The sequence below is a fragment of the Molothrus aeneus genome, chromosome 5, assembly GCF_037042795.1.
Source record: "Molothrus aeneus isolate 106 chromosome 5, BPBGC_Maene_1.0, whole genome shotgun sequence".
Classification (NCBI taxonomy): Eukaryota; Metazoa; Chordata; class Aves; order Passeriformes; family Icteridae; genus Molothrus; species Molothrus aeneus.
Window position 1 is genome coordinate 11,349,890 of NC_089650.1, and position 120,600 is coordinate 11,470,489.

Consider the following 120,600-nt stretch of genomic DNA (forward strand, 5'->3'; position numbering starts at 1 on the left):
GCATTGTGCATTTAGACAGAGATTCAAGAACACTCTCTTGTCTCATCAAAACTTTTTTCTCCTGCTTTGATGTGTTTTGTCTTCCTGTTAGCTTGCTACTTGTGCTAAGAACACAATGCCCTTGGAGAAATCTTGTTTCACTGTATATTCCACACCCTGTATATCTGTGCTTACTCCAGAGAAGGGCAAAGCACAATAGAAAGGTGTTCAGAGTGCTTTGGCCTCTGCCAGCTGTTTGCCCTCTGAATTTCATGCATTTTTAATTGTACACACTTCTGTCTGTCTCCAGCTTAATGCTTTCATGAAGAAAGCCTGGTATTCACTTGATTTGCAGCCATCCACTTCTTCACAAGCAAAGTCCTGTTTCATAACAGCCTTCCTGTAACATGGGTGCTGGTTATACCACAGAAAAACGTTTTAATAAATGTTATTTACATTTTTCAGGGTAGCTAGAGGGGTTTTGGTTTTAATTAGCTGAGTAAGAGAGTCATGAGTTGTTATACAGACACAAAAAGAGCTGCTTCCATCATCTCCTTACCCATGGCTCCTGTGCCAACAAAGGAAAATATAGTTCAGCCCCTTGCAGGCAAGTATTTTTTTGAAAGAGGGGGAAGGGGAAATTGATTAAGATGTTACAGAGTGTGTGTTGTGCCTGGAGTCCTCAGTAGTTTTTCCTTACCTGATCAATTGACTAAGTCAGAGGTAGAAATTCACTTCAACATTTGGGAGGAGCAAAGGGAGTGCAAGCCCTGCCAGGCTCCCCCAAGCTGGGGGGAGGTCAGAGAGGTGCCTGCATGGGAGCACTGCCTGCTGAGAACCACTTCAAGTGAATTATGGACTCCCTCCTCCCCCCATTGCTGCTGCTTCCTTCTCCTTCCCTTCCTAACCCTGATCCTCAGCACAAAAGCCTCTCAGAATCCCCCTGCTTATGAAACTTGGAAGGAGCAAGGTCCAAGGGACAGAGGGGCATCCCAGGGAGCTTTGGGAGGAGGACCCTGCTCAGCAGCTCAGCTTGTGATAGCTCCAGGAACACGGCCAGCTTGGGTGATGAACAAGGCATGAGGCTTACAGGGCACTGTATGTACTGCATTTTGGTAGCCCTGCACCAATTCTTGATGAAAACTTCCCAACACTTTGGATGCTCCCAGGAGCTGGTCCCCTTGCAAACAGATTGAACCTCAATCTCACAGGAAAACTTAATTTGGTTACAGGCCAAGTGCAAGTGAAAGATGGATGTGTGCATCCTGCTGAAAAATGCTTCTGATAACCAGAGGGGACAGAAGGGACATGCCTGTCCTCTGTGGCCAGGTCCTGCTCTGCCCTGGGGAATGAGATGAGGGCTCAGATTTGCCCCCACTTGCCGAGGGGGTTCTATCTAGAACATCCTGCACTTGGTGATAAGACAAACCCTGCAGCTCACAGCTCCACCCAGAGTCTACACCAGCAGCCCTCACTGTCAGTGTCCTGCTGGCACACCCTGTGTCCTGCCACTGCTCTCTCCAGGCTCTCTGAGCTGGACTCAGCATCAGTGTCCTGCTGGCACACCCTGTGTCCTGCCACTGCTCTCTCCAGGCTCTCTGAGCTGGACTCAGCATCAGTGTCCTGCTGGCACACCCTGTGTCCTGCCACTGCTCTCTCCAGGCTCTCTGAGCTGGACTCAGCATCAGTGTCCTGCTGGCACACCCTGTGTCCTGCCACTGCTCTCTCCAGGCTCTCTGAGCTGGACAGATTAACACCAGGCTGTACAGTATCTTCCCTAGCACAATTCTGGCCCCTCACACAGATAACTATTTGTACTTAAAATGCTGAGATCATCCAGAAGCCAACTCTTATGTGGGGACTGGGACTGCCCTAATAAACATTGTGTATTAAAAACAGCAGCAACAACAGTCATTTTATGATTTTCCCAAAAGAGGGTCACTTCTGTGCACAAACTAATAGGCTTTGCAGACTACATTGTGCATGAATGCCTGTCTAAACCCATCAGTTTTAGGAACTTTCACTGACTTCAGCAAGCCATGGTGGATCAACTTGTATTTGCACTTCCAGGACACACATTTGAATTGAAGATCAGCTAGTTCACTCCTCACTTTTTAGCATTGTGCCAGTTAAACAGAAATGACTAAGCCCAGAGCAGCTATCCTATTTCTCACTGAACACAGCTACCCACACTACCCCTGTCTAGCTCAAATTCCTGCTGACATCTGAAATTCTCTCCTAACAAAGTCCATCCAGAGGATGAATGAAACAGCTTCTCTGGCCTGCAAGTTTTTCCTAGTTCTCCTGTATTCCTGTTACCACAAATGGAAACTTTTTCCACAGCTTTAGGAACATGAAAGCTGGGCAGAGCCATAGGGCAATGTTTCCACTTCCATTCCCTGAATGCAGTTTTTCTTTAAGCCATTTTATGGGCTGGGGGAGAATATCCTGTGCACCACACCCACTTCTAGCCAGCCTCACACTATTTACACAGTCAGGAACCACAAACCATCTGTGAGAAGTTCAGATCTCAGGCAAGCCAGTAACCACACTGATTCTGAGCTGGAGGGCTCCCATTGCATGGTCCAGCTTAGAGCACATGCTGTTTATCCCATGGGGCAATGACAGCTCAAAAGCTGCACGTGTGCAAGCAGATGAACTCAGGTGAGAGCACTGAGCACAAGAAACAGGCTAAGGAGACTCCATGGAAGAGTTCACACTAGCTCAAGTACAAAAGAGTCATTTGGGAACTGGGAAGTCAAATGACTTCCCAGTTCATTTGAAATTGAATCCATGCCTTTAAAAAAACCCCACAACCAAACACCAGCACCAAAGATGGCTCTCGGTGTACTGACCACTTCTGACCACTGTTGGAAATCTCTCCCTTGCACTTCACAGGTCTTCCACCACACATTTTCTGGTATGGATGTGGTGGATCTGGTGTGATCTGTTTGGGATTGCAGTGAGCAGGGACAGGCTGTGGGGCAGAGAAAGGACAAGATTAACTCTAATTAACATTAAGATGTTCATGAACGCCTGTACCTCCTACAAGAGCTGTGGACTCAAGATGAAAAGCCATGGAAAGGTGCTTTTGCAAAATATGTTTCCTCCCTTTTGGTAGGGAATCACTGCCATCCCCACACAACAGCCAAGCAAGGATTTTTATGCATTTTTGCAGTGCTTAATCACATTGCTGATAGCAACCGTAATTCCTGTATTGTAGCTAAGTAGGAAGAAGAATTCCTGTATTGTAGCCTGTTCTTCTGTCTGGACAATTACAAAACTCTCCAACCACACACAGCTTGACAGACTTGCAAGCCCAGAACACCACAAATCAACAGGTTCACCAATGCCTTTAAACTGGATTTAAGCACAGATGAGACCTCAGGGCACTTCTGTCACAGCAGCACTGAAAAGCAGCTCTCAGCCACACACCTGTGGATGCTGCAGGGGCAGGTGCTGGACCCCAAGGATGGACAATCTTCCTTGGTGAGGCAGAACTGGCTTCAGCAAAGTCCCCTCACTCTGTACATCAGCTCCCTACCTGCAAGGTGGGATATGACACAAGCAAATTGCTTAAAGCTCTTGGGGCAAGTCAGGGAGACTTAGAAGCCACATTTTCTGGTCTCTACTGTGTGCCTCTGTAAGAAAAATAAGGAATTTGTCTTTTAAAATTGATATCTAAATTATCAATATATTGTAAAAAATAAAACCCGCCTGAGTCCATCACATTTAGATTTTACTCTTGCAAACATTTTATTTTTTTGATGTGTAAATATATCACAATGTATCACTTGGGTGCCTTTGAAGGAATGAACTCTGTATGAGAGGACAGTGCTGGTGGGAATATTCATAAAGATTAATGCTTGCACAGCCTCCAAGGGCAAGCTGCCTCTGTTGGACTTCTTTAGGCATAATTAAAAGCAGCCAAGTGAGGTTTTCTCCTTGCAAGGCCTACTGGAGGAACCCATCTCTTCCCACTGGCTGCAGGGGCAGAGAAATGGCTTTCCTAGGCTAGCACCAGCCTTTGTGGAAACCTCTCTTTGAAAGCAGGAGAATGCAAGGATTGCAGGGCACCAAATGCAACATCTGGCTGCTATTATTCAGTTTAATTTTAGTTTAGATTTGTATAAGCTGGCCATGGAAGCAGGGGAAAATCTGCCACTGAATGTCCTGGGTGAAGATGGGGACATCTCTTACAGATTGTTCTGCTACTCAGTGACTGGTGTGAACACCTGAGTCTCTCTTATGCAAACCACAACTATTTTACATTTATGGACCCCACTGAATCCATTACTGAATGGTAACAAGGCAGTCATTAGATCACCTAGCAGTGAGCTCCTTTTCAGCATGAAAAAGACCTGAAAAATACGTAAAAATACGCTGTGGGTAAGGATCAGGGGGGTTGGCTGTGTTTCATCCTAAGGCTTTTCCCTCCCTCTCCTCAGGACAAAGCTGGGCTTGGTTCAAGGCAAAAACAATTGGCCTGGTCACATTCTGGCAGAAAAAGTTCATTGAGAGGCTCTGAGATGCCCTGTGAGGTCTGCAGGGAATGCAGATGGGCCCTGTGCAGTGCAAAGCCTTCCTGCAGCTCCACTCCCCAAAATCAGCTTTGACCAATCAGCTCTGCAGTGGCTTCAGCATAACCAGCCACCAGATAGCAGACCCAGACAGGAATTTCCCCATTCCCCTCACCCCCTGAGCTGGGCTCAAAGCAGCTCATGATAGACGGCTGACAGAATAGCAGGGGAGAAATCAGGAATGTCAGCAATGAAATGCTCCCTGACTGCAGCCACAGGAGCCTCTGAGCTGATGGGGTCACAGCCAGAGAAGCAGCTTCACTCACCATTTCACTGAACACCATTTATTTTTTGTTTAATTGAACAAGCTTACCTGAAATGCTGGAAAGGAACAAACCAGATTGAAGAGCTACTTCAACTCCTACCCATGTCAGTGCAGTGCTCCCAGACTGCATCAATGACAGCACAGCAGAGAGGGAGTTATTTGCACTTGCTCACCTGGACAAGCTTAGTTCTGCCCTACTTCAAGCACTGACTGCCTTTAAGATGTCAGATCTCTAATTTACACACATTTATTAAGGAGTTGTAAAGGTATAGCCACCCCACCCACTGACATTTGACAATAAGCAGCTCTATAGATTTTATTCACATCTATAATGTTGATAAGCACCAGTATCATCACACAATATATTTCAGGATTCCCACCAATGGTCCCAAGCTCTGAGACTTTTAATGCTCTCCTGAGATTCTCTGCCTCTCTAAACAGAGAGCTAAAGTAAATGAACAGACATGCTGCACCTCACATGTGCCATGCACACACTCATGCAGGGCTCTGCATTTCAAACTGTCAAAGTTTCCAAAAATTCTCTCCTGTTTTTGCCAATTCCAGCATATCTGAAGCTGGGAGGGACATGGGGAAAATTTCTGAAAATCTAGTCCAACTTAGAATAGAGAGCATTTCACTATCTTTTCTTTTTCTTTGCACCTTTTTTGTTGTAGGCATCCATCTCTCATCCATCAACTCTCCTCCTACCACAACATGCTGCCTGACAGACTGGAGAGCTTCATCCCAGCATTCTAACCCTGAGTTCAAATATCAGAGCAACTCATATCAAGAGAGGAAAGAGACCCTTTTGCTGCAAGTTAATCCCATCCTCCTTCTCCCCACTCCTCCAGACACCAAGGGCAAAGCAATCTTTGTTGCTGAGCAAACATCACCCTGATAAGAGCTCAGCTTCACTGGGATCCCATTTCTTCCCTGTAATCAGCCACATTTTCCACCCAAGCCTTGGAATAAAGACTGTGTTTGCTCAGCACAGTCTCTACCTCCCCTTTGTGTCAGGGCAGGCAGAAGGGCTGGTTTTGGGAACAGTCCCTTACACCCCCTTGTCCCCAGCCTGGCTCCAGCAAGTTCCCAGTACCAGAGTCACCACCAGCTGGATCATTCTGTTTGGTTTGTCCCAGGCTCAGGGTAGCTCCTCAGGTGGAGACCCAAATCTCCTGGTTCCTCTGCAAGGAGAAAGGGACACCAACCATTATTGTCACAGTTTTATTTGTAAAGGACATAGCATGAAAAGCTGTATTTCAATGTTCTTGAAAACCTGAAAAACCCATGTCGGTTCGTGGTGTGTATGTTAAAGTGCTTGATATAACAATACTTTTACTAATGTTGTCTTGAAAATAATCCAGTTCTTATTCAGTTAGTAATAATGTAAAGACAAAATATACTCAATGGAGACATTTAGGGATCGTTTTAAGCTATACAGGGCACGTTTGTACATTTCAAGTGTAACACACAACATTTCCCCTCACGATGCGCACCTTCGTTTGATTGAAAGAAGGAATTCCCTCAAACACGCTGCAACTACCCTAAAAACACATTTCTGAACAATGATAGCTAATTACACAAACCAACTTGGAATAAACATGAGCAGATTTTTCACTAAACAGTACAACTTCATTTATTTCAGAGAATTATAAATACACATTTTGTACATAGTGAGGCATTAGATTCTCTGACTCCCTCAAGTTACCATGCTGGCTGTTAGTACAACTGGACTATGCAAACTCAGACATCTGTAGATGGGCATTGGATATGATTTTTTATTTTGTTTTTTTACAAATCAGATACCAGAGAGCTTTGGTCTTTTCCAAGATTCCCTTTCTCAACCAAAGAAGGTGCTTTAACACTGAAGTAAAAGCTATGTTAGCTTTGAAGAATCCTGATGGGTTTCTCACCATTCTAGTGGGTAGAATGATTTCTGTAAACCTTACAGAAAAAAACCTCACAGTTTCCAATCAACAAAAGTAGTCCACAAAAAAAAAAATTATACACAGTAGAATAAAAATTATCTATGAAGAACCATTCTCTCAAGGCTGTCAAATAACTACTCCAGGAATCTGAGGCACTCAGCTGTGCCCCTTTCCACATATCTTGGGGTGGTTTATTGCCTACAAGGAAACATGAGACATACATAATTTTAATTGTATTATTATTAATATGATGTGAAACCTGACAAAACCAAACAAGTCAACACTTGCTGAAAAAGCTGAGGTGAAGTTGTGTTAAGTGCTAAAGGTTTCTTAATGCAGTCTGAAATGGGGAAAAGCCCTGATCTGAATTTTAAAAATTCTCAGGTTTTGACTTCTTTTAACTTAAGAAAGACTTAATGTAGTTATTGCCTTTTCTCTCTGTATGTGGTTTATTAATTTAAATGAATGACCTTTAGAGGTGCCTACATTTCTCCTTTATCCTGCTTGCACTTAACCCTTGTCATGTCAGATGAATGTTACAACTGCTCCAGTCATACACAGCCTTTGGAGAAGTCTGCAGCAATGTACTTTGGGAAGCTTCCAGCCTGCAAATGCAGATGATGCTGTGAAGAAATCCAGCGACTAAAGAGGTGGTTATTTCAGTAAAATGAAAGTCACTTAGACTGGGCTGGGCGTGAAAAAAATCCTGTACAGCAGTCATTAGACATGAAAGGCCTGAGTTGTAATAGAAATCAAAACATCCTAAGCAGTCATTACCAAATAATGCTGCCACATGGTTTCTGGTGCTAAATGTATAATTCATTGATAGAGTTAAGTACAGGGACACATTTTCAATTGCTGCTGAAGGGCTGTCATGCTTTGCCTGCTGACTTTAAGCAGACATGCCTGGCGACACAGAAAATCCAACACCCCAAATTTCACATTTCTGGAATTGTAAGAGATGTCACACAGCTGTGGGCTCTGGCTACTAACTCAAGACAACATTCACAGCCTTTACATTAGTTACTCATACCCACAACAGTGACATGGCACTGCTGCCTGCAGTATTTGGGATGAGTTCAGTCAGTTTAAGGAAGCACAAGCTCAGGCGGAAAGAATGGTTACTGAAAGCTGAGCCCTCATTAAAGTGGAAGGCTCCTTGACAGTGTTATTTTACTTCTTTCTTAGAAACAAAAGGACTTCTACAACATAAAACTCTCCAATGAAACAAAGTCACACAAAGAGTTTTCTTCTGGCTGGGAGTCTGACATGAAACTTTGACACTGAAGTGAGTGCTGTTCTAAGAATCCAGCAGCAAAGGGATCACAGGAAAGCAGAGAAGCTTGACAAAAGGCAGGTGAGAAAGCAAACCCTAATTTTAATCCTGTTTCTTTTTCCTTATCTACCATCCTCCTTTCCACCATGTGGACACCATGCCAAGACCTGCCACTGTCCACCATTGCCAAGCCCCTCCTGATGCCACTTGAGAGCACAGTGCAAGGCAGCACATCCACAGAACCAGTCAGGGGCCTTTCCCAAGCCTCAGCTGACAGTGAGACCTCCAGAGAATCCACTGACCAAAGGCCCAAGCTTGTAGGGAATAAACAAGTGAAAACAAAAACCTGTATTTGAACTAACTTCCAAAAATTTAAACCAGGTGAAGCTAACTGTATCATCAGACCCTTCCACTCCCATCCACAAGAATGGAATATACACTCTGTATTTGCTGCATGGCATTCACAAGGTGATTTTGATATAATGTTTTGTTCAACCTGTATCATACAGATGCTCCCAGCTCCTCATCAAGAGCTGTATCTCCATATATGCACTGTATTAGTAACATTAACTGGAAAGAGTGTAGGAGAGAAGCCTCAAAATACCAACGTGAGATTATTTTTTTCCCTCCTTTTGCTTAATTCCTTTTCTTTTTGTAGCTGGATAATTAAAAAAAAAAAGTCATCCAAGATCCTGCACTCCCCTAGGAACACTCAATCTGCAGGATAAAGGAAGACTCATCACCTGTCAGCATTTCAAAGCCAGCTGATAGAGTTTGGTAGCACAGCAACAGCAGCATCTGTTGCTCTACAGCAATGATTCTTCTCAAGTACAGCAAGAATTTGGCATAAACCAAATTCCTCATCATGAGAAAAATAAAAAGGTCATCCACAACACAAACTGGCTGAGGGTGAATCATGAGAACATCTAGACAGGGAAGGGACACACTGAGCGAGTCAAGCAAGCCACCATTCCCCATCTCAGGCTGCAGCAGAAGGCTTCCACAGGTGTCTCATCCTCTGAGGCTGACAGCAGTCCTTCTCTCCAGTGTTTAAGCATTCCAACACTTGTTTCCCCTTTTGGAGATCAACAGGAGTGACAAAAAGACCTTACAGAAAAAAAACCAACGACTCACTGCTTCCATGCATGGGAAGGCGAGTCATTGAACAAACAACAAACTAAGAGAGACCATGTACAGTAGGGTAAACCAGCATATGCTTACAGCATTTCCAAGAGTGACACGATCACAATGGCTACAGAAGGATATTTGCTGTATTAATTCGCAATACCTGAAAAAAGCCCTGCTGAGTTTGCACTGTATTTACACATTGATTGGCTTCTTCCTTGCAAGCAAGTAGCGGCATCCCTTCCCACCTTGGTCCTTCCCTCCCTCCCCCAAGTCCTGCCCCTGGGTTTAAGCTACTCATAGTCAGAACAAGAACATTCACTCTAAGAAAAATTTCTTAGAGTAATATAATTTCTTAAAGAAAGATAGCATATTTACACACATCTAACACATGAAAATACTCTATTTTTTTTGTACTAAATTTCTGTTTCAAATAAACTACAATACTGCATCTTAGCTTTCTGCAGCTTTAGAGGCCAGTCCCCATCGGGCACAAACTGAGCTTCCCAATCCTGCTTCCACCAGCAGCTTTGCCTTACAGTGGTGCACTACCATGGCATTCAAGTCCTGACAGGTCTCCAATTGTGGTTTGCTTGTTTGGGAAAGGAGTAATGAAGTTCTCAGCAAAGCCATGCTAAACATCCACTCCTTTAATGAGCGACCCTTCTAGGATGATGTTGAAATCCTGCAATGTCTGTAGGACCCGGATAAGGGAGTTGACAGTCATGCGGTCCCGGAGGAGAGCGTTCTCCTCGTACATCCTGGTGATGGGCGGGCACTCCACCAGCAGCGGGATCCACTGGGACAGCAGGTGGTCCCTGAAAAGGGCAGCACAGGAATTGTTTTAGCAACAAGTTTTACCTCAGATATCCACACTGGAATTCTTCTCCAAGGAGAGCACAACCCAAAACATGCAGCCCCTTTTGGTGGGTGTTGTTTGCGTGTATGAGTTTGCTGCGTGTTCACAACCCTTGATTTGGTTACTAAAATACTACCCACTATAGAAATGAAAATTGAAAGGTATTAGCAGAATTGGACATTAGTAAGAATTCAGGGACAATTTCAGATCAGGAACAGGGAAAGTAAAACTCAAGGAAAAGCTGACAGGCTGTTTGCCAACTGGTTTTCCAAGTATCCAGACAGGTAAGACAAAAATGGTACTTATTTCTAGATATACCAACTTCTACCCTCCAAAATACAACGAAGTCCCACCCTCCCGCCCCTACCCGAGACAGAAAGGGCCCTATTAGGAAAGAAAGGTTCATCTAGAACAGTTCTGTCAAAATTATAACAGGCATCCCATTTTCACAAGCATTTGAATGAGGATTTAGAAATTCACTAGCTCCTGAAAAGGAACTCTGCATTCCCAAAGTCAGTACTTCATCAAAAAAAAAATAGCATTTCAAGACAGATTTCATACACATGACTGTCAAGCTAACAACTATAAAAAAAGCTCAAAGCATTTTTAGCAGTTTAGACACTAGCCATGTATTATTAGGGCCTCTTTGCTCCAATTTTTGACGTAGTGCCTAAAATAGGCACTGGATAATAGATAGGCGTGACATGTCTTAAAATGGAAAACTAAAGGCAATAACAATGGTGGAAAAATATTCTTCTAGTCTAATGCCAGAGGACACATATAATGAAGAGTAGTTGAGTACCTTGTCCCCAGGCAAACCAGGATTTGGAATTTGCCATCCTTTCCAATGTTCCTTGGAGCTGTATTGATGGCATTGACATAGTGACAGAAGGTTTTGCATGAAGATCTCTGAAGCAGAAGAGTCTCCTCATTGTCTCCAATCTGATCACTGGTTTCAAAGTAAGCAACAGCTTTCTCTGTGGTAGGGAGAACATCAGAACCCAGTGAGAAGCAGCACTTCGTTGTGGCACAGAATCACACGAGGGAATCCTTAAAAACCAACCTGCTAAGACCTATTCCACAGTTTATCTATGAATTCCTGACTCTGAAGACCACAGGTGGGTGGTCACCTCCACCTTTGCCATGGCGTAGCACTGGTCAGCCTGGCTGATGTCTAACACAGGTAACACCAAGGAGCAGCACCAGTGCACCCCTCAATGGTTTCACTCTAAGTGATACCATCAGCACTGATTTTTCACTTTTTCTGAGTAAACACCCTCAGGCTGAGCATCTCTGCCTGCAAGTCTGTTCGAAGGGAGGAAGTACATCTTAAATTACCCCTAACAGGCCTGCAGGTAAGGATCACCAGTGCAATGATTAAGAGAGTTCTCACAAACCAGGAATCCAAACCTTTCACTCCCTGCCCTTTCCAACACTGATTGCTCCTCTACCCCAACCTCCAGCCTACCTTGTTTCTCTCAGAAAAGCAGCTGTTTGAACTAGGAACTCTTAAATTTCTGTGCAGACTCACACTCTTCTCTTACACAGAGTTTAGTACTTCTCATCTGCCATCAGGTTTCTCATTGACTTTAAGCAACCTGGAGCAGGTGCTTGGCAGGAGAAAATGGCCCCCTAGCTGATGAGGATCCAAGGTCTGTGTGTGAGGAGTCATTTTGCCCTAAACCTCCTCCAAACCGGATACCAGCTTACCTATGAAATCCCAGATGAAGACATTCTTATGAAAAATGCGAGCTGATTTGAACCCATGGTGGAAGACCTGCTCCAGTGCTGCAACCAGACCATTTTCCCCACACAACAGAATGGTAAGGCTCCCTCTCTGTGGAAGAGGGAGAGCAGGTTAGTACAACTTGCCTTGTTTGGATGCCAGAAACTTCATATCTAAAGGTAGTACATCTACTGGTACTTCAGTGCCATTTCTGTTTATAAAAATTTGTAGACAAGTAAGGAAAAGTAGGAATTACCTCTTTCTCTGGCTTGTGGAAGTGTTTCACAATGTTGTTCACAGCTTCCCCGATTCCCTCTTGGATCTGCCCTGCATTAGGCTCTGTGAAATGATGGAGAGCAGACTAGCTGAAGGTTAATCTTTGCTTGCTTGACATTTCAGTACTCATGTCCTCTAATTTTACAGGAGCTGGACAGATGTATGAACAGGATCTACACTGTCCCATCTCTGTGCTTTAGCACAGAATGCCTCCTGTGACCCTCACAGTCCCGTGTCCTGCTGCAGCCAAGTGCAGTTGCTCATAAAAGCTAATTTTAGGGATGTGAGGTTGATGTGCCCTAGGGTCCCTGCAGAGATAAGCTTTGCCAGAAGGCAGCTCCCAGCAGCCACACCAAGCTCTCAGCTGCCCCCAGACTGCAAAGTGAGCTGGGAGGCTGAGCAGCATCAGCTACTGCAAATTCTGCTGCCTCCTCCTCCCTCATATCTCCATGCTCCAAAGAAAGAGATTATTATCTCTCAGCCGTCAAAAGGGGACATTGAAAGAGGCAACATGTACGTCACAGAGCAAACACCAACCAGGGAGGCAGGAAAAGCTCATTGGCTTGCAGCTGCTGCTCTGCACCAAGCCTTGCTTCAGGATGAACCTTCCTGTTCACACAAGTGTGGAAACCCAGGACACAGGGAATATTTCTCTGTCTGCTCTGTCCTGAGCCCCAGGGGAGCACTGACTTTGACCCTCATTCATGAAGAAAGTTTCCCAGACTTCAAGATAGACCAGGATCCACAAAAATGTGAAATAGATCATAGAGAGTAGTGTAGGTCTATCACTTGGTGAGAAATTTAGGTTTTGGGATTTTTGGTATGCTGTGGATGGAAGCAAGATGGAGGGCACAGGGGGTCACCCTGGGTTTCTTCTTCATGCTTCTTCTTCCTCCCTCTTCATGGGTTTAGGTGGCATTTTGTAACTGGGCAGAAAAGTCTGCATTGGGGGCTCTGTGGGATCAGTTATTGGGTTAAAAGGGAAAATAATCTAGGTGTCAGTTCTTAACTGTGGATAGTTTAGTCTGAAAAGACCTTGTAACAAGAGATTGTTGGCCATTTTGTGCCTTCTAATGAAAAGCTGAACTCACAGTAGTGAGACTGTTTTACTGATAAGAAATAATCAACACTTGAGTGTGAACATGAATTACTGTCTCAAATGCCTTCAACCCAGACCCAGAGAAACCAATGACTGGTATCCCCACACAGAAGCTTTTTTTTTCCAGCAGTTGGCAGCTGATCCCTTCCCTACAATGCTGGGGAGGAAGGCAAGGACTCACTGGTGTTCCTCCCTGTGAGGGAGGTGATGCTCAGGCGCCGAGTCACAGTGGGAGACTTCTGCTGGGGCGGGGTGCGGCACTGCTTTCCCAGCTCCTCGTCGGACGTGGAGGACACCAGCTCTCCAATGAGGATTCTCTCCAGACTGCCATCATCCACGCCTTTGCCCAGCCACCGCCCACAGGGGAACCTGCACACGCCCAGGACGAGCACAGGTCAGCCACATACACAGAGCAGCCTGGTCTCAAAGCTGGGGACAGCTGGCACCCAACAAACACTGCTAACAGGCAGGGAATACTTTGCTCCCAGAAAATTCTCACCAAGCCCCTGCACCACAACTGATCGTCCTTAGAAACAGGGAAATATGCAAAGCTTGTGTTACACATATTTTATGGTTTGCATCTTGTTTTCTGCTGAGTTATTCTGCACTTTGAGCCACAACTGATATGCAGCCTTGAAGAGCATTGTGATGATTAACAACCAAATCCCCACAGAATTTCCACCCAGCTGAGGCTGTGACATCTCCTACTGAGACCTCACCTCTCATTTTACTGCTGTACCTTTGGACTCCATACACATCCCTACTGAAATCCATGCACACGTCCATACCCAGTCATTTCATCCCATGTTTTCCTACTTTTCCCCTATACACTGTGGCCAACTCTGAGATCTGGAGCTCACCTCTCTGAATTGCAGTTTTCCACATTCACATTTTTTAAAAAAACAGTGTCTGCTTAGCCTTGTTTTGCAAAACCAATGGTGAATTAGGAGACCATTTTGACACAGAGGTATGTGCTCAATGTAAGATTAAGAAATCATCAAAATTTTGTATTTTCTTAATATTTCCCCTAGACTGTCATTTCAGCTCTTGGAGTTTCAAGAGTTAATTTGTGCCCAATTTTACCCCACTGCTTTAAATCAAGAGATCTAATTATTAGACACAAATGTACAAATCACTTCAGAAGTATCCATACTGTCTGTCCTGTCCGAGAAAAATGCAAAGAAAATCCAGCATTCATATCTCATTAAATATTTATCAGATTATCTGACTTCAACTAGGGCTACTGAAATGAGAGAACCAGGATGGTGGGGGGGACCAACCCAACTCTCTCAGGGACCCAAACCAGCTGCAATCAGAGGTAAGGACAAGGCGAATGCCTCCTTGCTTTCTCTAAATTCAGAATTTCTCTAAATAAAGAACTTCAGACAAGGAAAATGACGACTTGTTGCTTACTTGTACGTGTGTCCTGTTATTTCATTCCTGACCATGACACAATCAACCAGCCACTTGGCCAGCAGCCCTGAGTTGTCATGACCAATCTGAACGGTCGTCAGCTTCCCCAAGTTCTGGCACTGAAATGAGTAACAGTTTTTGCTTCATTTAAAAAAGAACAGACAACACACACCCTCACCACATGCAGGCAGATGGTCAAATATAGGGTTTTATTCAGTTTTCTAGTTCTCTGTGATTTATAGAACAAGTGTTTTCAACCAAATATGCAGGGTATTTGCAAAAGCAGCATAATTATTCTAAGACAAAAGAAAAGAAATAAAACTGTTAAAAGCTTGAGGAGAGATTATATTCTTTGTTGGGAGCACTCACTCTGAATATTTCTGAGAAGTATTAATGACACATTTCTGAGTAAGGCGATAAAAAGGTGTGCTTTTGCAAAAGAAATAGATCTTTAATACAAACAGCTTTTCCAAAATCCATTTGGACTGTACTGACCTTCAGCTGACTCACTCCACACTATGCAGCAGTCCCTAGATCCTTTATTATTTTCTAAGATTTGCTTACTGATTTGCTATTTGATTTGCTTATTGTTGGCTCAAACAAAAACCACTAACATGAGACTCAGCATCATAATGACACAGAAGAAGGAAAACAAGGCACTGTGAATTCCAGAGCAAGATGTAATTGTAGGTGGGGCTGGCAACAACATCTGTTAATGTCACCTAAACACTTCCCTTGAAATACCTTGGTTTTCACTGCTTCTGATGCTGCCAAAAAAGCAGCTTGGGCTGACATTTTCTACAAGTGGGTGGCTACCCAAGTTAATATTTTAGGAAAGCTTCAGTCAAAGGAATAATCCAGAACAGAATCAATATGGTCCTTAGAAATATCAAAATATGTCATTTAGCCTGTTAGAAGCCTGGAGATCTTTTCTACAAAACAGTAATATCTGAATGAGACGTGGGCATTTATCTCAAAAATATCCTCTCTTTGTCAAAATCAATCTGTATTTGGCAAGAGGCTTTTCTTGCTATTGTTGTTGAAGATCTGTCTGCATATGCTCAGTGGATGCAACCTCAATTTCAGTAGCAGATTTTCCTACAAAATGACTTCTTAATGGATATGGTACAGCCTGGAGTTAGAGGAGCTTGATGGGGCTTTCCCTGCAATTCCCACCACCAGCTGCATGGGCATGGCAGCGAGCCAGCCTGAAATTGCTGGGTGGGAAAGCAGTGGGGAAAGCAAAGAGAAAACCCCAGCAAGCCCAGGGGAGAGAGCCCAGTGGGGATGGCAGCTCCTGGTGTAACACAGACAGCACCTGAGGCTGGGATGATGAAGAGCAATGCCAGACAATGGGCTCAGAAGAAATTTGGGATTGGCCAGAGGTTGGTTAGTGGAAAGACAGAGTGAAAGAAGGGAAAAGAAACTTGGAAGGGAGATGAGGAGTTGGAAATAAGCACTGAAGGGGAAAATTAGGCGAGGAGGTGTGGAAGGGAATGAGATGTGGAAACAGAGAGGCAAGGTGAGGAATTCTGGGCTGGACAGGGACAGCAGCAAGGCCTGTGGTTAAAAGTGATGTGCGCTCACAGGAAACCTTCATCTCATGCAAGAGGGGCAGGCTATTTTCCTGTACATATCTGAACCTACAGTGATGCTGACAGGACAGAATCTGAAATGCTGTGCTCTTAAAAACCCCTTAACAAATTCATATTTATTCGGAAGCATGTTTCAAATTGTAAGGAAATTGTGAAGAGCACGTACTCACCTCAAACGTCATTTCTAGGTGGTTTTTAGGAATCTGCATGACACCACTATCTCCCAGCTCTCCTGACACACATATCCACGGGTTTGATGTGGTTATTGCATTGCTTAGTTTTTTGATGGGAATTATCACTGACCTGTAAGGGATCACTGAGAACAGGCAGAGTGGGAAGCACGTTAGTCTTGATCTATTTTTTTTTTCCCCTTACAGAAATCGCAGTTTCTGGGGCAAAGCACGCCTTTCCCTTGAAGGCAAGCTCTCGTTGCCGGTCTCAGAAGCGGAGGGGACCCTCCCGTGCGGGCGGGGTGAAGGGCAGCGGCGCCGCACGGTGGAGCTGCAGCCCCGCGGCAGAGCCGGGACCGCGCACGCTGGAGGATGCGGCAGGGCGGGAAGGGGTGTCACAGCCCTTCCACAGCCCGGCTGGGAAGGGACCTCTAGAAGCCATCTATCCAACCCTCTGCAGCGAGCAGACTGCTCGCAGCCCCGTCCAAGCTGACCGTGAACGCTCCCAGGGATGGGGCATCCCATCCTCTGTGTCAGGATCTCACTACCCAAAATGTGAAAAAAACTTCTTCCTTGTATCTAATCTAAACTGACCCCCCCTTTTAGTTTAAAAGCATCATCCCTTGTCCTACTGCAACAGGTAAATGACAAAATGTTTATTCCCATCTTTGGTATAGGCCCCCTTTAAGTAGTGCTGACACCACAGCCAGACTCTCAGGTCTGCTGTGTCTCTGTGGACATCCCCCTCTTTATTCTCAATCCTGTTCTTATTCTCTTACTCTTCTGCTTTTCAAGCTGTACCACCCATACATGCTGAAGACAAGGACTGCCACCCACCCCAATTTGGATTTGGCTCTGACACTGCACCTCCAGCACTCCAAGACCCACTCTCCCTGTATGTTTCACAAGCTGCCTTTTGGACTAGGGAAGCCAAGCCAATCTCTCTTACTTTTGTGTGCCAGCCAATCATACTGCACTCAAAAAAATACCCTCAAATTCCAAGCACTTGTCCTACAGAAGAAAGCTGTTAAGCTGCATGCCCCACAGAAATAAGGTAATCAAGGATGAATAAATCTCTTTGTGCTGCGGTAGTTCTGAAGGATTTATTGCTTTTAGAGGAGAAAAAGTAGAATGAGTGCCTGTTTTGACAACCATGTAAAACTTGCTTCACTTCACTCTGAACAGGCAAGAAAATTGAAAATAATGGCTGCCCAGGTAAATCCAAATAATTAGGTCACCTAATGGGATCTTGCTTTTTCTGCATTGTCCTGGAGAGTACTGGAGAGACAAAGATTCATTTCCAGATATCAATCCAATCTCTGCTCTTCTCCTTACAAGAGAGAGTGAGAAAGGGAATCTTTCTGGCATTTGAGAAGAGACAAAAAGAGATTTAAGATACAAGGAGGAGCACAAAGTATTTCATCCTCTAATCTTGCATCTCCTCCTCAGTCTGAGGAGAGCAGACTGCTATGCACACTTAATGAAGGCCAGAAAGAAGCATTAGGAGGTAGAGGACTTGTCTGGGAGGGAAGCTGAAAGAAACTATACAGAGAGCAGCACTCCCTGCTGATTGCTCTCCTTTGTGCAATGCTTTATCCAGAGCACTCCCACACAACCCTGCCTCTCCAGCTGGTTTCCCAGAGCAACACCCAGCACTCAGGAGCCCCACAGCAACAACCAAGGCTCCCAGATAAGGGCTCAGCTACTCAGGCACCAGCAACATCATCTCTTACAAACCATGACAGCAACTAATTTTTAGTCAGGGGGGAAAAAAATTGATTCTCCAACTCACTGATTGTAGTGAAGACACTTGTGAAGCAGAAGTAATCTACAGCATTGAGTGAGAGCAGGTGATACAGAAACTGCTCCCGTTCTTCTTCACAGCGCAGGAAAGCGTAACGCTTGTAAAGTTTCCTGGGAGAAACAAGCACATGGCATTTGTGTTGCTGCTGTTGAAAAAGCACCAAGCATCTTAAAAGGTGTCTGAATCTCCAAACACCAAATGAAGAGTGGCTCTTAATGAGAGGTAAGACCTCCCCCCAAACCAGAAGCTGCTAGAAACTCACAGAGGACATGTAAATGTGCTACAGATGTTTTACAGAGCACTCTTGGCTCCACACTCCCACTGCAAGGCTGCTGAGTTATCTCAGTTTGGGGTTTGCTGCAAAGCACAGGTAAAAACTAACACTACTCACAGCAGCAGATCTGAACCAACACACAGCAACCTCATTTCTTCCCCACGCCTTCCCACTGTGGAATAGTCTCATCTAATAACCACATCTTCCTTCTACTCCCTACTGTGACAGCAAACCCAGCAGGATGCACCAAGCAGCAGCTGGGGCCCTCCCACCACCCTGTCAGTTCAAGATCTGTAGGGCTGCAGTGTGGCTTGGAGCAGTGCAGGGATCTGACCATGAACTAATGCCTCCTTCCTGAAATCTGTGATGTGCTTTCCATGCAGATGAGCAGATTTTGCCCTGCTGGGTGGGCAGTACCACCTCTCCCAGCTCCTTCCCTGCCCTTCAATCACTTCTAGCTGGAAACCACAGTACCCAAACAGGGTGCCTGGCCGTACCCCAACCAGCAGCACCTTGAGACACCACCTTCACAATGTGGAAGTGAAGGTTTGAAGAAAAGAACTGGCTTACTTTGCAAGTGCCTGGTTGGAAAGCAGCTGCTTCAGGTGCTGAGACAAAAGCTTCTTCTCCAGAGAAAGTCTAATCCAGGCTCGGGCTCGCCCCACATCAGTCTTTATCTCACTCATGTTCTGAACGTGCCTGAAGTGTGTGGGGAAGAAAATAAATAGATGAATCAAAAATTCTGCATGCTTCAAATGGCAACATCCAGTGTGATGATGCAGCAAGTGAACTGGAAAATGTCTTCTGACATGATTTCTGGAGAGATCCCCAGCAGGGCCCCCAGAACCCTGCACTGTGGCAATGAGATCCCTGGCAGCCCCAGGCTGGCACCAGGACACGTGGCAGCTTTTCCTGGGCACAGCAACCCATAGGAGCTGCTCTGTGGCTGCCTGGCCAGGGGGAAGAGGGGTAAACCTGCTTACCACCCCTGCATTGCCCAAGGGAGGTGTTCTCATGGACACTGCTAGGACTTAAAAACAGCAGTGGGTTGTTTAAAAACAAGAGGCACCTTGTGAGACGCAGTTACATCTCAGTTATACCTCAAGCTGCTGACTTGAACGGGTGTGTCTGGGAGGGCAGAGGACAAACACGTGTCCTGAGAGTTTCTCCAAGCCACAGTGGCTCTGAAGGTTCTAACAAAGCCCCTTGAGAGCAGCAGCAATGGCACAACTGAGAAAAGGAGGACTGCTGAGGCAAAAACAGCAGCAGGAAGCTGCAAGCAGAATCACATTTTTAGGGATAGAAGAAGCCTTCCTGTAAGTGATAATTTGAACAGCCCTCCATATGTTTCATCTGCAGGAAAGCAGAACTGTTCCATAGGGGCTTTCTTCTACAGTTATGCATTTTTCTTTTTAAGCTTCCCATATTTCAGTTTGGAGAATGCCAAAAATTCTAGCTTTAGAGCGCAGGGAGTTTTAGAAGAGGAAGAGAACTGCCATGGCAGGACGAAGTTGCTTCCAAAAACTCCCCACTTGGTTAAATAAAAAACAAGAAAAATGAGTAACAGTTTTCAGCAGGGGAAAGAAATGGCTCAAATTTCTTCATTTTCATGCAAACTGCATGATAAGTGCACAGGCAATTCAGCCCTCCAAATCTCCATGGCAGGCTCCAAGTACCATCAGCTGAAGTCTGAACTAATCCCAATTGCAATTTACTGTCCAACTCCTGCAACTTCCTTGACAGCCCTCCACGCATTGCTAAGTGTTGTGGAATGTGGCAATATTTACTCCAAAGGAAATCCAACAAAGTCATGCTGTGACTGATGCTTTTTACATTGACTACTACAGTCTCGTGCTTTCCCCCATCTGTTACACCCAAGTGTGTGCTTTGTGTTATATTTAGTCCCTGCATTATTTGAGAAAACTACTCTCTTGTTTATAGAGCCTCTAACAGAGCAAGCCCAGGACCTTTAGGGCAAATTTGCAAGGAGCTGTCCAGAAATAGGAGTTTTCTCTGCACAAATGAAGAGCATGCAGAGCCCAGGAGCCCTGCTCTGTGCCAGGCTGACCTGCAAGGCTGAAGCCTTGCTCCTGGCAGGGGAAAGCCCCTCCTGGCTCAGAGCATGGCAGCCAGCATTAGACTTTCCAGCAGAGAGCTGGACACGTGACCCCTGCGGTCCTTGAGAAACAGGATGCATGCTACAATCAACTACATCATGTTGAGACACTCTCCTCAGACATTTCAAGCCTTTTGAGATGGGAAGATCAAAGCACAGACTATCATCTCCCTCCCCTTCCCCTGAGTGCTCAGCTTGAATTACATCTAATATGAAACACTGAGCAGAATATGTTATATCACTGGGAGAAGATTCAAGTGCAGATGGACTCAACCTTATTCCATGCACGCTCTGCGCCTCTTCATTACCTGTGTCTGGTTCAGACTAGATAAGCATTAATTGTGCATTTGGGGAAAAAAATAAATATCTGCAAGCATGCAGCTTGCCAGAGATATTAAAAAGATTCAGTAATCAGTCTTGGTGTCAGCAAAAGCAGAGTGTAACAGAACAGAGCATGCAGGAACCCAAATTTATTTCACTGTCAGTTGTGAGAGTCAGAACAGCTCTATTTTTATCAGTGACCTAAGTGTAAGCACCGTATGCTCAGCCCTGCACAGCAAATTCTTCTTGTCACAGCACCGAACAGGCATTTCGATGCAGCTCCCCTGGTTTGGACTTGCTTTTAATCCCATTAGTAATAAAGAAAAATCTATTTGCCCTGTCAAATGTAAGCCTGGGGTATGGTGAGACAAACCCTGTGCAAACAGCTGTGCTGACAGCAGAGGTTAGAGCTGCCCAGCACCGCCGTGCCCCGGGGATGCTGTGCCTGCTCCCATGGCAGCACAGTCAGGAAGGAGCCTCTAGCTCACCTCAGGCAGGCAGCAGGTCTTTGCTCAGCCTTCTTTTTGGGCACAGCAGGTTAAGCATCGCTGCTGTGGGCCCAGTGGCCAGCTCACATCCTACAGTGCAAGCTCCCTGAGGAGGGAGGCACAACGTGGGCATGAGAGCAAGTGCTGATAGCAAGGAAGAGCTTGCCCAAAGGGGAAGGATCAGAAACTTCAATCGAGCTGGACCAAAGGTTTTGGGGAGGCCTTGATGTTGACTGGCCTGCTGGGATGCTCAGCAATGCCATGCTGGAAGCAGGCTGCAGCTGGAAGAGGGGTTGGAGAGATGGGGCAGATTGTGCCACAGGAAAGGCTGGAGGGAGAACCCTGGGCTGGCTTGTGCCACTGAGATTCCATGCACAGAACCAAAATAAACACCCTGAGCATCTTCCTGACCACATCTGAGATGCCTGGCTTTTGGTTGGGGGGGCAGAGGACACCACAGTACCTGTGGCACATGGCACACTCAGAGCATGACTGTGAGTCAGCCCTGCTTTTAAGTTGTTTACATAACCTTGCATGAGCCATCAGAAACAAGCCCTGCTTAAGGCAATGCTTAATCCTCCAGCCATTAGTTCAGTCAGCACCACAAGCCCTGCAATTTAACAATTACCCATCTTTCAACTTCAGCCTGGTGTGCAAACAAATATTAGGCAGCATTCCTTCCAAGCAGGAGAAAGTATGCCTCGAGATTTACAGGTGACAAATTCAACTCACCATCTGCCCAGCATTTTTCTATGACCACACATGTTCATGGACAATCACAAATACCCGAGATATTACAAAAGGTAATGTTCTGCTTCTGTACTTTTTCTCTGAAGAGCAGTAAGAAAGACTTTTGTGATTCAAACAAGAGAGCTCAGATCCATGCTGGGCTTTCATTACTCCAGTGGAAGACAGACCCATGCACGCAGCAGTGAGCACACACAGCCCCCTCTGTCAGCAACCCCCCAGCACAGGAGTTTCCGCTCCAGATCCTCCTTCATCCTTCCCTCAGACTGACCCTCTGCATGCCTGTCAGTCTCCCAGGACTGAATTAAGGAGAGAGCTGCCACATCCCATGAGAGGGATGCTAAAATGGCAGACACATGTTCAAAATGACCTCTTGCCACTACACCCCTGATTACACTGTATGTATTCTCTCTCTCTCCCTCTTTTACATGTTGTTTTAGCAGTAAATGGCATGTCATGCTCTTTGAAATCAGAACAAAAGACTCAAACTACAAAGCATCAAACTAAAAGATTGCACACTGCAGGTGGGGAGTGCAGTGATTTTTTTTTTCCCCAGAAAATTCTGACTAATCTATCAACCCACATAGTAAAAATCACATCACTGTAATCAGGGTTTTGTGAACTAACTACAATAAATCTTATTTTTTACCCTAAGGTTGTTTTGCCATATTTTTAGGTGTAAGAAGAAAGTAAGAAACAGCACTCATGTTGTCTTACACGTTTAATTGCTCTCAGCTCTTTACAGATGAGCCTTATTGCATTACTCCTCCTCCCTTTTCATGGCATGTTTATCCCACTGCAATCCTTAGCCCTGGCAAGAAAAGTGTCAAAACAGTGGCCTGACCTGGCAGTGGCTTAATCAAGGAGATGCCCTGAAGAACTTCTGCCTGCTGGTGTCACACCAGCCTCCACCTCTTCTGACCCTCTAATCCTCCTGGTTCCAAACAAACACTGCTTGAAAAGGTCTCCAGAGCCAGGCTGTGGTCCACTGGAGAGAACCTGCCCTAACTTCACATCCCAGCTTTAAACTCACCCAAATTCTAGGTCTGAATAAACTTCTAAGCTTGTACATTTATTACTTTCTGCCATGAAATGCTAGTTGAAAAGAAAGAATATTGCTCAGGCATTGTGAGCAAAGTTTTTATGACCCTTTGCTTTGCCTATCAGCTGTACTTGCTGGGTCAGTAATTAAAAAATGAACTGAAAGAAACAAACTGAAAATATCAAGGAATTTAACTTATTTGCTGTTATTTGTAGAAGCTGGCTTTGTTACTGGAAGAACCCCCCTGGGAAAACAGAAATTGCAGTAACATGTGTGGTTTTTATTCTCTGTTTGCTAAAAAAGATCAAGTGAACACACAAAAAAGTTTTTCAAAATGGAAAGGCAACACGCTGTAGATTTGAATGTGGCCTGAAGAGAAGGTTTAACTCTCCTTAGCCTTTGTAGGCCTAAAGCCAGTGAGGATCTTTACCTTATGCTACACAATTAAACCAACAATTCATGCTTTAGGAACCAAATTGCATACCTCATGTCTTGTATCAGGGAAACCCTCAATGTAGGCAGAGTAATTCCTGTATCAGACTTTCGTCTTTCTGTTCCACCACCAACTACAGTGGAGAAAATACACATAGTTAACACAACACTACAGTAATAGTCTGCAATGCATTTGTTCTACATACAGCTGAAAACAATCTTAAGTGGCTGGTAACTGCACTGTGTCTGTGCATTGTCATTAACTCTATCCTGGAAATGTAGAAGTAGACAAAATGAAAATTCTGAATCTATTACCTATTGCTTCCTTAACCCAGCACTGAACTTGGGAGATCTAGCTTCCCTTTTTTTTGTGTGTGAAATACCTTAACTTAAATCTGTACAGCAGTGAGTTTTATTAGTAAGAAGTTTCTATGGAAAGCTCACAACTGAGAACTACTAAAATAAAATTAAGCTACAGTAACATATTCAATGCAAAGAATGCTGTGCATTTCTGTGCTCTGCTCTGATCAAACCACTTTGTGGTGACACATTTTGCTCTCAGGAATTTGTGCCTGCCAGCCAGATTGTTTAGTGCATTACTCATTGAAGCTTATTAAAAAGTTCTTTCATGGGAGAGACTAGTTTGTCTATAAATGCCTCTTTGAGGACTGATCATAAAAGTTTCCATCTGCAGGATCTGAATTGGAGAGTCCTTGCAAGATGACCCACTGAATTTCAGAGACTTTTACTACAATACCCCATCTCAAGGTTATCAGAAAACCTCTCTTTAAACACAGAAGTAATTTAGTGACTGTAAGGGGCCCAGCCAAAGCATAAAATGAGCACCTAGACTGATGGACAGAGATCAATTACACAATTTCTGAACTGTACCACCCATCAGTATAGAGATTTACGGAACACAGAGTTATTCATATTGGGATTTGAGAGACAGATTATGCTCACTGAAAGAAAAATGTCAGCTCTCTTATGCCCAGCTCCACACTTTCAGCTTCTTCAGAAATTATTTCTCATGGAGACACTGCTTCTCAAACCTCACTCAATGCTCATTAAAAGGGAATGAAAGTAGTGCACATACATCAAGTGATTTTCCAGACAAGGATGGAAACTATGTGCCTTGGCCTCCAGTGATTTCAATCCATTTTGTCCAGACATCAAGACATCCCCACAATGATTATGAGAAATCTCAAAAGGTAAATGTGGCATTAGCAAGCAAATACACTGAAAATCTTGCACAGGTTTCATCTGGTTGCACTGTTCCTCCCATGGCAGAGTTCATTTGCTGAGATGAACTCCTCACGGAGTCACCTGCCAAGTACTCACCTGGAGACTCTGCACTGTGCTCTTGCTTCTCTTCTCTCTCCTGGTACTGAAGCAAATGGGACCACAATGCAGATTTCCCCTGAAAATAATAAAAAAAAATATATAGGCAAAAAAATAACCAGTAATGGCCAATAAACATGGCAGAATAATGGAATGGCATTTGAATGGGTAAAATGTTCAGTAATGGAAGCCAATCCTCCTCTCTTGGGCCATGAAACCTCAGGAAGAGAGAACCACCACTCCCCACTGATTCAGCAGTCACACCACCCACCTTGTTTCTTTTCCTCCCTCTGGGTTTCCTTTGTGAAGGTTGAAAGGGAACACGTACTCGACAACATCACTGCAATGTCCAGAGGGGAAAACCCCAAAACAATCCCCCCTCAAATAACCCAAACACCCAAAACTCCTCAAACCTTTGCAAAATATGAACCAGAGACACTGATCCCAAAGACAACTCCTGCTTTATCTTGGAGTTACAGCATTGAGTAGCAGCTTAGAAAGCAGAGATGACATTCAGTATTTACCAACCTGCTTGACCTGCAGACCATGGCTCCAGATTCTTTCTAGCAGATCACACAGACTGGCAATCAGTGTATTTTCCTCCAGACCTGTTATGTTGGCTTCTCCATGTCCCAGCTCAACTGCTTCATGGCCCATTTTCTCTACCAACATGCGTTTAGTCTATTAAAAAAAAATCCCAACAGTTTCCAAGAATATTATCCAACAAGGAACAGAATTTACAGATGAGTTTACTTACACATGCTTAATCTAGAAACCATGGCTAATAGAGAGAAAATCTATTTGCAGAGACTGTAAATTAAGAAAAATAATTATATTTAAAAGTTTTGCCTAATTACTTTGAATCATAGAATACCCTGAGTTGGGAGGGACCCAGAAAGACCACATCCAGCTCCTGTGCCTGCACAGGACAGCCCCAAGAGTCACACCATGTGTCTGAGAGCATTGTCCAAACACTTCTTGAACTCTGGCAGACTTGGTGCTGTGACCACTTCCCTGGGGAACCTGTTCCAGCTGTCCTACTTCTATACCCTTTATTAATTGTCCTATTTCTATGCTGGTGATTTATTACCAAGCAGAGTACAGAACACACGCTCAGTCTTACTTAGCTTCCATTTTAATTCTTGTCACAGCTAATAAAGTTTAACACTCAGGTAAAGGAGTATACTATCAACTGCAACAGACACAAAGAAGTTGTATGTCCATGGCTATGAAAGCTTCTTTAACACCAGGAACTGTTATATTTCATTTGCTCTGCATGAACAACATGCACAAGCTACTCATGCTGAATTCTTCCCTTTTGACCACAGGTCTCCAGGCCGTTCTGTTTAGGCTACATGTAAATATGAACAATTAAAGGAAATCCTCCAGAAGATGTCTGATCATGCTGATTCTCCTTCCTGTCCTTTCTACTTCCATCAACTTCAACTGCATAAAGAGAAGAGAAATGAAAACACATTCCTTTCAAAACACGTTCCTTTCTCTTCCTGCTGTTGAAAAACACTACAGGCCTATCCATCCTGCAATAACCAGGTATTCCAGAATAACCCATGCCATTCCAGCTGTGAACCAGGAGAACATCTGCAGGCGCCCTTTGAACTCACTGCAATCCAGGGCAGAGCATCCAGGGGATGACCTACCTTCATGCGACATTCCTTCAGCAACCCTTCCACAAATTTCCAGTTGGTCTGTGCAATCACAGCTGGAGAGAGGTCTGACAGTTTGGGCTGCCTTAAATTTTTACCTAAATTCCTTGCCTCCTGCATGTATTTCTAAAAATAAAGAGAATAATTTTAGATATTACAGGTCAGAGTGACTCTTCTCATCAAGCAAGCAAGGTGATGAAAATGAATTAGTGTTAATCTAGAAACACAATCTTGATTTGTCTGATGTTTAGGTGTCAGGCTAGAGAAGTGAAATGATCCCTTCTGACAACAGAAAAAGCAAGATATTTCCCTGGATTGGCACAGAATCAGTCAATATTAGCCAGTGAACTGTGCTGTTAGTGACTAGTACGAAGTTAGCTACAAGTGCATAAAGTGCAATACCTTCATTCAGCAATAAAGCCAAAACACCAAGGAAGTTTCTTTCCACTGTTATTTCTCACTTAAAAAATATTGAAATTGTCTAATTTGTGATCAGACTATATATGAATAGAAAAAAACACCTGAAAATAAATTATAAGAAGCAGAAATACACTTAGTGAATGAGAAAGATTTCATCCATTACTGTTCATCTAGATAGTTTATGCAGGGAAAATGAGACTTGATCTTATTCTCAATTAACTTATTGATTACAAGTGAAGCTCATTTTAAACAGCACTGACACTTGGGATCATTCATGTTCTTACTATAGTAATTGTAAAATATGGACAAAAATCAGGATACTCTTTAAAAAAAGATCCTAGCTATAATTGAAGACTTTCAAACTTTCCTGTTCCACTGCCTTGTCTTCAGGATAGGGTATTTTTTGTTTTGGTCTGGGTTTTTTTGGGTGTTTTTTGTTTGTTTTTTTTTTTTTTGTTAAGCCAAAATCCACAAACCCATCAGCACATGAGCTCTGACCCCAGCATCAGTGAGAGAGCTGCATGCTGAGCAAGGCTGAGAAGTTGGCCACAACTATCAAAATGTTGTTTGAGCATTATTCGTAATTTTGTCTTAAAAAGAGCAAGATAACAGAATATTGCCAAATAAAAGTCTTGAAAAGCAGTGCTCATAGCCTGGAGTGGGAATGCTCTGTTTCCACAGTGGGTCTGTGTCCTGTTAATGATGCTTCTCTGGGGGATGGTATGTGACAATGACCAGTCTTTCCTGGAAGGAGCAGATCACAACCCTCCAGGGAATTCTTGCTGCTGCTGGCTGGGTTTTCTGGGGAACTGAGATGTCACTATGGCTGCTGCATCCTTGGAGCTTCCTGTCTGGGCAGAAAATTTATTCCATAGAAACACAGAATGGCTTGGGTTGGAAGGGACCTTAAAGATCACATAGTTCCAAACTTCCTGCCATGGGCATGGACACCTTCCAGTAGATCAGGAAAAGCAAAACCAAAATCTTAACACATTGAAGTTAATTGAAATAGCAAATAGCTCTCCCCGCCACCCTTTTTTTTTTAATGGAAGTGCAGTTTTTCTGATGCAATCAGATTTTCTCAACACAGAAATTTGGACAAGAACCACTTAGCATCACCCTAACAGGCCAGACAAGAATGTAGGGATCTGCTGTGAAAAAGCTGTGTTCCACTGAAATTCTCAGTTAGGTAACTACAGTTTCTGTAGTTACCTAAAACACTGTAAGGATTTTATAATAGTTCAAAAACTACAGGTGGGAATAAAAGAAAAAAAGTTACAGACAATGAAAGTATGTTGTTCAGCAAGCAACCTCACAAGTGACTTCCAACTCAGTGCAAAAATTAACAGCAAAATCAGTAAAAAGTCATACAGGGAATACATAACTAGAAAAATGAATATTTCTTTCTAAATGTGAAGGGATAAAAAATGTGGTTATAGTCTGAAGAGTACAAAATACAGATAACCTTATTCATTGCATAGCTTCTTATTATATTCAAATTAAAAAAACCAAAACCAACAAACTCTAAGGTTCCAGAGAAGACTAAGGGTGGGCTGAGACAATCAGCTGATTGCCCTTTGCCTGTTCCAGCATTCATGCACCACCACCCTTCTTGCACACTGGGATGCAATGGTCCAGCATCCATATAGCAATGCTCTTGGGATGTGACACCCTAAACTGAATAGCCAGGTGAGCAACATGGCGGGGGAAAAGCCCCAAAGCAAACTGAAATTCTTGTCTTTTAGCCTTGGAGCCACTGTGTTTTCCAGGGAGCTGGTGTGGAAGCTCCTTTCCAGCTACTTTTCTGACTATAACCACACTTCCAAGCGCTACAGGGACGTGCTCATACTCTACAAAAAGGGGCAGGTTTGAGAGGCAGCAAAGACGGAGGTTCCTCATGCTAACAACATCTCAAAAGCAGCTTTCAACAAGAAGAACTAAAACATACCAGGCAGCATTCAGAGAAGGATTTTTTAGGAGGCCGTGCAGGAGGGGGTGGTCCCTGATCCCACTCCCAGAAGGCCATTGAGTTCTGACGAAGCAAAAGCTCCTCCGAGGGCTAAGAGGAGGCAGATGCCCCAATGGCAGAACAGCCAGAAAGAAAGAGGAGACAAAGCAAAAGAAGCATGCATATGATCCACAGCCAAAAAAAAAGAAGAAAGTAAATACATGACAAAGTACTGAGAAGGCTCTGCTGCCATATACACGCACGAGGCACTGCTTAAAATATACTTGCAAAGCCATGTTAGCAAAAATAGCAACAAACAGGTACAAGTGCTGTTTTGCTGTGTTTCCATGAAACATTGTTCAAAGCTATGGTTGAAGAGTCCTCTCATCCACTCAGGTTCTTTTGGAGAGCAAACTCCAACACTGACTATCATTACTGAGTGAGTTTTACCACAAAACAGCATGAATGTTATATTTTTGCTAGTGACATACAATAGAAGCATATGGACATCAATGGAAAAATGTGGCAGAAAAATATTTAATGAAGAATGAAGAACTGAAAAGATGGGAAAGAAACACATGTATGTGACTGACATTTACAAGATGCATGGGAGTTTCCAAGCTTTAGGCATAAAAAGGCCCCAAAGTCTTAACCTTTCAAATATGTAAAAGGTTAGAAATCTACGTAAAAGAAAGGAAAAAAAGTTCCTTTAAGAAAAAAAGGAAGAATCCTGCCTCATTCACTTCTACATGGCTGACATTTACTCAAGGACTTGACTTTTCCAGAGACTTCCACCCTGGCCAGAGTTTGGCAGCTGCACTGCCAGGCTCTGCTGTCTGTGTGCAGTAACACAGCCAGGGTCTATATCAGCAAATCATTTCCCTGGTGACAATGGGGCTGTCTTGTCCCAGAATAATAAAAGCACTTTATTTATGTTGTGTGCTTGGAAGTTGTGTGGCATCGGTGACAAGCAGAGCAGCATCCAAACAGCTACAGAGACCCAACCAAACCATAGAGTAGCCACAAAACTGCCCCAAGGAATGGGCACATTGTTGTCCAAACCTCCACCTCCTGGACCACAGCTCATGTGAGCTGCCCTCAGAGGAGGCCACCCACCTCCCTCATGTCGTTGTCCAGGGCGATGTGCTCCGAGTGCTGCCGCAGGCGGTCCTTCCTCCGCTGCGTGCTGGCGCTGCGGCTGGCCCAGCGGCTGCAAAGCACACAGGGGAGACACGAGTGAGCACAAGGAAAGCAGGGGGGAAAGCCTGGGTCAGGAGCTGAAGGACAGCCAGTGGGTCTGCAGCAGAAGAAGGGAAAGCCCAAGCTTGGACTTTGCAGTGAGTGTGGGTGTGAGATGGTGCCTGGCCTCCCCATGGGAAACCACCTGGATGGTGACAGTCCAGCACTCACCCAAGGGACAAAATTCCCAGTGGAAATGTGGGCAGCTGCCTGCCAGGGTCTCCAGTGAGAGCTCCTGGTACCTGAAATGCAGGTCATGCCACAGCATTGATGACATCACTAGGTTAGTCACTGTGCTTAGTTACCCAACACCACTGCTGCATTTAATGAGGCTTGACAAGAACAGCACCTTTAGCAAAAAACAAAACACAATGATTTATTTTCAGCAGCAATTTCTATGATTGTGCTTTTCTGTGAGAAGTGCTACTTCTCCGTTCTCCACTTTCTGTGGCATTTCCAGGAATTATTTGAGACAAACTTTGCAATTTTAACAACTGTTATTGGGTGCACCTATGTCTAAAGGTTATAAACAATACTTATGTTCCTAGGATTAGTCATGTTGTCATGTTGCTATTTTCACCTTAGCTTTTTTTTGCATTTAGTTCCTAAGTACCACAGAAAGCCTTGGGTTTTTTCCATCTGTTCATGTACACCCAGTTGAACTTCTCCTCTCTCCGCACGTGTGGCATTGGCGAGGACAGCAGTCTCCAGATCCCAAACCCACATATTTTTGTGTGCACTCCAAACAAAAGTACATACAAATAAAATTTGGGATCTACCAGTTTGGGCAAGGAGTTTCAGCAGATGAATGCCTGGGGAGGAAACTCTTGCACAGAGCTGGACTTGGGTTCCGACATGTTGGGCAAAACACTGGAGATGTGCAGGGAGGGGAATCTGACCCAAGAGTAGTGCAGGGATGTGGCCCCTGGTGACCAAAAGAAGGCCTCTGTTTCCAGAGAGAAGAACTTTGCAAACATGTACATAGCTATATTCATCAGTTCCTTGAGAGAGCCAACCAAAGACTGAATTTTGGTTCACCACACAGATACAAAGGGAAAAAAAGCCACAGAAACTGTTATTTAAACAAGTCACACTGAAGTCCCATTGTACCTCACAAATAACATCAAGAAAACAAGTACAAAGGAAGAAAGCTGGGTCTGTATGTAATTATGGTTCATCACCTCCGTATCCCATAAGACAACACATTTATTTTTAAAGCAATTTTTTTTTTGTGGCCTCAAGTCTCTGCTAACAAAATGAAACAGCCCAATAGGTGTCTGCAAAGCAAATGCTGATACCTTCTCAGAGGAACACATCACTGACATAAGTGTCTTTGCACCTCCATAAGTCACCACTTACTTTTTTTTCAGCAGCAACAGCCAAAGCCTTGTTAGATGACAAAGAGGGGGAAAATAAACCCTTACATTTTAATAATCTCAACAACCAGAAATGTCACAGAAAAACTCTGTTGAACAGAGGATATTAATGTGACTTTAGCCACTTGGCTCTGGAGACCTTGCATTTATTGCAAGCCAGGACAATGTTTATGTTTCACACAACAGAATGCCAATAACACACTAGAAATTTAAGTTATAGATCAAATATTACCCCATATCATAGTTTTTCTGCTCCAATTTATATGGTTACTTTCTGAATTCTAGACAGAGCTTGGATCCATCTCCATCTGCATTTCTGCCTTTACTGGAAGATGGAAGAATTGCTTTAAGTGTCCTTTGAGGGAAAACATCTCACCAAAGGTGAAAGCAGAACGAAAGCCACAGAATAATTACAAAATAACACACCACTATTAAAGCATTTTCAGCTCATTCCAGAGCTGTACTTCACCTGGGAGATAGCACAGCCCATTTTCCAGGTTATTAAACAGAACTATTTGAATGTTTTAATCACACAAAAATGAAGATTGTTGGATGTTTATGAAAAAAAAGACTGCTGCTCATTAGCTGGAGCAATTACAGACAGTGAGCTGCACATTCCCTCTTTTCCAAACTCTGAAGTAGAGGAAGAGGAGCTGTTGAGTCACTGGGTGAGGTCTGTACATTCAGATGCTGCTCTGAATCTCTCTGGAAGGTTTTGTGAAGATCTAACAGCAGATAAGCAGGATTAAGCAGCTAAATCTTTTAAAGCCTTTTCTTTACTGGGTCACATAGAATTTTTTTTTTCCCAAAACAATGCTTCAGTATTACAATAACCATTCCCTCTCCTCAGCAGTGACTGCTTTTCAAATTGCTCTTCCTCTCCCTGCAACCACTTGAAGTGATTTTAAGGGGGATTAAAGCCCCAGTGGTGGCATCACCTCCCCATGGAAGCTGAAATCCCATGTGGGTGCCTCTGCCGGCCCTGTCATCAGCTGCTGCTCTATTCACACCTCAGCCCAGGTGCTGCCAAAGCAGCAAAGAAAGCTGTTCTCCCTCCAGCAGCCCTTTGCTTACTGTCAGCCCCTAGACTTGGGCTTTTCAGATAACCCCTGCTGCCTGTGTCCCTCCTCTCCTTGTCCTGAGGAGATGAAGCCTTCCGGCTGGATCTGGATGCTGCCCAAGGACTCCCCAACCCCAAAAATGCCTTCTCCCTTTTAGTTTTTTGCTGGCAGGGCCACGAGCATGGACTACTGGCAGGTTTCATTTATTCCTCACAGTGGAGGCATTGCTACAAGCACCAGGTCTCTGGGGATGGAGCAGACACAGCTTGGGTGCTGCAGGGAGTCCAGGGACAAGCTGCCTCCATGGAGAAATGAAGAAAGGCTCATTTCAGTGTGTCTGTCTGTATCTAACTCCCATATCCACAGATGAATGCTCCTCACCTCCAGGGACTGTGGAAAAGCAGTGATATTTCAGAGCAGGGACCAGGGAACACTGTGCTCTGTTCAACATATGGAAATTAAGTAAGGCACCTCCAACTAAGACCTTTGTGATATAAAAGCAGTCAAGTCAGCACCATTTGGTATCAAATTAGACCCAACAAGCATGGGGATAGGTTTGCAGAGGTTGGAGGGAATGTAATGGTGACATTTGAAACATCCCATGTTAAGTATCATCTTTTACATTTCTATAATAAAGGAGGTAAGGCAGTCAGCAGCAAAGCTGCACTGTCAGAAACCATCTAGCAAGACAGCACCTCACACCAGGGACTGGTCAAGCTGTACTGTGACCATGTGTACAGATCTCTTTCTTCCCACACCTTCTCCCTGCCCGCCCCTTTTTAAAGTTCCCTTGAGAAATGAAGAAATTATGTCTTCCCAAATGAGACATGGGTGCAGCAGGCAAGATTTATACTGCAAAACATGAACATGCTGCTAGAGAACTTCTTTCTCAGATGGATTTAACCAATATTACCCATCACCATGAAAATCACTATTGTAATTTACACTCCATTTACAGTCATCACAGAGAGAAGGAAAGAGAGAAATGCACTTGTCTATAGGACAGAACCTAAATCTCCTCATATACACCATCTCATGAGGCAGGCTGCTATTTAGGTCTGCAAATCATGACAATACCCATTCTACCTATAGAGATCCATCAAAGGAGTTATCTGAGTTTCTGCATTCTAATAAATTAGCACACAGCTGTAGTACAGCCCCAGCAAACCCCCCTAAAACATGCACACATCAAACACACACAGCCTGCACATGCAAACTCCTTGTAGGGCTTACATGTGTGGGGCTGTACCCAGAGATTCCAAGTGAAACACATGTCAGACCAGACAAGAAAAGGAACATTGAAACTGAGCTCCACCTGATCATGGATGGGGATCCACAGTGTGAATCTGCTCCACAAACACTGTTCCATGCTAAGGAGAATGAAGGCTTAGATGGAGACTTAGGCACCTTTTCCATCTCTGCCATAGGGTGAAATAGGAAAGCTCTGAAACTGCTCATTGGAAGGACAAAAATTAGTAAAATGCCTTAAAGAGAGTGGCCTTGCACTGACAGGCTCTTTCAGCAGTTCATATGAAAAGAAGTGATTATAAAGGGTGGCACACACAACTGTCATCCTCTGTAAGGAAGAGCTGTAGTGAATTGGCAGCATCACCTGCCCTGAGGAACCACTGTCCTATGAGGTATTTAATTTGTAAGTCCCTTGGGACAGGAGTACTATTCAGAGGAGAGCAAATGGAATAGTGGATGCAAGGATGTCAATGCCCATTTTTCCCTGTCAGCTTTAATTCTGCACAGCTATGTTAAAATGATCTATTAACTCAAAGAAGTTAATTGCACTTTTCCTGCCTTGCACCAGTTGAGCAGAGGATCAGTAGCTCAGGAGACTCACCCATGAGGTTCCAAGTCACTACAATGTATATTTCCTATCTCAGAGACCTTCTTTAGGCACAGATTGTCAGTCACACTTTATTCCTGAAAATGAATGTATTTGAGTACAAATGGTTCATATTTTCATTGCACCCATCAGTGGTTTGCTACATTAGGTTACCTGACGTATAGTAACTGCTTGTTTCAGATCTTCTTATGTAAAAGGTGAACTATTACTACTCACAAAATTTAAATAACCTCAGTGCTGTGTGTGGATGGCTCATTGCTGACTCATCTCGTGCCCACCTAGATGTGCTGCAGAGATGCCACTCTATATTACTTGCAATTGTTTGGCTTGATTAAAAAAAATTATCTCTTCATTTAACACAGCCTTAAAACAGTACCAAACAGACAGGGGGGCAGTAAAAGGCCATATAATATGAAGCACTCATTAAAAGAAAAAGACCATTTGGCATACAAAAAATAATTTAGTTAAAACGAGAACAAATTCTGTCATCACACAGAGACACGTCAACCCCTCTGTGTTATATATACATCATATTTCCTTGAAAATCATTACCTGATGTTAAATGCCAGCAACAAGCAAAAAAAGAATCTGCCCCAGGCAGATAAACCCTGCACATCTCCCGCCTTGAAGGAGGGGGCTGAAGATGAAGAGCACAGGACAGTGCCCACCAAGTCATGTCATAAAACAGAGCACAAAAATGAACCAATTCCATACAGTCCTACTGCATGGGTTTTGTAAATAAATACTGACACAGTGGTCAGATCAGCAAAACACAGCTCGGGAACAAATGGAAGTGGCCAGGGCAGGAAAGAGGAAACAATATGGTCAGCAAAGTAAGCAAGGAGGAAAGCAGGGCTCCAATAAAGAAGTGGGAGGGAAAGCAGGCCTAAACAGATAGGAAGGCAAAAAAAGGGTAATTAAAGCCATTTTGTAAATGTGTAACAAAGCAAACCCTTCATTTGAAAACCAAAAGAAGCAAGAAAAAAATGCATTCAGTTGTTCTTTGAAGGCATTCAATACAAATTGCCAGAATGCAAATATATTCCCATGCTTGGGAATCACTGTTTTCCTCTGCAATATTTAATCTCATTTATCAAGCTTCTTAGTACAAATTAAGTTACAAGGTAATCAATTAGATTGAAAACACAGCTTGTTTCATTGTTTTAATTTTGCACTGTAAGCATATTCCCCCTAATTTAACAATTAGCTAATCAAAAACCATGAAGTGTTTATGTAGCTTGGCTTTTTGTCATTCAAATTCCACTCCTGCAAATGCCTCAGCCAGTGGAGCTCCAGCTACAATTTTAAAGCCTGGCAGAAAATGCACACAGGGAAGAAGGGAACACATAGAAACCACAGTGTGGTGCTGGGGTTTGAGAAAGGAAATGAGGGCTCTGGAAACCACAGCTCTTCTTCAGAAAAACAGAGAAATAAGCCTGAGGGACTGCAGCCTGTTTGCTCCTGGGATGCTTTCTAGGAGGACTTCTGCAGAAGCCACTGCTTTACACGGCTAGAGCAGCGTGGAGGGGATGCTTTTGTACCCAGAGGAAGCTGCAGCTGCTCCCTGTAGATTCAGAAGGTTTTCCCATGATGTGGGAGATGTATCAAAGGCGAGCAGCACAGAGGGAGTCCAAGTGGGACACTGCTGCCTGATGGGAAGGAGGATAGAACTGGCTTTGGGTATAGTCTAAATTGTTTAAATCACATATAGGATCTAGAACTGAAACTAGAAGTGTTTGTTGTCTGCATTCTATTTGTGATTTAGATATAACATATTACACATGTAACAGCCCAGTAACTGAGGTATTTTCAGTGCTCCTCCTGCTTACAGGAAGGGGACAGCTAGATAACATTCTGAGCTCTGGTTATGTATTTGTTAGTTTATTAGCCCAGAAAGGAAAGCAATAAATCCCTGATTGCTGGCCACTGAGGACATCTTTTCATTAAAACAGCTTTGAATTGGTTTATTTGCTGCTGTCCAGCAACAATTGAATGCAACATGGGAATTATTTCCCACAAATATACTTCCATACAAAATTCAGGACAAAATTTGCTATGTAAAACTGAAGCCTGCAAAAATAATTCTCATCTACACAGCAATATCCTTTGCATTAATTTTATAATATAAACACACAACAGCTACACCTGAAGAGTCTGGAAATGTAGCTGGAGTGTTCTCTTAGCCCATGCTCATAGGCAAAGCTCCAGTCCTGTATCTATCTCCAAGAATCATACACTGGGAAATTCAAATTTATGGAAGGCTATACTTCAAATGGTTTTGTGGTCAGAAGAGTCACACTGTTTTTGCAGAAGGCAAGGAAAAGCTGTTCTATACATGGGTGTAAAATCAGCAGAATTACATGTCCTAAATGGGAGAGAAAGAGTCTTCTCAGCTGCTCACATGAAAACCAGGCAGAAGAAAGATATAAACAGATGGTCTTGAGATTTTCCAATTACAGGCCTTTTTGGCAACATACAACTGGAGGAATTCCAAACATTTGTCACTTTGACATCGCTTTGTGGTAAGCAATGGGATTTTGGAACTTAAAAATTCTGAAATATACTGTGATCTAAATCAAAATCACCACTCAAGGAGTTAAAGTCAATTTAGAACAGGTACCAATCTAATGGAAGCAAATCTCAAAGAGCATAAGGAAAACTATTTTTAAGTGATGCTTATTCATAGATTCACTATGATTTTGCAACAGACACAGAAGATTTAAGCAACTTTATGCAGGCTAGGCACACTCTCACTGTTGCTGACACTGTGAAATTGAAACCCACCCATAAGAATAAGAGGCAGACTGCTAAATACAGCATCTCACGAGATGAAGAAATCCTCCATTCCTCAAAGGACCATTACCCATACAATTCTCTCTCCATTTGCAGGAACCCTGAAAGCAAAGGAACTTTGAAATATGAATTCCTCCTCTGTGATTGGTTCTGGGGTTTTAAAAATTTCTTTCAAAGAACTCCATTTCTTTAAACATTCAGTGCTTAAGGATCTCTTTTATTATCATTTGTAATTTTTATTCCTAGCAGGTTATTCAAAAGGGCTTAGCTAGCATTGGTATGCACAAAAGGTGTTTAAATAGAACTGAGTGGGCACCTCATGCAGAAGCTCAGAGCGGCGTGTGTGCATGCCCATGTCTAAAACAAGAGGCAGCTTTAACATTTGGGCAACTTTGAACCCTTTGAAGCTCTTGGATTTCCCTGTGCTCCCACATTTTGACTACCTGAGGGCTTCAGCTGATAATTTAATGAGCTTGTAATCAGTGATGCACAAATATTTCACTTTTGAAGAGGGAGAAACCTCTCATTCATAGGTTTTGCAGGAAGAAAAACTAAAAATAAAGGAAGTCACAGTACTTACTTTGTATTATAACTGTAAAGTGTATCAGTGCTCCAGGTTCCCATTTTGCATTAGGTAAATGAGCCATCTAATGGCATGCTTAATTCCACAGCTATAGCTAACACTAGCCTCTTATCAAAGTACATCACAGAACCTTATCAGAGTCAAAAAAGAAGTATGTGACATACAGACTCACATACTTTCCACCCTCACCAAGTTACTCTTCCAGGATATTACAATGTGGCAACTGAAAGAGAGCTACAAAAATCTCTGTAATAACAGCTAAAGAAAAGAAAGGAAAAGAGTGGACACTAATTTCATTCCACATGATGTTGTGAAGGTTTCAACACCAAAATTTCTTTCAGAATCTGAATTTTGGCTTGAGTTCCCAAATTACTGTTTTTAGTGCAAAACAGTCAAACAATTCATTTGAAACTCATAAGATCACCTACAAAAAAAACCCCTATGTATGAGAAGACAGAATAGTTACCACTCGATAGAAAACAGCAGTGAGGAATCTTTCCCAAAACAGCTAATGCTTCCTGACATAACCCAAACTATGGTCCTATTTTCAAGTCACAGCCCATGAAACGGGCTGAAAAAAACCTGAAATGGAAACAGCTGTTAGTTTTCCATTCATTAGACTGGCTATATGCCATCCAAAATTAGGACTTCTGTCCAATGATGTGAAGCATTTGTATGAGAAACCTGCTTTTAAATCCAGGAAATAAAACCTGCGCTTACTTGTTATTGGTGGGTCCCGTTGCCAAGACATCTGATTGCAGCTTTGGGAAAAATCCTTGCTCGTATTTCCCTTGGCCAATCTTCATGTCAAGCAGGTGGGGGTGGATGGCTGTGTGGTCAATCTTCATCAGGCGCTGCTCGATGGACTGGGCTGCAGGTGACAGTCACAGGTGAGCAATTGGGTCACCACCCACCCGAGGGCACGCGCTGCCACAACAGCACTGGTCATGCTCAGAGCCCTGGAAACCCACTGGAGTTAAATGGTGACCTTAGACACAAACCTGCCACTCGCAGAGGTGAGCAGACACTTGTGCTGTAGGGATTTTAATTTTGCTTTTAGTTTCTTTACCCAACACAACGAGCACTGGTGCAAGCAAGTTAGCTGTTAAGCAAGCAGGTATTTACAGGAGCCTACGAGATGCATTAAGAGCTGGCAACAGCAATGCCATCTTTCCCTGAAATTCCTTGTTTGATTTTAAGGCTTCTTCAGCAGAATAGAGACCTCCAAGGCCAGCTGCAGCCCTGTGGGACTGGGCACCTTGCTTAGCCCCAGACATGTTGGTCCCTGGGCAGATGCTTGTGGAGGGACACCTGAGTTTTGCAAACATCTGGGACTATAAATATCCTCTTCCTGAATTTAGATATGCCTTTACTGGATGGCAGGCCTTCAAAAAGCATAGGTAACTGTAGTAAGACCTAAGCAGCATCAGGAAGATGAGCAGATTCTTGGAAACAAGGAAGGCTATGGTAAGATGGGAGAGGGCTCCCCAGGAATCTCAGCTCCACTGAAACTAAAGCAGTTCAAAATCCTTTGCTTCAGGGATTTGAGGGTTTCAATCTCAAATCTCAAATAGAATGAAAATTAAACCTGTCACCCTCTTAATTTGTGAAGAACTTGGGAAAGGAGGTGTATGGGTGAATTCAGCATTTAATTAGCAACTTTAATATTCAACTCTTTCTAGCCCATCTATTAACAGGCAGGCCTGTTCCTTCAGCGTGTCACAGCTACAGGATACATATGCAAAGGGTGGAAGCTAAACCTGTTTTCCATTTGTTAAGAATAACATATAACTCATTTCCTGTTTTATAAAAGTGTGATGGGAAAGAAGCTGTCGCAAGATTTACATACATTATCATTAGAAACTCAGCAAGTACTTTTTCCCCTCTAAAAAAAAAAAATCATTTTGTATGGTTCCATTTTGGAGAAAAGGAGTGGGTAGTGTGGGGTCAGAGGATTTGAAGGGTTCCAAAAATAGTTAAACAAACAGGTGTTGGATCAGTGCTGGGGTCACATATACTGTGAATGGTAAATATGAAGGAAAATTGATATTACTATCAGTTTGCTGCTTTTCACAAGACAGAATATGAGGTTCTGGTGCCACAATATCTGCCAAAACTAGACGCTGAATAGACAGCTGACCTGCAAATTAGAATTGGTTTAGACAGAAAAATTTAAACAGACACAGATTTCTATTTCTGACATGTTTACAGCAAGTAAAAACACTGAAGGAGTTAAACCTAAAAAAAGCCCCATGAGAAATATGTTTGCCCTATTCTTACTAATATGTGTCCCAACAAATTTAGGAGCATCATTTCCCTGTATTACTTAGAAATTAAATAAATACTTGCACAAGCATTAAACAAGAAATTCAAATATAATTTGGAAAGGCATCCTGTGACAGTAACAGAAAAAAATTCCAATCCTTCAGTACAGTGTATTGTTCATTAACACTGAACATCTATTGCTGGAGGTACTAAATATGCCACACAGGATTACATCCCCACCCAGCATCCCCTGCTGCTCTAACCAAATGGTGTAAGGCTAAACAATGTCTTTTTATGGAAGGGGGAGACAAGGCCAGTGGAGCAGACACCAGGGCTCGACTCCTCCGTGTGGCTGGCACTGGTCCCACCACCAGGGTGAAGGAAAGCTCTCCTGGAAAAGGAACAGGAGCTGCCTGAAATGAGAAACTGTGAGCCAGTTCCATTTGGGTTTGGCTTGATTTTATTAAAGGCACCAGCCCAGGAGAGCTCAAAGAGAAGGTAAAGGCTCCTGCCATTTCTGGTCTTTAACAGGATGATTAAGTTGCAGCTGAGATAAGGACACTGCTGAGTCCTCCTCAGGTAGCTCTAGGACTTCATCAACTGCAACACTCAGATGACTGAGGACCTATATTTCTTGGTGGCTGACATTGTACTTGTGAATATTTTACCAGCCCATCTGAACGTACCTGCTTCTTTCAGAGTGCTGCATTTCTGGTAGTTGGATGTCCGCAGTGCAGGGGCCCTGACGTTATACAGCCTTATTTTCTCAATTCTGGAGTCAAAAACTCGTAGAAAAGGGTCCTTCTCCTCCCACTGGGACATTATCTTATTGTCTATGAAGGTTGCAAACATCTGTGTTTCAATGAAGTGTGAAAGGAATGGGAGGTAAGGCTCGGGTTGGTCCGAAAGGAAGGAAGCCTGAAATACAGAACAGCTCATTAGTGCCACATTCATGCTCAGCACTGATGTGTCCAGCCATCCTTCAGCAGAGAACTGATCCAGCAGCCAGCAGGAAGGCTTGGACAAGGCTTCCCTCACTGCAGAAACACCTCTCAGAGAGCTGTGAACCCATCTACAAAGGGGTTTGGTTCACAACTGTAAGAAATAAGCAGTCAGGGAGGCTTTGACAGCTGGAACAAAGGGGTATCAAGTTACTAAAGTAGTGCTCAGACTGCCTGCTTTTTCAAAGCAACCTAGTAGCTCTCACCCCCAGGAATAAACCCTGTGAAATGCATGGCAGACAATCACATGTGCCCCCATGGCACCTCTGGTCTGGGCATCATTGCCTGGAACGATATCACTTAAGGTGTCACACATATCAAGGGGTGCACAGTGCTCTTCAGTGATGTTACACAGGGCAATTAATCACGAATTTCCAATTAAAATTGACTGTGTGTCTAAATCTCTAACTGAGCTTTGAAAACTGTAAACTTAACAGCCCATTTTATTGCAGAAGCACTAGTAGAGATTGCCTAAACAACCCCATCCTTTTGAATGCTACACTGTTTTAATGGCCAAAACCAAACAAACCAATAAAAGGCATGGCAGCAATTTTTGTAAATCAAAAACTGACTCAGATCAGTATTCAGTCTGTTCCTCACTGTTCATCCTCTTAACCTCCTCCTTAGAGAAGGACTTGGACCTAAAAAAGATGATGGCTAAGAATACTATCTGCTTTGTAGGGTCACTCAGCAGCTGTGCAAGGTTCCCAACATTTCCCATTCTTTTTGCTGTCCTCCCATCTATTTATATCCCCATTTCTAATCTCAAGAGATTCCTTTTCCCTCTTATGCATACACAACAATGGAATCATAACAATACTCTTTAAGTGACAACCTTCTTCAGAACAACATCACCCATTACCAAAACCTCTACCATGAGGTTAGGAAAAATGAAAGACTAGATTTGGTTTCTTATCTCAAGTGTGCACCTCTCCTCCCAGCAATCAAAAAAAAGAAAGAAAGACAGAAAAGAAGTCACTGAGCATTGTTACCCTTCCACCAAGCCCACAGGAGCAGCCCCACGAGCTGGGCAGAAGCCTGCCAGCTTGGTTTGTACAAGCCAGGATGGCTCTGAACAGCTCAGTGGATGTGCTCCGATTCACTCTGGCAGGAGATCTGGCACTGTGTAATGGAAACGGACAAATCTTGCAGTGAGGCAGATGAGGAACGGCAGACCAAAGAGAACCTAGGCTATATTTACACAAACATAGCTATCCTCCCTCCCCCTTTTAGATGGAGACATGAACACATGGCTATCTTTACTTTGTCAAAGTTTTGCATTTGTTCCCTGTTTGTCAGCCACGACTCCATGTCGGGGGCAGCCTGGATGACGAAAGCCTCATAGTCTGCGAACAGCTGCGTGAAGCGGTTGGCGAAAACCTCGCGGAGCTGCACGTTCAGTTTGTAGTCCCTCAGCTCCAGCTCCTCACAGGACAGCTTCCCATCCTTCTCCTCTGTGAGGGGGGTGCTGATGGTCATTTTCTCCATGGTCACGCCTGTTCTCTTGGCCAGGGCCTGCAGGCGGGCGATGGTCTCGTTGCCTTTCAGCAGCTCGTACATGTTGAGGGCATTGCTGGGGATGTTCCCGTTCTTCTTGTCGTTCACCAGGTCGCTAAGAACCAAGTTCTTGAGTTTGGTGGCGCTGTCACTGCAATGCAGGTTGCCTTCTGGAGGGATCCCAAACTGCAGGAGAACCTCGGAGATTTCCTGGATAAACTCCAGCTTGTTGGGGAACTGTGGGAATTCCTCTGGCAGTTCAATGAAATGGTTATCGATGTCTACAAAACACAAGTTTGCCTGAAATACAAACAAAAGTTCCAAAATGGACACTCAGCACTGAACTGGTTCCCCTGTGATGTAGCCCTTCCTCCCAGGGTGCTTCCAGACAGAAGGATAAGTGCACGCATATGCAGGACACTTTAGCTGTGTGGTCTAGCCCATGACATTTCAGACTTCAGTACAGCTGAGGGTCAACTGCATGACAAATAAAGGCTCCTGCATTCTCCTGTTTCCCCAGGGCACGCAGACCCCAAACTCTCCACTACAAAGATCTCATACACCCTCTCAGAGCAGCCAAGGACACACCACCAAGCAGGAAGTGCAGCACCACTTCTCAGCCCATGCAAATACCCTTTGTGTGAATTACTGCATCTCACAGGCACATTTATTTTACCAACTGCAAGAAGCCTCTGCAGCTGTGCTACCAGGAAATGAGATGTTCAGTGAGAAAGATGATGCTGCTTCAAGCAAAACTACAAAAGAGGGTCCCACAGAAATCCTTTGGGATTATGTCTGAGTACAGCTTGTCCACTAGAGGCTGAGTCTTGTCTCCCCACTCCCCTGACCCTCTGTTTCCATGGAGGCTTTTAATAGTGGCAATTCCTCTGTCTGAGATTTAAAGAGAGTGCTCTTAGCTTTGCTATGAATGGAGATGGATCTCAGTCTGGTAAGATTAAAGTTAAGTGAAGACATTAATCTAGCAGGGCAGATACTTTTACTAGGTAAGTGTCAATGGAGGGATAGAAGAACCCCACATAAAAATTAATTACGTTGCAAATGCACCCTCAGGAATAACAGCAGAATGAAAAACAGTAATTGATCTTCAGAATGGTGGCTTACATCTAAAATTCACTGTCTGAGTGCACTGTGCTGAGTAAAATCTTAACCCAGGTCAGATTCCCAAGGTGCTGAGCTCTGATGTGTTTTATCCTGGCATAAAACTGCAGAACAGGAGATGCAGAAAACCCACAGGGCAGCAGCAGGTCTTTGTTAGCCTGATTTGGCCATTAGCACAGCTCCTCTGCCTTCTTTCAGGCACTTTTAGTGTTCTTTACTTCTTACCAAACACCCTAGACTAATCTTCAGGTTATGTGAAGACAAATTAATTATTTTCCTTCATTTTTGAGAGGTTAATTTTCAGCCAGACAATACATTCCACAACAAATATGTTTATAATATATTGGATATCTCAGGGACATGTTTATTAACATTAATCATATTTCACATACTTTAAAGCATATTAGGATTCATCTGGTAAAGGAGAAGTGTCCCTTCAGCTTTTTTGTATTAAATTTAGTTTGTACAAAGAAATGCATTTCTCCATACAAAACAATTTGATTAAACTATGTAGCTATTACACAGTTGTGGTATGCATCAGTACAGTTCTTTAGCTCAGGGACTGCCTTCTTATCTATCAATATTTCATTTCAAAGGCTTTTTAATTTCAGCTCTGCATATCATTTACAAAATTCGAAAATTGAGATTTAGATTCAGAAAACCCTTGGGGAATTGGTCTCACTTCTCTCTTCAAAAACATCTGATGATTGAAGTTAATGCAGGGAGATTAGTAACCTTAAGACAGCATGATGGCCAGTTGTTACAATTTTTTATCTCTAACAAACAAATGGTTTATATTTAGAGCAAGAGCTTGAAAAGCTAGCCCCTGGCCTGAACAATAAAGGAATGCTGATGTGAACAGTGCTTCATCACTGCTGGCATGCTGACGGGTTTTTTATTTTTTATTGTCTAGAGGAATTCGAGATTCAGGATCTTCCCTGTTCAATGTGTCATATTTCTTTCCCTCTCTCACAGCTGCTGGACCTGTGGTATTCATAAATGCTGATATTTTTCACTCATTTGTTAAACATCATGGAGGGGGCAGATTCCACCCCACTCTTACTCTTTTCTCCCTGGTGGTATTTGTTATTCCAACGATGCTGCAATACTAAATACTGTCACATTACCATATTAATTTAAAGAAAATGACAGCTTAATCTGCTAACCAAAAGCATGTAACTAATAATTTTAAAAATTGCAGTGATTATATAATATTAGCATAGTTTTACTGAGGAGCATAGCTAGATAGCAGCCTTATTCCACACCAGTGCAGATTTCATGTGCTTCAGTCACTGTACCCAGGAGGTAAAACTTGATTTGCAGTTCCACACCACGAAGGCTGACTCAGCCACCTTCATGCAGTATGTAAAATAGATCTTTATTAAAAAATGTATTTCCCCTGCCCTGTGTCTATCCCTTCACTTCCACACAAAAACTCCCACTGCTGCTGTTCCCATCTGCCTTCTCAGTCAGAGCAGGTATTTGGAATCCTTAAGGACTCTGCCCCCAGGAGAGTCCCCTCAGCACAGCCACTGGCAGGAGATGTTGCTGCTGTACAAACAGGTACTTTTGGGGTTCCCACTGATTTTAAGAAGAAACCTAAGTTTAAAAGCACATGGTATGCTCTGGTTCCAGTCACCCTCTGGAATGCAGACAGGTGAGCCATAGCCCAAAGACTTTGCTGTATGGCCAGGTTAAAATGTGAATCAGTTTTAATCACCATATCAAATTTTGAAGAGGAAAAAAACTCCATTTCACTCTCCACCACTACCAAGCATTTAACCCTGAGATTAAGAGGATGACCTCTCCTTCCTTTTTTTTTTCCTCTCTAAGTGGTTCATAGGCACAGTATTAATGCAAGCCTGGCTTGTTTGAGGCCAGGTCACTGGTCTAGTAAGAGACCAGGAACACATGGGCTCAGCCACAGATGGGATGAGGCTGGCAGGACACAGGAAGCTCCTCAGCAGCAAGAGGGCAGGTTTACACCATCTAGCAACTCCACCTGAGATACAGACCCATCGAGATCCTCCCCCAACAAAATGCTCTTTAGCCCTCTGTCAGTGGGACTGTGACACTGATGGAGTAACAAAACCTGGTGGAGTGCATGATGTAGGGAAAACCAACAAAATTTCAGCTTTGTCACCACAAACTGGAGAAAGAGAAGCATTTAGAAATCAAAACACTAAGTGGTACTCACTAAATTCAGAAATGGACCAAGAAGGGCGGTGGAGACTTCCCTACTATGTCACTGCTGCTGGCAATCAGTATCCACCGTGCCAGAGAAGCCTCCTAACAGCAGGCATTATTTCCCAGCAGTAATTCACACAGAATTTCAGGGGCAGACATTTCAGGAAAGCCCCCCCAAGGTGGACACTGACCTCCTGAGGCAGCTCCAGCTTGGAGCGGTCGGTTCCCTCCTTAGACTGCAGCCCCATCAGGTAGGGAACAGGAGCATCCAGGAAATGCAGGAGAGAGGCAGGAAGGATGGGGACATAGACGTGCTGCCACTGGAACGGGAACAGCAGCGTTGTGATTCCCTCTGCCACCGTCATCAGCCGCTGATAATCTAGACATGGCAGAGAAAGACAGATATTGAATTATCTCCCTGCGTTCTGCTTTTGAGATCTGTTTGGCAAGGATATTCATGACAAAACAAGACAGAAACCATGTTTATATGGTCATACCTTGTATATATATGGTCATACCTTCTCTAGACCTATTCTATCATTAAATTAATTTATTAAAAAGATACCAAAAGTTCTGTCTCTAGTACAGGATTATACTCTAATTCCATAATAAGCATGTATTTTTACATGAGAAGAAGAGGAGAAAGAAGTGAATTTCAAGGAAACATCGTGGTTTCTGGCTTGCTCCTGCCTGCCTGCTTCTGCTCCACTTGCCTTCTATTTCCAAAGCTGAGTGTACTTTCCAGAAGACTTATCTTGGTCACATAACAGCATTAGTTTACAGTCCCTAAGTATATAAAAGCAGCACTTTTAAGTTAAATCCAAACAGAAGCCCAATATAAATTTAGTTCTCAAATACATTCTGCACAGCTAGTGTATTTATATTATGTTACTGTCCCAAATTTGTCTTTAACCCACTAGTTCATTGCTTTGAAATACTTTGATTTTAGTAAGCACATAGTGCATTATTTTTAAATTAAAAGTTCTTTTGGTCCAGCTGAGCTGAATGTTTCAGAATTTGGGTAACAGAAAATTATTTAACAAATATCTAGTCGGCATGATGCAATAGCACAAGATATTTATTGATACAAATGAGAGGATAAATTGAGCACAATTTTTTAATACAAATAAATAAATCACATACTGGTCTTAAAGAGATGGTCATCTTTACAGCAAATCTCAAACTGCAGACCAACCATCGGGAAAAGGTAAAGACCCCTGGGTTTGTAAGTTCCATGGCAGTGTCCAAACCCAAGCCTCATCAGTGCCAGGCAAGTCTCACAAGCTCTGGCTTGAACAACCACAAGATCTTCCCTCTCACAGAGGCCAGACCCAGATCCTGGATAACACTTGGGATGTTGCCCATCCCTCCTAATTCTCTCTGCCCCACTCCAGGAGACGAAAGATATCTGTATGAACACCCTGGTTCTGAGTCAGGTGAGAAGGCTTTTTCCTCCAGCCCCATTGACTGCTTTTGCCTGGAGAGGAGCCCAGCTTTACCCTTCCCATCTCCTGAACATCCCAGCCCGAGACCTTGGCAGACACCAACAGCAGCAAAAGCGCTGTCATCTGACACTGCTCAGCTATTAGGAGGTCACTGGGAAGATGTTCTTGAATAAATATGCAAATTCCAACAACAAATTGCATCACCCGTTCTCCTTGCTAGCAGCTCTCTGTGGAAAACCAGCCACGATCTGCAGAAGGTCAGCTGGCAGGGCAAAAACATTTTTCATCTTGTCTTACTAATAGCTATTCAGTCAGCCTGCAAAACTGTCATGCATACAAGTCAGTCTCAAGGTTACACCTCCAAAACGCTCCCAGCTACAGATCAGTCACTTATGAATCCCTGCCCATGCAATGGTCTACAGCTACACTTGTGCATTCCCTGTCTTGTTGAAGAGCACTTACACCAACTCAAGTTATAGTACCTACTTGGAGAAGCTTAGGAGCCTCATAACATTTCATAACTATGAAAGCTTTAAAGGTTAAAAAATCAAACAGAAAAAGCAGCATGTCCTAGTATGTGAAACATTTTCCAAGTCTGTCCTGATCTACACAGCCACAGGAAGAAACAGGGCTTGGCAGAAAAGTTGCAAGGATCATTTTGGATAAGGGTATTCAGCTCTGGAAATGCATGCTGACTTTTCTCCGGTGCTACAGATAATATTTAACATGGTCATTAGCACAAATTTTGTAACCAATTTACTATGAGAAAAGCTGATTAAAAAATAAAAAAACAAACTAGTCATGACTAAATTATTAGACTGGCAATACTTGTCAGTGATTAGCAGATGAAAAATGTTTATGTACCCAGCAGTTTTGACTGAAGAGAGGCAAGTTCCATTTTCCTCCAGAAAAATAATATACAAAAATCTGTAAATACTTTTTTGTTATCTGTTTAAAGAAGCCAAACTCTAATTACTTTTTACATACTTTCAAGCTGTACAAGGTTAGATACCTATCTTATAAAGCCTGAAATAATTTTTGATGGACGGATTCTTGTACCTATCATCATCTGAGGGAAACTTACATGGCTACTGGGGACAACCTGGAAATAGTAGATTGAGGAAATGGCCTCAAGTTGTGCCTGGGGAGGTTTAGATTGGATATTAGGAAAAAATTTCTCCACTGAAAGGGTTGCTGAGCATTGCAAGAGGCTGTCCAGGGAAGGGGTTGAGTCACCATCCCTGGAGGCATCTAGAAGACATGTAAAAATGGCAATTAGAGACATGATTGAATGGTGGGTTTGGCAGTGTTAGGTTTACAGCTGGAGTTGACCTTCAAGGTCTTTTCCAACCAAAATTATTCTAAGACTTTTTATGTTCAAAGCTCCATCCCCATTTTGTTCAGAGAACATTTTCCAAGAGAAACTGCTCAAGGAGGAGAACCCCAGGGCAAAGTGGTCCTTGGGGCTTCTACTGCAACCACTGCCTCCGAATATCTTAGCTGGATGTTGTGGCATTCGCATTCTCTGAAAAAATTCCTTTGCCCAGGGTTTTTCTCTTGGGAAGCTGAAAGGCAGCAAGAGAGGCCTCAGAGAAAAGGAAAATAATCCTTATCTCATTTGCTTCTCCTGTGTTTTGCTTGTCTGGAATGTGTTTGGAGATTGTTTACCCACAGGTGATTGTTTCATTGGATTCTGGTGTGAGTTGTTTTCACTCTTTGGCCAATCGGGGCCAAGCTGTGTCAGGACTCTGGAAAGAGTCACAAGTTTTCATTATTAGCTTTTTAGCATTCAGTAAGTATCCTTCTTGTATTCTTTAATATAGTATAGTATTCTTTAATATAATGTAGTATAATATAGTAATAAATTGGCCTTCTGAGAACATGGAGTCAGATGCATCATTCTCTCCCCTCGTTGGTGAGAAAGCATTTACAATAGGATGTGGTGCAGTGTTGTCTCTCATACAACCTTTCACTAAGTGAAGGGCAGCAGAGTCAAGCTCAAAGGCTCTGGATCCAACTCCCTTTTCCAGTACCATCCTCCAGGGGATCCTGGCCAAGCACCTCAATTCCCTGTGCAGGACATGCCAGGGCTGCAGGGACCTGCTCCCCTGCAGGCTGGCAGTTCTGCTGCTCCAGCACCATCCTCAGCCATGCTTTACCCAGCTCTGGTAACATTCACATGGCTCACAAGATATAGGGCTTAAAATGCACACCCTGAGATATTCCTGTAGAATTACCAACCACTGTTTTCTGCTGGAGATGGAAATGGTTCCAGCACTTGAACATCAGCTCCCTACAAATGTTTTTCTGAGAGAGGACAAAGCTTAACAATTTTTTGCCTTGGTGTTGATTCTCCATAACACAATAACAGGACAATAATCAGTAAGAAATATCTATCCCAAAGACCTTAAAGTTCAAACACAGGCAGTGACTGAAGAAACAAAATAATCTTCTCTTCATTGTACATACTGGGGAAAATCTCTGAGATGTTAAGCAATTCACAAAGCTAAACATAAAAATTACTTTTCCTGCCACCAAAGTCTGGTATCTCAAAATCCTTCCCATGCTGCAGCAGAGCAAAACCAAGATCCTTTGAGGAGGCAACAAGACATCAGTGTTATCCCTGCTCCAAAGAGCTAAGACCACATATAGGTTCCACCCCCCAAAACAAGAGCATTTCACCTGGGACCTTCTCAGTAAATTCCCAATCACAGGAACTGTGTGCACAAGTCATGTGTAAGGGCACACACACTCATTCTCCCCAGAAATGGTGTTCCTGCTGGGAACAGTGCACTGTTACTCCAGTTTCAACACCTCCAGCCTTCCCAATGAAAGCAGAGCTTGGCCATTTTCCAACTCTCTGTTCCAGTAACCTACCAAAGGCAGGGCAGAAAGCTTACCACAGAGCTGGAGTCACAGCCTGGATCCTCTAAATCCAGTCCAAGGCTTTAAAAATAGACTGCTTCTTTATTTTCCTTTTGAAGTCTCACTTCACATACATTTTGAAAGCACTTGGAAGCATTTGAAGAGATGAGTTACCTGGACACCACTTCCTTTGCTCTACTGCTTTTAGAACACACATAAAGGATAAAAGCAGCTTTGCAAAGCCACATATTTAAAAATGCATCCTGGAAGATGATAATCAGATGGTATTCTCAAAGAGTACCTTATCAATATGCACAAAACAATTGTCATTAAACAAAATAAAGCAAACCAACAACAGAGAAAAGAAAAACATCAATGAACCTGAATGAATAAAACTAATTCTTTAGAGGGAAACACCTGAACAGGCTTTAAAGCATTCTTGTGACCAATAGTTTTTCCACATGCTTCCTCTTCAATCCAAGTATTATAAGTAATTGTTATGCAACTGTCTTTTTTTTTCTTTTTTTTTTTTTTTTGGAATAAGATATGAGTTAGATGAGTCAGGTACATTGGAAAAACTGGAAAATAAAAGTATTTTCTTTTCCTTTGAGTTCTGAGTACGAGTCAAGAACAACTCAAACCAGACCCGTCTTGGGTCTGGGTACCTTCAGATCTGTAATGTTTACATAAAGCACACTGCAGATGAAAAACTAAATCTGAAATTCACATCGGAGACAAAAATTGTTTATGAAAGCAAAGGTTTTCAAATCAGATCTCAACAGCCCCACAGAAGCAGCACACACAAGTGCTGCAGACATCAAAGTGCCCTGGAAGCTTCCACCTTTCATCTGATTTGTCTGCTGGCAGCTGCGACAACTGACAAGCCAGTCCTGATGACTTTCAAGAGATGTTCAGATAAAACACACAAAAATGGTGCAGGAAATGTTTATTCACTGCAGAAATCACCTTGCAGGTGTGCTGCATTCAGGAAACCTGGCCAGGTGCCATGACTTGGGGCTGTGACCAGCAGCCTGTCCTGAGGAAATGACCCCTGGCACCTCAGTCCCCTTCCACCCCCAGAGGAAAGGTGCATTCACCAGGGAGTGATGTTGCACATCAGTTATATGATGAAAGCAGAGGGGCAATTTATGCAAATATGAAAATACATATTTTCCTAAACAGAAGGGTCAAGACAAGCCTGCATCTAATTGCCTGAAGAATTAGCCTCTCACACTGGGGGTCAGCTCTGTCCCAGGGGAAAAATCCCAAGGCCAATACTCACCGAGGCCAGTCCTAACTCTTTTCCTTGTTGGCCAACGCTTAATTTAAAAAGCTTCTGCTTCAATACATTTCCATTTATATAATTTAACTATATCCCAGCCTGCCATCAGTGGCTCAGCATGAATTTATGATTAAGAGCCATCCCAAGAATTAGCTCCCATTACCAGCATGGTAAAGTCTCTGAGAAGAGGGCAAAAGTCAGTGCCAAGGCTGACAAGTCTGTGCCAGCAGGACACATGAAGGTGCTCCTGAGCACACAGGCAGCCCCTTGCTCTCTCCCATGGCTGCTGGGGCAGAACAGGCTCCCCAGCCAGCAGCAAGAGGATGGGGAGGACACAAGAGTCCACCAGGGAACAACTTTGGTCGTGATCACTTTAGACTGCCACGTTATTTATCTGGCATTTACCATAACTGCAAAGGCCTAATTTAACTTTCTTCCCCTCATTCTGAAAAGGTAAAGATGTATCATTGTGGGAAAAAATGAGATCCAATTTCAAAAAAGAAAAGTGGAGAGGTTGTGGTGTGTGTGGCTTTATTTCCCTTTACAGCTCACTGTGAGCACAAACAGGAGTGGGGCTGTGGCACAGACCTGAACCAACTCTTTCTCCTTTTTTCCAGATGCTTCAAAAGCTTCACTTTTCAGGTCATACTGACAGCTAACAAAATTGAGCAACTTCTAATTAAAAAACAATTTTGCCATTTCACCTAAGTTAAAAAGGAAGGCTATATGTCATTCTCTGATTTTTCTACCCAATTACTTTTCTTTTTTCCAGGGAAACATGCACTGCTGCCTCTGAGTGTAGTTCTACTGAGGCCATAAACCCAGGTCTCCTCAACAGCACACAGATTTTGTCCCCATATAATTTGTTCTCTGCAATAGCCTTCCACTGATTTGGATGAATATTAGTGTGGAGGGCAGCTGTTTAAATAATGAGTAGAAGAGCAAAGGTTTTCCATGTAACTATTTGATGTAAAAACGCTTTAAAAGGCAAACACATTATGCATGTACTAGTTTTTAAAAATCTACCCCAAAACAGACCTCATAAGAAAGATCTTTCAGACACTACACTTTCTAGGCAATGACTTTATATATGCATAGTCATTTGTATTACAATTTCTAAGATCAAAAAAAAATAATGTAAAGAATATTTCAATCTTGGAGGAGCAATTACTCAAGCCCTTGGAAAAAACAACTTGGAAAATGCTCAAAATTATAATGAGTAGAAACAGCCTAAGCTCTAAGAAGTTTATCTCTGTCTCATCCACACATTCCCTCTCATGCTTAAATCCCTTGAAAGGAAGACATACAAAATGGATTGCTGAGGTTTCCACAGAGCTCACAGTTTAATTCATCTCTCTCCAGCAGGAATCCCACACCAGTGATGTTTTGTTACTTATCCTTTGGAAATTGTAGTAGCTGTTGAAGAGTGGACAGAAGCAAGACCTTCCATCTGCACAGTTGCACGGGAGAGCTGCGCTTTGAATAAAGGGCACTTACAAGAGCACTGCAAAGACTGCACCCAGAAGAATTGCAGAGAAAGCATGTCTAATCCCTCCCCCTTGGTTTTCAAAGCCCAAATGTTGAAAACTTGCCCTATTTAATCCTAAAAAAATTCTCTATATGCAGAAGGAAGGAATGAAAATATTCTCTATACACAGAACCTGAAGCTGCAGGAGTTCACATAGAGCGAAGGCAATTTCAGGTACAGGTTTCCACACCACCTTTGCAGACCAAAGTTGGCACTTCCCACCAGCAGCTGTTGTGATTAACTCCCTGGAAGCCCACACAGTCTCCAGGAGCAGTAAGGGCTGATCATTTCAGTCTTACCACTGAGGTGCAAGCACAGGTCTCTGCCAGTTACTCAGCCATGCAGTCCAAAACATACGGGAACCAAGCAGCTTAAAAACTGAGCTCATCATTCTTTGCTGCCAGTCTCTCTTCAGCCCTCTGCTCAACCACCACAGCTGTAAAGTGAAGGTACAATCCCTGCATTTTCCCAAGTGATGGGGTACCAGTCACCCCTAAGACACCATCAACAGTGCAACTGGATACCCAAAGAGGACTGTAGCAGCCATGGTACAAACAGCCACTCAGTGCTCCTGTCCCCAAGGTAGAGCTGTGCCAGACACTCTCATATCATGCTGGGAACACATCCAGGGCAAGCTGGATAAAGTCACCCAACACCCTCACCTCTTCATTGACTTAGATGCCTTTGTTCAGGCTGCTGGAAGCATTATGCCCCAGGGTTAAAAATAAACTTTTTCATCCTCAACTCCTAGTTCCCTTGAGAAAAAACACTTCAGAAAAGCCAGTACAGTCTCTGTGCAACCTTTGTGCCAGCCTTTCACTGCTGTTATTATCAGCTAGGCTTCTTTGTATGGTTGGGGTTGTGCAACAATTTATATTTTCACTCCACTTTCCAAAAGAAGCCTTTATTCTACAGAAGAACTAAATTTTTGACAAGCTTAAATGAAAAGCTTCCTTCCAACAGGTCTAGGAGAACCACAAAAAAGTCGGCTTATATTTCCCATATGTGTTAACAGCAGCTCTCACTGAAATAGTTTCGTGAACTGAAGTAGGTTTTGCTCCAGCTCTGATTTCTTGAGTATTACATGATTATGTCAGTGAATTGTGACTTTGTGTAAATAATGCTGTCTTGCTTGAAATTGCAACCAGAGGATCTTCTACTAATCTCTTGTTGAGTTTGAGAAGGTTGCAGGGAGGCCAGGCCAGGCCTCCGGAAACGCAGTCCAATGAGTCCACCCTCTTTAAAGCAGAAAAGCAAAGAAGGGGGAACTTGCAAAATGCCTCTCTCATTTCTTATTTTGGGACAAGAGATATGTCAGCCAAAGCATTTTCATCTTTTGCCTTGAAAGAACTAGGGAGCTAAGAAAGTTTTTCTCCCCGATGGATCTCATGTCACCATCACATTTTCTGAAAAACCCCTTCACCAAGATTTCTTCTCCGGGGAAGCTGAGAAGCCTCAGAGAAAAATGAAAAAAATAATTATCTGATTGCTTCTGCTGTGTTTTGCTGCTTTGGAATGTGGTTTGGACATTGTTTACCAACTGGTCATTGTTTTATTCATTTCATGTGAATTGTTTTTACTTAATGACCAATCACATCCAGCTGTGTCAGGACTCTGGCGAGGGTCACAAGTTTTTCATTAGAATCTTGTTAAGCATTCTATATGTATCCTTTCTCTATTCTTTAGTATAGTTTTAGTATAGAATTCTTTAATAAAATAATAAATTAGCCTTCAAAGAACATGAAGTCAGATTCATCATTTCCTTCCTGACACGGGGGACCCCGAAAATACCACAATCTCAAAGCTGAAGAGAGCAGATTTCGGGACATTCTAGGCTGGTTGTATTTCAAATTGGAAAATAGCTGCTGTTTTCTTTTTCAGGAATTGAAAGACTGACATTTAAAAGAAGCCTCAGTGCACAATTAGGCAAGCACTCAGCTATCAGGTTATGCCAAAACTCAGGCTTTGCACTTGCCCTCCACTCCACATTCCTCACCTCTGGGAACCAGCATTATGCTGCTATTTACATAATCACAGAATTTCCCTAACACAGCTATATACTTTCCCCCATGCACCATCAAATTGTGTCTGTGTTCGATAGGCAAGTAAAAGTCATGTCAAGGACATCCCTAGATTCACAAATAGAAAGGAAGAGAGGGGGAAGAAAAAATTCTGAAATTTGAAGGGTGGAAAGGATTACTTCTCACTATCTCACTTTTCTTTTAAAAAAATGCCACACAATGAAACCAAAAACAAGTAATAAACTTTTAAATCATAAGCAGTAATTGGAAGAACAACATTTATCTAACATCTGGTGGACATGAAGGCTGAGTCAAAATTATTTAGTAGATACTTTGTATCTGTCTCAAATGACTATTACAAAAGTAATGCATATGGAGGCTGCTCTCCACATGCACAAAATATTACTAAAATGTAACCTGACAAGCACATTTTTCCTAATGCTGCTATCTTTCAGTGAGAAAGAAAAAATAAAAACACCATTCTCAGTTGTCAGTGAGTCTGTAAGCTGGGACCAGGGTGGTACTGATGAGCAGGGATGGGTGAGAGGCATTTCAGTGGTGCTGCTGTTTAATATCAAACCCCAGTGCAAAGTGGCAAAGGCAGCATGATTCAAACTGAGGAAGAAAGGGGATAACTGCACACACACACAGAGAAGCAGGAGGGAGGGGAAAAGCAGCCTAATCAAAACTAACAGCAGGATTTCTGCTCACACTTCAAACTGAGAGAAGATAAAACCTTTCATTTTCAGTTCTTGAAAGCAAACCCCTGGAGTCCATGTAGAGAAGAGCTCTGCAAAGTACCACCAACCCTTTGAATTCAGTCATTTGCAGAAGAACTACCCTTTTCCCACCTCCCTGAACATTCCTCCCCATTCTCAGTCATTTAGTTATTAGCATTACCATTACACACTTCCTGACCTTTTCTTTTGTATGACAAACCCAAGCAATCCCTTCTGGAGTCTGAAGGTTCATTATCCATACCCATTTTAGACCATTTCCCATCCTCTCTCCCTGCTCCATTTCAAGCTGTCTGCCGCTCAAACCACTTCTCTTGACAAAGCCTAGATATTCAGCATCTTTCCCTCTTTTCACTAAAAGGCATCCTGGCTCCAGGTTTTTCATTCTCCTCTGATGAAACCACTCCCCCTACCCCCAAAAATTTTGCTCTGATGCACATTTTCCTAATTTAGGGTCAGAATCAGAGATGCCATTTGGGAATCCAAATTACACAAACAGGCTTCCGCAGGAAAACTTGACCTTGACATGTTGGGCATCCCGACACCACCAGGACCACACTCACAGGAACCAAAATCTTGGAGGAAACAGTAATAGGAGTGTAAAATCCCAAAGCATGCCCAGTGCTAAGTCAGGATTCCCCAAACCTGCAGCAGAGCGTTGCACTATTACAGAAAGACATAACCATAAGAGAAAAGGTTTTCAAAACCACATTTTCCAAAGCTTGCTGGCACACTTCAACATGGAACATGGACAGGCTCTGTGCAAGCAAACTTCTGCCAATGCTTGGCCAATTCAATCTTAGCATTTTTGTCGGCAACATTCCCAAATACCTCAAGCAGGACTAAAAAAGGAACGACCAGTAGTTCCACTCAGTTTCAAAACCCATTAAATATTTAGCCTCTGAGTGCTAAAACACTCAGTGTTTTAACAAGAACATATCCAACGTATGGGAGGCAGGAAATTACCCTAGACTTCAATATGCTGCTGAAATTTGAAAAACAAAGTAGCAGCAAGAGTGTCTTCTGCAAGATCTATTATTTTCTGCTGGTATTTCCAAAGAAGATAGGATTAATTTCATGCTGTCTTGCATGATCAAGGGCAGCGTGAGGATAATAATCAAATGTATTCTATTGCTAGCTGCCACAAGTGATAAATACAATGCATAATTAAACAAGCAGCACCTAGACTGCCTGGAGGAAACAATTATTTAGTGCTTCCATTAGGATACACTCATTTCTCTCATTTTTTCAATGCATTCTCACATTTCAAAAATCAACCTTAGCTCCATTTAACATGAAATTCTACAAGCTCCTGTGGCTGCAGCTGCCCAGGAACTGCCTGCTGGAAAAAGACATTGCTGGATGAGTGCCCACCTTGTGAGTACAGAAGGATCTGCATCTCCAGAAGAACACAGGTGAAGACCTGGACCAGGTTCTCCAGGCCCAGCAGCTCGAAGACCTCCCTCAGAGGGTAGTCAGAGAGGGGCAGCTCGTTGGGCCCAGGTCTCTGGCAGATGATGGGCTCATAAACCCCATAAAACTTGAGCGACCTGCCCGGGGGCGGCAGGGGCACCTCGTAGAGGATGTTGTGGATGTAGCTCTCCAGGGGCAGAGGTGGAGGCTGCTGGGAGGTCACTGCCTTGTAGAGCTGGATCAGGAACTTCTTGCAGGCTTGCATGAAGGGCAGAGGGGTGATGAGGCAGATGCACTTGGAGACGTAGAGCGTGTCCCTGCTGATGTCGTAGGAGTTGTAGCGCTGGAGCTTGGCGAGGGAGGTGGCGTCGCCCTCGTCGATGCTGCTGGCCAGGGAGTCCATGCTGCAGGAGGAGGAGGCGCAGACACTGCTGTACTGCTCTGCATTGTGCATCTGGTACAGTGTCTGCATGGCTGTGCAGATCTGCTTGCTCGTGACCTCCTCGTAGAAGGTGAGCACAAAGCCGTACGTGCGGGAGCCGTCCTCCCTGGTGATGATGAACGAGTGCAGTTGCGGGTCCCTGTTATCCGCCTGCGTCCTGAAGGACAGCCCCTTGGGCATACACAGCTAAGAGGGGAGAAAAGAAATTGACAGAGTTACCTAAGACACAATTTTATTTTGCTGGTTTTGCTGTACAGGCACATTCAATTCATCCCCTGCATCACAACAAGCCATTTAGCTTTAAAAAAAAAAAAAGTATCCAAGAACAAAACCACTGATGCTACTTAAGAGGGAGACATGACTGAAGAAAGGAAAGCACCCTCCAAAATAACCCATCCATTAAGTCATTACGACTCATTTTCATTACTTGCTGAAACTGTTTTCGCTACTAAATTGTCTTTGTGCCATTTATTTAAGCATCATATAAAAACATCCAGCTCTGCTCTCATTTGCATATATATGCCCACAGTACTCTAAAAATCCGAGAGTGAAGGAAGCCCCTTATACCACTGGATTTAAATTACATAGACTTCTTGGAATTCTTTGATCTTCCCTAATTTTCTGGGGAAGAAAACAACAAACAAACCAAACCCCAGCTGACTGGCAGCTATTACCTTTACTTTCTTCTCTAAGTGCTACCAAATAGCTTAGACTGGATAAAAGGAGGACAGGGAGGGAAACACCCAAAATCCATGAAAACCTCATTTTTGATTTACCACTCAGCAAAATCCCTTGCAGTGATTCTGTTACACTGAGTGTTTCTCTGAAGCATGGCCCTAGTGATAAATTAAGGCATTTTTCCAGACATTCTTTGGGAATGTTATCAACCATCTAATACAAAATAACAAACATCCAGCAAAACTCGTTTGAATTGTGCATCAGCAGAAAACTGCTCATGTTCTAGTTAAATAAGTATATTTATAAACAAAGGACTATAGCTTTATTTGTACCATCTGAAGAAATAAAAAGAAAGAAGAGAAGGAGAATCTTCAAAGTGTTCCTTTTCAAAAAAGGCAACAGTAAAAGCCAACTTTACCACAGTATGTGAACCTAGGCACAACTGAGTGCATCCCCTAATGTCTCACCTTGAGCAGGAATAAACTCCTCTGGTGCTGGAAGAGATCAGAAGAAATAACTAGGTATTTTCAGGCACATCCTACCCTGAACTTCAGCAGTGTACCTTGCAGAGACCATTCAAGAGCCTGGTAAAGCTGGGAATTAGGCAAGTGGTCCAGACTCCACAACAGGCTATCAAGGCCCCTAAATTATCTAGGACAGCTCTTATGTATTGCTCAAAAAGGTAATGTGTAGGGAAATAAGTAGCCTGGAGTTGGCAGAAGAATTTAATTCAATTGATGGCTTTGCTGACACAAACCATGAAATTGCAGCTTGAACTATTTCTGAAGAGCAGCCACATTTTTATTCAAGAGCTTTTTTATTGAGGCATTAACAGCAGTGCCATGGTTAAGGCTTCTCCAATAAAGAAGTAGTAAAAATTCTTGTTTCACACTTTATTTAAATTCATTCTCCACAGTAAATATCTCTCTTAACCTCATTTTTTGGCAGGCTTCTTTAATAAAAATTTAATTCTAGAATGTGGGATTTCAATGATGGCTGTAAGCCTTATCAAAGCCAACCAGGCTGAAATCATAGGCTTAAATCTCAATGCTATCAGAGATTAAATTTTCTTCACTTTACAGAAAAATACCTGGACAAGCAAATTAGATATACTATTACAATCAGGCACAGATAGGCATCAGGGAAATTCAGATCATCTGAGACTGTTTCAGAAGGCTGTTTAAATAAATTTCCTCCAAGCCTTAATTGTTATTCCCTTGTCCTTTATATACTGGGTAAGCATGCACAAAGGGATGCCCATCTATTAAGTTTCAGCCACAACTTGACACATGCAGAATATTGACCTTTTAAGACCCTGGCTGCAAACCTTGCCCCAGAGACTCCTGCTGTTGTCACACCTATAAGAGGACACAGGAAAAAGCAGAGGGGGGAAAAAAAAAAAAAAAAGATGGGAAGAACCGAGACAGGAGGAATGACCAGGAGTCACTTAAGAAGCTAAGATCAAAAGGAAGAGCCTGTAATCATTTTCCAGCAATACAGAAAGCTTTGAATTTGTGGTTAACGCATGAAAACTTTCATCTCAGTGCCTTGGACATCAATCACTTCCCATCTCATCTGTGTCACACATGCCACAGGAGAGTGCTGGGAGAAGCTTGGGATGTGCTAAGGGGGGGTGAAATTTTAGCCTGCTGGTATGAATCTGGCTCACTAATGCTGAGAACACAGTCAGTCACCTGCATTGAATCTTTATATAAACACTGAAAACCACCCAAGATTACTGATTGAAAGACAGCATTTTGGTTTTACTTTTCTATTTGTATTTAAAGGTATCCATCAGCAGAAAACCATGTAATTACACCAGATTTGCAATAAGGCTTATAACTAAGATCGTTTGTAAAAACAAAAGGAAGATGCACCAGGATAGATAAAGAAGTATCAGCTAATCCATAACGTGTCTCTGGAAGTCCTGAGCAGGAGATACCTCTTCCCCAAGCACAGAGGCAGGACACACACACACCCCATAATCCCTCCCTCCTTCTCCCAGCCATCATCATTTGCAGGTATTTCTGACCCAAAGGTCCCCTCTGGACCACTCCCCACCAGCACTGGTTCACCCCTTCTCCACTAGATCTTTCATTTCCCTTTTTAAGCCTCTACATCTTTCTCATGTTCACAACATGCTGTGGCAGCAAGCTCCATACCCAAACTGCACTGTGGGAGAGGGGGTGGAGAGAAAGATGCTTTGCTTTTGTTTGTGTTAAAGCCTGCTCCTTCAAATTCCACCAGGGAACCTCTAGCTCTTTTATTTCAGTACATGAGACATTAAACAGATAACGCTTCCTCGAGTTTCAGAAATACAGGCAAAATTTTATATACCTTGGTGAATCAGAGGATTAAAATAGGAACCTTATATTCTAAATATTTCAGTATCTCTTTACTGAGAACATTAGTTTGGTACAACACTTACTTGCAGAATGGCCACAGAAGATGGTGTGTGAGGTTAGGCAGGGAAAATCACAAAAAACAGCAGGGGGAGAGACACAATTTCCTATTAAAGAGAACTCTGTACTTTGACATACACTTTGAAACAGAGAGAAAACATGACTCCTTTGCAGCTTGATTGCTTGGAACTTCAGGGGGCTATTTTTAAAACAACAGGATGGTTCCAGAAGGCAATTGAAATTCCTTAGGCATCCAGCAAAGCCAAAGTTCTCACAAGTTACCCTTCAAGGATTCATGCATTTTCTTCTCTGAGGAAAATTGTTTCTGGAAGCTCACATAAAGCAAACACATAGGCAGAACTAATACAGCAAGGCAAGATCAGAAAGGCCAATAATTGCCTCAAGAGATTCCATGGAGGTGGATATTACTTAAAATTATGTTTCAGATCAAAACAATAAAGAAGTTTTCCAAAAGATAATTTAAAAGATCATTAAATACTGCTGCTGTTAGTAAATGCTTTCTTTTTCTCCAAGACACATTGCAAATGAAAGATGTGTTCAGTTCAATTATTCTAATAGGTCTCTTGCTGGTTTTAGCATTCCATTTTTGTCCAATACTGTGATCACACTTCATGAATATTAGACATTCTCCACTGTAACGTGAGAGACAAATAACACAGCAATTCCAGCTGCTTTATTCCTGCTGCACACCCCTCATTACTTCATACTGGAACTCCCCCAACGCAAAGGCAGGACTAAAAGGCATAAATAACCTTGGCAGTTGAGCTATTACCATCTTAACTGCTGAGGAAGCATTGCTCTGAGCCTTCATGCCTTCTCTATCAGCACAGGGATGTGGAGACCAGCCCAAATACCACCCCAACTCCAGCAGTGCACATTTGGAAGCAGAAGACAGAAATCCCCAGCTGTCAGCGGGCAGAGGGAGTGGCCAGGCTCATCTCTGCCCTTCTGTGCAAGTGCAGTGCCACAGTATCAGCTCTCTGTGTCTCTGCTGCTCCCAGCTTCTGTGCTTTCCTGTTGAATATCTGTCAGAATGCTAAAAATAAAATTCAGTGGAAATTGGCATGAACTCCAGATTTCTACATCTTCATGACTGCAGGGAAGCTCCAAATGCATTTTTTGCATTTGCAAAAGCCAACTTAATGTGGGTTTTATGTATTCCCCACCTCTCCATCTGCTGGGTGAGGGCCAGGAGACTCTCCTGACTTCTCTCTTGCACCACACAATGAGGTCAGCTCTGTTTTGAAGCAGGTCATGTGCTGTCCTGCCTTCCTCAAATGCAAAGCTCATCTAACCTAGACTGGGGGAAGGGCCTCCCTAATTTTCCAATGTTGACTTAGACACAACTCACATTTTTGAAAACAGCTATAAGAGTGTTCAGTGTTACTGTCACAACAATTGATTACTTTTAAGTTAAGAAACATATGGCATTTTCTGTACTGGGAAGCTCAAATACCAGTGATCCGTTGTCTTTGTCAGGTTATGCTCTTAACAAGCGCCTTGGTGATTTTGGAACCATCCTTTAATTACCAGGGCTTCAGAAAAATTCCCAGTGGATCATCAGTATTTCAGCTGTCACTGCCCCCACTCCAGGAACTGGTTTTCCCCTCCTTTCCCAGTCCATGGGACTCAGCCACACAGATGTTCACATCAAATACAACTGAGAGGAAAGAGATGTACAAGAGATGTACAGGTGCAGAGGTGCCATCAAAAGTGATGACCCAGCAAAAGCTGTGCTTTAGCTAAGTTCCAGCTTCTGCACAAAGATTGCTCTTTGCCTTGTCTGCAGAATCAAGGTGCAGAATCCAAAACCTCACATGGATATCAGGATCTTAAAAATTCCTTGGTTTGCCCCCTTCCTACCTGGGGATAGGTATCCCTAGGTGACCCCACCCCTTCTCAGCCAGTCCCTGGGATGCTGCTTGGACTTCTTCTATCACGCAGCACACTCAGAACTAATGAGGGAATGCAGCACTTTGCTTTTGTTGTGCCTGAAAGTATTCTGTGTTTTCACAACACCTCTTCCTCTACAGCTTTCCCTGCAGCACGCCCAGTGAGTGCTCTTAGTCCCAGCAGAAGCACCACAGCCACAAGAACACAAGAGCATCACAAGGGCTGGCTGGAAACAACCCAGGAACCTCTCGAGAGCCGACACTGTCGGTAACAATTTGAGAAGAGAGTTTTTCTCTACCTACCATGTTGACAGCATCCTGGTCAAAGGGGTTCCACTCAATGTTCTGAGGATAATGGGCCAAAACTTTGGACTTGAAGGTTCTTCTTAGGGGACTCTGGTCGAAATTCTCTCCTGCAACAAATGAAGAAATAATGACTTGAAACAGCACCAAGGCTTCAGAGAGAGCTGACTTGGGTTTTCTTTTTTTTTTTTAATCAAATCTGATGGACATTTTGACTCTCAGAGGTACTACTTTTAAAAGAGAAATAGAAAATATTCCCAATTCAGTCTGACCTTACCCTCTTTCCCACAAAATCTTACTGCAGTTGCAACACAGCTTCCAGTTTACTATTTACAGAATGGAAATAAATTGTCAAGAGAAAAATCACTGCCGAAATTTTACAGATAAACACCTTGCAATCAACTGGATTCTTGACCTTCTCCAACAGCTTGAGTATCTAGAGACAGCTTTACTTAGTCAGTGAAAGAGCACTTTCCCTCAAGTTTGTCAGAAGCTGTCTTTAAGGTCAATAAAAATATGAGCACCTCTTGGCTATTATAAATTATTCAAGCATTCATTATAGAGGATATTTTTTACATCATGTGAAAATTAAACATTTATTTTTTCTACATCAAATTTCAAGGACATACTTTCTCCACACAAAGAATCCAGCAAGTGCAAAGAGGAAGACTGAAATTAGACTTCAAGCAGAAATGCATCCAGTTATCAGCATACAAATGCTGTATTTTACAGTGATGTTGTTAATGGAGCTCTCCCCACTGGATTGTCTATAGCATGCAAAACAGTAATCAAACCAAGGAGTTCTTAAAATTTATTAATTAAGTGACCATCTATTACACTATCACACAAAACCAGCTCTTCCAACAGCATTAATAGGCAAGTGCATTCTGAGAAAGGGTTTTAAATCTTTTCCTTCCCAAGTAATCTCTAAGATTTTAAAGATATTGTTATTTTTATACAACACTTATTTTGAACACAGGATCTAGACACACTGCAGCATCATAGTAGTGGAATCATCACCCTTGGAAGTGTTCAAAAACATGTGGATTTAGCATTTGGGGATATGTTTTAGTAGCAAAAAGGCAGTGCCAGGTCTAATGGTAGGATTTGATAATCTCCTCAAGCTCAGTTACAAGCTCAGACCAAATACACCAAAACCAGAGACCATTTCTCTATTTCAGGACACGGCAGTAGAAAAACCTCTTATTTTGGTCCAAAAGTTCTTTGCAGAGCCATTAAAGACACAGTGTCATCCACCAACTCCCAAAATTTCACAAAATAAAGATCCTACCAAGCAAAGCCAGCAAAAATTTTCTCTCCAGGTATGTACTTAGACATACTCAGCAACACTTTTAGTTCTTAGAATCAAACAGTAATTAACATGCTTGCACAATCAAACAAATATGCACGAGGTTTTTCCCAATTAGCTCTTCAATCATTTCACATCTGACAGAGTTTACTGTGACTTGGCAGAAAGGCAGGTATTTGATACTAAATTTATTTGGTTGCTTCTACTAAAAGGTAGAAGAGAATATCTGGATGACTTAATGAAGTTCTCTACTGCTAGCAGTAAGTGACTGCTGAAGTTTAAATTTCTTTAATGGTTTCCTTTCTCATGACAAAAAAAAAATTAGAAAAAGTTTTGGTTATCAAGTATAAGCATTGCTTTAAGAAATCCATCTGCCCAAAACCAGCAGTTACAATGTCCCTGTAGGCTGACAACATGGATTCATTTTATCCAGGAAAATAAATGGCACAAACAACTTACCCTCGTAGAGTCTCTGCAGTGTTTGCATTTTACCATTCCAGTAGTTTAAGAAAAATAGAAACTTTAGGTAAAACACACATAGAGGAAATGCTGTTCTCTCAATCAGTGATCATGAGGGAAAAGCAAAGAGCCAAGACACCACACTGGAGTAAAATCAACTTGTCATTAGCTTGAGAGGACATGACATTGCACCCTCCATACAAAGCTGCCTCACAGAAAGACACGGAGAGCAAGCTTTTAGAGGAGATACATAAATTAGAAAAAAAAACAATACAAGGATGTGACAGGAGCAGCCTGTGTGTGAGGGTGAAATGCCATCATTTGCCCAAACTAGCAGGAAACACCCCAACTCTCAGCAAAACCAGATGAAAAGCACGGACCACGACAGCCAGCTCCACACTGACAGGCAGCTGGAAGAGAATCACAGGGAGCAGAATCTTCTTGGCAAAGATGAGGGAAGGGATCTGGACTGAAAGGTTCCTGATCCTCTCAGCTCTTAGCCTTGGTAGCTCTGAACTGCTGAGTCACACGTGGCACAGAGAATTCACTGAGCTGTTACTCTAGATGAACAGTGTATTTTCATTAAACCTCCCACATGCTTCTAAGTGCTTCTTTGCTAACTTTCCAAACAGGATTAGCAAGGCACATTTAAACTGAACCAAGTATTAAATGCAAATTGAATCCATTTGCTAAAATACCAATGGCCAGATAACACTACTATATGGACAGGAACATGGTATCTGATGTGTGCTGCCCATGCAAACAGCACAACTCTCAGAGGCAAATTAAAAAATTGGGTTTGAATTCAATCCTTTTGCTTTCAGGATATTTTTTTTAAAAATCAAGTACTTTTAAAAATTGTGTAAAATGTGTCAGATTCAGCTTCCATTTCATTTGGATACTACATCCTGGCTAATGGTACTCTCAAACAACTTGTGCCTTCCTTTAAGGAGCTGGTTTTTAAAAGGACATTTAGTTTCAAATTACAAGCAAATAGTGAAGCGATGGATGCTAGATCAAGAAAAAACTGTGCTAATTTGATTTCAAAACAAAAAGATTGCTCAAAATTAGAAAACAAGCCTGATCTGTGTTTTGGATGAAAGATACAATTACTAGGGAAATGCAGCTACAGTCATGAAGCTGTTAATCACCATGACTTTCATAAGAGTGATCCTACATAAAAATTTAGTGATCTTCAGGTTTAAACAGATCTGTTTCAATTATTGTCACAGTGACAGAGGCACACAAAGCTTTGTACCAAATAGGCAGAGGCATCTTCCACCCTCTGGTACAGGGAATGCCAGCTATCTGTCACTCCTTCCAAGCTCTGGAACACAGACAGGAATGCCTGTGACTACAGAAACAAAAATATCTTTTATTCCTTTAGAGGAACACACTGGGAGCACAGCTATGCACAGTGCTCATGGTGACCACCTCTGTGATAGCCACCTCTAATTAAAAGTGCTCAGCACACCCAGCTATGGCCTCTCCCTGCAGATGGAATTTTGTTAAGCTTATTTAATAACAGGATGACCCTGCACGAGAAGCAAATAATACACAATGTGTGAGTGAGAAAACAATGTGGGCACAGGAATAACAGTGCTTGGCTGGGGAGCAAGCAAGCTGTTAATTGTCAGGCTCAGGAACTGGTTCGTTTAAGCAGTGCAGAACTGCTCTGCTGCTTTTCTTCCATGCCTCCCCAGGATGCCAAGGTGGCAGGGAGAGGTTGATCAGAGTTCAAGGACATTCTAACTCAAAGCTCTTATTTCTGACCTCACATTCTCATAGCAGAGGATAGAGATGATAAGAAAGGGAGGACTGGGACAAGGCAGACAAAACAGTTTTCATTCCAAAGCTTTAAAATCTGAGTTGTCTGTAAGACAGTAGTGGATTTTGGGGGGCTGAGGAGGAGTGTCATGGATATATTTTCTGAAAAATCCTTTCATTAGTATTTTTTTTGTCCTGAGAAGCCTCAGAGGAAAAGAAAAACAATTATCTGCTGCTGTGGAATGCAACAGGTGGATCTGTGATTGGTCTCATGTGGTTGTTTCTAATTAATGGCCAATCACAGTCCAGCTGTCTCAGACTCTGCTCAGTCACAAGATTTTATCATTCTTTTCCAATCCTTTCCTTTGCTAGCCTCCTGATGAAATCTTCTATTTCTTTAGTATAGTTTTAATATATAATTTTCTTTTAATATAATATATATCATAAAATAATAAATCAGCCTTCTGAAACATGGAGTCAAGATTCTTTTCCCTCGTCCTGGGACCGCTGCGAACAGCACCACAGAGGAGGGCAGTGCCTCATCTTCCTTTTGTATGCCAATAAGTAAAAGAATTAAATGGATCATATTTAAGCAGGAAACCATAGGGGGATGTGTACCCTATCAATACATCTAAGTTATTTGGAAATTTTTGGGGGGTATGTGTCTATGTGAACCTCACCAGTATTGCTATTTAAATCTATACTGCAAAATAAACTTCCCTGAAGTGTCAGGAAACTTTGTGTCTCTGTAGCAGGATTTGGTAGAGCTGAACCTTCCAGTCCCCCATATTCACAAATCCACATAACTAAGCCTTGTTAGATTTCTGGGTAAGTATCCTGTAAAATGGCCTCATGCAAGATATTGTTCAGTCTATTATGCACAGAGATCTAGCACAGTCTCCTCTCCACCAATATAGTGGCAATATACTGACATCACTGGGGGATTTTGCTGGAGAACCACATCTGCCAAGAGAGCTTCAAGAAATAGAACAAAAATTTCCAAATGTTGATTTAAATTAGGCAAAATAATTAGAAGTCCAAGAGGTTTGGTTTTGATTTGGCTCTGTGATTTTCAATTTGATTCAAGAGGAGTTAGAAGACTGAAAATAAAGAAATAGATAGGTCCTGATCACTGTTTTATCCTTAACCCCTCTTTACCTGAGGTTTTGTCTGCAGTGTCTGAGCTCTTGCCATGGAGATCTGCTTGCAGATATTGGTACAAGACTACACAACATAACAAACAGAAATAATAAAAGCAAATATGAGCAAAACGAAAATATATACAATGTACTGGAGAAGGGAAAAAACATGAATCAGACATTAAATATTCCCCCTCACAATCTCACTTCCCCCAACTACTGGCAAAGGGTAAATCCACACGATAAATAAAACCTTCCAGGACTGGATTACTGTAGAGGTGTTGAATGCAATGACAGACATGGCAGAAATACTTGTCAAAATTAGTAACAAGATTAAATTCTCAGTACTTCAAACAACACACTGCTTTACAGCTTCCCTATTATGAAAGACATCTTTGTTCACATATTGAACCCTTCTAGAGCCTGAGAAACTCAGGGGAAAAAACACATCAGTCCTTCAGCTAGTGTTGAGCTAAACCCAAAAAGTTTTATATAGGATAATACTGTTAGCTATGTTGTTACACCTTCAATCCTCTACTGCATTTTCAGGACTTACTGAAGTTACCTAATAGCTCTATTCATCATTTCTGTCTCATAATAGGGTGTTTTTAGACTAAGATTTGAAGAAATAAGCTATATTTTGGACTTGGATGAACAATTTAAATGTGTTCCAGCAACAGCTACCACTTCTAAAGGAAGAGCTTCCTGCTAGCATGTCTGAGGCTTTTTCTAACTGGTTTGCTCATCTCCTGCAGACAAACAAAAATGTCTCCACAGATGCTTTGGCATTTCTGTGTCAAAAAAAAGTCACATCCACACACTACACAAAGGCATCACACAATCCCCCTCAAGTTCAATCTTTTTACAGAGCTGGCACCTATGTTAAAGCTGCAATAGCAGTGACCTCTCTGGTGATTCACTGTCTAGGCATAAATTCAGAGTAGTTCTGCTACAACCTCCTACTTGAGTGTCAATCCAGACACCAGTGCAGAGGACAGAGATAGTTCTGCCAAGGCCAGATTTTTTGGGAAGGCAACCCTCAGCAGAGGGCACAGGAGTTCTTTCAACAGAGATTTTCAGATGTGAATATGTATTTTAGGATAATTTTCTTTAGAAGGCACCTGAAGATAGCCCACACTCAAACCTGCAGGTTGATGCTTCTCCACCCCATATGCCTTAAGTAATTTCATTCTAATTTTGAGCTGTTCGAACTAAAAAGTTGCATAAGTATTAAATGAAATGAAATTGTCAAAACTAGAGAGATGCCCCTTGCTAAATGGCCCATATCCACACTACCTTTACAAGTCTCTCTGCCAGGCTGTCCTTTCAGCTCTCCCCTAAAGATTTTAATTCAAAGGGAATTTGGCACTGAGCTTCCACAGAGGTGGCCAGCACCTTTGCAATAGGAAGAGTGAAAAGGAGCAACCTGTGAAACAATGTATAATCAGATGCTCTAGGACAGGCTCTGGTTTGATGCCCATTTCAGTACTCTGACCATTTATTATCATCAATCATATGGCTAAGCAGCCACAGAAGTGATGTAAAAACTCCTGCACAGGAAGTCAAATTGCCAGCAATGATAAAAACACAGAGCTATGGACACTCTCCTGTGTTGTACCACCTAATTCTTTACACAAACACAATGTAATTGTACTTGGAAAAGGTGCAGTATTTAAAAAATTCTATTAAAAGGGATATTTGTTCACATAAACATGTAATTGTATGACTAAATGAAGAAGAAAAGGCTCTTAAAATGAGAAATTTACTTGGTCATAATCTCTTCCTTCTGTCCTTGATTAAAATACTGAACTATCTGCCTACTGAATAACACTATACAGCATCAACACTGTCAGTCTTAAAATAGTCCCAAGGCCCAGCTGCCAAGAGATCACAGACATGTCACTACATTAGTGAGTAAGTATGAATTACCCCATCCCTTTTACACCAAAATTACATTATAATCTTGTCAAATCCAAAAAAAAAAATCAAATTAGGTCAGTTTGGGTGATTTTTTGCAGTGGAGCAGGTGGAGTTTAATAAACAGGTGCCCAAGGCATGGTGCTCCTACACAATTACCTTGGAGTCTGACTGCAAAGGCTGAAGGCATCAGCGGGCAACAGTGGAGCAGGCATAAAACCAGACCTGTACTTAAAAGTACAGGGAATTATTTATACTTTGGGCCTTTATTTTCTCTAGAAATCAAGGTGTGGAATTCACTATACTTTTCATACTGCCCTTTACAAGTATGGGCTCCCAATCTAGGGAAAACATGCCCAGAGATCCTTGGCTTATCCTGTTCACATACCAGTGGCATATTTTCTGTTACATGTTTATATTCAAACCTGCTGTATCTTTTGAACACTTGATACAGAATGAATGAGTATTTCTACTAATAGAGAAAACAATCCAAGCAACAATTAAAAGTTCATTTAAATTGAAGTTGTATACATCATAATTCTTAAACTGCTTTCTAAGTCTTTGTTTAGTTACATAGGACAGGAGCAAGGTATATAACTATATGAAACTGAAGAGTTTGAAATGCAGCTCTCAGTTCCCAAAAGAACATTAATGATGGCAGAGTGACAAATGTTCAAGCAGGAGTAAGACACTGGCTCAGGTCCTTAAACACAGCAGGCTGCTAAAGCCTGTCCAGCAAGGGGATCCCTGGCTTTGGAGCAACAGCACCTGAATACTGCAGTCTTGGGCTGAACCATGAAGAGAATGAAGGTATTTTAGATGCCATCATATTCCTGTGAAGTTTGAACAGCTTCCTACCCACTGCAATGCCAGTTTCCCACTCCTTGTTCCATGTGTTCACCTCCCTTCACAGACAGGACACAGGACCAGGTGCCCAGTCAGGCCTTTTGCACAGCACATCTTTCATACCTGTGCTTTCTACTCACTTACAGGGACAGGTTCAAGTTCAAATGCACCTAATTTCTGTGTTAGAATATGATGTAGCATTCTCAGGCTGGTTTTGAAAATAGTCTCGCCAATGTAATTTCTGACTCGAATCTTAAAATAGGTTTTGTTCTCTACTCCACTGTAGAGGTGCACTACAGAGGTAGGACCAGTCTTGTCTCAAGATGTGCTTTGTTACAGTTGGAATTTCCAGAGAAAAGGTAAGGAAAAAAACCCACCAAACCCCACAAACAAGTAGAACCTGTCATCCTGAAAATCCCTATACTACTACTGCTTAGGTTTGTGTGCAAAAATGCAAGAAAGAAAGAGGAGTTTTTCAGAAAATTTTGCTTTGGGGTTTTTTTAAGACAAGGGACAAACAATTTTACTTTTATAAAATTCCAGTCCATTCAGTTACCTTTTAAACTGGGCTGTTAAATTAGGGTTTTTTTAAGCCACTCTGCAATGTACATACATCATGCACCCATATTAGTCTCCACTCATCAGGATGGCAAGTTTCAGTGTTTTGTTACTTGAAGTCAGAAGCAATTTCACCAAAAATGCATTTATAGAATGTCTCCTGCCACCTCAATTAAGCTCAGCTTGCAAATCAATACAAGAAAAGAAAGAAGTTTAATTTGACCTGGACCATTTTCAGCACTAAATAACTTTGACATCAACAGAGCATGAAGATGTCCACACTGCAGCTTGAATACCCAGCTAAACCCAGGGGTTAAGCCTTCTTTTCACCCACCTCACACAAGCTTGAGAGCTCAGTTCCCTGGACTCAGCAACCTCACCCTGGGATTTCCCCAGATTAAAGGAAGCCCTTCCTTGCTGATGCTGCCAAGAGGAACATCCCTTGATGTGCTGAGCCCCACTAAGGATGCAAGGGACCCCTGGTTGGTTTTTACTCAGCACTGCCCACATGCTGTTGGCACCAGAAGGAAGCTATAATCCCCAGTTTCTGAGGAAGATTCTTCTTCTTCCAACATCACATTCCACAGCCCAACATTGACACTTAAAACACCCTGAGAAGGGACAGCCTGTTTGCAGCCCTTTGAAGAGCTGCCCCACACCTGTGAGGTTTACACAGATGGGTTCCTTAGTGGGGCAAAAGGAAGATTTAGAAAGGTTGGGCCCAGAAGTGGCTGCCCACTGCAGTGAGTTACTTCTTTTGCACACCCTTTACAAGCACAGGGTTACAAGAAGGCAGCTGTCACCTGCCAAAGGCTGCAGCTGCTAGCTTCATCAAAACTTACTTAATATGTGGTCTTGGTGAGAAAAGGGTCAGGCAAATAAAGAGCTTTGCTACTTGCAGCCAACAAAGCTCTTTCATTGGCATAAAGTAGAAGCACTCCCTTGTGTAGCACAAACTTTGTTTAGGGAGTTTTGAGCAACTGCTGTAAAAGTTGCTGCCAATAAGGAATTGGCCTTATGACAGTCTCCAAGAGCCAGTCTTCCACCAGTTTTCAACAAATGAATCCTTTTAGAAGACAAAAAACCTTCTGCACACCAAAAAGTCACAAGAACCCTCAGGCAAGGCTTGAAATTACCAGAGCTTCCGGATGGAGAAGGGTGGCAAGCAGGAATGGAGTTGCAGAGAGACAATGATATGCTGCCCACACAGCCACATTCATGTTTAAAAGCTGATACTTCCACTAAAGAGCTACCTGAAAACCATCTCAGTTTGCAGACTGCTCTCAGCTGCTTCAACCCAGCTGTACCACAGTAACTGGAGATCAGCATATTGCTGCAAATGTTTGAAAGTGGGCAAAGCTGTCACCAAAGGACTGAGGCATTTACACACCATGCTGGATGATGCAGTTGTTGTTAGCTTTGGTGGGGAAAAAAGGAATTTTGTCAACTAGAAGTGTTAGAACATTGTTAAAAGGTAAAAACATCATCTTGAAAGAAAGATTAGTTGTAACTACTCCACAAACATCTCTACATGTGTTAGACAACACCAGCTTAATTTACAATCTGAAGAATGCCAGTGAGTTTACAGAAGGGATCATTAAGTGCATCAGTGCACAGTAATTGTGCATGTAAGCCATGTGAAGAATATTCTTTATGCTTGTGCAAACCTTAAGTAAATCATTACTGGTTAGATTAGCTAGATACAGCTTTAGGTTTTATTCATTGCCACAGAGCTCTATTTCAGACAAAGCACAAACCCCCAGATTTAAGCTTTATCACTCCTGCCAATTTTGTGACCAGTTTCCAAGTTTACTGAAAATACAGAAAGCTGACATCAGGACCCAATCACTGTAAAGTTTAAGTATCCAAAGGCTTGGACAAACATTAATTTCTGGATCCAAACTAGATTCCAGGTGGAAAACTCAAAGCACAGCATCGTTTCTACCATGCCTCTAGATTTAGTTCAGATCCCTAGAAAGGCTGCCAGAACCAAAATCCTTGGGCTTCCATTAATGCCTTGGGGAGTATTAGGTGCCAAAGCATCTGTGGAAAGAAGGATCTCACTTGAAAAGGCCCAAAGAGTAACTGTCTCTGGGTACAGCTCAAAAATGCCCATGTGCCTCAAATCCTTTCTTCCCTGGTCCCACTTGTCCCCACAGACATCTGGAAATGAAGGCAGTTCTGCAGGTGCAGCTGTAACCCTTGTGCCTCAAAAACAGCGTTTCAAGGCCTCTGCTAGATTTTTTCTCAGGTGTATTTTGGGGTTGCTTGCTCTCCCAACAATCCAGCTTTAAACCCCAGGATACATCTTCCATTGCCATCAACAAGATCTCTTAAAGAACACACAAAAGTGCCAAAGGCTCTCTGTCTTACAAGTACCCCCATTGCCAAAGCCCAGCAATGAAAACCAGTGTCTCATCCTTTCTCCCCTCACATTTCTACAGCCACTCAGTGAAAACCCCTCTATCCACAGATATCCATTTAAGAATGGCCTATGTTTCAAGAATGTTTTTAGACCCTAAAGCTAACAAGACTCACGAGAGCCACAAATGGGAACAGGGAGCAATTCCTGGCCTGAAACTGGGTTGAAGAGAGCCAGTAGGACATAAAGAAGAGAGATACACAGAAAGGAGAGTAAGAAATTGAAGCACACTTTCAGCCAAGTGCATGTCTTACCTATTATTCAGTGCCCTCTTAGCAGAGATGAAAGCAGCAGAGATATCTAAACAAACCTAAAATTACTTGGCATTTAAGCAAATGTTTCCTCTTCACCACTAATCCACTAATCTTTTAGTGCCTGGATCCAGGTTGATTGGCATGCTAAAAATACATAGGTAGAATGCACGTAACTGCTGCTCTAATTTTTACATAAGCATGAGCTGTCACCAACTCCAGATCTACTTGAAAACCAAGGCTTTTAGAGCCACCTAAAACAGACACCAGAACCCTCCTGGCCACTGCACACAACTCCTGTTATTTCTGCACGACATATGTTATAGTATTTTACACCTTCCTTTGGCATAAAGTGGAATTTTATGGAATTAAATAAAATGCTTCACCTAACGAGGCAAACCATGCCATGCTGTTTTGGAACCTCAGTAGCTGTTACAACATTACACATTAGAAACGGAGCATTTCACACTGAGCAGATCAAGGCTGGATTAGCCACGGACCACAGCCAAACACACTTTAGTACCTATGGTTTCTGTGACTGCACAAAGTCTGGAAGGCCTAAAAAATGTGTGGATGCTGCTTCAAGGAAGGATACACAAAAGGATGCTTCAAGGAAGCATACACAAAAGGAGAGAGAATTAACACAACGTATGGGTGTAGCAACACAATTGAAAGTAGTGGTGTTCTTGGTGTGACAATGTAGGACAGCTAAATCTGAACATCCTGTTGCAAAAAAAAAACAAAACAACAAAACAAGAGTATTGTCATTTTGCTTTGGAAAAGTTGCTATTCAAATCAAGGCAGAAGAGAGTAATTTGGGATGTTTAAGGATGTGTTTCAATCGTCCCCACTCAACATTCCCAATAACACATAAGCACACCAACTCAAGATCATTACTCTGTGTAGGAAAGAGCAGCATGCAGTGTATTCACAACCACACACATGTGCACACTCCCTCCCACACAAAGAGAGGGGAAAGGCAGGAACAATGCTCCAGGATAAAAGCACCTGGGGTCTTCCACAAAATGGCCTGAGCAACAACAGAGACAGTCCCCAAACCTGGACACCAGCTGGCTCCTAATTCCACACAGCAATGCAGTAGCATCAGGAGCTCCTGTGGGATTAAAATTCTCATCTCAAATCAGGCAGCATCCACACATGTCAGATTAAAGAGACGCAGGCATTTGCATACCTCTTCAGGGTTTGACAGGTTGGTGGTGATTTATTCTGTAACCTGCAGAATACACACCAGGAGCATCCCTGATGGATGCCTCCTCCATGCAAAGGTTAACAGGTCTGTGTGCATTACATTAAATATTTACATTAAGGAAGCAATTTTTTTCCATATTTAAATGGGAAGCACACACAAGAAGAAAGACCCAAACTAAAAAATCTTTGTGACAACAAATGATACAGTTTTCAGCAGTTAGACAGATGTTAGCAATAAACTAAGCAGGGGATACCTGAGCACAAGTATTACTGGATATTTGCTAAAATAAACTCTGTCACTTCACTATCAGAATGAAAATAAAAAATACTTTCTTGTTAAGGACTGTAAGATGATTCACTAATATTAGCTTACCACAGACTACAATGAATATGTCAAGGGTTTCACATGTATACGGGCAATCAGTCCAATGGGGCTGGTCTCCAAGTTGTCACAAGAACAGGCAGTGCATGTGGGGAACAGAATTCCCCTTTGAAATTAAAACCACTATGTATGTACGAGATTAAAGGAATCTGAGCACTCACATACATCCTACAGCTGCAAATTCAAGGGTCGTGAAAGAACTTCAAAACATTGAACTTCTGGCTAAACTTATTTATGAGGCAAAACAACAAAGCTTCCAAAACATGCTGCTTTTGCCTCTGAAAAAGGCTGCTTGCTAAAGTAGGACTTCACCCCGGGCTTTGAATTCAGCAAGGTTGATTCTCTGTTTGTACTGATATGACAGCCTAAATGTGACTTATTTTAATGCAGAAATATGAAACTTCAACCTGAATCTGTATTTTGCAGCATCAGAGTATACATTTATAAACAGCCGGAGGAACTGAGTGTTCTGGTGGTGCTCCTGGTTAACCCTTTCCCAAATTATTGCCTCCCTAAAGAAACATCCTTCTGCCACCCATCCTGGAGATCTCAACTATTTGGTGTGTTTATCCAGAGATCTTCCTCACCCTTCCTGCTTCCTTTCTTACACTGGTGCTTCCCAACAAAGCTGCTTTAGGCTGCAGGTTAAGCAGTGAGCCCTGTTTCATTCAGGCCAGGAACACATTGATTTTAAGTGAAGGGGAAGATGTACCAATCCTGCACTAAAGGCACTAATCCATAGCACCTTCCCACCTCTCCCCTGCTTTCTCCCTGCCTCAAGAGCTGATGGATTTTGATGCAGCCCACAGGAGGAGATCTCGAGCAGGTGAGGTGATGGCAGCAAAACCTGAGCCCCACACAGGTACAGCTCCTCTCCAGGTTAGATCAAAGTGCAATTGCCTTACCCAAATGATAACACACACACTCACATGATCCTGCAATAGTCATCCACATGGAATCTGAGAGATTTGCACTTTCTTAGACAAACACCAACACTGCTCCATCTCCCTGAACTGTCAGGGCATGTCAAAGAAGCCATGAAATCAATATTGTCTAAATTAATTGATGTTTACTAAGTCTTTATTTTCTGCTTTGAAAAGGCATTTAATTGCAACCATATGTTAACCTGTAGATACAAAAGCACTGACTTCTGTTCTGACCCAAGTTCAGTTTTTCCCTTTCCCTAACCTTTCTTTTATTTAATATTTTTGAAATTATGCTCTTTTAAGAAAGATCATAGTTCAGTAAGGAAACTACAGTACTGGGTATTCCAAACAAAAAGTACCACAAAGCTTTGCAAAGATCCTCAATAGAAAACAAAACTCCAAAGTCAGATCATGAATTTGGAAATTGCTGCACCTCCAGACATTTCAAGTCCTTTCTTCAAATCCCAGGGCTATGCAAGCTGGGCACATGCAAAACTTGAAACACAGGTGGTCTTTAAGATGGAGAAAGGAGCTGCATCAGCTCAAATTTACTGTGAGGGTGGTGAGGCACTGGCACAGGTTGCCCAGAGAAGCTGTGGATGCCCCATCCCTGGAAGTGTTCAAGGCCAGGTTGGAAGGAGCTCTGTTCTAGTGAAAGGTTTCCCTGCCCATGGCAAGAGGGCTGGATTTAGATGATATTTAAGGTCCCTTCCAAACTATTCTATCATTCTCTGAATTTTCCTGAAGAGCCCTTCTACTTGAAGATGAAGAATTAATTCCCTGACAAGAAGAACAGCTCTGCACTTCTCACAAGATGCCCCAAGGCAGAAGAGGCAGAGAGCCCAACACCAAAATCTGGACAGCTTTTTAACACCAAAATCAAATCAGGAGAGTGTAGGTAAGCAAGGAGCACCTCTGACCTCAGCACTGGCCATCACAGGGAGCATCAAACCCCTTCCACATTTGTCAGAGACACAGGATATGTTCAAACAGATTTGCAGAGTCTTGCCACTCTCTCCTGAAACCCAGTTTGTCATCGCCAAGGTAGGAGTGAAATTGTTCCAGCATCCCTTTAGCTGCCATCTGTGCTCCCACAGTGAGGGGGCCCAAACTTGTCAAATGCCCTGAATTTAAAAAAAAAAAAAACAACAAACAAACACCTCTTGCATAAGAAATGGCAAGAGGTGGTAATTTCAGGATAACAGCCTGAAGCCACTGGCCATCAGCAGAGCCCACTGCCCATAACTGAGCACAAAAAATAGGTCCCTGCAGAATCCAAGTGTAACAACTGCACTGGGAAAAGCAATTTTTGAATATCCACACACTAACAGAAAGACTCTGAAACTTAAAGTGGTAAGTTGTTTAGGAACAAAAATACCAGTTTTGAAGGACAGAAGATAAAAGGGGCTTTGGGTTGCAGCAAATCTATTTTCTGTTACTGGCCCTACCTCATTTAAACAGCCCAGCCCTCATACAAGCCAGGATGTTCTCAGCCAGGATTGGCAAAAAAAAGAAAATAACAATAACAACAACTACTATAATAATAACAATAATAATAATGCTGCCTGAATTGGAGATGTTCATACATATTTTCCAAACATTTCAGTGACTATTCGAGGATGTGCATTGGAGGCTACTTCCAAAGCCCATCCAGCTCAGTTAGTATCCAGCTGGACAGCAACTTTTCAGAATATTGATGGTCTTTTTGTCTAGCTGGGGTTTTTTTATAACCTTTTACTTCCTCTTAAGAGTATGGCCCAAACGTTTCACCTCCCTCAAGGAAACTGGTGTTCCAGAAGGCACTGCTGGTAGCTAATACTCTTCTGCCTAATGAATAATCTCACACCCACTAAATGTTCCAGGCCATCAGACACTGCTGGAGGAGACCATATCATATATCAGTAAGTACATGGCAAGGCTGGGCCTTTGGTCCTTTTTTCTTCACTAAGACATCAAAGAGTTTTAGAGTGATGAAAGCATTCAGAAAGCTGCTCTGTTCCCGTGTCTCAGTTCACTCATCTCAGCCAGGTTTGCCTCCAAAGATTTTTCCCTAAGAAGCAGGATTTCTTATGTTGTGTAGCTTATAATTAATTGGGGCACCCTAGACCAGAAGGTCTGCTTGCTCCCCCTAAATCAGCTTTTGAAACAACAAAAACATGCTTAGCATGTGGCAGGGATATGGTTCAAAAGTTCATTTGGGCTTAGCTTTGTACAAGAAAACAGTTTTGACATGTAAATTTAGCCAGACTCATATTTAGCAGAGGTTCAGAAGGCCTAGAAGGCATTCAGAGCATGGCTGTGCTTGCTGTGGAAAACACACGAGCCCATTTCAGGTTGTTCCCAAGGAACTCTCATAGCTGCAGTCAGAGAAGGGATGACTAACACTGAGCACATACACAAACAGACCCCTGACAGAGTTACAGAGGAAGCTGAAGAATTTCAGCTGCAGAATCATCCAAAATACGTACCTGTAAAAGTAGGAAGACCACAATAACCAGATCAGTAAGGTTATACCCAGATCTAGAGGTTATCTGGTCCATGCCCCAGCTAAAAGCAGGGCTGGCTTCAAAGCCAAATCATGGTCCTCAGAAGCATAACAAAAATAATTTTTGAGATGAAAAACTGCAAGGACAATTCAATAGCTGTAAGGAGGGGAGAATAAAGTAAGACATCAATATTCCAGCATCTTTGGAGCAAACAGTGTAAGGCAGGTTCTCTGACTTAATGCTTGCAGTGCAAACCAGGAGGCACTTGTGAACCTGCAAGGTAAATGCCAGGCAGCAAAACAGACTCTGTGAGCCACTTGAGCTATGAGTCAGCCCCTGCCAAGCCTCTGGTCTTCTCTTCAATATATTCCACCTCCTAGTCTTCATGTTGTTTAGTACTAACACATCTACTATGGTGTAACATAACAGCAGCATCACTAACATCATCTCTTGGCTGGAGACCACACACTGAACTCATTTCATTGTCTGCTGCCTTGCCTCTCCAGGAGAGGAGAGCCCAGCATGCTCAAAGGCATCACTTGTATCTCCTGATATTGCAGCTCTGAGGACACTGCACCTTCTCCTGGCTTTTTCATCTATGGTTACATACAGTAAATCACACTGATTTCTCATTGGGAAGCCACTTTTTTTGGCAGTTTGCTGCTTGTTGTGAAAGCCCAAGAAAAACACGCTGCACAGTTTCAGTGCCTTTCCTAGCACAGCTGCACCCCAAGCAGGACTTGGGCTAATCCCTCCCAAACAGCCCTGTTGCTCCTGCCTTGCCACAGAGCAGCCTGCTGCAGCCCCTCTGACATTGCTTTAATGCTGATTAGTCCCGACACAATTCTGGTTCAGGCTTCCTGCCAGGCGAGGGAATGAACAAAACTGGTTTGTGCACAGACCAGACGACAGCTGCAGTCACTCCAGCTCAAATCTGTTGAATAAGGACCCTTTTCTTGTTTACCAAGATGAGGCTAAATTAGCCCAGCATGAGACAGAAGGACAGAGCAAATCCTAAAAGACAGTGATGCCAACCTGGCTCTGAAGGTGTGAGATGAAACTTGGTCAGGCCCAATCACTTGGGCTCAAGGAAGCCACAGGGGAAGTGTATGCTTTGTGTTAAGCAAACCCCCAATCCAGGGAAGAGCTGCAGTTTTAAAAAGAAAGTATTTTGTGGGTAAGATAACAAGCAGAATGCCCCCAGATTTTTTTTCAGAGCCAGAGAGACAGTGCATGCTTTTTTGGAGCATATTTTTCCCCATCTCTTTTTCCTCCAGCCTTAAGAGAAAGGCCTCTGGCCTTCACAAACTCTGCTATCCTCCACTGCCCTTGCTTCTAAATTGCAGAGGGGTACCCTGCTAGGAAGGTTTCCTGCTCAGGAATGATCTATTGATTTGATCTGGGGTATCACCTCTTTGCAGAACTACACACAAATTACAGAATCCAACATCTTCCCAGAGGCAGCACACGCACAGAAGCAAAAGCTGCATGTGAACTGCTTGCACAAACTTATTGTCAGCAAGGCTGGTATTACTTAGGCTTCTACAAAATGGAAAAGTAACACTGCTGAGCTTTCTGGTCTTTGAAAAGTCTTTAAATCCATATCCAAAGCTGGATACAGCACCATAGGATTTTCCTTCTATATTTAAGAAAACCCTGGCTTTTGGCACTTGCAGTGTTGGCTGCTTGCTGATTGGGGGTTTATGGATTTGTTAAATAACTCCTCCTTTGACCTGGCCACCTCAGCTCTGCAGGATGCTCCATCCCATCACATTTCCTCCCTCAGCCACCAGAAACAAGGCTCCTGCCCATGTCAGCTACAGTTGAGGCACCACTTTCCCTGGTTCCCAGTCCCTGCATAGCCTGATCCAGCAAGCAAATAAGCTTCAAGTGTTTTACAAGCATCCCCACAAAATGCAGCTACAGTTTTGTGATGGTTTTGGCTGGAGTAGAGTTAATTTTCCTCACAGTAGTGAGCTATGGCTTGGATTTGTCTTCCCAAGTCACCGTCACACGTGCTGGAGCCCTGCTGTCCTGGGGATGGCTGAACACCTGCCTGCCCATGGGAGGCAGTGAATGAATTCCCTTTTTTTTGGCTTTGCTTGCACAGGCTGTTTTTAATTTACCCATTAAACTGTCTATGTCAACCCTCATTTTCTCATTTCTACTCTTCCAATTTTCTCCCCCATCCCATCAGGGGAGAGTGTGTGAGCAGCTGTGTAGGGCTGAGTTGCTGGCTGGGGCTAAACCATGACAAACTTCTTTCTAAGGGGCTGCTCTAACACCAAATAAGAGGTAGAACACATGCCTTCAGGCATGAAAAATGTGTTCAATTTTCTGCTTGCTGGAGTGAGGAGAGACTGCATCTAAATTTCCCTCTCCTGCTTCCCAAAAGAGGTGATATCAACCAAAAATGGCTTGCTGCACAACAAAAGAAGCGCACCATTAGTACACTGAAAGAAAACATGCAAGAAGAACCCCAGCCATTATCCAGCTGCATTTTCAGTCAGTCCATGAATACATTTGGGGTGTGCTCCCTGCCCAGCTTCACATGCACTGGGATCCTCCTAACCACTCCTCATTTAACAGAAGCCTCTGTGTGCTATCTCTCAAGTGGTGTGTCTAGCTATCAAAGGAGAGCCCAGCAACTAAAGGCATCTAAAGAAAGATATTAGCCATTTTAGGTTTACTTCATATGTCACCTACAACCCTGCAAAACAGCAATATGCCATCCTCTGTTAAAAAAAGTCAACACAAAATAACAAAAGTGGTGGAGACTAAAGGAACTTTGCATTTAAAGCCACTTGGGGAACTGTGCAGAAGGACCTGGCCGTGCAGAAAGTAGCCTCAGGTCAGAATCTAAACACCTTTCTTTCCTTCTCAGCTGATCAATAGCTTTTACACAGAGGGAAAAGCAAAAACCAGTCTTACTGATGACTTCAAAAGAAAAAAAAAAGGAAACTTTCTAAAAGACAGAAATGGACACAGAAGGGGAGGGGAGGTACAAAGTGAACTTTTATACATCTATATATTGACGAGACAGAAGTGTTACTAATTTTAAATTCAGAATTTATTTGTGCAGTTAACAGTTCTTCTGAAGTTCCTCATTTTACCACCAAGACTTGCTGTGTCTGCATAAATATAACTGTATCAAAGACTGAAGAAGATTTTAAGCATCTGAAGATGAGCACCAATAAACCCCCAGTTTCTGGAACAGTAGTTTCACTTCCTGAAAGTAGCAGACAGGGCAGACAGGTCTCTTAGCAGTCAGCAACCGTCAATAAACAGTTCAGTAAATTTACCATGGCAGAGTAATTTACTGCACCGGTGCTGGGAACTCACTTCTGCTAAAAACATTATTACAGATGAAGCTCAGCAGAAGTCTCAGATCCAGCACAGGACAAGCAGTGCCTCCATTGACCCATCATCCCTCAGAGACCAGGCACCCAAATGAGTCTGTGCTAATAATCCCTTTGCTACACTATTCCCCGTGACCAAGCTGCACCAGTCGCCTCTAAATGGAACAACACCTGGAGTGACTGGTTAGAGCCTCTGCTGGTATTCCCTGTGACCAAGATGTTACCCCTAAATGGAACAACACCTGGAGTGACTGGTTAGAGCCTTTGCTGGTATTCCCTGTGACCAAGATGTTACCCCTAAATGGAACAACACCTGGAGTGACTGGTTAGAGCCTTTGCTGGTATTCCCTGTGACCAAGATGTTACCCCTAAATGGAACAACACCTGGAGTGACTGGTTAGAGCCTCTGCTGATCTTGAGTGAAACTTCAAAGCGTGCAAGGTGCATTGATCACTGTTGCACCTCAGATAGGTTTAAAAGATTTGATATGGAAAACTCCAGTGATTTGCCATCAGCCCTTTAGGACATAAGGCTTAGCCAGGTACCAGAGCAGCACACAGCTGGCTGGTTCTTGGGGAGATGGGTTAGAGGGATACAAGGATATCCAAAGCAGGGAGGTATAGTCACCTGTTTGGCTAAGCAGAAGGTGTCCAACAGAACTCAGCTCTAGTTTTCCTTTCATCCCTGTTTTTCTCAACTTTGCAACTGTATTGTCTGCATTTCAACCCTGTGATTTATTTAGTAAAATAAATTCAAAACAAAATATCTTCTAGGCTGATCTCAAGCTGCTTCCCATTAGAAAAGGTTTCAGGTGAAGCACTGGACAGAAGATATTGTCTTTCTTTGGGGTGGCTATCCCAGAAATGACAGCATCAGAGCACCATCACTGTATGAAACCCTCTGTCCTCTGGATATTTGGAGTAACCAGCACAGCCCTGAGGTGGCTGTCCCCGGGCTGCAAGGCAGGACACAGAGGGGCACACATAGGGCAGGGGGTGAGAGAACCCTATCAGTGATATTTTTGCCTGACATCCGGGAGGAATGATGAGGAGGACTCCATCTTATCAGAAGACTACTTAATTACTTAATTATACTATATTATTCTATATTATATTACATCTATATAACATTACATCTAAACTGAATCTGCCAAGCAGTCAACTGCACTCCCCTGCACAACAACTCGTGACTGTCAGCCCACAGTCCTGACACACACACCTGGATTCAACTGGGCAGTGAATCAAAACACTCACACCAGAATCCAATTACCAATTCCCTTCAGGTAAACAATCTTCCACAATGCATTCCACTTGTGAACAACACAGGAGCAGTAAATGAGATAAGAATTGTTTTTTCCTTCTCTGAGGTTCAGAGAATGTGAATCCCAGAAATATCGTTGGGAAGAATTGTGTCTTGCTTTTCTCTGTGGCTCAGAGAATGTGAATCCCAGAAATATTCTTGGGAAGTTGTGCCTTGCTTTTCTCTGTGAAGAGAAATGTGGCTACAGAACCCCAACCCTGGGGCCAGGTAATAACACAGGCTGGGGCCAAGCAGCTGACTCAGAGAGCAGAGTCCACATAAAGCAATTAATGCATCACAAAGCCTGACTGCCAGATAAGTGTATATTGCTACAGTCTGCTGCTTTGCTGCATTCCCTCCCAATATCCCAACAGCTTGTTGCTGTTCCTAACCCCACAGCCCCAGGTGTTCCTGACACATTACCAGCAATACAAAAGCATGGATTGCCTCAGTAGGCACCATACCATGGGATAGAACTTGAAATTATTCAGAGCAGGAAGCAGAGTCCCAATTCCCAATTTGTAGTCCTCCTGCTTTCCCTTCAGTCCCTCCTAAAAAATCTCCATATTTCTTCACTCGCACATGGCCTGAGTCACAAACAGCATTAAAGAGAGCAAGGAAGCTTGCATGATGTCATTATAATCAGATTTTTTTTTGTTCCGTGTTTACAATGATCTTCTATCCACCCTTTACAATGGTGTAAAAAGCAAGGCAAACTCAAACATCCAGAAAGAAGCTGGAATAAACATTGTTCTGTTTTAACATGTCTTCAACTGCTATTTATAGTAATGTCTAATTACCCTGAGTTTTTTGCAATACAAAAGCTGACTGGGTCTCCACTCATGCCACAGGCTTGGGGATGTTTTCACAAGGGCAAAGCTTTTGAACAGAAAGTGAAATTGGGGAGACCACTCTGCTGCAGCCCAAAGGTGGATGGGAATGAGACAGGGAGCAGGATACCATAGCTCCCACCTGCAGTGCCATGTGTTCTCTCCCCCAGGAGATGGGACACAAGGGAAACCCCACAAAATGCCCCAGCTGTGAGGAAATGCTTGTGCTCATTCTCAGATGGCAAAAATCAATCATGCACAAGGCAAATCCACAGGAGACCTGGGCTCCATTTGTTCCAGCACTCAAAGAGCTGATGGTTGTTTTCTTTAAATATGTATTATTTCCACACAATAGCAGTTAACATACCACTTATTACTCCCAGCATCTGATAGGAAGGGGTACATTGATGCTGGCTCACAGTTCCCATGTAAGTCACCTATCAGTAACACAGGATCTGTCTCTAGAACTGCACACAAAGAGTGCTCTGCAATTTAAGTTAACTGGTAAAGGGGGAAAATATAAACCCCCCTGCAAGCAGAACAAAAGCCTGTTTCCAGGGGGTGTGTCTCCATCATCTTCTAGCTACTGTTTTCCAACAGCACCAATCACTAATCCTCAGAAAGACACACTTCCACTTAAAATACTGCACAGAAAATTAAATAAGTTGGAAATTATAAACTTGCAATAATGACAGCAACTGCTACTAGATTTTGTCTGCCCTTCTGGCTCCTACTTAGCAGGTGTCTGTTCCAGTGTAACCATAGGAACAGCAGTGAAGAGTCTCATTTGAAAGCCTTCACTTCAGCTGGTAGGTTAAGTTATGAGACTGCAGTGAGCTTGAATATAAAAAACATTCAAATGCCTCTAAAAAAAGCTCAATTTCTATTGCAGGAGAGAGACATCTGTGTTGTAAACAGACGCAGTGCCCCACAAATAAATAGAACAAACCAACCCTACTGATGGAAGTTACTAAAAATCAGGCCCAATAAACAGGTTAAGAACACAAATCATGAATTAACACACTAAAATTGACACCATATGTTTCCTGTCGCTGTTTTTTTGTGTGACAGACCATAGCAAAACAACTGGATAAACAATGACAGTTCTCAGCAACACGACAACTTCACTGCAACATTCACCCAAACATGTAAATTAAATACTTTAAACTTTACTTAATCTTTCAAAGTAAAAAATGACACAGTTCTGGCACATCAGCTTTCTTTTGGGAAATATGAAAAAACCCAAGTCAGCTATCTTAGAAGAAAGCCACAGGAACCAAGCCAACCAAATACATAGCTCAAGCACATAGGGATGTTAAAGGAAACGCAAATAAGAGAACATAGGTAAAATAAATAAATTAGGAACCAAAAAAGTCTACCTTGGCACCTGGTATCTATGCACTTACACCTTTTTCCTAACAAACTTTAGAAAGCCACTACCCTGAAGCATCTGTTACTTTGCACACACTAGCAGTGAGACTCAGCTGAAAACAGAGCTGGAGACACATTCAATTATTCAGCAACAGCTGTTTAAAACACTGTATCACAATAAACAACTGAACAAAAAGCCAGATGGGAACATGTTCATGTTGCATTCACTACAAGGGACAGGCCTGTACATTATGGGAAAGCATAATGTCCATTTTTCATAGATTAGTGAATACCATAAACTTTAAATTATTATGTCCATAATTCAAAGAAAAAGTAATCAATCTTTTGGTGGTTATATGTTTAATTTACTGCCTCCATTCAGAAAGAGTGTTGACATTTTTGAAGCAGTTACAAAATGTATGTAAATGGTACTGAAGCTTCATTTGAGGCAACAGGATGTGCTGTCCTTAAAGTGGCTGCAATCTTTTGCTTAATTTCTTATCCCTGCTCCTGCTCCACAGGCTCTGGCTGGGGAAGAGGCAGGAAGAGATGAATATTCTGTTCTCAGGGCTGTCTTAGCATCTCTTGTCAAGTCTTTAGCAAGGATCAAACACATCCAGATACTTTTTCTTCCAGCTCCACTCATTACCATTTCACTGGCCTATTTACAATTTTCTGTCTGTTGCTGCTGCTCAAACACACTCTTCAGTCTGTCTTGCACACATTCACTTTTAACTAATGCTAAGACTTGGTTCCCACAGGCCACCCCCTGCTTTGCCTGCAGTAATCAGATTTTCAGGAGTGTCTGGGATCACATGGATCCCTGCAAAAGTACAGCTGAAATGGTAAATAACATGGAAAACCTCCAGTACTTTCATGTTCTCTTGTATAATATTGGCCATCTCTAATCAGAACTTCAGAACTATGACCTCTGTAGCATTAGAGAGACTGAATAAAACATGCACATGTCACTGGGAGCTTTTCACAACTAACCCAGAGCTAGCAGCCTTTACTGGCTGGACTGCTGTCAGGAGATTACAGGTGTTTTACCAAGAAGGTTTGTATTGGCTGTGAAAAGGTACCACAAACTGTGCTTGTTAAATTTGGCTTTATTTTAAGAGAGAAATCAAAGTTTTCTATTTCCCGTGTCCTCGCTCTAAACACCTGTGCAGCCGAGTCAATTCACTTTGTTATGAGTGCCACAGAAACTTGGACATGCCTGTTCCTGGTTTTCACTTTTTTTCATTAACAAGCCTCATTATTATTGCAAAGCCCCATGCCTGATTTATTTACACATGGTAAATTATGCTATATTCAGATCCACAGATAAAATTTTCATGTTAAACATCTGCACCTTAATTATAATATAAAAATCTCCACACGCTCCAATGGGCTCCATGGGAGTCTGTGATGCCTCCGAGGTGTTTTCAGCTTCTTTTGTTAAAAAGACACCTGGAGGATGGGGAGGATATAAAGAAAATAAAGCAAACAACACCAGCTTTAAACAGTTCAGGGAAACTCTCTGGTTTCCTTTTCAAAGGAAAAGGGATTTCAATGACAACGGGTTCAAAATATAAAAACAAAAGACACCCATGCTCTCTAGGGCTTGAGGCCCCAAACTTGTAAAAGAAAACTGCTAGGACACAGAAGAAAGGAAGGTAAGAATGAAATAAGTGAAGACCAACCTGAAATGTGCAATGATGAAAAATATTTAATTCCCTCTTTTTGAAAAAAGGTTCCCATAGCTACCTTACCAAAAGCTGGCTTATGAATGAGGAATTGTGTAGCCAGCAACTCCCTCTTAAGAGGATACTGCTCATTTCCCCCCTCCCTCCCACACACTACAAAGGCAGTCCAGTCATATGCTGCTATTGGACATAACTGCTTTTATAATTTATACCAAGGCAACCACTACAGTGAGAGAAACCCACACCTGAAGAGCCTGAGGCTCTTCACTCCTTTAGAACAGCCATCCCTGTGACAAGCTAGGGACATTTTCTTGTTGTTTTTATTTTTTTTTTAATTTATTCATTATTGAATAATTGCTGCAACCAAGAACAAAAGGCCCTCTTGGAGATGGATGAACAGTGCTTGAGTTCCCCATATGGATCACCCAGCTGCAAACAGGGTGGCTCCAAAGCATTGCCAAGACAATCACTACTCACAGTCCTTCATTAAGGATTGAGGAGTGCTTCAAATGGTGCCTTTGATAACACTTTAGTAAAGGAAAAACATCATGCCTGGCTAAGCCAGAAAGCTTGTGAAATGGCCACACAGACCAGACCTGTAAGGTGACTGTACCTCCACCATTCCCTGGTGACACCACTCATCTCACTGGGATGGGCTCGGCACTGCCAGGTGAAATACCTGGCCCAATCCTCAGCTGGGTAAAACATGGAGACAAATCCTGGCGGTGTGGACAGGGACTTAAATCTCATGTTGAACAGAATTGAAGTTCCTCTGCAGCTTTCCTTAGATCACACAGATTTATGAGCCCCATTAAGAAGGTGATGAACAATTGCTTTTTACTTCCTAGAGGCAAGCTCTTTTCTGGATACAAACCTAGTGACTTAAATCCAAGCATGCTGCTGTAGCTGGCACTGCTGATGTCACGCTTCACTTTCTGATGCTTCCTCCTACTATTCTGAAGAGGAAGGGCAGGGGAAATCCTGTTCACATGTATATTTCAGGATGATCTTTGCCTGCCTGAACTCACACACTGAACATCAAATTCTAACATTTTAATGCGGTGGCTCAGTCGTGTTTGTTGTAATTAAAGTTTAACAAGTTTTCAAAGCAAGATTTTAAGTCCTACATTAATATTTCACAACATGCTGCATTACCTTGTGCCATGACCTACCAAATACTTCGTACAACTTGCAAAAACCTTCTGTTCAGCCAGATACTGCAGTTCTCCAAGACTCAGCAAAGCAGTGCCCTGTCTCCTGCCCTAGGAGAATGCATTCCTTCACCCAGCCCCTTAGAGGCACTACTGGCCTTACATCACAACCAAAAGGTTTGTCCTTGTAAACTGAAGCCTTGGAAAGCAAACTACAGGATGACATTGAAAAGACACATCAACTTATGTTTTACACCCTAAGGATATTTAATCTTTTAATCAGTGATGACTGGGCCAGGAGCTGCCACTCAGAAATCATGCACAGCATCCAGACCCAGCCACGCCATGTGCTCATACAACTTCCACAGAGATTTCCCACACACCTCTTTTCTTCCACAAGAGACTTGCTATAAGCAACCATCACAGACAGTGGGACCTTAAACTTGACATAAATAGCCAAATTCCTTCATATCCCCTTTGTGAGGAGAGTTTTGGCAGGAGGACTTTGTGCCTCCTCGGTCCCACAGGTACTGCACACCAGTTATGATGAGGAGGCAGTGTTGTAGTATCACTACCCCTCTTGAGGGCCAGCTCAGGAATGCTGCCTAGAAAGCAGAAGGGAAGGGCAGGGAAGAGCACACAGCCTGGGAACAGGACTCTGGAGGGGGGCCCTGCCAAACCTTTGTCAGCCTGTGCTCGGAGGTGAAGATCTGCTGAACCCTCAGCCAACCACAACACAATCCCACAAATTAAAATGGGACCTAGAGGCTCTTTTAGCTCTTCCTAGAAGGATTCTGGGGACCCTATGGGGAATTTTCTATAGGCAAGCCTAAATTTGAAGTCTGTAAACAACCACATGAATACTTGATTAGCAGACATGCAAAAAACACTGATAAAAACTAATTTTTGCCATACCAAGCTGCTTCCTGTAAGACTGAGACTGTCTGATGAGAAAAGCTGCATAAGAAATGAACTGGATAAAATGAATGCATCAAAGATCAACATATTGATGGACTCATTTGGAAATCAATTAAATCCATACTGATGAGTCCACCACTTTGTTTCAGCTGGTTCTGTGGAGAAGGGCAGCTTTGATTAACGCAATGATTGCGCTCACCTTCAATCTGCTTAATATTTTATTTCTTCATATTCTTGCCTCTGTTTGAAGGACCATGGTTTGTTAGGCATGAGTAACCATGCACTGAGGGACTGCTGTACCACTTGAGACAGGTTTCCAAGAGGGCAGGGTACACCAACTCCCTTTTGGGGCAATCCACACACTGCCACTACAGTTTATTAGACTACTGGAGAGGTCTGGCATCTTCCTGAGCTGGAACAGTTTCCTAATATTGTGTAAAAGAGCAGTAAGCATATTTTTCAAAAATGCCAAACCTGCCTGCTATGGGAGTTTTCAGAAAGTTAATCTGGCAGCCTCAAGGAAGAAATCCAAGTAACATTCTCCTCTCTCTCAATTCCAAAAATATCATCAGCTCTGTTGTTTTCCTCCACCTCTAAACTGACTAAACCATTTCCTAAAATAAGGTTACAAGTTGCAATACAGAGGTCATACACTGATGGGGATAAACCTCCTCCATCAAACAAGCTGAACAAAGTTATACATTAATTATTTCACATGCTGGGGATGATCAGGAATAGAAGAACTCTGAGTCCACAGAGGACAGCAAAACAAAACCTGACTGATAACAGTAGAGACTGAAAAGCCATTGCCCATGTCTGCCATCACAGCACACTGAGCTCAGCAGAGGGATGCACATGCACACACACACACAAGCTCCCTACTATTTCAATATGGAAATCAACCTTTCCAAAGGGTTACCAAGAAGAAGTGCTCCCTGCAGAGGAGCTGTTTCATAACACTGTCCATGAATCACACTCCACAGCAACAGCATATACAAGCTACTAGACAAGATGGACAATGCACCTGACCAGGACAGGAATTCCCACCTAAGAGTCAACCACCAATAGGGGATGACAGACAGCATCCTGAACCATCTCTGGAATTAGGCTGACTCTTTAGGAATCTACACAGACATTGATATGCAGCACAGAACAGCATCTGTAGCTCAAGCTACTTAATAAACACATGGGATTGCTTGAGTTTTTAATTCTTAGTTTTTAATTCAGCCTTCCAACAGAATTTAACCCAGTGATACAACATATGGCCACAACTGTGATTAGTTGTCTAGCATTAAATTGCTATGTTTCAAAAAGGAAACTATTCTTCAGAGATGTAGCAAAGTAAAAGCGAAGGCAAAAAGAGTGGTAAGACCTTTCTCAGTTAAGTATTGTGAAGATGATTTTCACACAGAAGTTCTGTTCTGAAAGGTATCTACTGTCAGAGCAAGTCCTTGGAAGCCTCTTCTGCCACATCTCTCCTTGCAAAACAGGCTTAGAGACCCTGAGACAAACACCTCCCTTTTGTTAGGAGATTGGAGGATAGAAAAACTCCTTTTGAAAATTGTTTTTGAAGGAAAGAATTTCAGACACCAGTGAATGGACAAAGATTTTGAAAATTGTCAAAATCTGCTCCCCATGAGATTTTCAGCACGCTAGTTTGGCTAAGTCTTTTTGTGCAGTTAAGTGTCCCCAGATAGGACAGCCACAATCAAGTCATACATCTCCCTAGAATTTGTCATGCAGCTCTCCTGTTCCTGCAGGCAGTGCTTGCCAGTGCTGCAGTAACCATCAGCACTGCCAACTCAGTCCTCACTCACTGCTCCAGCAGCAGGACAGCTTGTGCAGCCTGGTCCAGAAGCCATCCATCAACTTGCAGAATTTTGTGGTATCTGCAATGCAATGACAAAGATGATGCAGCCCTGAAAACCACCACCTTGGCTGAAAAGACTCTACCTGCTTGGAAGCTTCAAAGAGAAAGGGAAAAAGCATTGCTGTCAGCCACAAGTTGCTTCTAATTTCACTGAATGTTCTACAGAACTTGGATGTAACTGAGCTCATGCTTCCACAGCTTTCTGAATAAGGTTGGGGAAATGACTCCACATCAGAGCCATATCACAAGAAAAATGTAAATGCTGTATCCATTTAAGAAATATTGTGATTTTGTCTGTCAGAGGTTTAACATTAGTCCATCTTGCAGTACAAATATACATATATATATGAGGTAATCCCTATGTGTCATCTATCTCAACAAATCCTCTTAGAAACATTTATCAAAAGCACTCCCCATTTATGCCTTTTTATTTCTTACCTCATAGATTTTGAGGTATGGATTTTATATTCAGAGCCTTAAGAAAATTAAGAACATTATCTTGACTTATTGTGAACATACATAGAAACAGACAGACACAAAAAGACTGATTTCTTGTTTCACATTTCCACAACTTTGTTAGTGGACCAGGGACAGAGTGAGGGAAAAAGATGCCAAAGTTTCTCAAATGTTAGCATAAGTGAAAAGTTTGAAGAGATTTAGAGAGATTGGTGGAACATTAGGACCTGTGGAATAATGAGGCTCTTAACAAGCATTAGAATTGGTTGTTATAAAAAAAAAAAAAAACAACATCCACAAAACTGTGCCACTGCATATTCTTCATGTGCAAGAGCCCTGGCACCAAATGAAGCAAGCTCCTTCCCTCAGATCACTGACTGGACACCTTGTGCAAAAGATTACTACAGTTCTCTGATCTGATGCAGACAAAATACACACAAGAAGCTATCAGGTTTCCAGGATTCTTCTTGAAGCTGTCCCTGTTGGCCATCAAGGTCATTGTCTCATTTAGGACAGCCAGAAACATCCAGTGAATTGCCATTAGTGAGTGGAAAAGGGTCTTGGAGAGCTTTGAGCCTGCAGAAATTTCCTTTTCTAACAAACCAGGTTACCTGGGGCTCTTCTGTGATGGGAAGGAGTAACTTGGTCTGCACATGTATCTGTACACACACACAGAAAGAACGGCCACCAGCATCCTCAGCTTTCCAGGCACTGTGCAGCTTTGCTTTGACTTTCAGCACCCCTAACTCATCACTTCTGTTCGATAATCTTTCTTGCCTTATAACCTAAAAAAAAGCTATCAGGTCTCTTACTGGTTTTGCTTATGTCTTAAGCTAAAGACTTCTTGATCTCTACAAATTTCTGCAACTTAGCTTTTCCAAACAGTAGTCTGTATTCCAGCTTTAGTGTGCATTTTATCCTCAAGCTTTGTATCTGGGCTATTTTAGTGCAGTGCATTAAATAAAAGTGAAACTTACCTTAAGTTAGAAAAATACTTCTGCTCATTGCCTTCTATTCTTCACACACACCCAACACTATTCAAGTCACTTGAAAGTCATTTCCTCTGTGTCCAACAGAAGCACACACCATCACCCTTAATCCAGGGCATGAATCTCACACACCCACAGGGGCACACCCACAGATAAACTACATCACTCTGCCTCTTGCTGCATTAAATTCCTCCTTTTTGTCAGGACATCTTACTAATCAGCATTTCTGATAGCACAAACAGAAAGCTCTCATTCCAGGACTGGGAAAACAAACCCAGCAGAGAGTCTGTTTTCTCAAGGAAGTGACACAGTCTTCTGTCTTGCTCAGCTGGTAGAAACTGGGCTTGCTCTTCAGATGCATCTCAAATGTATTCAGATATTATATTCAAATATACCTGAAAAACTGAGGTCTCTGCCTTTTTTACCTTAAGAACTTTGAAGAATTGGTATTTACCCTGAACCAGAGCAACATGCATTTGACAAGGCTATTAAAACAATCTTCCTGCTCAGGCTTGAGCCTGTGCCCTCCAATTTCCTTCTCCACCTCAATTTATCTTCCTCCAATTGAAATCGCTGTTACAGCAGATGAGGTTTATCAAGTTTATCAAACCAAAACAGCAGCTCCTACATCCAAATGAAGCCAAATGGAAGGCATTCATTTGCACACCACTCCCCTCCTTCCCAATTCAAGTAATAACTAATTTGGTAGGATGTGAGCTCCCCATTATCTCACTAGGCAGGCTGGGACTGCTCATCACTGAACTGGTTCAGAACCATCCAGTTGTGTGTGCAAATGACTGCAGCTTCCACAGCCAATGCTTTCATTGCCTGTACAAATAACACATTTTTTCCAGTAGACTGCAGGAATGACAGACCATAAAGCTCCTCAGGACCTACAGTCAATGCCACATCAGGACTTTAAATTTAGGATTTAGGCTCCTCCACTATAACCTTTATGCTTCCAGACAAAAGTAACACTCCTTTGCAGTGGTATGTAAAAACTCCTGCTTTCCTCCTGCAGCTCTCACCTGATGCGAGCTTTCCTCCTCCACAGAGGCTTGGTCAGATCAGATACATTCTCCAGGGCACAGCTTGTCTTGCACAGGCGCTGAGTGCACACACAGACCTCCGCAGGGAAGAGAATCCCTGAGGAACACAACTCATTTTTGTGTGTTGGGCACATGCCAAATGTCCCAAATTGACTCAGGAGGAGGAAATGACCATCACCACCAGGTCAAGAAGGCATTTCAGTGCTGACTTTCCAGTTCACACAGCATTTGATCAGCGTTTTTCATCACTTCTCTGCAGCTCTGCATGCTGCTGACTAGCAAAGGCAGGGGTTGAAACTGCTATGCCAGGGCTTGTTCCAGCTTGGCAAATTCAATTAAGTACAGCAGAAAAAGTTCTTCTCTGATAGAGCCAAAGATTCTTTGGCTAAGCTGACTAAATCAGCTGCTGTATCTACAAATGACAATACCATCATTTTTGTCCTCACTTTTCAGAAGTTTATTCCCTGCAACTCCCCCCTTTTAATCTTTTTTTTAAGGTGTAGAAAGTACAAAGACTAAACAAAAAAGATACTGAGGGTCCTACACCTACCACTTCAATAAATTTGACAGCTCCAAAGCTGCAGTATATACACATTGCCAAAAACCTGGAGTCCACAAATGGACTATCAAGAACATGTTGGCTTCTCAAACTCAATACTCATTTTAGATATAATCATAACACAGCTACCTAGAAGTACTTAGGGGAAATTTCACTTAAACAAAACCCTTTCAATTTTTATCTGATCCTCTTAAGCTAATGACTGCACTTCTGTGAAGCTTCTGTCTTACCCTGTATTTTAGTGAAAGAGTCAAGAAAGTCTCAGCTTTGGAAACATAAAATTAACTGCATGAAAATCATGGGCTTCCTCAAGCATATTTCCAAGGGTCCCATATAGGTGTTGGGACTTCACACCATGGGACTGCTGCACCTAAAAGGAGACAGAAGATTTTCTGCTGCTTGAAAGGAGTTTAGAGGTAGCTGGATGGGCTCGCTCCCGGGACATACATTTGATAATTGAACCATCATTACATCTCCAAAGAAAATCATCAGCAATCCAAAGCTGTCTAGGTTACATATCCAGACATGACAAGCCCTTCCTTGGCAAGCTATTTAAATTCCACAAAACAGCCAGGTAGATGACCTAGGAGCCTGAATCAGTAGAAGCAGCCTGTATTCAGACTGCCTACTATGGATCAGCTCTCATTTTCATATAAGACCTGGGTGCCACCTCATTTAAATTAATCCTATTGACCAAGAATGCCATTTTTCTGAGCCTCAGGTTTTTGTCAGTAGCATTTTCCACCCTTCAGAGGAAAATTTGGCAGAGGGACAGGCTATCAGCTCCTGCAGCAGAAAGCTCAGTACAGAACCAGGCCACCACATCAAAGACAGTAATTTCCTTTAATTCCCTCAAAAAAAAAAAAAAAAATCCTATTTTCAGTGCTGCCTGCACAGCACTGGCTCAGGCAGAGTGCTGTGAGGAGAGCCAGGGCAGGGAAGCAGAGCTGGTCGTGCTGTTTGCCAGCTGATGACTGTGTTTCCTTCTGCCAGCAGGGCAGGAAAGCCAGCAAGCCCCTTCTCCAACACCAGCCCCCAGCACTGAGCCACTTGCCAGGGCTGGGAGCAAGTCTGGAGAACAGGTTAATTCCAGGAACAGCCAGAAACACAGCACTTCAGCAGCAGGAGCACGAGTCCCCGTGCAGCCTGCCAGCTCTCTGCCAGTGGCTGGCAAACACTGGTGTGCAGGAGGGTGACAAGATGCCCGGGGTGTCTGCAGAGGCATGCCTTGGGTGCTGTGTTTGGGGGCAAAGGGAAGGTGCCAGTTTCCTTTGGCTGCCACCACAGTCTTGCTATGACATTCAGCAGCAGCATATTAACTCACTTGTCACAACACAGCACTTTCAGCCCCATTTCTAGTGATGCTCCTGTGTACCTGCACAGTTACTGCAGCCACATCAGTCACTCCCCTTAATAAAAAATAAAATGCACTGTAAGAGTGTTAGGAAGGACTGCACCAGGAGAGGAATGGGTTAAACAAATGGGCAGGAGCAGAACCCAGGATCTCTTTATAGTGCTGGAGGTCCTGTTCATCTCCAGCACTATAAAGATAAGAAAACTGCAGAGGCTCCACTAGTTACATTTGCTAAGTCCTGCAGCAGGATGTCTTCCTGCCCTCCAGACCCGGATTGTGCAGCTCTGTGCTTCCTCCAGTAGTTATACATGGAAACAATCCATTAACAGGTTAAGGCACAGCACATAAATAGACTGTATTTGTCAGCATGTCTGAGCCCTACAGGTCGGCTGGTCACTTTATTTAAGAGACTCTGCAGCAGATTCACTGCAGGAAAGCAGGGATTTCCACTCTGGATTATAGGGGCAGAATATGTTCCACTGTTTTTCTGCTGTTTTTAAGGGAGCATAAGACAAAATTTTATCACAAAAGAAAAATCAAATGAAAACTGAACACTATTTCTTCTCCAATCTGTGCCTTATATGCTGATGCAGCAGAATAAAGGCAAACAACCTGAATGTACACAGATGTTGTGTTTCAGAGTTTGGGTGGGGGCTGAAGAAAAGAATAGAACCCACTCTAGGGATTAGTGCATGCATTCTAAAATACAAATATTTTAGAAGACACCAACACATCACTAATGTTATTTGGATGTTCAGCTTGCCTGAGGGAGGGCAAAAGGGAGTCCTGCTATTAATAAACCATGTTTAGATTTGAAATTTAAAGCTCAAAGATAAGGGCACAGCAGTTTTGAAGAATAAGACCCCAACTTTTTCAGCATGCAAGCTGCATCACTTCTCCACCAAAACTTGCTTTTAGAAACAGATGGCAGCCTGCAAGACCTACAAATCCTTTGTCTGGAGTGGCAAACTAGGCCCTATTGCCCATCAAAGTCAACCATCACATTGTGAAGCACTGACCCTAACAAATCCATTATGTTTCTTTCTACCACAACGCTAAACCAAACAAAATGAGTCAGACTTACTAAGAAAGGGTGAGGGATTTTAAATCCCTTTCCCCACCATCCGGGCAAAAATAAAGACAAAGGGGAGAGTCTGCATTGACCCTCCACTGATGAACCCTGCCATGAGAGCTGCCCCCTTGGGCCAGGCTGCCCGAAGGAGAATGGATTTGGGGTTGGAGCATTTATAGGGCACAGTGCAATGGTTTTGGGATCAGCACGCTCTGTCAGTCAAACTACCCACACAGGCAAAAGTGAATATCCCAAGCAGGAAAGAAAGGCCCCCATGCTGGCTGAATAATTAGGTCTGATGTGCTTTGTAGTTTCTCAGCCCTCCCTTTCCAGCTCTGCTGAAGTGCTGAGCAGATAGAGATGGGGAAAGCTCTTCACAGGTACTGCAGGGAAGAGAATATAATGTTTTTTCTTGTCTGCCAACTGAATCCAGGCAATGTGAAGACTCAGGAGCTCATATCAAAGAACTGCTTATCTTCAGTCAAGGGAGAAAACAACAGAGAAGCCTACTGAGGTGGTGATGGACAAGGCGATGATGAGGAAAGGATCAAAAAGCCTTTTTCCTGCTATGGCTATTTGGTGCATCCTGACACACAAAAGCAAACACCCATCAATGGTACTCCCAGCAGACACCTCCCAGCAAGGAATACTTTTATCAAAGAAAAGATCTCTCTCAATAGCAGTGGGTCCAGTTTATGAACAATTCAAATCACTTTCATCTCACATATCAAAAAACAAGAGACAACAAGAAAGTCAGCATCATCAGAGCAACAGTTTGGTTGGATTCTTCACACCCTGATAAAAATTGCTCCCCATCCCCCTCCTTTACTGGTTTGCTTCAGCATAAAACAATCTCTCAAGGACATGGCAACAAGACACTGAAATTCAAAGCATTGAGATCAAACACATGAAGCTGACGCTCATTAAGGGTAAATTATGTCACCTATCCAAAGGCTCAAGCTTATTATTTAAGACAATACAACAGTCATTAATCACAGCCATTGTGTACTGCTCAAAAGGCTCTGGAAAGCTAAAGAATACAAGGGAGATTTATTATGCTACAGCGCCAGATTTAATTACATGGTTTTCTCCTCAGCATCTTGCCACTTGTAGTTCACCACCTGTTTGCACCAGAGGACCTGAAATAAAGACGCGCTGCCCTTGGGGCCAGGCACGCAAGAGACGCTTGTGCTGCACTCTTCTGTGGCTGCTGTAGCAGAACAGACATTTTGGGGGATGCTGGCAGCCAAATGGCTTGTGCTGAGTTACTGTTTTCCTTTGGAAGTTTTAAATTTCCAGTTCCTTTTCATACATGTGCATATGCAGAAAAAGCACACCCTTGAGCCCACGAGCAAGGAGAAACAGGTTGCTGTCTTCCTCCTAAAGCTGCAGCACAAAGATCCGTGCCCTCACCACCACAACAATGTATTTAAGCAGTATGTCTGTCTGCTGGCAGCCCTCTGAGTTTGCATTTTCTTCTATAAATATTTAATGTAGAAGAACTGTTCATGTTACCCACTCTGACCGAAGTGTTTTGACAGCCATGCTCACCACATGACAATGATGCTCTATTTAACACTGCAGCTGCAGACAGGAGGATTTGGTTTCAGTTTTATACAATATTGTGAAACTGATGACCTCCTACAAATAAACCACTTAATACATTTTTAAGGAGCAGAATTTAAACGCATTAGCAAGACAATTATTAGTAAGCCACAACAAGAAAGAAAAACAGAAATTTAATTCCTGAATGCAAAAGCCTGCTTAAATTTAACTGCAATTCCTTTCTTATTAAACCTATTCAGATGGTGAAAATGAAAGACAATCTAGTCTGCAAAAGCTAAGTAGCCTCCTGAAATTCTCTCTTATAGCCAGAATAATTCCCAAACTTTCCAGACTATATATTGTCATCAGCCCTCAGAGGCCCCTACACACTTTTACCAGCCAGTTAATTGAATACACACAGAAGATGATGATGGCTCAGTGGATCACTTGGCTGGCCCCAAGGGAGGTTTGGTCCCAGCCTCTCTCTAACATACAAAGACTCAGCATGGTCTAGCAGCAACTAACCAAGAGCCAGTGTTTCACACCTGAAGACAGCAACATTTTTTTCAAGTAAAGAAAAGTCAGGGAGATAAAAACGCCTAAGTAACGCAGCCAGTCAAACCCACACAAACAGCTCTGCTACTGTTAATTATGCAGAAAGGCACTTTAACATGGAATCACTTAAGCGCAGTTTGAGAAAAAATATGTAATATAAGAGCGAGAAACTGAGTCAGCAATGTTTATCCTTCCCCACATCCCCGGGCCCCCGGGGGTCGTCTCAGTTACCCAGGGGCTCATTAATGCTTTCATCTGTTACAAGCTTGCTGGAAGCATGGAGCAATGCCACTTTGGGGTGAGCAGATTAATCAGGCACAGATTGCCAACCTTCCACTGCAAGGCAATGCCATCTCCTTCTGGGCTATTTCAGCAGGCAGATTCAGCTGGATACTGTCATTTACTTCCAAGACAACTCATAAATGCCAAGTGATTAGCCATCCCTTGCAGCATCTTTTACTGGAGTTACTCAAAATTTAATGCACTAAATACAGTTTTATGACTCCTAATGCATCATTAGCACTTTAATATCTCAGACTAGAGATTTTCATTCTGAACAATATCATCAGAAAGGTCAGAATAGCATTTTAGAACAAAAAAGCATGAGGATGAGCTGGTTTGTTCTTGAATGTAGAAAGGGGGAAGATAAGAAAAGAAAAAGATAGTAAAGAGCTCTCTTCCCCAGCATATTCTGCTTCTGTATATCCCATTCACTATATTTTGAAGAAATACAGAGGTGTTTTTCCATAGACACATCTCTGGATACAATAGTACCAACATAGTCAAGCTCCTACATCCTTTCATTGAGGTTGAGGAAGGACTTGGACCCTGCAAACAACCATCTGAGAACTGCTATTTATTGCCAAACATAGCTTTGTTCCCACTGCCCGTTATCACACTGTAGGAGCTGACACTGAGCAAGAAAGACTAAGGACAATGGCTTTAGCACAGCTGTAGGCTTTCACAGGTAGGAGTGAATAGCACCAGGAATTATGCAACAGGATGGCAGGACAGAAGTCATGGTGCTCTCATCTGCAGCTCCTTTTGCTCACACAGGCCTGCTAGCTCCAATAGTCCTTCCTTCCTTCCTCCTCAGTACCAGGAGTTACCTTTGCTCCCCACCCCACCAGATGGGCAGGAGGAAGCACATACTCTGCTTGGATCCCACTCTGGGGCTGCCAATTACTGCCAGGATTCCCTCATGGATGGGCCCCCCTAGCTTTAGAAGGTGCTGCTGCTTTTCCTGCAGCCTTTGTACTATTGTGCTGCAGCCTATGTCACAGCTGAGACAGCCAAGACACACAGAGTATCACCAAACAATTTCAGAAGGCTTTAAGCACTTACCCAAACAGAGTAACACCATTGTGCATCAGGTACCTGCCCAGACAGAGTAACACCACACCAGAAGGTTTTAAGCACTTGCCCATACAGAGTAACGCCACAGAGTCACTTCAGAAGGCTGCAAGCATCCACTCTCATTGTTCTTTAGCCCAACCTTTTCTAGCCATCATCCTACATGCTTTACACCTGTGTGCCCTCTGTTCCCTCTGGTGATTGGGCAGTGCCCCTGGGCACTCCATGGCTCATTACCCTCAATGCTGTTCACCTGTTCTGCACAGCTGTAGCACACTGGGGATGAGGCTCAGCCACAGCCCCACTACCAATCACCACAATCCTTGTACCTACACTATTGGAAGGTTAATTAGGATCTCTGCTCTAGCTGCAGGGACTTCACCAAAAAAAATCCTCTTTCTTTTTCGTTCCATCTCTGACAAAATTAAATTGACATGTGTGCTCAGAAGTTGGTAGATAAGACTGGGGGGAGGATAAGATTGGTTGGAGGAAGGGTTGGTATTTTGACTTTTTTTTAATAAAAAGGAAACAAGCCTGGTGTGATCATGTTATCAATCACTCAAGCTGAGTTTTGAGTGTGATAACACTGCACTATTAACAACACAGATGGTCTCCTGCTTAGTTAGCATCAGCTTCCCTTTTGAGTTATTCAGTGCATCACAAGCAATACTGGGACACGGTCAGAAGTCATTGTCACAAAGTGCTGACAAAATATGAACCAATAACTGAAACCCAATACCCACTTTGAATTGCAGATAGCTTTTAGATCATTATCACCATCATATATGATCTGTATCTTGGACACACCACAGCAATGACTGCTCTGAGGGATGTGCCCTCAGCTCTGGGGCAGACCTGAATCTGTGCCTTTTCTCCCTGGTTCCTGGACAAATGGCTCTGCAGCACTAGCTAGCAGGGACCTGAAGGCGAGGAGCATGAATACATCCAGGCCCCCAGACAAATGTCATTCTTATTCCCACTGAAAGCACAAGAGCTGAACTAATCGGGGCCCCAAGCTCCTGGGTCACAGCCAGGGCACCCATGCCAGGGACCTCGGCCCTTTCTCACCTGCTGACAGGGACAAAGCAGGGCTGAGGGGCCTGAGCTCATTAAGGCACAGCTTTCATGGGAAGTTCAGCCCACATGAGGCTGAAGGGATTTTTTTGTTTGTTTGTTTTGTTTTATTTTGGTTGTTGTTTTTTTTTTTTTAGCAGTGTGTTACGCTGAGCAAATTTGAACAGGGCTCTTTCTTTCCCCACTCAACTCATCACCCTGTGGGCAGCTCCAAGTAGAGAGAAACAAAGATAGGGGCATAGAAATGACAGTAAGTTATTACCCAGAACTGCTATTGTGAAAGTTAACATCTCCCACCACCGTTCCCCTTTGGCTAAGCACAATAGCAGACCACGGTTACAGCTGCCTCACCCCATGCAGATGTTCATATTCATACAGGAAAAAAATGATTACTTAATAGCATTCCCTACACCAGGATTCTTTAATTCTTAGTCATTCCCAAATTTCAGACACAAACACTAGACAACACATCCCTGCTTGAATTAAGAGAGTCAAACAACATCTGCTATCATATTCACTAAAGCCAGAAAGAGTCAATGTATTTGCAAATATGTTGTAAGAAAAACCTATCTTGAACAGCATCATCTTGGGAAAAGGCTAAACACCTAATCCATCCATGCTGAATAGCTGCTATCCTGATTTCCAGAGATAAGTGTTCTCCCTTAATAGATTCATAGCAATAGTAGTTAAAGACAAAGGCTGACAACCCCGAAAGGGGTGCATTAAAGACACTGTAATATAATTCTTCCTGGCCTTGATATTTCTGCAGTGCTTAGAAGGCATCACTACAGCAAAATACACCCTTTACACACAGCTTTACACACACCTACCATCAGTCATTTTTATAAAGCACCTGGCAGTTTTCAAGCAATGTGAGTCATGACCAACATTTAATCTTCAGATCCTCACAAAATTTTAGGGGGTTGGGTATTTTTAGTGTTTCTGTTAGTTTTGTTTGGATTCTTTGGTTTTGGGATTTTTTTTTAAACAAAAAGTGGGAATTCTTCCTCAAATACTTGATGCTGTGTATTTTCATACAGCCATACTGGAAGAATAAAAGTGAGAAAGCACAAAATCTACATTACAAAAAAGTCCCACTCTAGAAACAGTGCAGCAGCCCTTTATCTCTTCCACACCAGCCAGCATCACAGCTTAAAGAAAGAGAGCTGGTGTTTTGTTTTTAAGCATAAAATTGTTCTTAATTTTAAATTCATGTCAGAATATTGCACAGCATAAAACAAACAAGAACACCAAGTGGGAATGCTGATAGAAAAATAGTATTGTGTGAATAACTAACTCATCAGCAAATCCTCCCCTCCCTCAACAATGAAAAGCCAAATATTTATTCAATTGCATATTGCATTCTTTGCTCAAATACTTCATAATTTGAATTTAAAACAACGAATCTCAATTCTCTTTCCTGGGCATCTCAGGGGAGACCAGAGGGCCCAGCAGAAGGTATTTACACCATCTGACTGGATTAATCTCTGCAGCAATCTGGAGAAAAAACTGAGAGCACAAGGGGGGCTTTAAGAGCCCTCCACAGGAGAGGGGGGGTCTTAAATGATTTAGAGCCTCCAGGCAGGTTCCAGGTCAGTGAGAACACAGACTGCAGAACTGTCAGACACCTGAAGTCAGTGTAAGCAATACCTATTTGGACCATGACAGCAGCATCCTCTTCCAGAAGGCTCCAGCTGATTCCAGATGCTGGTCAGTCCAAAGCAGGCTGCTTGGCCCATCTAATCAATATTTCATTGAGGAATTACCAGATAAGTGAGTTCTGGGTTTCATCATTTCATTACTAAGAGCTCAGCCCTCTTGTGTTCCAGTCACAAGGGACTCAAAGCACCTCTGACACCTGGACAGCCTCAAAAAAAAAAAAGGTGGTATTTGATTTTCCCTTGTAACTGCAGCTCCTGCTCCCACAGGTGACATGGCATCGCGTGCCACCGCATGCCAACCCGCTTGTACGTGCAAACAGCTCTGCATGGGAATGAGCAGGGCTTTATAGAGATGCTGAGGGGAAAATGCAAATTTATACAAATAATTTCAGTCATCCGTGAAAAGCAGCAGCCACTACACACCCATGGCGGTTGAGCTTGGCTCTTTTTTTTTTGTTGTTTTTTTTTGTTTAATCCTGTCATTGTTTACACAGAATGGTGTTTCAGATTAAGCCCCCTTACCCTTCCACATGTTAGTCTTTAACATGACAAGAGAATACCAAGAAGGGGGTGGACAGAGGATACTTCTGGCTTTCATGCTGTGCAACCTATCACTCACACAGATTCAAAGCATGATTTGACTCCATATCAAGCTTGATATAAAGCTTACTCAGTTTTCTTTTAAGTGCTACTAGATCCCAGAATTATTATTGCAATTTGATGGTTAAAATGACTGTAAAGCAAACTCAAATTCATGCTCCAGGGTGAGGGGGGTGCTTACTCTACAAGACTGACATATTTAAACATTGCCTCTGAACACAAACCAAGAACTGCTGACGTATTTGTAAGAAATTGTGAAGGCTGTTCTCCAGTGAGAGAACAAGATTTCTTTACAGATCCACCAAAAACAGACCCCTCTATCCAATATTATATTCCAGTAAGAGTTAATTTTTGTACTATCACTTGAAGCAGGTCACTGAGATCTGGCAAAGTACTTCAAACCCTAGAAGTACTCTTCCTATTCCTCTTTCCCATGGAATATTCTTCCCATTTCACTCTTCAAGCATCTGCTTGGATGTTATTTTTCATGGCTTGGGTAGGCATGGAGGTAGAAGCAAAACCTCAGACCTCAAAGGAGAATGGCTTCATGTTTTCAGCCAGGCATCTCCACCAAGCCTAGGACACCCTAATGAGAGAATCTTCAGCTGATCAGACCGATGATTAAAAATGATCTTTGACTCCAAGCAACAAGCACAAATGGAGTTGTTTATATTTTCATACTGGTAAAATAACAGAAATTTCTTCCAGCCATGCCTATATCTGACACCTCAGCAGTCTATCACACATTAGTCATTCCCCCAGAATGTTTCTTTTACTATGATGACCCATCACCATCTCTTCCCTAATTACTTTTGGAATTATCTATATGGCTAATGTGATCAAAAAAACACAGTGAAGGCTTACTGTTTTCCTAATCCAATTTGGTTTTCCTCAATGCAATTTTTCCTATTGTATATATTTTTGCTATTCACTGGTTAAGAGGTAGATAATGAAAAAACAAAACGGGAGAAAAACAAAAATTGTAGGCTATTTACAGTCATGAGCTATACAAAGACTCATATATTCCACACAGTTCCTCTCCATGCACTCCAGAGGCAGCTCAAGAAGAAACTCTTTCCACATATGTAAGTGGTCCTACATGATCTCAAACAGCATCAGCCAAAGATCACAGCTTTAACTGCATCAAAGTGCACGCACTATTTGTTTTTTTCCCCTTCATTCACATTTCTCCTTGACTCCAGCCCTCATTGCAACAGACCAGAAGTGCAGCAGGAGCAGTGTGCCAGCCACATACCCAGTGCCAGCCCACGCAGAGGCTCTGTGGGCTGTACACTTGCCAGCATGTTTTAGGGACGAGCTGGCATTAAGGACAACTTGATTAGTCCATGACAAGCAGGTGAAAGAAGGCAGGCAAGAGAGCCACGACACCCTTGCCCTGCTGGCTTTTGTGCAGCTCAGCCTCTCCTGAAGCAGCTGCTTTTGGAGTTATTCCTGCATGGAGCTCTGCATTGGCACAGGCGAGCTGTGGGAAGGGTGTCAGGGCACTGGCACAGCTCCTGCAGCACTGGGAAAAGGCTCTGGCGAGGACAGGGGAAAACAGCTGAGCACAGAAATCAATATTACAGTCACGCACCGCCCTGAGCAATTCTGACATACTTATGGTTGCTGCTCTTCCGTTTGCAGGGCGGTGGGCATCACCTTCCCCCGGATGCCACCATCCTCCAGCACCTGAGGACCAGGACAGAGGTGGACACCAACACAGGAGACTCTCCCCTGGCAGCAAGACCTTGATCTCAGGCTCACACCACCACCACGTCCATACCCTCCCCACTGACACACGGCCATGCCGAGCTCGATCCAGCGTTGCCGCACTCCCTGGGACGTGCCGCATTTGTGCCACGTTTGTCTCCCGGGGCTCTGTGCCCCAAGCACAGGCTGTGTGCCACCTTTGTCTGCCAGGGCTCTGTGCTCCAGGCACAGGCTGTGGGCCTGGGACCCCGTCTCTCCACAGCCACTGCAGCACTAAGCTGCCAGGATGGGGCCAGCAGTGACTTCAGGCTGCTGCGCAGGAACAAGATTAGGGCTGGATTTAGGTCGTTCTTATAAAGGACAGCAGCTCAGCCATTCTGCCTGGCACTGCTTTGATTACTGCTGCAATTACAGTGTGTGAAGGAAAAGGGCTGCTGCCTCCTGCAATATTCACAGGGCAGTTCTGGGATCCTCACTGAAAAAGCCCCCTCACATACACTATCACACCTTCTGCTTCTCTGCTACTGCAGCAGCCACTGGCAGCCAAGCAGCCTCCGAGCGTGCAAGAGGCTTTAGTCTGTCTAAGTGGAAATCAAAACAGCAGCTTATCTGGCAAGCAAAGTACAAGAAATTCTCTTTGGTTTAGCATTAGTGAGTCAGTGCTATTGATAGGAATAATGATGTTTTTCCAACCCAATCAGTACCTTATTTTCAAAGGAATACAGTAGAAAAAACTTAGATGAAGGCAAATGTATAACAGAATAATCACATCAGGGCTGGGTGAACATTTAAATCCTGCATTTCTCTGGCATATATGCAGATAGAGAATGAAAGTGCTGTTGCTGAGACACAGCAACACATCACAGCCATCAGCAATTCCACAAATTGGTGTGTTATCCAAGCCAGCAAGAGAGAGTTACTCCTTATTAAATGGAGATCATACTTATCAATAATATTGACAGTTCTTTATAAAAAGCACTGACTCCTTTGGCTGCAGAAATCCTCCTACAGGAACTAAACCTTTAATGCATAATTCAGATTTTTTTTTTAAATAAAATTAAAACCTTTGTGGTATTACAGTGGAATTCTGGTTTCCTCCAATAGCAAAAAAAGAAGAATGAACCATTACAGCAATTATCCATGTCACTACCTTTGAGGATGTAGAAGAGAGCAGAAACATTATTTCTGTTTCAGCATCCAATTTTGGTTTTCCAAAAGCAGGTATTATCTCCATGCTCCTTTAACTAGAAAAGCAACACTTTATATATGCAGAATAAGATTTGGTTTCACATGAACAAAATATTAACCCAGCTTAGATTTTTATCAAACAGGTTTCCTAAATGAACACACAGTATTTCCCTATTATTACGACAGTTCACAAAAAATGACAGTTACTTCAATAAGCTGGCTAGTCCATCCAATCCCTAATCCATGAGACTTGGTTTTTTCCAGCTATAATGTCAGAAGATTTAGTGCTGCATTTGAGCATCACTTCTTAAAGGGGGCTGGAGAAACTCTTGAATTCCATTCCTCCTACAAGCCCTGCAAAGATGAGAAATCCCAAGCAATCGACCTCAACTGCTTCTGAGGAGCAAGTTAAGCTTTGTTAACTTGAACAGCATAAACCATCTCTGCCTCTACTTGCACCATTCTCATCCACATCCAGGTTACTTAATCTGGACAATCCCTCCAAAAATGCTTTGTGCAAGTCTGGACCACACTTAAACGTGAAAAGCAGAACTTCTGTGGCCTGCTTTCCATTTGCGTCAGTTGCGTAAGTCGCGAACAGGAATCGCAACTGATCAGATATTCCTCGGTGGAGGGAAACTTAGTCTATTTCCAGCAAACTAGGAAAAATTCCAACTGCCTATTTTCAGAAAAGCCATGCACACAAGAAGTTGTATGACTGTAGTAATGCCACCAAGTTTTCTGGCAGCACACAGCCCTGGCACGGAAGAAGCGCGAAGGGGAACGGCGCAGGCAGTGGGGAGGCTCTGCGAGGCGTCAGCACACAGGTGCCAAGCACACACAAGGACAAAAAAGTCTTTTAGCTTTCTAAAAATAAGAGCCTACTAGATAAGAAGCACAGTTAGCCAGACTGCAGCATGCCCTGTTTGGATTTTAACATTTCATTGAAGGGAAATTAATTACCAATATGTGGATATTTTGTAGGGAAACAGCATAAGGTAGAAGAAATGTGCATTTTCCCCAAGACATTCAGCATTTTCAGTCAGCATGACCAGTATCCACTCTCTGCTTTGCTGGCCATTAAAATAAAGAATTAGATCTTAACAGTAGGGTAATGAAGCTCCCTACAGCTTTCAAGCATACACTGAATAGGACAGTAAGACATTGAATCTTTACACAATGGCCAAAAACTAGACAGCATAATGTAACATTTACAGTTCATGTGTGGAGAAAAACCCCATAAAAATCTTATAAATCCTTTCACACAGCAAGCAGGCAGCCATAACTCCATCAATATTCCCACTCTAAGACAGAGAAGGCACCATCCAACACAGTCCTTCAAGTCCCAGTTCCCACACTGGCTTACTGCACCTTCTCTTCCTCCAAACTGCACCCTCAGTGGAGTCCTTCCACTTCAGAACATCCCTAATTCTCTCCCTACTTGCCTTCAGAGCACTAAATTACTTCCCCAATTAAGTATATTTCATGTTCTTTTTAATTGAGTCATGTGTACTCTGGATTTTTCTAAATTGTAGTTTGTGACACTCAAACAAGATACTACAATATTTAACATGTTCCCCAAGCAAATGGTAAAAGCTGCTACAGGCAGAAAACCTTGTGCCCTGCACATATAGCTCACTATATATGAACATGAAATTCACATGGTATGAAAAAACATATGATAGAAACAATTTAATGAACAATTAGGTCTTTTTGTTAAATGCAATGTTAAATATTTACTATAACAAATTCATTTGAGCACATGCAATTCCAAGGCTGATAGTCTCAAAATGGCTTTACCTGAAAGAAGCAGGCATGAAGAGGAAAGGGAACTGAAATTTATTTTCCATCAGCCCTACACATGACAGAAAAGCTCCCTTTACCCTATTTTAGGAGTTCAATAGGGCACTGAAACCAATACTGAAATTTTCATGCTTTTCAAGATATTTCACATCAAATACCCTGCTTTTCTTTTATGACCCCTCCAACTATTAAACACCAAGAAATCCTTAGATAGTTTCCTTTCCTCCTTCAGTCCCTGGAAAGAGCCTGGAAAAGAGTCCCTGGGGAAAAAAAAAGGGGTTTTTTTCCCTCCATCCTTGAGTGAGAGCTTTGTGATAAGGGCCACAAGTGTTTTGACAACATCATAATCTACACACAATTTTGCTGTGTGCCTGGATACACTAACAAGTTGAGTAATAGGTAAACAGCTTTTAGCTGTTCAAAATTAGTTCACTTAAAAACCCCAAATCAGCCATCTGAAGAGCCAGCTGTGAAGCAACTCACAGAAAAAAAAAAATCTGTACCAGAAAACAGCATACATGCAAAAGACAAAAAAATAATCTAAGCAAAATGAACTGTTTGCTTGGTGGAAAATTCTCATCTACCAAGCTTATTTTAAGCCCTGAGCATCCATTCAGTGGAACAAGAACTATAAACCAAAATATTCTCCCCGAAAAGCATGTCAAAATGTTATACAACCATAAATGTTGATTTTATTTCATTTTCTGAACAAACCTATCAACACTACAAGAATCAGAAAAGCAGTTCTTTGCCCTGCTTTCATGAGTAACACCGAAACATTTCACTTCTTGCCTGATACAGTAGATGAGGATTTTTGGGTGCTTTCTGCTGTTTTTAATTGAAGAGATTTTGGGCTTAAGGCAAGGAAAGCCTCCACAGTGGGGAGAGTCCCAGGCTGCTCCCAGCCAAGGCAGGGCCCAGGTCAGGGAGCTCCAGGTGACGCCAGAGCTGACTCACAGGCAGCTCCTCAGCACACCATGTACCACAGTGAGCTGCCTGAATATCACCACAGGGGTCACCTCAAATCCTCAGAGACTTCCTAACTTCTGCTTCTCTCTTCACAGGAGAGGCCCTGGGGCCTCCAAAGCAGCAGCAGAGCTCCTCTTGTCCCTTCTCCTGCTCTTTGCTCAGCCCCAAGCAGCTCCATCAGTCAGAGCTGGGGTGAGCAGGGCCCTTTGTGAAAACTGGCTGCCAAGGGATTCATGGGTTTGGGGATCAGCAGGTTCTTGATTACTTTTTTTTTTTGCTAAACTGGGGATGATCTGTGCAGCAGCTTAAGTCACAGCAACTTTTCATTGATGCCTTGTGACTTACCTCAACAGGCTCTTAAAGCACAAGGACAGCAAGATGCAGCTACCACAGCTACATAACACTGAAAGAACACGGTCATTTACTTCCACAAGGAATTTTAAGAATGTTTTTAGAAAGAATAGCCATTTGTGGGTTTCCTGTGATAGAACAGACTTTCTACTCCCTCAAGCATCTTTCTCCCCACCCATTACAGCAGAGAATTCTATTGCAGTACCTTGGTTTTTGAAACCTGTAGCACAGATTTCTAGATTGTCTCTCACTATCACCTGCCTATAGCAGCATTAGTACTCCCCAAGCTTTAGTAGAAATGTTTTCTCAGCTACATCTCAAACCAGAGTTAATTTTTCCACGGCTGTATTGTATTTGTGGCTCACAGCACTCCCTGTTCCTCCCCAGCATTTCCCACTGCTGAGCTCCCAGCTGATAGCAGAAAGCTCATGTCACGAGTCCCTAAAAATATAACATTGCTCAGTGGCAATGTTAAGTCCCATCATATTTCTGTTACTCCACTTCTTCCCCTATCACATCCCAACCCTCCTAAGGTATTAAGAATACCTCCAGAACTGGCATTACCAAAAGTGTTTGTATGTCCAAACCATATTGCTAGACCTTGCCTAGTTGAAACCAGTTACAAAGACATTGCTTCAAAAATTACTACTTTTGTTAATTTCTCTTTGAAATTATTCACAGCTGCACTGTATTTCCTAAATGGGTATATCCTGAAAAAATTACTTTCTTTCACTGAAAAATGAAGAGGGAGATTACTTTAGCTTTGAAATCTGCTTAGTGTTGCTGGAGCAGTTCAGCCAAACCTACTGAATGACCACAGAAGAAGAGCCCTGTAGTCAAGGCACATTTGCACAGACCCACCACACTCAGGCTGTCCTTGAGCAGTGCTCCCCAAGAACACAGCTGTGCACCTTCCTGGGAAATGGTACAAAAATGAGCAAAAGACAACTTGGAAAGTCCGGGTACATCAGGGAAGGCACAGCCTACCAGCCAACACAGCTTTAAAAATAGTTTCTTTTCAGATAGATGACTCAAAGTTTAGGTAGCTGAAACCCCAATAGATCATACCATGCAAATCAAACCCTGCGCACCATCAGCTGGGAGGTGGCTCCTGGGAGTCAGGAGTTTTCTACTAAAAGCAGCAAAACTGAAAACACACAGCTGTGGTCACAAGTACATGTGAAAAAACAAAGAGATGAAAGTACATTTAGCTAATGCTTCAACTTGGAGTCCCCAGGGCTGCCTCCATACAGTAGCATGTGCTCACTGCCAAGGGGAGAGACTTAGTTACCCTGCCTTAAGATAAGGCTCCCTGGAAAGTTCTTCCTTGGAAAAATACGTGCATCCACCCCTTTCACTGGTGACAAAAACATGAACTTCAACCAGTGTACATTGACCAGTGATACAGACCGTCGTGGCTTTCCCTTACACAACCAGAAGGCAAGGTACTTCCTGATGCAATAGCTGCATTAGGATCCCATCCTCGGGATCCCACTGCCAGGCAGAGGGGCTCACAGCTGCCTTCAACTCTAGCCAACACAGCTCCTTTGCCTGCAGTGTGAACGCACGGGAATGGGCAAACATTGGCACTTAAACACTTCCAAACTTGTAACTCCATGAGGAAACACTTAGCTTCCATGCAATTAAGCTCTGTTATTAAGCCTGATGTTGATCAAACTTTATATGTAAAAACCTGACTTAGTTTCTCTTGCATAAACTAAAGTGACATTGAGGAAGAACTGCTGCCTTATGCCAACATAATCAGCTCATAGCCAGTCATGAACCCACCAAAAATAAACATTTTAGAAAATGTGTTTGAGCCTACAGCAGTAGTTTTGCTCCTTTTTTTCCGTAACGTTTTTGGGGTAGAGGGGCAAAGAAGAATGCGGGAAGATTATTTCAGAATAGACATAAGGTGCGAATAAACATAAGAAAGATGCGATTCCATTAATATATTCAGTTGTTCCCAGATCCCTCCCCCTCCTTTCCAGTGCAGAGACTGATGAAAACGCATCTGCCCCGGCAGAAAGCTCGGTGATTCGGCTCCCTCCAATTCAGTAACCCTGGCTTCCCTTCTCCTGCCGGTGGCACCCGCCGGGGGCTGCCTGTCCCCGCCACCGTCAGGGACCGGGCCAGCGGGGTCAGCGCAGCCCAGCCTGCGGTGGACGCCGCATCCCGGCGGCCAAACGCTCCCCACCGCCCGGCGGGAGCTGCCCTGGGAGGATGCTCCACCAGCCCCTCCAGAGAATGCTTTATCCTCCAAAATCGCTCCCTCCCAGCGGCTTCCACCGGCGCGGCGACCCCTCCTCCTCCCCTCCTCGGGGGGAGCAGACATTTTGAGGCAGCGCATCCCGAACGCCCGCCGAGAGCCGCAGCGGCGCGGGCGAGGCCTCCAGGCTCACCTGCCAGCTCGTCGGGCTCCAGCCCGCTCTCCGCGTCGATGCCGCACAGCACGAAGTAGTGGGCGAAGCGGCAGGGCGCCGCGCCGGGCCCGGGGTTGCCGCTCCCGCTCATCCCGGCGGCGGCTCCGTGCGGCGGCGGCGGTAGCAGCGGGGCTCGGGCGCGCCCGCGGGCCGGTCACGGCGCGCCGCCCCCCATCCCCGGCGGGGCCGCGCAGGCGGGCACCGAGCGGCGGCTCCGGCGGGCGGCAGAGAACGGGCGGGCGGCCCCGCCGCTGTCAGCTGAGCGGGGCGGGGACGGGCGGGACACGCCGCGCTGTCGGACCGCCCCCGCGGGGCATTTAAACCCTGCGCGGCCGCCCCCGCCGCGGGCTGGCGTTCCCGGCGTGTCGGGCGAGTTGCGGGTGCCTTTGTCGCCCGTTGTGTCCGCGATTGCAGCCTAAAGCTCCCCCGCGTGTGAGCGGGAGAGGTTGGCTTTATTTAAATAAAGCAGGAGATGGTGCCGCTTCCTATCGGGAATGTCTCTTCCCCCCCCGCCCCAGGAGGGAGCTCCCGCAGCCCCGCTGCCGGAACGCGCCGAGCCCCGCCCGGCGCCCGGGCTGCGCTGAGCGCTTCCTGCGGGAATCCTGCCGGGGAAAGCGGCTGCTTCTCCTCCGCAGCCCAATGTGCAAGTAGCAGCCACCACCCGCGGCGGATGGCTTTTGTGCGCTCTCCATCCCCGCGCCGTGATGGATGGCACCCGTACCACGTTACGGGAGAGCTATTTCTTGGCTACCCGCACTCAGTTTCAAAGTAAAAATCTAAAATGTTTCTTCGTTCGTAGTTTACTTAAGATTTACTGGCCATTCTGCCGCGTCCAGAAATAAAACAGCATTATTTTACCCCCGCTGCTAGAATCCTTCTCGTTAGGATCGCCCGATGCTAAAATACTGGCAGCTCTGTCCGCGAGCGGCACCTACTTTTAAAGGGGCAGAGATGATTCTTTTGAAGTTCTAACGTTTTCTTCTCCAAAGTGATAAGATTCCCCCCCATGTGTCAATAATTCTGACATCTGAAGGATGTCAGATAAGGATATCATATCATTCAGTATTTTCAAGTATTCCGGTATTATCCAGTATTCTGGATAGCATATCATTCAGTATTTTCACTTTTATCCTTTTGTGTTTCATATGTTTGTTAGTTTTGGTCCATGCCACCTGTAATAATTACAGTCTTGTAATTTTCTTACTGTGGACTCCTGTGACCCCTTTATTTTACCTCTTAGCAGTGTGAATCACTTTTTTTTTTTTTTTTTTTTTTTATGGTGTACATTTGTCCTTGTTCAACAAGTGCATTTGATAAGAAAATGCCTACAAGGAAACTGATAATTCATCCACCTTGTGTCATTTTATGGAGGTACATGGAGTAACTGTCTGACCTGGAAGCCACCTAGGTCAGCATCTCTCTCTCTCTTCATCCCATCAAATTAACAAATTTTATGCCCTTTTATTTCTTAGCTTCCTCTAGTGTTCTAGTGAAAGCAGACAGGAGCTAAACTAATTTTTTCCCTTCCCAATAACCCCAATCTTCAATTAAAAAAAATTAAAACATTAAAAAGAAGACAAATCCTCTCTCACAATCCCCAATTCTTGTAGTTGCAGCACTCAGTAACAACCTGAACCTTTCTGGAGCTGCAGAGAAATTTTCTGTGAGACCGGTAAATTTCTCGACTTTGCACCAGAGCTAGGTTGTTTTATTTAGTTTGGTTTGTTTATTAACTTGTATGTATTTGCTTATTCAGCTTTGGGTCAGATGGCAAGAGCTTGACAAGTCAGTCTCTGACTCTCATTCAAAACCAAGTGCTTATATTGTTAGTATGTTTGTTTTTTGAGGCCCAGTGGTATGGATGCCTCCAGGAAGTCCAAGACAGAGGCTTCATCAGCCTCTCTAAAGGATGCATGAGTTAAGGCTGCTTCTAAAAATAACCCAAAAATTAACACAATGGTTCTGACCTTTTTACCTTAAGTAAAAACCAGCTGCTAGCTGGTTCTAGATTGCTTTGGTTTAGCTGTCTTCTGTACACGGCATTTTTTGCTTTAATAAAGTTCAGTGCACAGATGCCTCAATCTCAATAAAGTCAGTTTACTGCATATAGCATTAAAGAAGAGGAAAAAGCACAACACATGGGATTGGAGGTGTAAAATTAATAAACTCATTCTTCCTGGGTTAACTGTGAGGTTGAGCTCCCACTTCTATATGTGCAGCTGTCACAGACGCTTTTTTGTGGGGAAATTTTGTGGGGGCACTGATTTGTTCTCCTAAGACAACTGATCTTCTGGGCACAAGAGTCATTCTAATGAAGCCACTCAGATCTTTTGCCAAGCAGTGCCATCAGACCCAGCTTGCCTGGGCTCTGGTAAGCCATGTTATGTCCTCAGGATTGTCTCACCTAAACCCCTCCATCTAAGTTCTAATATTTCCCTCCAAGCTGATCTAGCTTAGGTACTGCATGCTGCCTTTGGGTATCTCTTCTGCGCTCTCATGGGTTTTTTCCCACCTCCATCCTGGCTCTCATCCCAAGGAATCTGAAATGTATTATATTTTAGCAGAACCTAGGCATTTTGGTTCTCCTTTCACCATCCAAAAACACCCTGTGCTGATCACCAGTGCCTCCTTAAAATGGCTGCCATGCTTTCAATACTTCTGCTCTACTTGCAACATCGAGGGCTTAAATTTTACAGAAGTCACAGCAGGTCCACGAAGGTGCTGTGGAGCTTCTTGCAAGAGTGAAAGAAAAACAGAGATGAGGCCTAAAAGCATCACAAAATGCTGCACATACTAGCTAATCAGGCAAACGCCATGAGAAAATGTTTGTACAGCCTGGGAGGCAGCAGTGCCTGATAGGATTGTGCCATGAGACACATCTAGGATGATCAGAGATAACTGGCTGGGACTATGAGTATTTTTTCCTTTCACCAACAAAAAGTGTTAAAGTTCCACAAGGGATTTGAATAGGATGGGTGTCCTCTAATCAAATCATATCAACGATAACCCTGGGGAGATGAGGTTTGTCCCTGGCACAGCAGAGAACAAAGCAGTGTCAGAACTTCTTATGAGTTGCTCCAAGGAACAACTCATGGGATATCAAGGGATAAGGTAGGACTGAGGATTTCAGACTAGGACAGGCACAAAAAACTTACTAGCATAGACCAGATCTGCCTGTGACCTTTCATTTTGGTCTGTTCTCCCGTGGCAGCAGCTTTGTTCCTTCACCAGCTGGATTGCCACTGGTACAACAAAGCAAGGGAAGGTTTTTGGCTTGGCAGATTTGTTCTTCCTTAGGTACTTGTATCTCTAGTTGCCATGAATATTCCTCTCAATGTCAATTTGGTTCAGGTTTCCCTCTCCGTAACCTCTCAGTGAGTCTTTGTTCCTCAGAACCTGTTAGTTTAAACTGGGTCAAATACTAACAAGCATGTCAGCTAACCCTGCCCTTAGGATCTGCCATAAAAGATCAGACCATCAAGCTCTTTGTCCTACTTCTGCAAGAAGCCAATGCCCAATGCTTCAGACAGGTGGAAAAACCTGCTATTTAAAGGTTATGTTCCTTCCCCTTGCTGTAACACTCTTGCTTCACTTTCTATTTTCTTCATTGCTCCTCCATGAATTGGAAATCATGCTGCTGTGATGGATTGCTCACTCCTCCACACAGCTCCACAGTTCCCTTTCTAAGATCTTTCACAAGCTGCCAAGCCACATTGATTTTCCATTGAAAGCCTCTCCTGTTCTACTCTAGTATCTATGGGGTCATGAGATCCTGTAGGATGGAAGGAAGGAAAACCACTAAGATGCAATATGAATGTTGGTGATGCTCAGGACATTCCAACCCTCGGCTGACTTTCAGTGGAGCAGCGTTGTCAACTCCTTCATGAGGAGCTGGATGTGAATTGTCATGGGATAAGGATGGGTTGAGGATGGACTGCAAGACTGAAATCCAAGTCATTCTGGCACAAAGAGCAGAAAAGTCTACAGCAGAAGCTGGAAAAAAAACAGCAGCAGAAGATTTTATAAAGAAGTTCATAAAGAATTTTCATTCTCTGAGCTTATGCAAGAAGACTGCTTAGAGCATGGGAGAAGTGTTGGCTGCCTTAGGGTCTAAACCCAAATAAACCATAAGGGATAAAGCAAAGAACACTTCCTCCAGCCCAGTCCATCGTTGCTTAGAAAGCAGATACTGCAGGCACATATTCTAATATCTTATCAAATTATAATACCATTAAAGCAAGCAGCTCACCTTCTATAACTGCCTCATATCTATAAAGATTAAGCTTAAATAAAAGCACATGGTTTTCCTCTGCCACATTGTGTAATTATTATTCATCCAGCAGACTTACAGATAAAGTAAAACATGATTATTTTCCAGAATCTCTGCCATAAGACCTCTGAAGCTCTGGTGATTTAAAATTTGAAGGTTTTGAAATCTCTAATTCCCTATTGTAGCCCATTTTATTAATTTTGTGTACATTCGTCACACACATGCCCTTGTATTGCAAACATATATGGATGCATTCCACTGTTATCTGCTTTCTGATAGAATCCTTGAGGGAGAGGTTTCATGAGGCAACTGAAATTATGCAATAGTTTATTGCACCTTCTTCCCCCCTCCTTCCTGGGACTGGCTCTGTGCTCCCACTGCTTCCTTCACAAACAAATCTGTAGCCTTGTCTGCCTCTCCTGAGTGCATCCAGTTCACCATCAGCAAACAGATCCCAAAACACAGGCAGGGATGGAACTGTGTTGTCCATTTTCATTCACATCATCATCATGCTGCAAGCCAGGCTTCTCAGCATGCAGCTCATCCCTCTGCTGAGGGGGCAGCTCTGCTTCAGGGCTGGCCTCTCTGGCCTTTCAAACCTCCTCCCATTCTGAATCAGCCTCCTCAAGGGTTTAGTCTTGGAGGGGGGAACTGACAGCAGGCCCCCAAGCAGATAGGGCACACAGAGGTCAGACTTCACACACTGCCTCAGAAACCACTCCTAGGCAAGTCCTGTGGTTGCCAAGCCTGGTTTCTGGAGGTTTTGGAGCTCTTTCCTCTCCCCAAGTTCAGTGGCATAGTATGGCAAAAATCTGTGGTGATTCCTGCCATTTTCCTCCACTTCTGCCTGTAATTCTATACTGAGCTTGTGAGATGCACCTTCTCCTGCCAAGACTGCTTGCTCCAGTCCCTCCTCACTCCACGAAGTCAGGAGAAAGATCATATGTAACCATTACCTTTTGTATGGTTCACTGCCAAGATCCTTGGGTCAAAGACCTTATTTTGCTCTGAGTAAGGTACACTTCCTGCTCTTTGGATGTACAAGACACACAGACTGTTCCCACTGTTGCTGAGATAAAACCTACTGAGCAAAGTACTGCTTGGATAAATCATCAGCATGTCATGCAGTGATGGAGGTGTTGTGCTGGGACCATCAAGCTAAAGCAGGAACACAGAGATTTCCATCTATCTCTGACAGCATCCCTCACTCTCTGCATGACCTTGGCCAAATTGCTTGTAACCTGACTTGCAGAAGCCCCTGTGCAAATCAGGTCACTGTGTTTCAACTGCCCTCAGGAAAAGAAAGCAAACACTGCCTGAACATCTGCCAGGCACAAAGCTCCATTGTTCCCCAGGCTGGCCCGATGGCGTTGCACCAGGAGGCAGATGCACCTCTGCAGGGCAGCAGCCCCGAGTGCCTCCAGCCACGCTTCCCAACACCATCATCTGCTGGCAGATGCCTTTGACACCAGGCCTGGGATGAGGCAGGCATTCAGTGAGGACAGCAAACCTCTGTTCTTCATTTCAAACTAATTTCTGCTCTCTGCTGAAGGTGTTTGTTTCCCTGCCTCCAAACTCCAATTCCTCTCTTTTCAGTGCTCCAGGACTCCAGTCCTTTACAAACTGTTTGTTGAAAGACCTGAGAAGGTGGAAGAGTCTTGCAACATAATACAGCTGCCCGTGTAAAGCATGAGGAAAAGGCTGTGTGCTTCTTTCTAAAGCACTAGAGCTTCAAAGGCACATATTGTGGCAAGGAGAAAGGCATGAGGGGATCCTGGCAAGCTGTTTGGACCACATGCCCACAGCAATATTGTCTGCAGTGGCAGGGGTTCAGGCACAGCTGTGTCAGTGGTCTGTGCTCCCAGTTAGATCATCTCTGGCACTGGGAAAGTTTCCAGAGAAGATACATTCAGGCTGTCACATCTACCTGAGTAACACCGTTGTGTTCAAAGCCTAGTCACAAATATTGCCTGCCTTTATCTCAGTTACCAAAAATCAGGTCATCCCATGTCTGCCAATACCAGTGGAAGCGTGAACCAACCCCACTGGTTTCAAGTGCTCTGGACAAAATCTGTCCATGAACAGCAGGTAATCCCTTTGTCAAAATGCCTTTGGCATTATTACAAATGTAATTAGAGTCTGATTCAAACTTCCCTTTGAAGCCTCATTCAGTAAGAAGTGCCAGACACCCTGCATCTACATTACAATGCATCCTAGCACACTCGAAAGCCCAAGGGCATGCTAAAGAAATCCAAAGCCATCGAATCCATAGCCAATATACAACATGCAATCAAGGACGGATGAAAAGTATTTCCTGCAATGAATATGCATTGTGAATTGTTATGTCATTTAGCAAGGACTGCCTTTGCTCTGTCCTCTGTGTTCACATCATTGCAGTGCTGTTGTTCTGAATGTTGAAGCAGTTCATACTAATCAAGGGTATCTTTCAATTCCCCTACTAGCGCTTTTAGCAAAAATCTAAACATTTACAACCACAGGTTCAGCCAAATCTCTCTGCCACTTATTCCTCATGCCCAACAACAGCACATGTCCTTGCAGTATTTGTTGCTTAGGAGAGTTACTACTGACAGCAGCCACACTGCAGCTTTTCTCTGCTGGCTGACTGTGCTCGTGCTTTACTGGAAATCAGCTCTGAGCCCACACAGAGGAGCTCAACCAGAAGGACAGAGATCAAAGCAATTTGCTTCTCCTTGAACATCATATTTCTTAGTGACTTCCTTGCAAAGCAATAGTCACAACTTCTTTAAGCCCAGATCCATGCTGAGCAATTCCAGCAGTTCCCATCAAGCACACCCTTTGCGGGTGGGAGCATTTGACACTGCCTAATGTGGCAATGAGCTAGCTCAGTACCTCCCTCCAGGCTAAAATTCAGCTGTTGCTGGGAAAACCCACTAAAAAAGTATTTTCCCAGCTAAATCAGAGCCATTGGCTTCCTGGTGCTCGACACTATCCAGCAGGGATGAAGGCAAGAGATGACCTTTGGTGCCAGGCACTGTCAGAGTGTCTGGTAGCTCCAACTCTGATGTCAGCCCATGGGTGACATTGAAGGGACCCAGACTGGAAACACAACCTTGGAATGGCCTGCTGGGGGTCCATGAATGGACTGGGCAGGACTGTGGAGAGCTAGAGACCAGCCCTGCAGTGACATTGCTTGGGCAAGGACTGACATCCCCAGAGGTGCTGAAATAGGGTCCTGGGCTGTGGGTAGGGGGTAGGGAGAGCCAGGGCCAGTAAGACCCATTAGTGCCTTCAAGGCCCTGACACTCAGCACACACAGCTGAGATGTGCTGATTTCAGTGGTGGAAGTGCTTACCTTCTTGTCTGGAAGATAACAGAGCCTGTATGTTTCATTATTCTTGGGCCATTTATTCATATTGAGGATTAGTTCACCTGCAGGTGCTCCTGTCCTGGCTCCCCCAGCACCAGTTCATGGTGCCACAGCTGAAGAGGGTCACAGTGACACTGCTGTCACAGTGACAGAGCTTTATGGTCATGGTGACACTGCTGCTTCCACTCATTGCAGCTGCTTGCATTGGAGATTGACACCTCAGCTGATAAAACCCAAGACGTGAGATTGCACAGCACCAGGTCGGGGGTTCTCAGGCTCCCTTGCTCTTCAGAGCCCTGGGAGCTGTGACAAGGAGGTGTCCAAACAGCTCCCCTGCAACCTGCCCAGCCTTGCAGGTAACAGGTCCAGCTGGAAGCAAGCTGCTCCCAACAAGCCATTTGGGTGTCACTGCACCATGTCCTCTGCTGCAGGGTAAGAAATTGCAGTGAACTGCCAACACACTGAACTTGCAGAAGCTTGAGTTAGACAAAGACATTATATATGGGCTAATGTCAGCTTGATTTGTTTTGCAAACCCAGCCCATGGAATAGTTTAGGTGGGAAAAGACCTTTAAAGTCCTTGAGCCCAACTACTTGTCTATTGACAAGTGTGTTTGAAATCTATTGATACAAAAGTGACAGAGTTGCCTGCATCCTACAGCAGAGGAGTGCCAAACACCCCATTTTGGAGGATATGCTGCATAAGTATGGGTGAGAAAGCCAGTGGAGCTAACTCTTTGTAGGATATCAATAAAAATTGAGAGGAGTTTCAAAGATTAAGTTTTTTCAGCTCTTTATGACCTTTCCATGCCTCCATGTGGATAAACAGCAGCTATTCTGTCCTTGGTCACATCCAATTTCAGTTTCACCCTGTTCATCATGTGAGGGAGCTGGCTGGTGTTGTGGGGGAGTTTTGTGTCCATTCCTTTCCTTGCAGTGGTATCACTTGATTTCCAGGTCCCCTGGATATTAATGCAAAATAAGAATAGCACAGGTCCTGACATAGCATGACCCTGACTCAAAACTATGTTGCTTGAGGATCCTGACACCCTCCCAAGGCACAATAGCAAACATCAGCCAAAAGAGGAACATATTGTGTCAGGTCCTTGCCAAACAGCTTCCTCTAGATGCTCTAGAGAGTAAGCACCACCTGTCTGTCTTGTCTATCTCAGACCTCTGTTGTTTCCTCTGTCCCTAGGTCCAAATTTCTGGCAGACTAAC

The 120,600-nt window shown here is 43.2% G+C and overlaps 1 protein-coding gene across 1 annotated transcript; it reads right to left on the reverse strand.

The window, feature by feature from the left end:
• Positions 1-6,034: 6,034 nt before the first annotated feature.
• DENND5B (DENN domain containing 5B) lies at positions 6,035-111,852 on the reverse strand. The gene is made up of 21 exons (XM_066549614.1): positions 111,741-111,852; positions 62,894-63,003; positions 57,117-57,783; positions 46,056-46,243; positions 42,325-42,858; positions 40,747-40,978; positions 38,516-38,666; positions 30,005-30,098; positions 26,515-26,646; positions 25,385-25,537; positions 24,857-24,935; positions 23,568-23,649; positions 18,940-19,068; positions 18,084-18,205; positions 16,292-16,437; positions 14,527-14,645; positions 13,295-13,482; positions 11,995-12,077; positions 11,723-11,849; positions 10,815-10,989; positions 6,035-9,971 (listed from the first exon to the last, which is right to left on the reverse strand). The coding sequence occupies exons 1-21, from the start codon at positions 111,850-111,852 to the stop codon at positions 9,788-9,790; spliced, it is 3,807 nt and encodes a 1,268-aa protein (XP_066405711.1). The 3' UTR covers positions 6,035-9,787.
• Between the last annotated feature and the right edge of the window lie 8,748 nt (positions 111,853-120,600).

Coding starts and splice junctions, on each gene's coding strand:
- DENND5B (XM_066549614.1), bottom strand. CDS start 111,852: ATGAGCGGGAGCGGCAACCCCGGGCCCGGCGCGGCGCCCTGCCGCTTC. Junction 42,859..46,055: donor AGCTGGAGCTGCCTCAGGAG/GTCAGTGTCCAC, acceptor TTTGTATTTCAG/GCAAACTTGTGTTTTGTAGA. Junction 10,990..11,722: donor CTTCATCTGGGATTTCATAG/GTAAGCTGGTAT, acceptor TCCCTACCACAG/AGAAAGCTGTTGCTTACTTT.